This window comes from Protomyctophum bolini, assembly GCF_963924005.1.
Source record: "Protomyctophum bolini genome assembly, chromosome: 5".
Lineage (NCBI taxonomy): Eukaryota > Metazoa > Chordata > Actinopteri > Myctophiformes > Myctophidae > Protomyctophum > Protomyctophum bolini.
The window spans coordinates 24,651,455-24,795,633 of record NC_137866.1 but is presented as its reverse complement, the minus strand read 5'-3'; the positions used below and the strand labels follow the sequence as shown (position 1 = coordinate 24,795,633).

The window sequence follows — 144,179 nt, the reverse complement described above, 5'->3', positions numbered from 1 at the left end:
CAAAAACGATGGGTTATAGCCCAGGTTTTTTGAAATTTTGGAAAAAAAAGTTAGCCTCGTTTCTCATCATTTTGGACCGTGGGCTATAGCCCATATCGTACGGCATACTATAGCGCGCCGTTTTTCATCATTTTTGAGGATTTGAAAAAAATGACGAAATGACAAAAACGATGGGTTATAGCCCATGTTTTTTTAAATTTTGAAAAAAAACGTTAGCCTCGTTTCTCATCATTTTGGACCGTGGGCTATAGCCCATATCGTACGGCATACTATAGCGCGCCGTTTTTCATCATTTTTGAGGATTTGAAAAAAATGACGAAATGACAAAAACGATGGGTTATAGCCCATGTTTTTTTAAATTTTGAAAAAAAAAGTTAGCCTCGTTTCTCATAATTCTGGACCGTGGGCTATAGCCCATATCGTACGGCATACTATAGCGCGCCGTTTTTCATCATTTTTGAAGATTTGAAAAAAATGAGGGAATGACAAAAACGATGGGTTATACTTATAGCCCATGTTTTTTTTTATTTTGAAAAAAAAAGTTAGCCTCGTTTCTCATCATTTTGGACCGTGGGCTATAACCCATATCGTACGGCATACTATAGCGCGCCGTTTTTCATCATTTTTGAGGATTTGAAAAAAATGACGAAATGACAAAAACGATGGGTTATAGCCCATGTTTTTTTTTATTTTGAAAAAAAAAGTTAGCCTCGTTTCTCATCATTTTGGACCGTGGGCTATAGCCCATATCGTACGGCATACTATAGCGCGCCGTTTTTCATCATTTTTGAAGATTTGAAAAAAATGACGAAATGACAAAAACGATGGGTTATAGCCCATGTTTTTTGAAATTTTGAAAAAAAAAGTTAGCCTCGTTTCTCATCATTTTGGACCATGGGCTATAGCCCATATCGTACGGCATACTATAGCGCGCCGTTTTTCATCATTTTTGAAGATTTGAAAAAAATGACGAAATGACAAAAACGATGGGTTATAGCCCATGTTTTTTGAAATTTTGAAAAAAAAAGTTAGCCTCGTTTCTCATAATTCTGGACCGTGGGCTATAGCCCATATCGTACGGCATACTATAGCGCGCCGTTTTTCATCATTTTTGAAGATTTGAAAAAAATGACGAAATGACAAAAACGATGGGTTATAGCCCATGTTTTTTTAAATTTTGAAAAAAAAAAGTTAGCCTCGTTTCTCATCATTTTGGACCGTGGGCTATAGCCCATATCGTACGGCATACTATAGCGCGCCGTTTTTCATCATTTTTGAGGATTTGAAAAAAATGACGAAATGACAAAAACGATGGGTTATAGCCCATGTTTTTTGAAATTTTGAAAAAAAAAGTTAGCCTCGTTTCTCATCATTTTGGACCCTGGGCTATAGCCCATATCGTACGGCATACTATAGCGCGCCGTTTTTCATCATTTTTGAAGATTTGAAAAAAATGACGAAATGACAAAAACGATGGGTTATAGCCCATGTTTTTTTAAATTTTGAAAAAAAAGTTATCCTCGTTTCTCATCATTTTGGACCATGGGCTATAGCCCATATCGTACGGCATACTATAGCGCACCGTTTTTCATCATTTTTGAGGATTTGAAAAAAATGACGAAATGACAAAAACGATGGGTTATAGCCCATGTTTTTTTTAATTTTGAAAAAAAAAGTTAGCCTCGTTTCTCATCATTTTGGACCGTGGGCTATAGCCCATATCGTACGGCATACTATAGCGCGCCGTTTTTCATCATTTTTGAGGATTTGAAAAAAATGACGAAATGACAAAAACGATGGGTTATAGCCCATGTTTTTTGAAATTTTGAAAAAAAAGTTAGCCTCGTTTCTCATCATTTTGGACCATGGGCTATAGCCCATATCGTACGGCATACTATAGCGCGCCGTTTTTCATCATTTTTGAGGATTTGAAAAAAATGACGAAATGACAAAAAACGATGGGTTATAGCCCATGTTTTTTGAAATTTTGGAAAAAAAAGTTAGCCTCGTTTCTCATCATTTTGGACCGTGGGCTATAGCCCATATCGTACAGCATACTATAGCGCGCCGTTTTTCATCATTTTTGAGGATTTGAAAAAAATGACGAAATGACAAAAACGATGGGTTATAGCCCATGTTTTTTGAAATTTTGAAAAAAAAAGTTAGCCTCGTTTCTCATCATTTTGGACCGTGGGCTATAGCCCATATCGTACGGCATACTATAGCGCGCCGTTTTTCATCATTTTTGAAGATTTAAAAAAAATGACGAAATGACAAAAACGATGGGTTATAGCCCATGTTTTTTGAAATTTTGAAAAAAAAAGTTAGCCTCGTTTCTCATAATTCTGGACCGTGGGCTATAGCCCATATCGTACGGCATACTATAGCGCGCCGTTTTTCATCATTTTTGAAGATTTGAAAAAATGACGAAATGACAAAAACGATGGGTTATAGCCCATGTTTTTTTAAATTTTGAAAAAAAAGTTATCCTCGTTTCTCATCATTTTGGACCATGGGCTATAGCCCATATCGTACGGCATACTATAGCGCGCCGTTTTTCATCATTTTTGAGGATTTGAAAAAAATGACGAAATGACAAAAACGATGGGTTATAGCCCATGTTTTTGAAAAAAAAAGTTAGCCTCGTTTCTCATCATTTTGGACCGTGGGCTATAGCCCATATCGTACGGCATACTATAGCGCGCCGTTTTTCATCATTTTTGAAGATTTGAAAAAAATGACGAAATGACAAAAACGATGGGTTATAGCCCATGTTTTTTGAAATTTTGAAAAAAAAAGTTAGCCTCGTTTCTCATAATTCTGGACCGTGGGCTATAGCCCATATCGTACGGCATACTATAGCGCGCCGTTTTTCATCATTTTTGAAGATTTGAAAAAAATGAGGGAATGACAAAAACGATGGGTTATAGCCCATGTTTTTTTTAATTTTGAAAAAAAAAGTTAGCCTCGTTTCTCATCATTTTGGACCGTGGGCTATAGCCCATATCGTACGGCATACTATAGCGCGCCGTTTTTCATCATTTTTGAGGATTTGAAAAAAATGACGAAATGACAAAAACGATGGGTTATAGCCCATGTTTTTTGAAATGTTGAAAAAAAAAGTTAGCCTCGTTTCTCATCATTTTGGACCGTGGGCTATAGCCCATATCGTACGGCATACTATAGCGCGCCGTTTTTCATCATTTTTGAGGATTTGAAAGAAATGACGAAATGACAAAAACGATGGGTTATAGCCCATGTTTTTTGAAATTTTGAAAAAAAAAGTTAGCCTGGTTTCTCATAATTCTGGACCGTGGGCTATAGCCCATATCGTACGGCATACTATAGCGCGCCATTTTTCATCATTTTTGAAGATTTGAAAAAAATGCCGAAATGACAAAAACGATGGGTTATAGCCCATGTTTTTTTAAATTTTGAAAAAAAAAAGTTAGCCTTGTTTCTCATCATTTTGGACCGTGGGCTATAGCCCATATCGTACGGCATACTATAGCGCGCCGTTTTTCATCATTTTTGAGGATTTGAAAAAAATGACGAAATGACAAAAACGATGGGTTATAGCCCATGTTTTTTTAAATTTTGGAAAAAAAAGTTAGCCTCGTTTCTCATCATTTTGGACCGTGGGCTATAGCCCATATCGTACGGCATACTATAGCGCGCCGTTTTTCATCATTTTTGAGGATTTGAAAAAAATGACGAAATGACAAAAACGATGGGTTATAGCCCATGTTTTTTGAAATTTTGAAAAAAAAAGTTAGCCTCGTTTCTCATCATTTTGGACCGTGGGCTATAGCCCATATCGTACGGCATACTATAGCGCGCCGTTTTTCATCATTTTTGAGGATTTGAAAGAAATGACGAAATGACAAAAACGATGGGTTATAGCCCATGTTTTTTGAAATTTTGAAAAAAAAAGTTAGCCTGGTTTCTCATAATTCTGGACCGTGGGCTATAGCCCATATCGTACGGCATACTATAGCGCGCCATTTTTCATCATTTTTGAAGATTTGAAAACGAAATGACAAAAACGATGGGTTATAGCCCATGTTTTTTTTAATTTTGAAAAAAAAAGTTAGCCTTGTTTCTCATCATTTTGGACCGTGGGCTATAGCCCATATCGTACGGCATACTATAGCGCGCCGTTTTTCATCATTTTTGAGGATTTGAAAAAAATGACGAAATGACAAAAACGATGGGTTATAGCCCATGTTTTTTGAAATTTTGAAAAAAAAAGTTAGCCTCGTTTCTCATCATTTTGGACCGTGGGCTATAGCCCATATCGTACGGCATACTATAGCGCGCCGTTTTTCATCATTTTTGAAGATTTGAAAAAAATGACGAAATGACAAAAACGATGGGTTATAGCCCATGTTTTTTGAAAATTTGAAAAAAAAGTTATCCTCGTTTCTCATCATTTTGGACCATGGGCTATAGCCCATATCGTACGGCATACTATAGCGCGCCGTTTTTCATCATTTTTGAGGATTTGAAAAAAATGACGAAATGACAAAAACGATGGGTTATAGCCCATGTTTTTTGAAATTTTGAAAAAAAAAGTTAGCCTCGTTTCTCTTCATTTTGGACCGTGGGCTATAGCCCATATCGTACGGCATACTATAGCGCGCCGTTTTTCATCATTTTTGAAGATTTGAAAAAAATGACGAAATGACAAAAACGATGGGTTATAGCCCATGTTTTTTGAAATTTTGAAAAAAAAAGTTAGCCTCGTTTCTCATCATTTTGGACCATGGGCTATAGCCCATATCGTACGGCATACTATAGCGCGCCGTTTTTCATCATTTTTGAAGATTTGAAAAAAATGACGAAATGACAAAAACGATGGGTTATAGCCCATGTTTTTTGAAATTTTGAAAAAAAAAGTTAGCCTCGTTTCTCATAATTCTGGACCGTGGGCTATAGCCCATATCGTACGGCATACTATAGCGCGCCGTTTTTCATCATTTTTGAAGATTTGAAAAAAATGACGAAATGACAAAAACGATGGGTTATACTTATAGCCCATGTTTTTTTTTCATTTTGAAAAAAAACAGTTAGCCTCGTTTCTCATCATTTTGGACCGTGGGCTATAGCCCATATCGTACGGCATACTATAGCGCGCCGTTTTTCATCATTTTTGAGGATTTGAAAAAAATGACGAAATGACAAAAACGATGGGTTATAGCCCATGTTTTTTGAAATTTTGAAAAAAAAAGTTAGCCTCGTTTCTCATCATTTTGGACCGTGGCCTATAGCCCATATCGTACGGCATACTATAGCGCGCCGTTTTTCATCATTTTTGAAGATTTGAAAAAAATGACGAAATGACAAAAACGATGGGTTATAGCCCATGTTTTTTGAAATTTTGAAAAAAAAAGTTAGCCTCGTTTCTCATCATTTTGGACCATGGGCTATAGCCCATATCGTACGGCATACTATAGCGCGCCGTTTTTCATCATTTTTGAAGATTTGAAAAAAATGACGAAATGACAAAAACGATGGGTTATAGCCCATGTTTTTTGAAATTTTGAAAAAAAAAGTTAGCCTCGTTTCTCATCATTTTGGACCGTGGGCTATAGCCCATATCGTACGGCATACTATAGCGCGCCGTTTTTCATCATTTTTGAGGATTTGAAAAAAATGACGAAATGACAAAAACGATGGGTTATAGCCCATGTTTTTTGAAATTTTGAAAAAAAAAGTTAGCCTCGTTTCTCATAATTCTGGACCGTGGGCTATAGCCCATATCGTACGGCATACTATAGCGCGCCGTTTTTCATCATTTTTGAAGATTTGAAAAAAATGACGAAATGACAAAAACGATGGGTTATAGCCCATGTTTTTTGAAATTTTGAAAAAAAAGTTAGCCTCGTTTCTCATCATTTTGGACCATGGGCTATAGCCCATATCGTACGGCATACTATAGCGCGCCGTTTTTCATCATTTTTGAGGATTTGAAAAAAATGACGAAATGACAAAAACGATGGGTTATAGCCCATGTTTTTTTAAATTTTGAAAAAAAAAGTTAGCCTCGTTTCTCATCATTTTGGACCGTGGGCTATAGCCCATATCGTACGGCATACTATAGCGCGCCGTTTTTCATCATTTTTGAAGATTTGAAAAAAATGACGAAATGACAAAAACGATGGGTTATAGCCCATGTTTTTTGAAATTTTGAAAAAAAAAGTTAGCCTCGTTTCTCATCATTTTGGACCGTGGGCTATAGCCCATATCGTACGGCATACTATAGCGCGCCGTTTTTCATCATTTTTGAGGATTTGAAAAAAATGACGAAATGACAAAAACGATGGGTTATAGCCCATGTTTTTTTAAATTTTGAAAAAAAAAGTTAGCCTCGTTTCTCATAATTCTGGACCGTGGGCTATAGCCCATATCGTACGGCATACTATAGCGCGCCGTTTTTCATCATTTTTGAAGATTTGAAAAAAATGACGAAATGACAAAAACGATGGGTTATAGCCCATGTTTTTTGAAATTTTGAAAAAAAAGTTAGCCTCGTTTCTCATCATTTTGGACCATGGGCTATAGCCCATATCGTACGGCATACTATAGCGCGCCGTTTTTCATCATTTTTGAGGATTTGAAAAAAATGACGAAATGACAAAAACGATGGGTTATAGCCCATGTTTTTTTAAATTTTGAAAAAAAAAGTTAGCCTCGTTTCTCATCATTTTGGACCGTGGGCTATAGCCCATATCGTACGGCATACTATAGCGCGCCGTTTTTCATCATTTTTGAAGATTTGAAAAAAATGACGAAATGACAAAAACGATGGGTTATAGCCCATGTTTTTTGAAATTTTGAAAAAAAAAGTTAGCCTCGTTTCTCATCATTTTGGACCGTGGGCTATAGCCCATATCGTACGGCATACTATAGCGCGCCGTTTTTCATCATTTTTGAGGATTTGAAAAAAATGACGAAATGACAAAAACGATGGGTTATAGCCCATGTTTTTTTAAATTTTGAAAAAAAAAGTTAGCCTCGTTTCTCATAATTCTGGACCGTGGGCTATAGCCCATATCGTACGGCATACTATAGCGCGCCGTTTTTCATCATTTTTGAAGATTTGAAAAAAATGACGAAATGACAAAAACGATGGGTTATAGCCCATGTTTTTTGAAATTTTGAAAAAAAAGTTAGCCTCGTTTCTCATCATTTTGGACCATGGGCTATAGCCCATATCGTACGGCATACTATAGCGCGCCGTTTTTCATCATTTTTGAGGATTTGAAAAAAATGACGAAATGACAAAAACGATGGGTTATAGCCCATGTTTTTTTAAATTTTGAAAAAAAAAGTTAGCCTCGTTTCTCATCATTTTGGACCGTGGGCTATAGCCCATATCGTACGGCATACTATAGCGCGCCGTTTTTCATCATTTTTGAAGATTTGAAAAAAATGACAAAATGACAAAAACGATGGGTTATAGCCCATGTTTTTTGAAATTTTGAAAAAAAAAGTTAGCCTCGTTTCTCATCATTTTGGACCGTGGGCTATAGCCCATATCGTACGGCATACTATAGCGCGCCGTTTTTCATCATTTTTGAGGATTTGAAAAAAATGACGAAATGACAAAAACGATGGGTTATAGCCCATGTTTTTTTTAATTTTGAAAAAAAAAGTTAGCCTCGTTTCTCATCATTTTGGACCGTGGGCTATAGCCCATATCGTACGGCATACTATAGCGCGCCGTTTTTCATCATTTTTGAAGATTTGAAAAAAATGACGAAATGACAAAAACGATGGGTTATAGCCCATGTTTTTTGAAATTTTGAAAAAAAAAGTTAGCCTCGTTTCTCATCATTTTGGACCGTGGGCTATAGCCCATATCGTACGGCATACTATAGCGCACCGTTTTTCATCATTTTTGAGGATTTGAAAAAAATGACGAAATGACAAAAACGATGGGTTATAGCCCATGTTTTTTGAAATTTTGAAAAAAAAGTTATCCTCGTTTCTCATCATTTTGGACCATGGGCTATAGCCCATATCGTACGGCATACTTTAGCGCGCCGTTTTTCATCATTTTTGAGGATTTGAAAAAAATGAAAAAATGAAAAAAAAATTCCCTTCGAGATAATCATGAAATTGGTACAGCTGGTATATGCCTGCCAAGGCAAGGCTACTGCAAGGTGGAAATCAATTGACACTATAATTGCATAAAACACAATTGCATTCAGCACACTATGTACAACTTTTTTTTTTTGTTATCAAATGTTTTTTATTTAAGACAATAAAATCACAATAAGACACGTTAACATCATAAATGACTAAAGAAAACAAAACACATAAACAACACAACAGCAAAAGCAAGAAACACAAAAACAAACAATCCCACCCACCCCTCCCCCCCCGAGACCAAAGATGCCACAAAATGTCAGTACTCTTACTACTGTGCAATGGGAACAAAAAATAAATAAATAATGATAATAATAATAAATAATAATAATAACGACTAAATCATGCCCGTAACCAAATCTGCAATACCAGACCAAATCTCGATGTTTTCCTCTTTTGCACCATGCAATCTTGCTGTAGACATTTCTAGATAAATGATGTCTATATAGGTCAAAGCCCATTGGCGAAATGACAATGTATGAGGTGGTTTCCATGCATCTTCTTTGCGGCCGTTACGCCAGCAAAGAAGACACTAATACGGGTATTATTTAATGGCAACTGGGATACATCATTTAATAAGAATAGAGATGGGGAGGGTGTGATGTTAATTTGTAGTATAATCGAAAGTTTAGCAGCAACCAGATTCCAAAATGTGAGGACAACCGGACACTCCCACACCATATGAAAGAATGTACCTATGGTGTTCGGAGTGCAGAAAGTGCAGTTGTGATTATTTAAAATCCGCATAGCACACAATCTGCGGGGGGTTAAGTATGTCCGATGAACAAAATTTAGATTAATTTGTTGATGATCAGGATTCCTAGAAGACAGGACAACATTAGACCACACTGTATCCCAGCTCCAATCTGGATCTAGATTTGGTATGTCATTCCTCCATACAGTATATCGACAGCCAAGGTCCCATAACTAGATTCTAATAAATAATCATACAATATGGAAACAAAACCTCTTGACCTAACATCACAGATAAGTCTATGCAAAGGGTGCATTGCAAGGGGGGTCTGCCATGGAACCCCATATGTCCTCATGGCAGTTCTCAATTGTAAATAGAAAAAAAAAGAGTTACCAGGCAAGTTAAAAATATCACATAAATTCTGGAAAGAACGTAAACCATTAACATCAAATAAATCACCCAAAGTATGAATCCCCTTGGAACTCCATCTGGGAAAACGAATAGGACGATTGTCCAAAAGCAAACCATCATTGTTGAACACTGGGGAAAACGAATTCCATTTCAAATCAATCTTGCGCACATTTTCAGCCGCTCTCCATACTGTTACTAACTGAGAAATGATTGGCCCAAAGCGAACTTTGCATTGACTATTCGTTATGAATAGATCAGATCTCTCAATTCAACAGGATGAACCAAACTCTCCTCAAGCTCTCGCCAACAGACATTTATAGTTGAGTCGAAATATCTTAAAAGGGGGCGAAGAGTGAAAGCCCAATAGTATAAGCCATCAGCTCTGGCCCGCTGTAACAAGGAAAGTTTGAGACGTTTCCTATTCCACACAAATTTAGATATAGCAGAATGAATCTTAGTCCAATACTGTGCTGGCGGTGGCAGTGGGAGCATAGAACTCACAAAATTAACCCTAGGGAGGACATTCATGATTGATACTCGAGCTCAAAGAGAGTTGGGCAATGACGACCATCTGTCTAAATCAAGACACATTTTATTCAAAGTGTCACTATAATTGTTTTTAACAGTAGCTTGAAGAGATGGGAACACATCTATGCCAAGATATTTAAATTTGTGTGTGTGTGTGTGTGTGTGTGTGTGTGTGTGTGTGTGTGTGTGTGTGTGTGTGTGTGTGTGTGTGTGTGTGTGTGAGATATATCCTCAGGGCTTGAATGAGATCAGCCGTCTATCCACCTCTGGCGTATCAACACTCTCAGGTGGCACAGCTAGAGAGAGGGAGAGAGAAAGAGAGAGAGAGAGAGAGAGAGAGAGAGAGAGAGAGAGGCAGTTGTGGATCAGTGATATCATGCCTCTCCTGATAAAAAACAAACATAGGCCTAGTTACAGAAATGTACAAGTCATCATAGAGACAACTATGGCTGTAATACCTTGGTCCTCCTCTGGGGGAAATATGGGGAGCGTTGTCGATTTACTGCACAAGTCGTCATCGTTGTCATCTGTCTCTGCAGGTCAAATTGTTGAACAATCGTACGCACGCACACACACGCTCGTGCGCACACACACACACACACACACACACACACACACACACACACACACAAATTCACCGAACAAGTAACTAACAAACTGTAATATGAGAAACTAACTAAGAGGCCTTCAGTCAGGTCAGGTCACCATATTTATAATCTATTATTTGAAAGGTAATGTATTTATGGTACCTTTATTTGCAGCAGCTAAAGCAACCTCAGAGACCCGGTCATAGTCATCCAATGGGCAAGGGGCATCTAGAGAGAGAGAAATCTTCATATTTTTTTTACTTTTTGTGTTTTTTCATAAATGAATGCCCTTACTTGAACACACTACTACAGCATCACATAAATGCATCAAAAGTAGAACATCTGCAAGCTCGAGCTTGTAGATCTGCTTCTTTGAATTTGAACGCTCAAAACTATAGCGTTTTGGAGATATGAGATCTCCACCCGACAGAGACGCTATATACATACCGTACATATAGTAATAGTATAGAATACATACCATCACGTGACTTCAGCTCAGCCATGGTGAGAAAAAGGTTGGGATGTTGTGACGTTTCTGCATTCTTGTCTATATTACAAAAACAATGCCACAAACAACAAAGCTTTATTTTTATTTTTAGGTATCCTCACGACAGATTAGGTTTTGTGTAACTCCTTTCATTGGTCAATTAACCACATCCTTCTTTCCTTTCCTTTCCTTTCCTTTCCTTTCCTTTCCTTTCCTTTCCTTTATTATTACCCATGATACATTATACATGATACATTATACATACAGTCAGAGCCAACACAAGCTGATTCTACCTGAAAACGTCTTATAATTAATAGTTTGTAAACAGTAATCATCCTAGGCTGGATTACCAGAAGGAAAATACATTTCTACAAAGAAATGGTTATGTTTAGCTATTAGATTAAAGTTGCATTTTAGGTACATCGTTTAATAATTGTAGTCATGGCCCATGAGTTTGGTAAGAGAAGGAAACAGGGATGTCAGTGACGGTTAGTAACTGATAATTTGACCTTGACCTCGAACTCCCAGATTCAGAGCTTGTAGAAATGTCTATATCTTGAATTTACATGAAAACATTATACTGAAGGATTCTGAGGATTCAGGATTCTGAGGATTCAGGAGCAAAACCTGGCTTGCAGGTTAGTCTCAGAACGATGCATCCGATACACACAACGAAAATTCCAAAGAAGAGACAGCCAGAGATGGAGAGAAGCACCCTTCTCTTCAGAACTATAAAGAGAGGAGAGAGAAACAAAAAAAGAAAGGGGGAGAAAATCAATAAGTCATTCTTTGCGTGATTCTGGTCTTAACTGAAAGTCAAATTCATAGTTGGTTATGGTGGGCCACAGTTCTACGACAAAGTGTGCATTATTAGGTTTTCTACTCACGGAGGTTCTTGGTCTTGAAAGCATCACTGCGGGTGGAGTAAGAGGGCCGTCCAAAGCGGATACCCTGGCAGGTGTACTGGCTCTGATCAGGGTCATCTTGGGGCGTGACTGTGAGGGTGTCAGAGGGACCCAGACTGTGTGCTTCTCTGAACCTGAATTGTTGGTGTTTTGGAGAGTTTTAAAACAGAATATAGGGCATGATGCTATACACGAGTAAGACGCGCGAACGCAGGAAGCGAACGCAGATCGTAAATTGCAATAACAATTAGAATAAACCAGTAAGACGCGCAAACGCGGGAAGCGAACGCAGCTCGTACATATTTGGGTTTTGGACGTATAGCTGCTTTGGGGACTCCTTATATGGTTATGGCTGAGTCATGGTGACGTAATCACTCAGCTCCATATATGGGCACAAAAGCGGGACAGACAGACACACACACAGACAGACATGATCTGCTAGGTCTCATAGTAAGTGCTCACTGCGTTCGCAATTACGAACCATGACTCAGCCATAAACATATAAGGAGTCCCCAAAGCAGCGATCACACTCATGTCACCATGACTCAGCCATAACCATATAAGGAGTCCCCAAAGCAGCTATACGTCCAAATATGGAGTGTGTTGCATGAATCACAAACAAATCAGTCAGCTCCATATATGGGCACAAAAGTCAAACAAATCACTCAGCTCCATATATGGGCACAAAGGGGGGACACACACACAGACAGACAGACAGACAGACACACAGACACACAGACAGACATGATCTGCTAGGTCTCATAGTAAGTGCTCACTGCATTCGCAATCAGGGGTGCCCATAAGGTAGATCGTGATCTACCAGTAGATCACAAAGGCTGTGCAGGTAGACCACATGAAATGGCACTAAAATATATAATTTAAATATAAAAACGATATATAAAAAGCCCCCTTTTGTACATGGGATAATATATTTGTTGGTGGGTAGCTCTTGTTTCGTGGCTGGTCAGATTGAATATAGCTCTCAAGTAAAAAATGCATGGTCACCCCTGCTATACATACTACAACCAGTAAGACGCGCAAACGCGGGAAGCGAACGCAGCTGAGACCCTGCAGATCATGTCTGTCTGTCTGTGTGTCTGTCCCGCTGTTACTGTATATGTGGACCTGGCCCCTTTTGTGCCCATATATGGAGCTGAGTGGACCTGGCCCCTTTTGTGCCCATATATGGAGCTGAGTGATTGCTGATGCAACACACTCCATATTTGGATAGCGGGACAGACACACAGACAGACAGACAGACAGACACACACAGACAGACATGATCTGCTAGGTCTCATAGTAAGTGCTCACTGCGTTCGCAACTACATAGGCTACTGTATAGATCATAGTTACCATGTGTAGTTCCACTCGTCTTGACTTCCCTTCACCTCACATCTGAACAACAGGCTATCCGTGGAGAAGACTTCTGACCAGCCAGTTAACAGGGTCATGACGGCCCTAGGACGCTCTGCTGACACAGCAGGAAATTGGGGTCAATAATCTGTTGAACAGCAGCATGCTTGCAGACACATTTAAGAAGGAAGGTTACTGACGCACGCTTACCTTGAGTGTCAAGGTTACGGGCCTCTGAGTATTCTGTGTGAAATTCTTTTGTCCCATGTCTTGTAGCTTTGCATTGATAATCCCCCTTGTTTGTTTGAGCAGCAGACCTGATGTAATGACTGTTTCCAGGAGTGAACAGCTGGGATTTATCTTTGTACCACTGATACTCCCATCCAGTGGAGACCCTAACTTCACAGCTGAAGTTCACAGAGTCTCCGGTGTGCATCACTTGGTACTCTGGAACCTGCGTCAGTACAGGTTTGGGCTTCTCATCTGAGGGTAAATTATGTAAATGATATGTTATAACAAATCACACTGCACACAGATTAAGAGCGTGTTAGAAATGAATGCAGTATAAATGGATACGTTGAGATATTTTGTAATAAATAAATCAACAAGTCAAGCAAAACAAACTTCTAAACTGTGCTCACCATGGACAAAGAGAATGAGTGTGTTGCTGGATTCAGTTTTGACAGGCCGGGTTTTGTGTTGTCCTCTACAGGTGTACGTTCCAGCATCTTCATGTTTAGCAGATGAAATGATGAGAGATGATCCCTCTGCTCCAGGGGACACAGTAATATGATCAGCACTGAGTTCATGTCCGTCTCTGTACCAGGTGTAGGTCCAATCAGAGCTTCCCTGAACTCTGCAGTGCATTTCCACTCTCTCAGCAGGGAACACATCGAGCCATGGAGTTTGCAGTGCCAGAGATGGAACAGGTATTTCTGCATAGGCAACAACATGGCATTATTATGCAAGTCCTACGATTGAATTCCCAGCCTTTCCATAATAGAATTTAACTGCATAGGCCTATACTTAGGCCTACCACCTATATACAGTAGTTCTTAAAACAGATATATTAACAGCGTTATTTAATATTAAAAAAATAATCTTACCAATTATATTAAGAGAAATGTTACTGCTCTCCTCTGCAAAAAATTCATGTTTGCTTCTTTTCCCCTTGCATGTATACATTCCACCATCAGAGGGAGCAGGAGAGCTGATGGTGTAGTAGGATTTACTGGAGTCAGAAGTGATGAGTTGTGTTCCATCTTTGAACCACAGATAGTCCCAGCCAGAGGACACGTCAACTTCACATCTGAAAGTCACTGACTCTCCAACATACACCTGATCAAAGCCAGGATGAGGATCCTTCCTTAATGTTGACTTGGGTCTGTTTTCTAAATCAGAAAGTACAGCAACAACCCATCATCACAAACTCGGTCTCTGAGTCGAGCAAACTTCAAAAACATACTTTGTATTGGGGAATAGTGACATAATTTAACTGCTATCTTCCCTCTTGATATGTTAGCATTACAACCGATGACAGATGTAAGTAATAACTACTTCTGCTGCACTGATATTAGATTATATTAGCACTGGCATTACAGTAAGTGCTGTCTCTTATCTGATCAGATAATAAAATATATGATTTCCAATCTGGCTAATGCGTAACTGGTAAAAACTCACGGTGAACAGTGATTTTAGCAGAGTTGCTGGGTCCAGAGCCGATGTTCCTGGTTTTAGGGTGACTTTTACAGGTGTAGAGACCTTGATGCGTTTGTGTGGCTGAGAGGATGGTGAGTGACACTCCCTCTGCACCCAGGGACACAGCTGAGCCTCCACTGAGTCTCTCTGTATTTCTGTACCATGTATAGGTCCAGTCAGAGCTGTCTGGAACCCCACAGCTCAACTCCACAGTCTCAGAGGGAAACACGTCTGACCATGGAGTCATTAGCTTCAGAGTTGGAACAGGGACAGCTAAGAGGAAACGGGTGATTGTGATTTTTCTGTACCCATATTTATGCTGTTTCATTTAAACATTGTCGAGACTATTAAATTATTATGAGAGTCCATGTCATCAGATTACAGTATAGTGTCAGAGTATAATACAATGATATGCTGGTATTCAAAGAGAGAAATATCAGATTTACTTATTTTTTGGCTCACCAGATATCTGTAGAGTCTGATCCTCGCTGTAGTCTGTATTGAATGTTGCTGTGCCTCTTTTGGCCATGCACTTATAAATACCACTGTCTGATGAAGTAGCTAAGCTGATGTTGTAACTATTGCTGCTGTTTGATAGTGGTCTTCCATCTTTGTACCAAAGATACTCCCAGCCAGTGGAAACATCAACTTTACAACCAAAGGACACTGGCTCTCCAATGTACATCTTCTCAACACTTGGATATTGAGTCATTGAGGGCTTTGGCTTGTTGGCTAAAATGTTTAAAGGAAAATGTTTATTTTGTAGTGTCAGAAATAAGTACTGTTACCGCTTGTGCAGTGCAATATTGTAATCAGAAATCAACGAGTCAAGCAAAACAAACTGCTAAACTGTGCTCACCATGGACGAAGAGAATGAGTGTGTTGCTGGATTCAGTTTTGACAGGCCGGGTTTTGTGTTGTCCTCTACAGGTGTACGTTCCAGCATCTTCATGTTTAGCAGATGAAATGATGAGAGATGATCCCTCTGCTCCAGGGGACACACTAATATGATCAGCACTGAGTTCATGTCCGTCTCTGTACCAGGTATAGGTCCAATCAGAGCTTCCATGAACTCCGCAGTGCATTTCCACTCTCTCAGCAGGGAACACATCGAGCCATGGAGTTTGCAGTGCCAAAGAGGGAACAGGAATTTCTGCATAGGCAACAACATGGCATTATTATGCAAGTCCTACGATTTAACTCCCATCATTTCCATAATATAATTTAACTGCATACTTAGGCTTACCACCTATATAGTTCTTAAAACAGATATATTAACAGCGTTATTTAAAATATTTAATATTTAAAAAATAATCTTACCAATTATATTAAGAGAAATGTTACTGCTCTCCTCTGCAAAGAATTCATGTTTGCTTCTTTTCCCCTTGCATGTATACATTCCACCATCAGAGGGAGCAGGAGAGCTGATGGTGTAGTAGGATTTACTGGAGTCAGAAGTGATGAGTTGTGTTCCATCTTTGAACCACAGATAGTCCCAGCCAGAGGACACGTCAACTTCACATCTGAAAGTCACTGACTCTCCAACATACATCTGATCAAAGCCAGGATGAGGATCCTTCCTTAATGTTGACTTGGGTCTGTTTTCTAAATCAGAAAGTACAGCAACAACCCATCATCACAAACTCGGTCTCTGAGTCGAGCACACTTCAAAAACATACTTTGTATTGGGGAATAGTGACATAATTTAACTGCTATCTTCCCTCTTGATATGTTAGCATTACAACCGATGACAGATGTAAGTAATAACTACTTCTGCTGCACTGATATTAGATTATATTAGCACTGGCATTACAGTAAGTGCTGTCTCTTATCTGATCAGATAATAAAATATATGATTTCCAATCTGGCTAATGCGTAACTGGTAAAAACTCACGGTGAACAGTGATTTTAGCAGAGTTGCTGGGTCCAGAGCCGATGTTCCTGGTTTTAGGGTGACTTTTACAGGTGTAGAGACCTTGATGCGTTTGTGTGGCTGAGAGGATGGTGAGTGACACTCCCTCTGCACCCAGGGACACAGCTGAGCCTCCACTGAGTCTCTCTGTATTTCTGTACCATGTATAGGTCCAGTCAGAGCTGTCTGGAACCCCACAGCTCAACTCCACAGTCTCAGAGGGAAACACGTCTGACCATGGAGTCATTAGCTTCAGAGTTGGAACAGGGACAGCTAAGAGGAAACGGGTGATTGTGATTTTTCTGTACCCATATTTATGCTGTTTCATTTAAACATTGTCGAGACTATTAAATTATTATGAGAGTCCATGTCATCAGATTACAGTATGGTGTCAGAGTATAATACAATGATATGCTGGTATTCAAAGAGAGAAATATCAGATTTACTTATTTTTTGGCTCACCAGATATCTGTAGAGTCTGATCCTCGCTGTAGTCTGTATTGAATGTTGCTGTGCCTCTTTTGGCCTTGCACTTATAAGTACCACTGTCTGATGAAGTAGCTAAGCTGATGTTGTAACTATTGCTGCTGTTTGATAGTGGTCTTCCATCTTTGTACCAAAGATACTCCCAGCCAGTGGAAACATCAACTTTACAACCAAAGGACACTGGCTCTCCAATGTACATCTTCTCAACACTTGGATATTGAGTCATTGAGGGTTTTGGCTTGTTGGCTAAAATGTTTAAAGGAAAATGTTTATTTTGTAGTGTCAGAAATAAGTACTGTTACCGCTTGTGCAGTGCAATATTGTAATCAGAAATCAACGAGTCAAGCAAAACAAACTGCTAAACTGTGCTCACCATGGACGAAGAGAATGAGTGTGTTGCTGGATTCAGTTTTGACAGGCCGGGTTTTGTGTTGTCCTCTACAGGTGTACGTTCCAGCATCTTCATGTTTAGCAGATGAAATGATGAGAGATGATCCCTCTGCTCCAGGGGACACACTAATATGATCAGCACTGAGTTCATGTCCGTCTCTGTAGGTATAGGTCCAATCAGAGCTTCCCTGAACTCCGCAGTGCATTTCCACTCTCTCAGCAGGGAACACATCGAGCCATGGAGTTTGCAGTGCCAAAGAGGGAACAGGAATTTCTGCATAGGCAACAACATGGCATTATTATGCAAGTCCTACGATTTAACTCCCATCATTTCCATAATATAATTTAACTGCATACTTAGGCTTACCACCTATATAGTTCTTAAAACAGATATATTAACAGCGTTATTTAAAATATTTAATATTTAAAAAATAATCTTACCAATTATATTAAGAGAAATGTTATTGCTCTCCTCTGCAAAGAATTCATGTTTGCTTCTTTTCCCCTTGCATGTATACATTCCACCATCAGAGGGAGCAGGAGAGCTGATGGGGTAGTAGGATTTACTGGAGTCAGAAGTGATGAGTTGTGTTCCGTCTTTGAACCACAGATAGTCCCAGCCAGAGGACACGTCAACTTCACATCTGAAGGTCACTGACTCTCCAACATACATCTGATCAAAGCCAGGATGAGGATCCTTCCTTAATGTTGACTTGGGTCTGTTTTCTAAATCAGAAAGTACAGCAACAACCCGTCACATTACCATGTAGTAATGCTCAATATAAAAGTGTGGGTAAAACCCACTAATAAAAAAACATTCAATGTTCTTACGTAGTGTATTTTTGTTATGCACCTGGCCTAACCAAATACTACATTATTACAAAGTATGATGTCTAATGTCTTACAGCAGACTGCTGAGATATACTGACATGTAATATAATTATTAGAAACTCACGGTGAACGGTGATGTCAGCAGAGTTGCTGGGTCCAGAGCCGATGTTCCTGGTTTTATGGTGACTTTTACAGGTGTAGAGACCTTGATGTGTTTGTGTGGCTGAGAGGATGGTGAGTGACATTCCCTCTGAACCCAGGGACACAGCTGAGCCTCCACTGAGTCTCTCTGTATTTCTGTACCATGTATAGGTCCAGTCAGAGCTGTCTGGAACCCCACAGCTCATATCCACTCTCTCAGTGGGAAACGCATCTGACCATGGAGTCATTAGCTTCAGAGCTGGAACAGGAATATCTGAAAATAAAATAGTCATGTTGACTTTTCTGTATTCATAGTTACAGTTTCCGGTTTCAATTAAGCAATATGTAACCCTTCTAAATTGTGAGAGGAAACGCTATACTCCAGATTATTGTGTTAACGTAAAAGTATCAATACTGCAATATAGAAATACTCCCTAAATGTCCGGAATTCAACATTTACTTGAGTAAAAGTACAAAAGTATACTAGCTTCAAAATGTACTTTAAGTATACCAAAAGTAAGCGTAAAAGTATCCATTATCATCAGAATGTTTTGTTTCAAGTTTTCAAATCTACAAGCTCACAATGCGTTGCATTCATTATTGTTATTATTGTTGCTATCATCTCACCAATGACAGCCAATGATGTATCATTGCTAAATGCAGAGAGTTCCTCTCCTCCTTTGATTCGGCAGCGGTATGTTCCATCGTCAGCAGGGGCAGCAGAGTTAATGGTATATCGGGTTGAAGTTGGTTCAGCAGAATGTAGAGGTGTTCCTTGGTTGTTATGGAACCACTCATATGTCCAGTCTGGAGTACTGCCTGTAGCATCACAGTTCAGATGAACCCTCTCCCCACGGTAGATGTGGGCAGCAGGGGGATCCACAGACAAAGCTGGAGTTACACTGGACATTGGTGGCAGAGTGGTCATGGGAAGGTCATTGAGTGTTGTAGCTGGGGAAATTGATGGTATACAGAGGGGACAAGGGTTAGATCACAGCAAACGCAGAACTTCAATGTTCATGCATTAGAAAGCCAGTAAGAGGAACCTATGTGGAGACTGGGAGGAACCAGCTAGGGCTAAATGTGAAGCTGATAAAACCAGAAAACCGCATCTATCTAAATTTCTAAAATAACTTTAACTGATAAATTAAATATTATATTAGATTGATTGATTGATTTAGTCCCTTGTTTGTGCCGAATCTGGGTTGCACATGGTTTGCTGAACTCCCTCTGGTGTTGTGGGTGTGGACTTAATTGACATTAAGGTAGTATTTAGACAGGTACATGGGTATCTTGGTGGTGTATCGAATCTTGTGGACCAGACCCATTGCAAGATGCTGTACTCTGTCGTCAACCCTAAGCCATTCCAGCCTGTCAAAGTGGGCAGGGGTGAGGTGGGTTCGGGGAGTGAGGCCAAGTAGTAGCCTGACCAGTTTCTTTTGGGAAGTCTGGAGCCTATAGTTTGAAGGGCCTTTGAGGTGCTGTGGTACCAGGAGGTGCATGCATAGTGGAAGAAACCTTGTACGAGGGCTCCTGTTAGGGTCTTCAAGGTGTTTTTGTTGACCAGTGAGGAGATCCTGTATAGGAATCTTGTTTTTTGGTTGACTTTTTTGATTACGTTAGTGGCCATTTTATCACTAGGTAGGTAATTTCATCTTTTCGTGTGATAATATTGTCACCCACTCTAATCAATAAGTGATCAGCCTTGCTGAGATTACTATTTGAACCAAAGAGAATGGATTCAGTTCTTCCCATGTGTAGAGATAGTTGGTTATCAGCGAGCCTGGTGCAGATTCTACCGAACTCAGAGCATTTTCAACCTGCAGCTTGTTCCTGTCCGAGACCAGTGCTGAGTCATCTGCGAACAGGAACAAGTTGCAGTCACAAGCGGATGTTAATGTCGTTAACATATATTAGGAACAGTGAAGACTCTATGTGCCTTACTGTTTATAAAATAGAATAGGCCTATGTCCCTTATCAAAAGGGTCATGCAACATTTATATGTTAGGCTGAACAACGGTTTCAGTCTCTTGTAATGTAATCAAATTCCAAATGTATTTCAATTGCAGTCTCTTCAAGTCTCTGCATGGTTTCTGCTGTTTCAAGAAAGAGTGGTTAAGCAGGCCACATTAAGAGAAAACCAAGGATAAGTCTGCTGTATTGTTTTTGTTTGGTTGACTATATGTCGTAGAACTAGAAAAGGTTAAAAGAATCACACCTGTGTGAACTGAGTGGTGCAACTCCCCTCTCCCCCTGCCTATCTCTCTCTGTCTCTCTCTCTCTCTCTCTCTTTCTCTCTCTCTGGCACAACAGCACCACTTTTTCCCCTACTGGTACTTATAGTCACATAGTCACAAAGGTTAGGACGGACATTGCTGTTCCTTGGAGTGGTTGCACCACTCAAAAAAGGGGGGGGGGGGAATTAAACAGAAGCTCACTTCTGTTTTAGTTGCTCTCATTGTAAAAATGTGGTTGGATGTGTTTTTTGATCATGCTGATTTTTTTCTAGTAAGAAAAAACAAAAAAGAAGCAACCCACATTTCAGTATTAAATGTCACATATATATTTCAATTGCAATTTACAATTTAGGCATTTAGCAGGTGTTCTTATCCAGAGTGATTTAAAAGTAATTTTAACTGTAGACTATATAAAAAAAAACTAACGTGCAGGATAGGTAAATAATGAAATCATGAACCTACAACATCTGTGTACTAGTGTAAGATACTGTGACGTGAACAGAGATAGCAATAGTACAGTGTGAATCATAGAGATGGTCTCAATAACATCTGTGTTGGCTACTACTGGCTTCATGAACACCCTTACAGTGCTGACATTAATGCCTGTGTGTTTATACTGTACTACAACAATACTAACCTTCAATACAACAAGCTGTTGATTATACCTTTGGTATATCTACACTATATACATTATTTTACTCTTTACATGTCTGTGTTCATGTGTGTTTAACAGCAACAACCATTTAAACAGATACTCTGACCTTTAGCTCTGTTACATAATCTGCTATTTGGCAAATTTGAACATTTGTCATTATTGTAATGACAAATGACATGCTTTGATTATTGTTTGGGTGCCTGTCTGTTTAAATTGTGCATGTCTCAGAGAATTGTGTGTCTCAATAACTGCTATTAAAAATCATTACAATCCGCAACATACACCTACTGTATAGAAGATTATTTAAAATAGAATTAACAGAATCAGACCGTACCATTTTCATTTGCATCCTGGCCTGTACAAAGAGCAGCCAACACTGTTGAAAAAAAAGGGAACAGAATTCAGAGTTGGTTCAAGGTTATCTTTATTTGTCTTGGAGACAGAGTCACAGCTGCATACAAATAACAGACACGTTCACATACGAAAAGAAAAAACACCATGAAACACCCACATACACAAAACAGAGATATTGCACACATTCCCTTGATAAAGTGCAACTATATCATTAAAGTGCATTCGGCAATCCCTGATTGAGCATTTTAGTTGACAGGGGAACAAAAGAGTGTTTAAATCTATTATATACACATCGTGGAGTTCTATACCTCCTACCGGATGGCATTAGCTCGTACTCTCGGTACAGTACAGTAGAGTACAGTAGAGTAATACAATACAAGTTCCTTTTTATGACTAAAGAGATGGGCACTAATACCTGAAAAATAAATTACTGTTCAAATATTAGCATATATAATGTTTAAATTAATTTAAGTGTCAGTGATTTATTTATTTATTTATTTTTAGTCACAAAAAAATTATAAAATTGTTACAAAGAGCAACTTCCTAAGAAACACAACTTACATATGATGCTGAAGGCCTTGATAAACCACATTTTTCATTGAGGTTTGCATGCCATATGCAAAGAAAGATGGTGATGGATGCACGGCCGCAGGACAGTGTGGTAAGTTAGTATGATTTGGCAAGAGTATAGGGTTGTGTGTTTAGTTCATGTTTAAACTTGCTAGTTTCCTGTGTAGCAGCTTTCCTGTTTCACTTGCATATGCCCTTTTTTTCTTTCTTTTTTGCAAAAGGAAATGTGTTGGTTAACCGCAGAAGTTTAACATGCATGCACAATAATGTCCATACATGTACATTTTGTACTACTACTGAGGAAATCTGTATATGTTTCTTTTCCCTTTATGATTAATTCCTGTTCTGTTCTTTAACTACCGGTATATAGAAGTGTCTATTTGTATGTCTCTAAATGTTTTGATAAATTGAACATGGCGGACCCTCTTGTAAACAAGTGTAATGCTTAATTGGGTCGTCCACTCACAGTTAAGTCTTTGTATTGAGTTTGTGCTTGAAATGTACTGTAATTCTGCAAACTGTTAATAAATATTTCAATCAATCAATCTACATAGGTAGGATATTGGTGGAATGGCGGTTTAAGTGGTTCAATGTCTGACACACATTATGAATCCAACATACCCATACTGGTAGCTATCTATGAAGCTATGAAAAAGTTTAATCTGCAACACAATTTTATTCAGTTTTGATTGATTGATTGAAGTAGCCTATTTATTAACAGTTTGGAGTAGCCTACATTTCAAGCACAACTCAATACAAAAAACTGTTAACTGTGGACGACACCATAAAGCATTACACTTCCACGAATTTCAATTAATCAGAACATTTAGAGACGTATACATACACCAATCAAAAACAGGAAATTATCATAAAAGGAGGTAAAAGTACTGTACTGTATGTGGTGCTGCTTCATCTCTCTCTCTCTCTCTCTCTCTCTGCTAAGGGGTCCTTGGGCTGAACAATATCGAAGACCCCTGCCTTAGTGAGTTAATTCACAATGAGAAAGGGGCATAGTGGAGAGCATGAAATAATGTTTTAGCATTTTGTGAATTCATGATCAATTTACGCAAAGTCACAGTTAAAACTTATGGTCCTATTTTCATCACTTCTTTACCCCACGTCTTTGCATGGTTTTTCTCTCTTTATTTTCTTTACTATCTTCAAAAACATTTAAAAACTAGCCGATCTACATTGACACATTGTGAGCTAATTGTAAACCTTTTTCAAAATAGTAAAAATAAATGGCAAAGGTAGTAATAAAGGACCTCTTGCTGCAGCAGAGAGCCCAGCTGTCAATCATTAGTCTTGTTTTGCCCCCTGCAACGGCCCCTCGTGTTTTACCAGACAGTCAGTGAGCTGCCCTGCCCAAACCGTGACACCCATGGCCTGTTTGATGATTCATCTGCAGACGTAAGTCCTTTTTAAAGCAACTGACTGACACTCACAAGTGCTTTAAACTTTAACGCATCTTTAAAGTTTAAAGCAGCGATTCTCAGCCTTTTAATTAGTGAGTTAATTCGCAATGAGAAAGGGGCACAGACACAGTGTAGATGTAGAGCATGTATATGTTTAGCATTTTTTTAATTCATGATCTCAGTGATATATATCACTGAGATAATGAATTTGTAAAATGCAAAGAATATTGCAGGGTTTTAATTAGTTACCGGCACCCAGTGATATTATTTTTTCTTGCAAATGAAAATGAGCTTGAGCTCTTGCCTGAGTGACTGTGATCATATCATGCAACCACATTACTACTTCCACCCGACACCTTCCTGTTGTCACAGTATAGTATGTATGTACACAGAAATGACACTCAACCTGTAGCCTCCACTATAATACATTTAGACACTTTTAGTTGTGCCATCATCATCTATAGAATATCAATGCATGTTTTTGATTGAATACTTTAACAGTTTATTTATTATTAACAGTATCCAAGTTTGCAAAAGGTACAGTGGTACAATTATACATGCAGATAAAGAATGCTAAAAGGATGACACAAAAAACCCAGAGGACTTGTTTCCATTCAATTCATCAAGACAAGTCAAGTTTGTTGTGCTGTAAACAAGATAGTGTGATTTTATTTAATACAGCCATGCAATACTTTGTCAGTGTATGCCTTGCATTGTGGAAGGGAAGTCAGTCTAAAGATCTTGACTCTCTTTCTGGAACATTTTGTTCTCAGCGGAAAGGATGCTACAAAAGGCCTCTTCAGGTTTTGATATTAAGTAGCATACACATTATGAACATTACATGTCTGAAATAATTTAATGTTTATTATTTTGTAGTTTGATATTTCATTTAGCAAGATCCAATGTGCTTGAGAAACTATCACTGGCAGTGACTCACCCGGATTAATTTATGTTGGCAAAAAAGAGATTTCAACTACTTTTTACTACTAGGACTGTAGTGTAGTGTAGTGTAGTGTTATGCACATTTATAATAATTATTAAAATAATAATAATAAATTAATATTTTAAATTTGGGGGATATCTTTCACAATAATAAATAAAATATGTTCTAGACATTCTAATGATTAAAAAAAAGTTATTTTACTTACTTTTATCAGGGTTAAAGGCCAAAGGTCATAGGTTCAAAATTCCATTTGTGTGAATTTCAGCCTCTGTGGCTATTTATATGCAAATATCATGACCAATGGCATTGCAATGAACATCAATTATGACGTTTAGTTGAAAAAAATATGAATTAATATAAATATGTTGTAGTATTGCGTTGCAGGGATAAACATATCACACAGCATCAACATGGTCTCTTAAATCATATACCTTTTGAATATTTATGGTGTGGCAAACAAATAAAATAAGAATATTGACATCTGGTGTTTAGCCAAATAATTGAAGCATTATACAAGTGAACTCAGCACAGTATTGTACTGTACATGAACATTAATTTCAGTGCTTATTAAAATGGTGGCGTATGATATGATATTTCTTTGAACAATTGCGTGCTGCCAAACCGGGTGCAGGCTTTAGTTCCGACATACTATTGATCCGAAACCTCAATCCTAACCTAACCCTAACCGCAAGCACGGGAGCAGCGCATGTCGGACCATCGCTTTTTCGCATCGCATCGCATGTCCCCCCCGCTTCGGATCTTCGGTGTGTCGGAAAAGTGTGCGCACCCCGCCAAACCTGACACACTGGGTGTATCAGCTTTTATCAGAAGGCGGGTTCCAGGGATAAAATGTGTTGGTGAACCTCATTCAGACATTCGTCATCATGAACATGAACTTGTCATTTCCAGTATTACAAGCAAAACAAGGGGGGGAAACTGAATTATATGTGATAATTGTCAGGGTATAATGACTGCAGTCAGTATTGAAGGACAACTAAGTAAATCTAAATCTACATTTATCCTCACTGCTTGAATGAAATCAGGCCCCCATTTCCATCTGTCATATGAGTGCTCTCAGATAGCAGAGCTAGAGAGAGAGAAAGAGATGTGGATCAGTGATATGCCTCTTGTATGTACAGAAATGTGAAAGTCATCTTCGAGAGAAAACATAAGATGTCTGATTGTCTGTAATACCTTGATCCTCTGGGGAGGTTGTGGGGAGCGGTGTTGATTCACTGCAAATGTCTTCATGGTCATCTGTCTCTGTTGGGCCAATTTTTTTAACAATAGCACACAAACACACAATATTGCATGAAAATGTAATATGAGACATTTATCAAGAGACAAGTCGCAAGACAGTGTTGTGTGCCGAAAATAGCCGACCTACAAGCTCATAGATCTGCTATTCTCTCCCATTTCTCAATGTTTGACACCATCACACAACGGAGCAAAAATGATGATCTCTATCTTGTATAAATAATATCTTTATACCTTTATTTGAAGCAATGAGTGCAACCTCAGTGACACGGTCATAGTCATCCAATGGGCAAGGGGCATCTGTAGCATAGAGGACAAGTCTTAACAAAGACCACACACACACACACACACACACACACACACACACACACACACCATCCATCACGTGTCTTCATACAGCATCACACAATTTATCAAAAGTAGCACATCTGCAACCTCGAGCTTGTAGAGCTGCAACTTTTGAATTTGAATCCTGAAAAGTAACAGTTTTGGAGTTATGAGGTCTCCACCCAACAGAGACGATTCAGTATAGGTTACATACCATCACGTGTCTTCAGCTCAGCCATGGTTAGGAAAAGATTGGGCTCTTCTGACGGTTCTGCATTCTTGTCTGTGAGAGTTGAAAATAATAACTGTTGCCTTTTGTCCTTTTCTTGTTTTACCCATGATGCAGTACGCTGGTGTTGTTTGACCTCAAACCAGATTTAGAACTTTAGAACGGATTATTGGTATAACATAATTATACTGAAAGATGAGGAGGATAAAGACCAACACCTGGTCTGTGGGTTATTCTTAGAGCGATGCATCCGATAAAGACAACGACAATTCCAAAGAAGAGACAACCAGAGATGGAGAGAAGCACCCTTCTCTTCAGAACTATAAAGACGGGAGAGACACAGAGAACAAAGGGAAAGAAAATCATATATGATTCTGGTGTTCAAGTCTAATTCATAACATGTGTCATGTCAGTTATTTGTGGTGAGCGACAATCATTTGACAAAGTACAAATTAGGTTTTCTACTAACGGAGGTTCTTGGTCTTGAAAGCATCACTGGGGGTGGAGTAAGAGGGCCGTCCAAAGCGGATACCCTGGCAGGTGTACTGGCTCTGATCAGGGTCATCTTGGGGCGTGACTGTGAGGGTGTCAGAGGGACCCAGACTGTGTGCTTCTCTGAACCTGCATTTGTTGGTGTGTTTTAAGAGTGATGCAATGGGACATATACAGTACTTACTGGATACCACTGTTACACTTGAACATGCTTGGATATATAGATCGTACCATGTGTAGTTCCACTGGTCTTGGCTTCCCTTCACCTCACATCTGAGCTCCAGACTATCAGTGTAGAAGACTTCTGACCAGCCAGCTAACAGGGTCATGACGGCCCACGGACGCACTGCAGACACAGCAGGAGAATGACGTTAACGCTGTCAACAGATGCATACTCACAGATGCATTTAAGATGGAAAAGGAAAGGTTATTTTATGCTTACCTTGAATCTCAAGGTTACGGGTCTCTGAGAATTCTGTACATAGTTTCTTGCCTCTCGTAGCTTTGCATTGATACGCCCCCTTGTTTGTTTGAGCAGCAGAGCTGATGGAATGACTGTTTCCAGAAGTGAGCAGTGGTATTTTATCTTTGTACCACTGATACTTCCATCCAGAGGATACCGTAACTTCACAGCTGAAGTCCACAAATTCTCCAATGTACATCACCGTGTACTCTGGAACTTGCTTCAGTGCAGCTTTGGGCATCTCATCTGGGTTATATAATTAATATGCCAAAGTTTAGATACTCGAAGACTGTACAAGACTGTACAAGACTGTACAAGACTGTACAAGGTCATGTTGGCAAAATATTACTTTAACACTAATATACTACTTATTACTTAAAAAAAAGGAATAAAGTTACACTACTTATTACTCCCCGAGAAAAGTAACTAGTTACTTATTGCTTTACTTATTACTTTTTTCTCTCACCTCCAGTAATTGCATATTTTGTCCCCAAAAGTCTTACTTTGCATTTTCAACATAAGCAGTCCCCCCTCCCCTATTCTGCAGTGTTTATTTAACTCTAAAAAGTGTACTGTATAGTGTACACATGATGATGGGTCCATTTGTACACTCATTTGAATTAAATGAACATCAAGACTTTTACTGTGTATGAATTAATTAATTACAGTCTAAATGACAACCACACCTGGGCAAAAGATAATGAAATGCAATCTTTGAACAACTTCTGTTGTTTATTAAAGCAAACAAATGCTATAGTTGCTTAAAAAACAATATATATTGGTCACAAAAAATAAACTCTTTAGGTTGTTGTTGTTACGTGTTCCGGACGGTTTAAGGCCCGCCCTTCTGCATCCGATACTTCACACATACGTACCGACGAGTGTGCATCGTTTTCCTATCCGCTCTAGAGTCTAGATCTAGAGCGGATCAGCAGTCTACCATTATAAATAAACACTCAAACCCACAGTTCCACCAAGGCTCGTGAAAATAGTAATATTACTTTTGGAAAAAAGTAAATGTAATATTATTACTCAAAATGTGAAAGTAACTAGTTAAGTTACATATTACTGGAAAAAAGTAATAATATCACTGAAAGTAGTATATTACTTAAGTTACTTGCCAACACTATTATATTTTTTCCGAAAATGACCAGCTAGGTCTTTGACTCTAGTACTCTACTACCAAGTAAAACACACAATGCCAAATTATCCCTTGAAGTGGGGTAACAAATACAATAGTGTATAAAACATCTTACCATAGACTGTAAGAACAGATCCAGAACTATTTCCAGTGGTGACAGACCTGCTCTTGTGTCGTCCCATACACTCATATTCTCCAGCATGTATGGCTGAGGCAGAGTGGATGGAAAGAGTAGCTCCATCTGAGTCCAGAGATGAAAAACAGTCCAACTGCCTCTGCTGTGTTCTGTTTCTGTGCCATGTATAGGTCCAGTCAGAGCTGTCTGGAACCCCACAGCTGACCATGGAGTTATTAGCTTCAGAGTTGGAACAGGAACAGCTAAAAATAAGTAGGCAGTTTTGCGTTTTCTTCATGCTTTTTATTTTGAAATTGAATAGTATGTCAGAATATGAATCATAAGAAGCAATACTTTCCGATTATTGTATCAATTTATAAGATACACAAGCATTCAAAAACAGAACTCACAGTACATTATATTTGGCTCACCAGATATTTGTAGTGTCCGAACCTCGCTGTAGTCTGTATTGAATGCTGTTGTGCCTCTTTTGGCCATGCACTTATAAGTACCACTGTCTGATGAAGTAGCTAAGCTGATGTTGTAACTATTGCTGCTGTTTGATAGTGGTCTTCCATCTTTGTACCATAGATACTCCCAGCCAGTGGAAACATCAACTTTACAACCAAAGGACACTGGCTCTCCAATGTACATCTTCTCAACACTTGGATCTTGAGTCATCGAGGCTTTTGGCTTGTTAGCTAAAATTGAAAAGGAAATGATTATTCTTTGGTATTAGAAACAAGTACAGTATCTTTACCGCTCATGCAATGTAATAGTATTCAGAAAAGGTGCTAAACTGTGCTCACCATGGACAAGAGAATGAGCATGTAATGCTGGATTCAGTTTTGACAGGCCGGGTTTTGTGTTGTCCTCTACAGGTGTACGTTCAAGCATCTTCATGTTTAGCAGATGAAATGATGAGATGCTCCAGGGGACACACTAATATGATCAGCACTGAGTTCATGTCCGTCTCTGTACCAGGTATAGGTCCAATCAGAGCGTCCCTGCACTCCGCAGTGCATTTCCACTCTCTCAGCAGGGAACACATCGAGCCATGGAGTTTGCAGTGCCAAAGAGGGAACAGGAATTTCTGCATAGAAAACATCATAAGTTATAGGCATAAGTTATAGCCTACCATGTGATTCCCATTCCTCCCCTATTAAACCTGTCAGCTTGGCAATAAAATGTGAATACATTTATAACAGCCAACTGCAAATAGCACCAACATCTTTCTTACAACTGACACATGTTTTTCAAATGTGATTTCTTCTTACCAATAATATTAAGAGAAACTGTCCCACTGCCATTTGCTGAAAAATCATGTTTGCCTCTTTTCCCCTTGCATGTATACTTTCCACCATCAGAGAGAGCAGGAGAGCTGATGGTGTAGTAGGATTTACTGGAGTCAGAAGTGATGAGTTGTGTTCCGTCTTTGAACCACAGATAGTCCCAGCCAGAGGACACGTCAACTTCACATCTGAAGGTCACTGACTCTCCAACATACACCTGATCAAAGCCAGGATGAGGATCCTTCCTTAATGTTGACTTGGGTCTGTTTTCTAAACCAGAAAGTACAACAACAACCCATCATCACAAACCTGATGCATGTCTCATAAAAATGCATCATTATGTTGAGTCTCTGAGTCGAGCAAACTTCAAAAACATACTTTGTATTTGGGGAATAGCGAGATAATGTGACTGCTATCTTCCCTATTGATATGTCAGCATTAGAACCGATGACAGATGTTGAGATGTAAGCAATAACTACTTCTGTTGCACTGATATTAGCACTGGCATTACAGTAAGTGTAACCTCTCTTATCTGATCAGATAATAAAATATATATTTTTCAATCTGGCTAATGCGTAATATTATATAACTGGTAAAAATGCATGGTGAACGGTGATGTCAGCAGAGTTGCTGGGTCCAAAGCCGATGTTCCTGGTTTTATGGTGACTTTTACATCGAGACCTTGATGCGTTTGTGTGGCTGAGAGGATGGTGAGTGACATTCCCCCTGAACCCAGGGACACAGCTGAGTCTTCACTGAGTCTCTCTGTATTTCTGTACCATGTATAGGTCCAGTCAGAACTCCCCTGAACTCCACAGCTCATCTCCATTCTCTCAGTGAGGAACACATCCAACCACTTGGTCTGTACCTCCAGGGATGGCTTAGGAGGATCTGAAAGTTTGCAGCAAAGAGGTATATTAATAACATCACATCTTTAAGAGTTTTACATTTAAGGTGACTTCAGGGCTGAGTGCGTGATCAAAACATTAGACTAAGTGCTTACCAGATAATTGTAGGATTTTTATTTCACTGTGTTCTGTTAAGAACGAGACCTTTCCCCTTTGGGCCAGACACCAGTATTGTCCACTGTCGGACGCCTTTGGTGATGTTATAGTATAATTGCTGTATGTGTGAACCTCTTTTCCTTCTCTGTACCAGACGTATTCCCACCCAGATGACTGATCAACCACACAGCTGAATGAAACAGGCTCTCCAATGTACATTTCTTTCAAACTTGGAGTTTGTGTCAGTCTGGGTCGGGGCTTGTATGCTAATCAAAAATGGAAAAGAAACATGCATGTTCTGTTAGTCTAGATTCATACAAATCACCAACAACAGGGATGCAACTGATCATGCAATTTTATTTATGGAGTTACAGTTCATGTAAAATAACATACCATATAGACTGTTAGTTCTGATAAGTTACCATCTCCACCGATAACCGCCTTGGTCTTGTGATGACCTCTACAGTAGTAACTTCCAGTATGTGTCTGTGATGGAGGGGAGATGGTGACAGTTGAACCTTCAGGTCCTAGGGACACATTGGAGTCTTCATTGAGCTTCTCTCCATCTCTGTACCAGGTGAAGGTCCAGTCAGAACTCCCCTGAACTCCACAGCTCATCTCCACTCTCTCAGAGGGAAACACATGTGACCATGGAGTCATTAGCTTCAGAGCTGGAACAGGAATATCTGAAAAGAAAATAGAAAAAAATAAAAAATAAACAAAAACCTTTTCATTTAAACAGTATGTACAATATACAAGGTTATTTCAAACAGTGGAATAGAATCAGACCATACCATTTTCATCAGCATCCTGGGCTGTACAAAGAGCAGCCAACACTGTTGAAAAAAGAGGAAGCCAAATTCAGAATTAGCGTACAGTTTTGACAATATACATGAGTCTATAGAACGGGGCGGTGGTGGCTCAGGGGTAGAGTGACCGGATGGTAACTGCAAGGTTGCCAGTTCGAACCCGGGCTCTCTCAGAGTTAGTGTCGAAGTGTCCTTGAGCAAGACTCTGAACCCCTTATTGCTCCTGATGTGCTGGTTGGTGCCCTGCATGGCTTCTGCTGCCATCGGTGGGTGAATGGGTGAATGAAATCCACAATCTATGTAAAGCGCCTTCGATAAAGGCGCTATATAAATGCACCATTTACGATAGGTCACTAATACTCTAATGCTGCAGCACTGTTCACATGTTAGCATGGTGTATAAATAATAATAAGGGTAATAATAATAATAGTAGTAGTAAATGTATTTCTTTTCAGAGAAAACATTGAAAAATTACACAATAATTACATAATTACACAATTAAAACAAAATATAATTTGGCGGTATCACAGCCAAATTATACTTCTGTCGGAATAGTTACAGAGTGTAAGAACAAACTTACACATGATGCTGATTGCTGAAAGCCTTGATGAACCACATATTTCAATGCATGCACGATGCCGTTATCTGCAATCTGTTGAATGAATGAATTGTCTACCCAGGACTGCATGTGTTAAGTTTGTATCAGTATGTAAGGCAAGCATGGTGTGCTCATTTCTAAAATCACGCAGGCTCGCTGCTTTCCTGTGTATTGTAGCTTAATTCTTTCCTGACTCACTCACATACCGGTACAAGACTTTCTTTTGGGGCGCAAACGGAAATGTGTTGGTGAACCACATTCAGAAGTTTATCACGCATGCACATGAATTCCCATGCATGTATATTTCTGATCATTGCTGAATCATTGCTGATCATTACTACTAAGGAAATGAACCAAAATGAAGCCGTTTTGATTTACAGCATTGTCTTGTTGATGCTTTCATTCACGTCATTTTATTGCATATGAACAAAAAATTGTGTATGAATAGAGCAGTACGTTTTGTATTTTTCTAAACTGATTCATGTTACATAAATCTGATGACGTATAATATCCTTACTCTGGAATTTTTGGTCAAATCTAAACATTTTACATGCCCTTCAGAGGAGATGCCGAAAGCTGCATACTGAAGCAAGAACCAGAGTACAAGATGATGTACACTGGAGAATCTGTGAACTTCTGCTGTGAAGTTGCAGTACTACAGTAGATGTACGGTTTCCTCTGGATGGGAGTATCAGTGGTACAAACTTAAGATAAATCACCTGCACTGATCACTTCTGGAAACAGTCATTCCATCAGCTGTTCAAACACACAAGGGGAGTATCAATACCAATCTACAAGAGGCAAGAAAAAATAAGTTTGCACAGATTATGATCAGGGACCCATAACCTTGGTTCAAGCACATTAACCTTTTCATTCTTAAAATGCATCTACAAGCATGCAGCCTTTGTAACGAGTTCACCTCATTCTCCTGCTGTGTCTGCAGTGCATCCATGGGCCGTCATGACCCTGTTTTGACCACTGGCTGGTCACCGTCAGACGTCTTCTCCACTACTTTATCCAATCTACCATATTAACGGACAACTTTAGTTTTTTTCAACCAAGGTTCATGTTTTAGGTTGTTATCAGAGAAAGTAAAAGATGAGTGTTAACTTTTTTAAATTTGCTGCTTTCTTTCGTTTTAGGGATTTTAGCTGTTTTTGACAGGAGGGCGGGGGCATTCGAACATGGGGCTAAATATGTATTATTTTTTTAACATTTTATAGCGATTTAAAAAAACGGCACAATCGAGAAAACGGAAAAACGAGAAAACGGCACAATCGAGAAAACGGCAAAACGAGAAAACGGCACAATCGAGAAAACGGCACAATCGATAGCGCAAGTTTTTATTTTTTTCTTATTTTTTTTCCTATTTTTTTTCTCATTTCTTATTATTTCTCATTTTTGATTATTTCTCGCGCTATCGAGGAAGCACGAGTTTTAGGGAAAAAAAAATAGGAAAAAAAAATTGCACGAGTTTTTATTTTTTTTCAAAAACTCTCATTTCTTATCATTTTTTTTCTTAGTTTTTTTCCTATTTTTTCGTAGCGCAAGTTTTTTTTTCTTAGTTCTTTTCCTATTTTTTTCTTATTTTATTTCAAAAACTTGCGCTTCCTCGATAGTGCGAGATAAACTCGCGCTTCCTCGATAGCGTGAGAAAGACTTGCGCTTCCTCAATAGCACGAGAAAAACTTGCGCTTCCTTGATAGCGCGAGAAATAATCAGAAATGAGAAATAAGAAATGAGAAATAAGAAATAATGAGAAATGAGAAATAATAAGAAATGAGAAATAATGAGAAATGAGAAAAAAATGAGAAAAAACGTAAAAGCTGGCACAAGTTTTTTTTTTCCAAATAACCTAGCGCTTCCTCGATAGCGTGAGAAAAACTCGCGCTTCCTCGATAGCGCGAGAAAAACTTGCGCTTCCTCGATAGCGCACAATCGAGAAAACGGCAAAATTGAGAAAACGGCACAATCGAGAAAACGGCAAAATCGAGAAAACGGCACAATCGAGAAAACAGCAAAACGGCACAATCGAGAAAACGGCAAAACGGCCAATGGTATTCCAGGTTACACACCGTTTGCTGGTCAGAACATGCGCCGAAGCTCCTCCCGCGCCGACCGCGAGTGGGATGATTTGGTTTCACCGGGGGCGGTGCCGAAGAGTTATCTGAGAATACAATAACAGAGGAATTATAAATATGTAAAATGACATGCATTCATATACACCGTAGTCATTTCATTTGCAACAAATAAGCTCTGGGTCTCTGCCTTTTATTTATTATGCAAGTTGTCCCGACACCGATAATGGTATCGGTTACTTGGGCCGATACCACCCTCAAGTACTCGGTACCGGCTCCGATACTTTGACCCGAGTACCAAAACATCCAATTGACACTAGGTTGAACGAATGCAACGTCTGACCCAACGACTGCAAGTCTGACCCAACACTGCAGTAAATCGCCAAAAACAGCCGATCTACGAGCATCTATTTATACAAGTGAGAAGTCGTACCCATACAGAAGAAAAAAACCCAAAGCCACAACCGCTACGTCGCTATTGCAACACCCACAACACCATCTTACACACTACACCCACACACACTCACACGCCAGTGACGTCACACACTTACCCTTCGTAGGCCTTCGCAGTGGTCCTGGCCTATCTCCTCAAAAACCGTCGTTCGACAAAACTCAGCACCAGCCCACAAAGAATAATCTCGGCATTGGCACTAATAATGCCTCACTTCCACACTCACGCCGCCAATGCATTTCTTTAATACACACATTCTCGGGACAAACACCCAAACACCCACATCCCCGAGCCTTTCCTACACGCAACACGGAATCAATGCTGCCTATGCTGTTGCCAAACACAGGGACACAAACAAGCCCAACACGCCCAGAAAACAACCACGCCACTTACATACATTACAACTCGCTTACAATCACACAGGATTGGGTCTTATATCACCCTGGGATTTTACAATAGCCTATACATTGCATTCCACATTTATTTCTGTCTCATGAAAAGCGTACATCACCTGAAAATTAACAACCATTTATTTTACTTCAATTGACGTTTGCTTTGGACCAATGCAATTACACACACTACAACTCGCTTACAATTCGCTAACCTGGCAACCTGGAGCCAGGCTTCCCTCTCTTCCCAGGCCCGCCCCCACAGAGAAACACATCTCGCGCAGCACAGAATCTGATCTCGCGCAGGACATTGATGAGAGAAAGAAGGAAGAGGACAGATTATACGATCGCTATTTTGCTTCTTCCATCTAAATCTCTTTATTTACAAAATAAATGACTCGACGATTCCCTTAGTTACATCAACATTGTTCTTTGCCATTCATTGGATTGGGCCGAAATATCCCCATTACACCGAGCACTTTGCCTATTTTCGCCAGACAGCCAACTGCCCAGACCCAGTACACATGTATACATACGCCTGCACGCACACGCACGCCTGACGTGCACACACACACACACACACACACACACACACCAACATGCGACTCATTAAATAACTCCATTTCTCCGCACGCGCGCACACAACATTATTCACGTGAAATGCGTCACGCCAATATTGAGATAGCCTACCAATATGTGGGTATAGCCTACAGGGAATTACCGACGGAGTGTATATATACACACACACACACACACAGTCCCGGCTCCCCAAGAAACTGCTGTTTGCCACACAGGGACACAAACAAGCCCAACACGCCCAGAAAAAACCACGCCACTTACATACATTGCAACTCGCTTACAATCACACAGGACTGGGTATTATATCACCCTGGCATTTTACAATAGCCTATACATTGCATTTCACATTTATTTCTGTCTCATGAAAAGCGTACATGACCTGAAAATTAAAAACCTTTTATTTTACTTCAATTGACGTTTGCTTTGGACCAATGCAATTACACACACTACAACTCGCTTAGATTTCGCTAACCTGGCAACACCCTGCCTCTTACGTCACCAGCTCTGTTCTGTCCGTCGAGCTCACACTCTGTCGCATCTTTTTGATGGGCGAGTGGACATTTAATGCAAATAAATTAATTATAGGTCCAGCAAGCAAATCATGATGGTCTGTTTGTGCTCAATAGGTCACAATAACATTCCGAAATTAGGTGTTGTGTTTTGAATGACATTTTCCCCAGTAGTAGTTTCATATCTATCTCAGCTTTTGCCTGATAGCACACATGCTAACGTTAGCAGCATTTGATGACAGGCTGCCACTTGCCGTAGCAACGTACAGTGTGCATGGGAGAGTGGACATTTAATGCAAATAAATTAATTATAGGTCCAGCAAGCAAATCATGATGGTCTGTTTGTGCTCAATAGGTCACAATAACATTCCAAATTTAGGTGTTGCGTTTTGTATGACATTTTCCCCAGTAGTAGTTTCACATCTCTCAGCTTTTGCCTGATAGCACACATGCTAACGTTAGCACCATTTGATGACAGGCAGCCACTTGCCATAGCAACGTACAGTGTGCGCAGACCTAACATTCGTTGCTTACCACAGAAACACACGGCCTTTTAACCACGCGACTTACACACAACAGGTCGGGAGTTATTAAACCGAACGTGGACGCTGTTTCAGTGTTACATTTGCTGCGCATATCGGATTAATTGTAACGGCATGCATGATAAATGTAACAACGCTACAAAACACCATTAAACATATCGTTTTCAGCTTAAAGCAATTATATTTCATTGAAGCAACTCCTTAGCATTGTTTTCATACCATGGATGTGACAAGAAAATGTATCAAACATAAGGGAAATATTAAATAGTATCGGGTGTACCAGTTGGGCCATTTCTTTTTCTTCAATGGGGCAATACATTGATTAAACAAACGTTTGATTGATTGAGTTGTACCATGTTATACAACCCTAAACTAATTTTAGAATACACTACACAATACAATACAAATTTAGAACATATTTTGCACGTTTCATTTTTTTACTCAGAGATCCGTTTAGCTACACATGTAATATTTTCAGGCAACGGACCTACACATGTCAGCTACCATAAACCACTTCAAGTTATTAGGACGAAATAACTGACAGGAGTGACGGTGCTGTGCTGTGAGTAAACTAATAGGGGAGAGCCGCCAAGGATGTAACATTTTGCACATTTAATTTTTTAACTCAGAGATCCGTTTAGCTACACATGTGATATTTTCAGGCAACGGACCTACACATGTCAGCTACCATAAACCACTTCAAGTTATTTTTTTGATAAAACAGGTCGGGAGTTATTAAACCGAACGTGGACGCTGTTTCAGTGTTACATTTGCAATAGATAAACAAGTCCAAAGTAGCTTATAATGATCAGACTTGGCAACACTGTCTCTAGGTTGAACGTTCTACTTTACAAGCTCACACATATGAAATATGTTTTTTTGAATCTTCAAACTGAGACATATTTTATCATAATACTGTTAGCACAGTCATCATACTCCAAGAGCATACAAATGGAACCAAATGGACCCTGATTTTCCCAGAGAGCAAATGGTATCAAATGGGGGTCTGTGGCCTAATGCATTTCAAACTGGGGGTTCTTGGTATTATATTCTCTGCATATCTTATCAACTTGGGGTGAATATTTCACCACAATACTTTACTGAATATTTCACAAGAATATAACACAAGAGTCAAATGTACGGTCAAATGTAATCACAATATAGGCTACAGATGTAAATATTTATGACACAGTAAAATGTCGAAAATTAGTGCTGTCCCCCCCCCCCCCCCCCCCCCCCACACACACACACACACGACAGGCAAGGCTGTTGTTTGCATCGTTAGCAGGCAGCAGCTACCTTGGCACTGCTCTCTGTGACTGTAGTTGTTTCACCATGTTTGCGTATTTATGAGAAATAAAAAACACTTTCTGTTATTATAATAATTTATAACCCATCCGTTACTACATGTGCAGGGCACACTACTGAGTTTAAAAACACAGCTGAAACATGAAGTGGACTCTGTCAACTCCCGCAGTTTCCTTCTTCCCATATTGCGCTGCAATGTAACTAGGATTCGCCGGCCAAAGGCCGGCGAAATTCTAGTAAATGACAATTGACAAGTGTAGAGCAGAGTAGAGCCCTGCACGGGCCTAAAATATAGGCCCTGGCCCGGCCTGGGCCCGTGGAGGTAAGGGCCCGCCCGGCCCTAAGCCCGTTGGTAAAATCCAGAAACGGCCAGAGCGCGGCCCGAAGCCCGGCATAGTTTTATTTAATATTTCAAGCATGCGTAAGCACGCTGCATTATAAAACCCAGAGTAGATGGACAATAATAAGAACACTTACGTTATGTATCTGCAGTTTCTGCAATGTCTGCAAATGTAAACTTTGTTTAGTGTGGTTATAGAGCGCCGCAGTCCCTCCCCCTTTCAGAAAAAGTGGCCCAGGAAATGAAAACCCAATGCAGTCTCCCATCGGCACTTCTTATTTAATTTATTTAAAGACGGTTACGCCGCGGACAAAGCCAACTCGGATCGTGACAAATCATGACAATGAACACAATGTTCATTGTCAATCGGAAAATTAATATAACGGCGCGTGAGCCCGCCCGGCCCACGGCCCATTGGTCAGGGACAGAGACGGCCCGGGCCCCGTCAGGTCCCGACGGGCTTGCAGGTCTCTAGATCAGAGATCCATCTGCATCTAGGAGAAGAAGGGGTAAAAGAAGTGGTTACACAAAAATAAAGTACTCGTATCGGTACTCGGCGAGTACTAAAAATTAAGTACTTGTAGGCCTTCGCATTCGCATACTCTTATCTAAATAAAATGGTATCGGGACAACTCTAGCAATTTATTCATGGTATTATGAGCGTACGTATGTTTGTTTTGTCAGGAAAAAAAAATCTAAATCATGACAATTTTCTGAAAGATTTGAGGCACATTTTAACTTTTTTTTAAAATAGACCTACAAGTTCATAGCGCGCCACTCGGTGGCGTGCGATGAGCTTGTAGATCTGCTATTTTTCAATAGCGAAATTATAACATAACGTTTAAGACACCAAAATGGGTTAAGGCCTCACTCACACCTTTACAACAGACTGATGTATGCTTGTTGTATGAGATGTATAGCTGATGCAAGCTCGCAATGCATTTCCAATGGAAGTGACATGGTTTGACACAACATCTGTGTTGTATGAGGGGGGCAGTCGAAACACAGCCGAAAGCCATACAACATCTTGTTGTCCAAAATGTTGTATCAAACCATGTGACTTCTATTGAAAAAGCATTGGGGCGGCCATGACATTTACATCTTGCATGCATCAATGTTGTATGCTAGATCGAAAGGTGTGAGTGAGGCCTAACTCTTGAGATCGTAAAATGAAACCAAATGGACCCGTATGGGTACATTTGGACCAAATGGACCCATACTTCATTTTACACTCAAGAGTTACATTATTGTTAAAGATCTGCATTACTTCATTTATAAGAAGTCGACACAATTAGATAATGTAGATTTTTTTTTGCCAACAGCATGGAATTGTGGACAAAATACCCAACAACCAAATATTCTTTAGTTTTGGGTCTGAGGCTAAATCTCATCAAATGGTGGTCCGGCTCAGATGCCAAATAAATAATGGGCCTTGAAATGAAAAGGGTTGAATTAAAACCCCTGCTATATTCCTAAATTCCTTCTAAAACAGCAGTTCTCAAACGTGGTTTGTGTCTGGTATTGTATGGTATAGTATTTGGCATCTCTTCCAATTACACAATTACAATAAATTATTTTTCATAAATTAAAATCCCCCTCCTCAAAGACTCCTCCCGGACCCCACGTTTAGACATACCTTGGCCCATTCTGTGTAACTTGATCACAGGCATCAACATGGTAGCGATAAGCGTTGATGGTGCTCCTCAGTCAGTGGACACCTAGCTCTGGTCCATAGCTCTAATGAGTTTCATTTAGAGGCAGAATCGTAGAAGCAGTAGAAGGCTATGGAGTCGGACCAGAGCTAGTGGACACCAAGCTCTGACCAAGTTGTGTTCTTTTGCCTCCAGGAAATACGCCGCGCTGCCGCTGTTTGGTGGAATCATTCAAGTGAACGGCATCACCCAAGCTGTTACTTCAAACACAACACAATAATCACGCACGCACTCATATCACTCACAGACGCTAGAATAAACATAATACATAAACAACATAGCAAGCTTGGCTGCCTACCTCGCTGCTGCAATTAAGTTCTTCAAAGACAGGCAATTCTCTATAATAAACGATTAAAGTTGTACAAGCCACCATGAAAGCACCGTACTTCGGTGCGTGTCACGTGTCACCTAGCTGTGGCTGTGTTACTGTGTTTTTTTTGTGGCTAAAAGCGGCCAGTGTCTTTTTTCAATGGGCACTGATTAGATTGATCAGGTTCACCTAGGGTGCTGCTGATGCCCAGCATGGTGCTGCAGATAGCAGCAGTGGTGGAAAAAGCAAGTAAAAGTAGCAATACTGCAATTTAGAAGTACCACAGGATGGCGGTGTTGGATTCTTTTTTAATGACATATCGTGTCATTTTATTAAACCATGATAGATTCATCAAAAACACCCAGTAGTTTTTCTGGTGGTGACTGATATTTTCCTTCCGTGAGGGGGCTTTGTTTTATCATTTACTAACTTTTAATTTATTTTTGATTCTTTAGTCTCTTAATTCCATCCTCCAGGAGTCCTCATTCTTTTCCAAAAACAATTTGGATAGAAGTTGAGGCATATTACCAACCAGTGTGGATGTGACTTGTGACAGCAAATTGAAATTAGTTTTAGTCATAGTCTCTTGAATAGTTTTCATGTAGTTTTAGTCACATTTTAGTCACCTGGAATGTTTTAGTGTTAGTCTAGTTTTAGTTTATGACTTTAATCGACTAAATCTACAGTTGATTTATAGTCGTATTTTTGGTGGGCCTTGATGCCATCGTAATGACTGCTAAACTGCGACGCGTTGTGAGCTTGTAGATCTGCTATTTTACTGGATCTCTTGTCCAATGGTCACTTAATCCTAACATTTTAGTCTAGTTTTTATTTGTTGATGAAATTGTCAAAATATTTAGTCTCAGTTTTAGTCGTCATAGCTTAGTTTTCATTTATTTTCTATTTAGTTTTCGTCAGTGAAAAAAGGCCTAGTAGGCCTATTTGTCATGAAATCAACACTGCTACCAGCCACTATGGCAGAAGGAACCAGAGGATGTCAAATATGCTTCCAGATGGCACAGCACGTCAGTAGAAACCAGTGGTGGAAAGTACATTAATTAAGTACAGTGTGTGTGTGTGTGTGTGTGTGTGTGTGTGTGTGTGTGTGTGTGTGTGTGTGTGTGTGTGTGTGTGTATATTAATTACATTTAAATAAATAACTTTTCTTTTATGAGTAGGTTAAGACAATTTGAATGCCTGCACTTCTATTGAGACGTTCAGCTTTTGTCAAAGAGGTCATGTCTCACCAAGGACATATAGAATCTGACCTGATCAGGGCCGAGATTTAATTTATCCCGAGCAAGCAGAACAAAAAACATGGCAATACATCATATACATAAAAAAGTAGTTATCACGAATCATACGTAAGCTAAGAACGTAACAGTGGAAAATGTATAGTGAATTATGCATATACAATATAGTGCTATGTCTACATAACGAAAGAAAGCGGAAAATGAAAAAGAAATTACACTCATCTTTTACTATCTCTAATAACAACCTAAAGCATGAACCTTGGTTGAAAAAAAACTAAAGTTGTCCTTTAAACTCATTTTATATTAACTGATATATTGATTGTATGAGCGTCAAGCACACACATGCAATATATATGTCCTAATAATGATGACTGAACCAGGCTGGGTGCACTTCTTGAATATCTGCCAACTTCCAAGCAAATTGCAACATTGAGGCCTCATCATAGGTCACTATGGGTAATTTCTTTTTTCAGGGAAAAAAATAAATGTAAAAATAAAAGACAGTCTTCACTTCCTTATGTTTCTAAATGCATGATCAGGGACCACATGCAATTCCTTCACGGACCACCAGTTGAAAACCCCTGCTGCAGTTAGAGGCTTTTTTCTATTTCTGCCTCTAATAAAGCCTTATAGGCTATAATATAAACACAGTAGAACCAAATGTTAGGATATATAGGGACACTACCTGTAGACCATCTGTGCAAGTATGACAAAACAAACAGGTAGAAAATGGGAAAGGATTGACTTGGAAGTTGGAACTTTTTGGTATAAGTGTTCTTTTGCAGTCACTTCATGGATGAATTTCTCATGATTTTGCAGTAAAGGTAAAACTTATAACGAATGAAGAGGAAAAAACACTGCCACATTTAGTTCTACATGTAAGCCTGATATGGTCAGTATGTGAATAGTTTTCTTCACACAAGTCACAAGATGAAAGCATCTCAATTCTGGCAGGAACATAGGATATTTTGTAACACCTGTTCTACAAGCTAGATTCCAACAAACAGTAACTCACCAAAATGCTGGAGGGACTGCAGACCATATACAGCGACACATGTTCTGGTCCTATCCCGTTTTGTGGTTGGAGATACAGAAACTGTTTTGAAAATGGAGTTGGACCTCATACTAAACCATGAGTTAAGTGAAAAGTACAGAAATGTCAGACATTCAGATAGCGAATAGAATATAAATTAGATTATTATTGGATAGATTATACGATTCAACAAACAGAGGAGCATGTCCTTTTGTCTTTGATTAAATGTTTTTTCTTTTTACTGTTAAGTGTGCTCACAGTGGACTACTGTGTGGTTTAGCAGCTGCACCAGGGCAGAGAAGGAGGCCCTCCACAGAGTGGTCAAGGCTGCAGGGAGGATCATTTGGACCAGTCCTCCAGAGATCTCCACAGTCTTCACCTCCCGCTGCCTACACCGAGCAAATAACATCCTACAGAGTAACAGGACCAATTCCACCCAGCAGTGAGCACACCATCTCTTCCTACTTCTGCCCTCTGGTAGGAGATACCGATCTATCCGGGCCAGAAGCAGCAGACTGGCCAACAGCCTTTACCCACAGGCTGTCAGGCTGCTGAATGAACAACCTGACCCCCACCCACCCCGACCCCCCTCTAAGGTATTATACGTGTACTGTACCAGACTTGGACTTTGCATTGCTGAACTCTGTTATTACATTGCATTAGATGCACGTCTAGCACTATTGCAGTTTGGGTATATTTATTATTTTCCCAGTATGTTTATTGGTATGCCAGTGGTGAAGAAGCTCTAAACTGAATGTTGTTGTTTCGTACTGTAAGCAATGACAATAAAGATCTATCTATCTATTACAATTATCTTTTAATGATGTTGGAAGCGGAAATAAATAAATAATTTTAATCTCTTGTTTTGCATATTATTACTTTTATCCTTTACATTGGTCTTTGCATTTTATTTGAAAAAATGTATATTCCTTATGCCCGGATACTTATTCTATACTTTAGGTGTGTCGATGTATTCATCATGCACATTTGACCATAAATTGTTGATTTTAGTGTTTTGTTTAGTTACTGTGCGAATAGGAGGCAGATGATTAAAAGAAATATGCATCACCTGTTTTATAACTATAAGCAGGGAAACTAACATAAATGTACAATGCTGGAGTTCTCTAGATAATGCTTCAATTCTTTGACCAATCCTTATGTTGTTTTATTTGCTTTCACAAGAAGTCTAGAGCTGTATGTTACCATTTGTGTGACAGTGGTTCCCAAAGTGGTGTCCGGGGACCCGAGGGGTCCTTGAGGGAGTTCCAGGGGGTCCCCAGCTAAATGATAGTTAGGAACCAAATGGACCCTTATGGGTCTGTAACTCTGAGCAGAGCAGAGTATATTTAACATTGATTTTACAATATAAATTGGGGTCCCAGAGATAGAAAGGCCATTAAATGGGGGTCCGTAGACTAATATGCATGTCAAACTGGGGGTCCTTGAAATGAAACAGGTTGAGAATCACTGCCAGAGCCGTCAAAATCTTCTCTTATGTATGGGGGTCCCTGGCATACCTTTTCAAATGGGGGTCCGCCGGCTAATTAGTGTCCTTGACATGAAAAGGTTTGGGAACCACTGCTGTGTGATATATTGATCCATGTAAGTAGAAGCCATTGTATGTGCAGTACTATCAAGCAGTGACTATATAGTCTCAGTAAAATATCAAAATACAAAAGAATAAATATTTCAGACTTGTAATGTGTGTGTGTGTGTGTGTGTGTGTGTGTGTGTGTGTGTGTGTGTGTGTGTGTGTGTGTGTGTGTGTGTGTGTGTGTGTGTGTGTGTGTGTGTGTGTGTGTCCCATCCTTCCCTTTGACAGCACCTGTTGATAAGACAGAAGCAGAAACAGAATGCCCGACAAACATTTTGATAAATAGATTTTTAGGCTGACTTTCACAATGCATGCAGATTGCAGACCTTAAAATATTACATGGCTGGGCGATATTGACTCAATCAAATCATAATAACAAAATTACAATACTTTGGACGTAATGCATGGATATTGATATTTTTGGGGATGACTGCTGGCGTTGAGAGGTACTTTAATTAAAAGAGAGAAATTTGAGGAAAATTATTGGTAATGTGGATACATAAACGCTATGTAGGCTAGAATCCCTTTGTGAACTAAATAGTCATATATTGCCATAACCAACTTACGGTTGCTTTGGAATTTGTGTATGTGTACTTAGAGTTAACAAGAACAAGAAGAATGCATGAGTAATGTGATTGCGTCTCGCCGAGATCAAAGGGTGTTGTAACTTTTTACGAGCCTGGATGGAGCCATCTCCTTCTGTCTCGTCTCCTCTCCTTTCCGCTCTGTGCTATTCTTACTGTGCTAAGCGTGTAACTGGATAGATGCAGACTCTGTACCGGTAGTGCAAAATAAGTTTATAAAGACATAAGACTTCCATCGTTCCATGATAAACACTGATGGGCTACTCGTAGTCGGGTAACAAATATATTTATTTAGCCAATGTATCAGTGTCTGAGCTTCTTTCAACTACATGAACCCTCGCGGGACTCGGGTATGTCATAATAGGCAGACATTAGTCAAAAAATAGGGAAGCATTCGGTGACAATAGCACAAGCTTGTGAGTCGCGACACATGCTTGTAGAATCTAGAGTTGTACCCGATACCCTTCCAAAGCACTCGGTATCGGTAAAGGCCCCCATACAGAAACAATCAATTGATTGCTGTGGTGTGACCAAAGCAGCACTTTCCTAAGAGATGGAGGTAAAAATGGAGGGGGCCCAAGTGTTGACGCCGGGGGACCGCAGTCAAAGAAGTATAGGGTTTGAATAAAACATGTTCATAAATAATAAGAAACCATTTGATCTATTTCACAATTTAACAATCTAAAACCCAGATATATCAAATGTCATCACTGTATCACCCGTGCAGCTCTAGCCTAATGATATGTGAGTGACTCACAGCTACTGGAGGATGTCGCTCAGTTTCTCGACATAATACTCATAGTTGTCCTTGCAGTCCTCCCAAGGCGTGAGTTCCTGATCCTCATTCTCCACGTATCTGTTCCACACGTGCAGGAAGTCGAACGGCGTCATCATCCTCAGCTTGCAGCCGGCGCGGACCAGGGCCCTCAGCCCTTCCATGATCTCCGGCTCCTCGAAGTCCAGGAGGCGCGAGCAGAAGATGCAGAGGCGCAGCTTCTTGCGCTGCTGGAGGACGGCGGCCAGCTTGGCGGCGCAGGACGCACACGGGCTGGACGACACGTACCACGTCACCTCATACTCCTGGGAGGAGTTTGGGAGGATCTGGATGGGCGGAAAAGAGGCTACCGGTAGTTATTTGCTAAGTATACAATAGAGCACGCATGCCTAAAGTGAGTGGCAAAGTGAGTTTTAATGTCGTTTAATACAACCAGACAGGACTTTTCTGTTTGGATGTATGGGCTGTCAAGGCCAGAAGTAGTTTTTTGCGTTCCCGCACAACTTCCGGGTATGATGATGATGCCACGCACAAACCCTCTATAGGGATCTTCATCGTTTTTCAGACCAAGGACCCCTCAGCCTTGCCCAGCCAGGGTGCTTTCTGGTATAGATAATAATAATTGTTCACCGATCTGAGCCTAGACCACTCCTAGACCAGGAACTGTGTCTCGTTCCCCCAGGCTTTCATTCTTGAGCCGAATGCGAATGAAAATAAAAGCCTGAGTACCGAGCCTAAGGACCCCTTAGCTGAGAGAGAGAGAGAGAGAGAGAGAGAGAGAGAGAGAGAGAGAGAGAGAGAGAGAGAGAGAGCCCCTTAGCTGAGAGAGAGAGAGAGAGAGAGAGAGAGAGAGCCCCTTAGCTGAGAGAGAGAGAGAGAGAGAGCCCCTTAGCTGAGAGAGAGAGAGAGAGAGAGAGAGAGAGAGAGAGAGAGAGAGAGAGCCCCTTAGCTGAGAGAGAGAGAGAGAGAGAGAGAGAGAGAGAGAGAGAGAGAGAGAGAGCCCCTTAGCTGAGAGAGAGAGAGAGAGAGAGAGAGAGAGAGAGAGAGAGAGAGAGAGAGAGAGAGAGAGATGAAGCAGGGCCCCTGTACCTTTAAGGAATGTGCATGCTGTTCTGTGTCAGACGTGCTTAACCCAGTCTCTTTGCAGTGCTGGATTGGGAGGGCGGAGCTGGCAATCTGCAGAAGGGGAGACACCTGGCCAGTGTCCTCCCCAAACACTATTAAAGCACCTGCTGTGTTAATGTTCTGGTATCTCCATTCCTCCTCAGGCAGGCTGCAGAGCAGCCACACCAGGGCAACTGTAGTTTTTGTTGCATTTCGTTAATTGGGCAGTGTTCCCTGCCAGCTTTAGTTGGAACATTAAAATGAATTATTTGATTACCTTTATTAATAAATTGTTGAATAAAACACTTTTTCCTGCTTTAAACTCCGTCTGGTCTCCACTCTTTGTTAAGGCCCATGAGCCAGCCTTAACACATTAGACTGACAACCTACCTCAAACCCTAACCTAACCATAACCTCAAGCACGGGAGCAGCGCATGTTCGATTGCATGTCCGACCGTTGTTTCCCCATGTCGGACCTTTGGTGTGTCGGATCTGCGTGTGCATCTGCGTTTGTTCCACACCGTCGGCCCATAAAAGCAGAAGGCTTCGATCTGCACTGTGTTTTTTAGTTGCCATTGTTTTAGGCACATCAAGCAGGCCAGCAGTGGAGGACCTGAGGGGGGCGGTTTGGGACATATCTAGACAGGCAGTCATGTAGATAGGAAGGTACGAGACCATTGAGACCTTTATAAACAAGTAAGACTATTTTAAAATCAATCCTAAAATCCTGACCAATGTGTCACCTGTAAGTTCACCTGTGTCTGCGTGTGACTTGATCCCTGGGAGTAAGTGTGTGTGAGTGAGCTGGTCATTACCAGTTGAAAGAAGGCCTCCTCGACGTGTGCGGTGGTGTGTTCGTCTTCCATGTAGCCGCTCAGGGACTCGCCGGGGCCACCGTCTCCCGGCATGTCTACCCGGAAACACAGCAGGGTCTTGTTGCGCCCCGACGAATACTCCACGTTCCTGAACTGGAACTTAAAGTAGAACAGGCTCATTTTTTCCCTAAATAGAAGAGCGGTGGGAAACAGAGAGAGAAAGTGAAACAGTTTCCATAGCTCTATCATAACAAAGTAGCCTTCATCATTTTCAGGGAAGGCCAATGCAAGTGTTTCATAAGCTTTTGTTATTTCTGTCTCGAGTCAGCTTCCATCTGTCACCGTGGCTGGTACCGTGCGTGTTTGCCCAGGAGGCTTTGATGTACTTTTATCTCATGAAAGGCAATGCAGGATCTCCCTGCAATGTTTTCAAAGCAATATGTCAATCCCAGCCAATCGCGTATGGAGACACCGAATGTAGAACAGCCAGTGCCTGTGCATAATTAATATTAACAATACACAGATATTACTGATGAATCTGTAAACCCAACCCTCCAACACTACATTAAAATATATACATATACACACATGTCAGATATATTTTTTAAATGATACATCTTTGAGAGCTTCAGATGACTTCTCATTATACCGTAGTTTTGTTTTTATTACCTCTATGGGGACCTACCACGGGTCACTGACAAAGTCAGAGAGAGAAGGATGAGGCTGGCAGGGCACTGCGTCAGGCACCCAGAACTTGAGTTCAAGTAAATTGACTCTATGGGAGCCAACCCAGGGCAAAGCCAGGAGGGGAAAGAAGCGTACCACCTATGAAGACGTGCTGCGGCGCGACAGCTTAGCTAACAATACTGCAGAGCTCAAGAACCTGAGGAATTTGTGGAGGGCAGCGATCCAGGAATCCCGAGTTGGTGTTGGCTAGACCTCACTCTCCCAATTAGTTTTAGTGTTATTTTTTTCATAATTGGGGGAATTTGTCAGGTGCGGGATTTACAAATGTCAGAGCAAGTAGGCATATTGTGTAATAAAATCTCAACATACCATTTAAGAAATATTACTGTTGGTAACAAGAAAGACTAAAAGTAAGGGCATTTTGTGTATAATTTCAGTTTGTTTTAGTGTTGTAAACACACAATACAGTTTGTGTTTATATTATAGCTTTTATTTATGTTTTTTTTTTCTTTTTCTTTTTTTCGTTACTTTTTGTTAACTATAATAACCTTGCTGAGCACAGAACTGCAGTGGTTTCCAAACTTTTTCATGTCAATGGAACCAGCTGGGGACCCCCTGGAACTCCATCAAGGACCCCTAGGGGTCCCCGGACCCCACTTTGGAAACCACTGCCATAGAAAGTCGGGGTGTGTCACTTGCTTGGAGTAAATTAACGCTTCCGTAAACTTTGTCGGATGCCACATCATAACTCTCCATATACTATGGCTGTGCCAGGTCATGGAAAATATGATGTGAGAGACTGTAGCTCCAATAGATTTTTAGAATATGTGCCTCTCATTAAAGGGAAAAAATATGTTAATGACGATTTAGAACACTTTCCTGGGTGTCTTTATGTGTGTAATATGTGGTTTTAGATATTTTTTATTTTAGCAGTGAACCCAGTCTCTGATGTCATGGACAAGGGCTCACTTACTTCCTGGACTACATCAAGGAAGCTTTGAGAAGGAAGAGTGGTCACGTGACTGGGCTGCGCCATGACACTTTCAAGGACACTTGGACACCCTTTTTAAAATGACCGCTAGTTCAAACATGGCTCTATTTTCGAAACTGTTGGAGCTACAGATTTTCTGAGGTGCTCAAAATGTTCAGAAAACTCATGTTTGTTGAATCCGTGCCCGAGCCAGCAACCCTCCAGGTCATCATAGTGGCCAAATCCAATATGTCCGCCAGTCCGCCACCTGAAAAAGGTTTTGTCTACAACATTTGAACCAGATGAGCTATGAATGCAAACTTGGTGTCTAAATCATGTTTTTGGAATGCTTATCTGTATGACTGGGTGTGGCTGAAACTTTCTTTTACCAGAGGTGGACAGAGCTCGACCCCAGTACTTGAGTACAAATACGACCTGTTCAGATTTACTCCACTACAAGTAAAAGTAGCTCAGTCAAAATGTTACTTGAGTAAAAAAGGTATGTGCTATTAAATGTACTTAAGTATTCAAGAGTAAAAGTAAATTCAGGCCTGGACTGGCCACTTGACGTAGGCTACAGGGCATATGCCAGTGGGCCACCCAATGAATGGGCCGCTCCATCCATTCCTTTTCTCCATTCTATTTCCTTTTTGACCCTGTCCAGCCCTGCACGCGCACGCGCACACACACACACACACACACACACACACACACACACACACACACACACACACACACACACACACACACACACACACACACACACACACACACACACACACACACACACACACACACACACACACACACACACACACACTTTCAGAATAATGCAGCTATCAAGTACCGGTACTTCAGCTGTTTTTGTAGCTATTTCTGAGTTTTGAGTGGCTGCTGTCCATTACACCAAAGAAAGAATTGTCCTTCAACATCCATTAGCAAGTTTTGTCTTCCAATTTCTCCATCTCCATCCACTATGGTTTCATCTGTCCTTCAGTGTCCTGGGCTGAATGAAGGTCTAACTCTCCATTATTGATTATAATGAAGCACATCAGAAAAGCTTGTGCTCTTATAAGCCGGATGCTTAGGGGGAAGAAAGGGAAAAAATACCATTCCTTAATACGAACATGTAAGCACTTCACCATGCTATGTCTGCCTCCAATATTTAAATTCAATTCAATTCAATGGGCTTTATTGAAAGGGCTCTTTCACTACATCCATATATCTTCCTTTGGTCTTCCTCTAGGCCTCCTGCCTGGCAGTTCCAACCTCAACGTCCTTCTACCAATATACTTACTATCCCTCCTCTGTATGTGTCCAAACCATCTCAGTCTGTCCTCTCTGGCTTTATCTCCAAAACATCTGACATGTGCTGTCCCTCTGATGTACTCATTCCTGATCCTATCCATCCTTGTTACTCCCAGAGAGAACCTCAACATTTTAGTCTCTGCTACCTCCAGCTCTGCTTCCTGTCTTCTGACTATCTCTAAAACATAAATGTGTAAACTACAGATGTAATTTGATTGAAACAAGATAATAATAGCATAAGAGCTAAGAGCAAAATAGCTTAATGATTTACGCTGAGCATTAGTCAAAAGTTGGAAAACACACGCGAACACACACACACACACACACACACACAGCTTGCTTGCTTGCTTATGGTTGTCCATCGAATCCGATGATGACGTCCACTTATGTCCTTAACGGTGAGTTCTTTGATGGCTAAAGAGTCCAATCCTGGAATTACATGTTTTATTGCAGGTGGGGCATGGGTAGGTTGTAGTGGTGGTAGTGGTAATGGCAGTCATGGGTGTGTTCCTCCTGTGTCTCTGTTGCTGTCTTTTGACAGTCCTGTCCTCCTCCAGCCTCTGGGTTCCGTGGTGACAGCGCTGCCGCTATGAGTCACGGTCAGCAGCAGCAGCCTCCAGGTCCTCAGGCCTGATCTTACATTTCCTCAGTGAGGTCTTCAGCTGGTCTTTGTAACGCTTCTTTGGCCCTCCTGCCAGGCGCTGGCCATGGTGGAGCTGGCCATACAGCACTCTACGGGGCAGCTGATCTTGGGGCATCCGTATGACGTGTCCGAGCCAGCGCAGTTGGTGCTGGGTGATCATGGCCTCAATACTCCTGCAGTTGGTCTTGGCAAGTATTTCAGTCTGAGGTACATGATCACGCCAGGTGAGGCCAAGGATGCGCTGCAGGCATCCAACATGGAAGCGCTCCAGGGCCTTGATGTGACGGCTATATGGGGTCCATGCTTCACAGCTGTAGAGGAGGGTGGTGATACAGACAGCCTGGTAAACAGAAACTTTGGTGTGCAGATGAAGGTTGTTGTTTTGGAAGACCCGACGCCGTAGTCTCCCAAAGGCAGCTGATGCCTGCTTGATCCGGTTTTGGATTTCACTGTCGATGCTGCAGTCCTCAGAAAGGATACTGCCCAGGTATTTAAATGATGGGGTTATTGTCAGTGGATTGTGGTCAATGGTGAAGGCAGGCACACACACACACACACACACACACACACACACACACACTCCGTACTTTAGATTCCTCACGGAGAAGACCTTTTTTGTCCTGATCATACAACTTCTATATATCGAGGTGTCGAATTGTCAAAAAACATGATTTAGACACCACGTTTGCATTCATAGCTCATGTGGTTAAAAAGTTCTAGATAAAACCTTTTTCAGGTGGCGGACTGGCGGCCGTATTTGATTTGCCACTATGATAACCTGGAGGGTTGCTGGCTTGGGCACGGATTCAACAAACATGAGTATTCTGAACATTTTTAGCACCTCAGAAAATCTGTAGCTCCAACGATTTAGAACGTCATGTTTGAAGTAGTGGTCCTTTTTAAAAGGGCGTGGTCATTTTCGGGTATTTCGTCCCGGATAGAGAATTTTTCACAGTTCCCAAGTTGTTCGAGGCGGTCATATTAGCCAAGAACAGTTGAGATATTCAGTGCATACATATCTTAGCCAGGTCCTCGATGTTTACGAATTGGTTCCAAACTTTTTAGCTGGGGACCCCTGGAACTCCATCAAGGACTCCTGGGGGTCCCCGGACCCCACTTTGGGAACCACTGGTATAAATCATCTCAATGGACATATTCATGTAAAATATCTGCTAGGCCACTGGTCACACTCCACAAACAGATCTACTGTAACACTTAGAAGAAGACATTGAAAGAGCAGATGACATTGGGATACAGCGATAGAGCGGGGGGGTGGCTTGTGTGTTTTCATTGTGAGTCATTCTTATTCTTACCCGTGTTAGTTAGTTTAGTCTTTAGGACGACAGGTGCAAGTTGTTAGTACGATGATACGATCACTCGTCACTCCACATCATTATGGTATTATATTGGGAACAACACAACTGGAGAGGAAAAACAGCTGCAAACACACAACCAATTAATGTATCATGCGCAAATTATTATACAGTACTACATACTGTAGTTGTGGAAAGGGAAAACTGTTTTCATCTCATCTGTTTTTTAACCACTAGGGAAACCTAGGACTTACATAGGCCTATAAACCCCTGTTATGTAGAATAAAACAAAATAAAACACAGCACTAATGTTAGTAAAGAAACTGATAGTCAACCAAAAGATCAAGTCTCAACCATAACACACACACAGACACACACAGACACACACACACACACACACACACACACACACACACACACACACACACACAGTGGTTTGATCTTTAACCCACCCTGTAATAATCTCAAAAGGTGGCAGCTCCACGGGCTGATACTCTCCATTCTCCTCGGTTTCCATCCCTTCTGCTCCTCCAGTCTTGTCCCCATCCTTTACATCCTTCTTTACTTCTTCTCCGTTGGGCTTCTCGGGTCCACACTCAGGTTTCTTTACATCCTTCTTTACTTCTTCTCCTTTGGGCTTCTCGGGTCCACACTCAGGTTTCTTTACAACTTTGTCAGGCTTCTTAACCGCTTTCGCCTTCTCCTTCTCGTCATCCGTTTTGCTGTCCACTTTCTTCTCTTTCTTCTTCACACTTAACCGGCTGTTTTTGTCCGCCATGGTTTCTGACCGTGCGATTGTCTGCCTGTGCGTGTGACGGAGGAAGAGATAGAGAGCGAGACAGAGAGTGACAGACAGAGAGAGAGAGAGAGACAGAGAGAAAGACACAGAGAGAGAGAGAGACACACACACACACACACACACACAGAGAGAGAAAGAGATAGAGACAGAGAGAAAGGGCAGGTGTCAACGAGTGTAAGTGAGGTGATAATGTGTGTGTTAACTGAAATAGATGCTATTGTGTGTCGAGTCAGAGTCAGAAAGTGTGTGAGTGTGTGTGTGTGTGTGTGTCTGTGTGTGCACTGAGTCCAGACAGTGGGTGAGTCAGTGAACCCACTCCCCCTTTTTCCATGCCACTGCTATTAAAAGGCCAGCGGACAACACCGTACGTGGTTGAATAAGGCCAAAGGGTATGTGTAAGGATGGGAATGGGGGAGGGGATGACGAGTGGACACAAGAATGATCATATACTAACTATATGCTAAATAACATTCATACTGTGACGTGCCAATGGCCAACAAAATAAACGTGCTACATATTCTGTGCACAACAAAATATGGAAAAGCATTCCATCTCTGAGGCTTTGGCACTGTCATCAGACCAACAGGAGGAGGGTTATTAATAACCACTTTGGCAACGTGTGTGTGTGTGTGTGCGTGTGCGTGTGTGTGCGTGCATGCATGTGCGTAGCTTACCAGGGCTCCTCTCTGATATAGAACACCACAGTTGTTCTCGCCAACTCTAAAGTCTTCTGGGCTTTGACAATACACCAAGGCCAGCTAAAGGGCAACCCAAAACGGGGAGGTGCATGTGTGTGTGTGTGTGTGTGTGTGTGTGTGCGTGTGGTCACTGGCACAAGCACATACAGTACACACACACTGAAGCAGTGTTTGTCTCTGTGCTATGAATATGAGTGTGGTGTTGGCTAGTGCGCATGTGTCCATGAACAATCAATCTCTGAAATCACCCTGCATCAATATGGTCCTCTGCTGAGGCCAGTGTGGAATGGGGGAGGGGAAGAATTGGTGGTGTGTATGTGTGCGCGTGCAAAATGGGTTTCTGCACTGCAGATGCAATAACTTGAGGCAAAAGGGAGAGCGTGGAATGGCAGGGAGGGAGGGAGGGGGGAGTTCAATTACAATTTCCTCTCCTCCCTCAGTCTCACTCTCTGTCAAGTAATTCATTTCAGAGGCAATTACCAATAGGACCGCAGCACAGCCTGCCTGTGTGCCTCGTCTAACTCGAATGGATGAGCTGTCACAGCCAGGGGGAGGGAGGGATAGAGAGTGCCGCTTCAAGCTGCTCCACAAACAAACCCAACACACCCATGGGCAGAGCAGCGAAAACAACACTTTTTAGAGGACACGACGCCAGGCAGACGGCGAGACTAAAGTCACACGGACGCCCTACTACTGTTAAAGCAGCACACTATAAAGCGTACAGTACCAGAGACATCCCTGCGGTGATAATAACCCAAGATCACAGCAATCACCGGTGATGATCTACGATTATGAGGGCTCTGTAATTTCATTGTAGACTAAATAGATTATGGAATCCTCTGAAGAGTTTTTTTAGCTTCTTTTTTTCACCTTGTATGGCAGGGAAGGCCGAATTGGAGACAATCCAAAGGGGTACACAGGGATAGTGAGCGGCGCCGCGTGTTGCTGTTGGTGACGGACAGATGGAATCATGGCACCCTATGGCATCGGATCTGCTCCACTCCACTCGCAACCTGTCGCTATCAAGTTCATTGATTGATGGACAGATTATTTTCCCATTAATCTCAAAGACCGCCAAATAATACATTGAGACAGCATGCACCACATCACTGAAGAGGTTGTAGAACTAGACAATATGGTTACATTTATTTATTTTCTCTCTCTCATTTACTTTCGTACATATTTTTAAGCATTGAGGTTTTGTGAGGCTAGTGAGCTGTGACGGAAAGTATACAAGAGCAGGATGTGACTGCTGGCTGCCTGCTGACTCAAATTCAGCTCTAATGGAATTACTTCCAATTACCATGCCTCCCCACTAGCCGAGCCCAGGGTAACACAGTCCACGACTCCACACGCGCACACGCGCACACACGCACACACGCACACACACACACACACACACACACACACACACACACACACACACACACACACACACACACAAGTTTCTCCTTCAAACGTATACACTACACCATGGTGTGGTTGCACAATAACACAGTAGTCCAACAACATAGTGTCTCTCTCACACACGCACGCACAGGGGCAGAAGTAGAGTCACATAGAATTCAACCAGATGCAGGTGACAGAATTGAATGCGAATATGCGATATTGGAAGAGTGAAAAAATAAAGTACCGACAATGACATTTAAATGGATTTGACCTGTAGTACCTCAGAGGGTGTGTAGGCTACGGCGGATTGGCACAGGAAGAAATTAATGTATTGTGGTTAGAAATGAGATCGACGCATTCGGTTTCCCATCAGTTGTAAGAAAACGGTACACTGTATAATCCTCCATGTTAATTTAACCCTACTGAGTGTACAAATGTAAACAAATGGACCCATAAGAGTCCATTTGGTTGCATTCGTACGCTCAGAGTTACGAATAGATAAATGAACCCTCATGGTGTTACTGTGCGTAAAGACCCACTCCCGAGAACTGCATACAGACATCTTTCTCTGTATTATTAATATTATTCTTTTATTATAATGTCCTAATGATGAAACATATGTGCGTACGTACGTACGTACGTACGTACATACATACAGAAAGAAAAAAGCGAAAAAGCTTTCATCCCTCCATCATACGAGCACATCATGTTAATCACAAACTCTATGGTTAATATTAGGGGTGTAACAAATAATATAGTAACTGCATATCGTATTGTTTTGCAATGCAAATAATCGGTACCGAATCGTTTTGCAATTATTTGCATCGCAAATAATCAATTGTATCAATAGTAAGTAAGTACTTGTGCGTTGTACTTTCTTTTACAATTTTAAGAAAAAAGAAAGGGGGACTTTTCTATTCCATATCACTACACTTGGTCTATTGATAAATGTGTGTATTCTCTGTGTTCATGTCAAGGTGCGGGTTTGTCCATATGTGTTCAAATACAATGTCCATAATGAGACAACATTTCCGGGGGTCCCCAGCCAAAAATGTTGAGAACCCCTGGTTTACAGTACAGGCCCAAACTGTGTTGTTGGGATGGGTGATTTTGGATGGGGAGGGGGCTTGGTGTTTGTCAAGAAGCCCTGCTACGGCTGTAATCTCACATAGTAAATGTATTAGTATCGATCTGCTGCTTGTCCCCTTGGTCTGCAGCTTGGAGTTATGGGCTGGGAGATATGGCCAAAGTTATCAGGATACAATATTTCATGTCAGTCGATATGCATGTTATCTTTAGTTTAAAAGGCTGTTGTTCATTCTACATATTAGTCATCTGAATAAACTAGAGGGTTAGCTGAAGCTTAAAATGTGCTTTAACGGTCATGAAATGACATCTAGGCTTAAATATTTCTTCAAGTTGACATAGGCTATGATGGAAAGATTGCCAATGAAGCAAAGTATGTTTGCGGTCCATCATTATTGCGTTGACTTTATTTCAGTGCTTCCTAAGACTAACAATCTGCTGTACTGTAAGAATACAGCCATAAACGTAAACGTACAGTCTATATTTGATCTACAAGGCTTCAAGCTGCAAGCTGCATTTAGTTTTGTCTTACTTTGTTGATGCAAATCTTTTAAAGTGACGACGGTGGAGAGCTAGCTTACCATCGCCTGCTGTTCCGTTTGTTGTTGGACTTTAAATGGCCGAAATACTACAACAAAGCTGGAAAACATTTCTGATTACAATACCATCCTCCTTGTGTTAAGTGCTATGGCCTTGGAGATGCGACTTCCACAATGACACTTGAACCTTTTTGAAGAGGATTAAAGAGTACATTTGCATACCTACTAGGAATCTGAAGCAACCAAAATAATCATGTGTTTGTGCCCGTGGCTATGGTGGGTGTTTCTGTTTACTGCTCACTGCATACCCTCACGAAAGTAACGAGTAACTAGCTGTTTGTGTCACTTGTGAAATTGATATTAAACTGTATAAAGAAAGTACAGATATTTAGAAAACATTTTGTATTCATATTGAGAAAAATTATCTTTAGATAATTATTGTTTTATTTCCCACCCCCTACAGACCTATACCCATCTATCCTAGCCAAATCAAGTCCACAAGAGTGGGCTTCATAGAAAACAAACATAGTGTTTCTCATCTACAGTAGTCGTGTGTGCACAGCCCTACTAACAGACAGAAATCCTACATTCACTCTGTGTACGTCTTACAGTTAACTGAGAATAACAGACGTTAGTATCCTGTTAGTGGCTGTAGGTAAGACGTTATTGGCTCTGTGACAACTCCCTTTACAGAACAGAAAAATTTGTGCAAAGCCTTAGGTCCATAATAATCGGTAGTTGGCTTTCAGGTAGATGAGGGTCTCAAGGTTCTTTGGTAAGACGCAGCCTCTCTCTGGCCTCAGACAGTGCCCGGCAGAATTGAAAATGCTCTCTACCAGAGTGCCACTGGCGGGTATGGTAAATGCCCTCTTGGCCACCTGGGCGAGGAGTGGAAAGTCAATGGCCTTACGCCTCCAGTAATGCAAGGGTTCCTCGTCGGTGGGCTCCTCGCGCAGATAAACAGCTAGCTCCTGATCGAGACTCTTGGCCTGTGCAGTGGGTCTCTGCTTGATGAAGGAGAACAGCTTGCAAGGCCGGGAGAGGGGGGAAACGGGAGACGGAGCAGACGACGGAGGGGTTTGCGCCTGGGAACGGAGCTCCGTATTGGGGTCTACAGGGCTCGAGCCCGGGGAGTGTTTTGTTAACTCTTCTAGCAGGACCTGCCTATGCCAGTCAGGGTTGCTGCTCCACGAAAGCTTGAACTGGGGATCCAACGTCGTGGCAGTGACATAGAGGGGGTCCTCCAGGATGGGGGCCAGTCGACGCTCCACAGCCTGGGCTAAGCTCACGAGCAGAGCAGGGCAGTGGGGAGGGGCCAGGGTCTCGGAGAGGTGCTTACGTAGGCCCAGGACACAGGGCAGCGCCAGGCTGATGGGCACGAGTCTGTCAGCCTGTCTCTCTGACTGCTTGTCCCCGTGCACCATGTCCCAGGCCTCGGTGAAGGGCTCTAGAATGTCCGTTAGTTCCCTCAGCAGGGCCCTCTCGGGAGCGCTCAGCGCCAGCTCACCTCGACCACTTACCTCCTCCAGGAAGTCCACCGAATCCAACAGCCGCCGCAGCACCTGCACGGCAAATAAAACACAAGTGCCAATGAATACACATCCTTTGCTTAACCCATTAACATCTGAGGCCGAGTCTAAATCAGTAGTTCTTAACCCATTAACATCTGAGGCAGAGTCTAAATCAGTCGTTCTTAACTTAACCCATTAACATCTGAGGCCGAGTCTAAATCAGTCGTTTTTAACTTAACCCATTAACATCTGAGGCCGAGTCTAAATCAGTAGTTCTTAACCCATTAACATCTGAGGCCGAGTCTAAATCAGTAGTTCTTACCCATTAACATCTGAGGCCGAGTCTAAATCAGTAGTTCTCACACGTTCAAGGTTTTTCAAAAATGTTCAATAATAAATCTATCTGCTTTTTTTTTAATAGCAAATAGAAAAATCGAAAATGACACAGAAGCATTCATATCCAGTGTGGGAATAGGTTAAAGTACTAGTTCAACCACCTTTGCTGCAGTTTGCTGGTAGTTCTACAAATCTACAAATTCCAAAGTTCCTGATTTACATTAGCATGTAAGAAATGATTAATTATACTACAGGAACTTCCTACTATAAATGTAAAGGAATTATGGAATCTATAATAGAGTTTAGAGTGACACTTTATCACACATGATTTATGCTTTTCTAAATGTTCTAGCTGTTTATGTTATTACTCTATGTGGGTGTGTTAGTAACAAAACAGATGGCTGTTGGCGCTATCAATGTGAATGTTGTGAATATAACAGCTACTGGCCATGTTGGTGCTCTTTGAGTCACCTCTGTCCAGAATATGCGTGGATATCTATTCCACACTGCAGCACACACTTTTGTTGGATTGGTTAGTTTGTTGTTTAACTTATTAATTTATTGTTTTAGAAATAAACAGAAAACACTTTATTTATTTATTTTACTCCACCCCACTGTCAATCGAGTGTTTGGTGTTTTATTTGTTTTTTTATGTGCATTCCATTAGTGTTTAATTTGTGTTCTAATAAATTATTGTTATTTGGTAGCAAACTTTTGTTTTTGGGCTTTGTTAAAATATCTGTATTGTTTCACCGGTTTAGCCTAATGCCAAACGGTGAAGCTTATTGAGCCGTAACAATGCCCATGTGAGCCAATGTGAGTGCCCACCGTGGAAAAAGTGCTATAAATCTTAATTTCTTCACAGCCCGCCCTACGCGTGAGAATAGAGGTCTCATGGTTATAGCTTGGCAACTTTGTAAACAGCATAAAAATACAGCTTACTCCACACAATATCAGAGAACTGTAACAGATACGAACGCCTAAACACAGTTTTAAGGATCGAACAGGAAGAATTAGTTGAATTCTTCCACAGTAGGTGCCAAACTAATAAAAGATCATGAACGAAGAAAATAAAGATTGTGTTCAAACTGCATTTTCTGTTTCCAGTTTTCATTAAGCAAACAATATTTCATTTCAGGATAACGTTACTGTAATTCAACTTCTCACAGTGTCAAGGAATTGGTAGTTTGTAAAACTATGCTTTCAGTGTAGCTTCTCTGACAACACTGTAGAGATATATGTACCTGTACTGTATGTAATTAAGTGAGACAGTTAGACTTCTATTCGCAAACTGACAATATCGCTGAGACAGTTTATTAGTGTGGTTGCCCCAACAGGGCAACTACACTTATAGTACTTGGAACACTTTATTATTCTAGTAACCTTTTTTTGGAAACGCTACTCCTCCCACAGTTTGGACGGCACGCACTTGAGCCATATGTCACATCGACCGGCTTCATCTGATTTCTTTCTTTTAAAGACATTTTTTAAATTTCGACGTCAGGCCTAAATGGGTTAAGGCGTATTACTGGTAATGTTACAGTACTTACTTTAAGTTGAGCGGCCCAGTCTCTCATAATGGGAGGGCAGCTTCCTGGTCCCCTGATCGCGCCCTCTGGACCATCGAACACCTGGCTCAGTTTCTCAGACGGGACGGCGGCCGTGATGTAGTTGTAGAAGCAAGCGGCTTTGGACAGAGGGGAGGAGAGCTGCGGGCAGGAGTATAGCCCCTCTCTGACACAGTGGTCCAGGGAGCGAGAGAAGCAGTCCACGCGACATGCACCCAGGCCCTGCTCCCATGAGTCCTCCCACCCTCCGTCTTCACCTCTCTCACTTCGACCGGTGTGATTCCTGGCCTCCAAATTGTCCGCGATGTCCCCCTCTTCTTCCTCTTCCTCTTCCTCCTCCTCCTCCTCCCGTCCATTGTTGTCAATATGGAATCCAGGAAGACAACATGGGCGGTGGGCTGTCGTGCCCGGCGGGAATGCGTCGGCTACGATACGAAACGCTCTCCCCGTTACGTCGTGAGCAAGACACACCTCGCCAAAGTCTGTGAGCGCACGATTCCCAGAAACCCCGACCGCCAGGGGAAGGCATGCCAGTAGGGCTGAACGCATCAGCCAATCGGATGTAAGAAAATGGCAGGTGACTCCTAGATACCTAAGGAGAGAGAAACAGAGGTACAGATCTGTGAGACATTTGAACAACGCGTCTGGATGTACGTGTGCTGATGACGTTGGCCCTTGTTGCTACTTACTAGAGATGTACCGATACCATTTTTTACTGATACCCATAACTTAGTAAAATAATAATGTAAATAGTACAGTAAGAGTATAAAACAGTAGTGCAACATCAACCGAAATATATACGGTAACTATTATGAAATATGTGATAAATGACATGGCATCGGATCGGCATAGACCAGCATACTCGCCGATACCAACATTTTAGGCAAGGCAGTATCACTGCAGCTTTTCCGTTACTGGTATCGTTATTGGAACACTCTTCTTACTTACCCTGTGTGACTTCCAGGGGGAGGCCTCCAGACATCCAGGCTGAGGCTGAGGGCGTGTGCCGTGGCCAGGGCCTGACGAGTGGCCAGCTGGGCCTGGTAGGCATAGAACGGGAAAAGCTGCGTCTGGAGGTAGCGTCGGCCCTCGGGGGTGTAGCGTGGCTCCAGGAGTTGCAGCAGCTCTCTGAAACCCTGGTTCTCCACCACGGACGCAGGCTGTAGGTCACGGACAATCATCTTAGCTATCGCCTCGGAGATCAGAACCTAATGGCGACAACAGCCGGTTAAAATAATATTGACTATTGACTATATTTTATGCCTGCTAAAATAGTTGTCACTATGGACCGGACAATCCCACAAAGCCATTAGATTGCCTTAAAATCACTGATGGTGGACTGTACCAAAAAAGAACACGCACACACGCACACACACACACACACACACACACACACACACACCTGCCGTGGATCATGTCTGTCGAACTTGGTCACCCCTCCGCCTCCACCTGTCTCTCCAGTGCCCATTCCTCCTCCAGTAGTAGTGGTGATACTGATGGGATGGGCATGGGCGTAGCGAATGCCTCCTCCATTGGCACTGGTGAAGTTGTGCAGTGACCCAGAGGAGTAAGCCTCCCTCTTCATGTCCTTCCTCTTTACAAACTCGTCGTACATGGCCTGGTGCTTGCGCTGAGGATGGATTGGGGCATGTGGGAAAATGTTATAATTTAGGCATTTAGTAGATGCTCTTAATCCAGAGCAATTTACAGTAAGAAAGAAAAGAATGCAAGGCAATACATGACCGAAACTATAAACACTATTAGAACTCTATAGAATGCCATATCAATAGTGACCTGGCATTTGTCTAACATCTATTGTTTACATACAACCTGTTAGTTTCTACAATCTACAATCCATATACATACATCTCTATTCGCCTTAATCAACAAACAAAATACATGGGAGCAATAAACATTACACTGTCATCATGACAAAACTAGACTAAAATATGAGTTGTGGAAGTGTCACTGATACTGATAGGCTGTGTGCCCAAAATGCAAATGTTATTGAACGATTTACTACTAATGCAGAGATGACATGCAGACACTGAAAAGGGCCTAGGCCATGATAAGTCCATTTGATGATGATATGCAATCTATCCGGGAAAGAGGCTAATTTAGAACGGATCTGACAGGGTTTGTCCTTTGTGCTATATAGCCTACCTTGAGATGCGTGACGAAGTTAGATGTAACACTTCGCTTCGCCTGGATTCTGGTGCCGCACGCTTTACAGTTGGACTCGATCTTGCCATTTTCTCCCTCAAAGACAATATTAAAGTAATCCAGAATAGACACCTTCGAAATAGACGCCATTGGAGGGAGCTTTCTCAATGTTTCCTGCTCAGAAGTGAAATTAACTTATAGCCGAGGAGCCGCCGGGGCGATCATCAGCAGCCTGATATATGAATCTCACCTCGCCTCTCTAGTCTTAATCATGAGCACGGGCTGACGTTGTTTTCTTCAACGTAATCATAACGATCGCATATTATTATGATGACCGTCGGGTCTAGCTCGCCGCCGCCTCGCACACAACAAAAGGGAGAGTTTGTGTCGCGTGGAGCGGTGGAGGACGACGTCTGGAATCGGCCACAATGTGACACCACTATAGCTGCTGCTGCTGCGGATGTTTGGAAACATAAATATAATAGCGTGCTGCCGCATCCGTTGTTCCAGCGCTCTCATCATCCGTCATGCCTCCGGACTGGACGCACGGCTGCAGAGTGTGCTGCTGTTATTATTACACTGTACCAGCCAGGCATATAGAATATCCCGTTATAATTGGACCAGGAAGTACACACACACACACACACACACACACACACACACACACACACACACAGCCACACACAATAAAGCCGGAGTTTCGTTTCCTACACTTTCGACAATTCCCGGGAACGTTCGGCTCGGCTGGATTGATGGCTCTGGATCAGAGATGCCCCCCTCAGCCGTCAGCCCGTGACGTGTTAAAGCGTGCCTAGTCGTTGGTGCTCGAGCCGAGGAGGTTAAGGGTGGTGCCGCTCCTCCGGCACAATGAAAGAATAAGGAATAAGCCATTTGATTTATATATCAAACTGGTGTTAGATATAGGCTAACTATGATTTATACAGTCAGTGGTGGAAAAAGTAGCCTACTCAAATGTTTTACTTAAAAGTATCAATACACAATACTGCAATATAGAAACACCAATAATAGTAAAGTACAAAATGAGGCTATTAATGCAGAAATTGTACTATTTCACATTTTCAAATGTATAAACATCTTTTGAAAATTGCATACAAGCTCACTTGTAGATCGGCTATTTTCAAATGGCCGAAATGTACGTACACTATGGATATCCGGCTGAAGTGGTTACTGTATGTTTTATAATAATAATCAAAATTTACAAACTAACTAGTAAAAAAAATTGTCAAATAAATGTATAGTGGGTAAATGTACAATATTTTGATAGGCTATTCCTCCCCCTTCTAGTGGAGATGTAGTGAAGTATGAAGTATTGGAAATACCTCAAAATACAAATTATACCCCGAAAATTGTACTTAAATACAGTAGCCTACTTAGAGCCATTTTGATGACGACCGTGATCACTACCATAAACGTCATCTATCTGCATAACAATGCACTTGACTTGACAATATTGCTTTCAGGACCTTGGAGAAGAACAAACTGTTGATTCAGACAGTTGTTTCTCAAACACTTTCATAGTGAGGGAGAAGCTTGTGGCAAGGCAAGGGAGTAGGGTAGGGCAGGCCATAGTTATTTTAAAATAACTTGAGCCAGGTACCCCATGTCCCCTAAGATTAGGAAGTTGAAGGGTTAATTCAAGTCTGATAAGGATGCACCTTGCATGTTCAAATCATTATATTACTTAAGACCATTTTCCAAAAGTAGTTTGGAAAATAAATTGTCAATTTAACATTGAGCTGCTCACAATGTTTTAGGTACCCACTTTTCTTTTATCCCCACAGACAAAAAAAATAATAAAAACGAGGTAGTTTAACATCACTATATTTTACCAGCCATATGTAAATCCAATGATAAAAAAAATAATCTGATGCACTCTTCACCTCACACATTACCTCTCAGCCAACACCTCAGTACTGAGGTGTACCATTAAGCGCAACAGCACTGATTAGCTACACCTGGCCTACGGAGCACCTGCTCCATGGATTACACCTCAGTAATGGCCGCACCCAGGGCACCCCTCTGTGAATCGGTCTATAGTCGGTTGTAGGATCTGTAGGAACACTTTTTGGTGAAAAAATACATTGCAATTTGTCAGAAGTTGTCATATTAATGCCATTTACAGCACACATGCATTTCTTGAACAGTCAAGATGAAGGAGCCACATTGCAACAAATAAATCAAATTTTATTTATCTATAAAGGTATCATCAATATGCTTAACAATGACTTAACTAATAAAGAATCAAGCAACACCAGTCACTCACTAATATCACAAAACACATGAAGACAGACTAACAGCACAGGATAGCCTAAAGCACACTCACCACAAGCAACTCTTAGATGCTATTTTTGTTATCTAGCATTTCAATACCAACCCTTGACAGCCCGGCATTCATCCAAACAGAAAAGTCTGATGTCATTGTAGTAAACAACAAATAAACTCATCAACATTGAGGCTGTATGGACAATTTGGATTGTGTCTTTTTTTTCCTCTCCATAAAAATCCACCGTAGACATGTTGTGAATATATTGGCAGAACGTATGTCTACGGTGGATTTTTCATGAAACAAAAGAGGATAGCATACAGCATCTTGCGTCGCTTGTGGTAAAAAACACAACCATTGTGGGTTTTTGGGGTCATAGTGATCTTCTATCAGCTTTGGGATGAGTCCTGAGCATAATACAGTCCTTCCTTCTCCTGTGAAAATAGGTTTCCTCTTGGCTCAGTCAGCCGTGTGTTCAAAAATAATCATTTCGTTTTCAACCTTGTCTGCCAGTGTTGTGACGGTTTTGTCCACGGCAGTGTCGGCACCGAGTTTCATCTCCTTTCTGGTGTTTAAGACTGCACTTTGCAGATTAGCTATCTCAGCAGACAGCTCTATCACTGTAAAATAACAAAAAAAGAGAGATGTTAAGCATGGAGAATATAATTTAGCCTCTGCACCTCGCATCCGTCTGTCACACTTATGGTTGCCAATCCATCAAGCCTCGTGACATCATGGAGACCCTTAGATCTCCCTATATGGATCTGCACTCGTGACATCATGAGACCCTTAACGCCTCCATATATGGTCACGCCTTGTGACACGTCACGCCACCATATATGGCCATCTCCATAAGTCCATATATGAAGACACTGACGTCATCCAACCCTGGATAAGCATACATAGAGAAGACTGCATACTGTATATGGAGCCGGCCAGCAACTCTTGTTGATCTGACCTCATCAAACCCTGCACACTCAAGACACACTCCATATATGACCAGTACAGAATTCATTCCATGTGTTGATCTGTCCCCCCATGCCAAAGCGCCAGCGCTCGCCCAGCAGTCAGCCGTCCGTCGTCACCCAGGCGGATGCGTGCACGCGACCGCTTCTCCCCTCAGGGCATCTTACTGGTGTTAGAACCGTTATACTACTACTACTTGATCATGATTTACAGTCAATACATCAATGCCACATTGCATTAGTCACCCATAAAATTAGGAACAGACGCATATCTTGGACACAGATCTTTAGTTATGCATGCAACATTTAAGGCTTATTTAAGTTCTATAGAGTAAAATAAACACACACACCCTCTTCAACACCACTTGACACATAGGAAACACAGCATGGACAATTATGAAAGAAATAAAGAAGTATTACACCTCACCTTGTTTAAATGATGACTGTGCTTGTTTAAGAGATTGTGGAACTAGAATCCCGAACCATTTTAGTGGATCTTGCTGAGGAGTGAGTTCACCTTTGACAACTGCTATTGAGGGCTCCTCAGTAGATGCTTTCTGATCATCTTTTTCTTTAGCTTCTTTTTTAGATACGATTCTTCTCCTCACACCTAGGAAATCAAATGATGTGATTAATTAAAAAAAACAAAAAAATGCATTATTTTAATTACAATTTAGCCATTACTTACAGTAAGCAAGAACAACACTAGCCGCAATTTGACTCTTGAATTATCCTCTTTCAATCTGCAAAGTGCTTGTTTCATAAAGATCCACCATAGACATACTTTCTAAAGCTATTTTCTGTCAAGAAATTCTGTGCAGGACTGCAGGTGATTCTTTTTGAAGTGTTGGAGTTTGGAAGCGCTCATCAAAGTCACTGAACGGCCCTGCGTACCACCCGTTTCGAATTTACACATAATACAGGAGGCAACAGCGCGACCCGTTAATAAAAACGAGTGCTTCCAAACGCCAACGCCTGAGAATCACCTGCACAGAATTTCTTGACAGAAAGTAGCTCATAACATGTCTACAGTGGATTTTTATGAAACAAACACTTTGCAGGTTGAAAGAGGACAAGCTTTCCCTACAGCTGCAATGTTGGTGAGTTATAGTTTAATGTCGTTTAATACAAAAAGATCACAAAAGCAATTTGGATGAGTGGGGAGTCAATGGGATCATCAAGGATCATAAGTAAGCTAAGAACCTAACATCCGTCTCACAGGAGAATATCTGTAAAATAAAACTAAGTATACACTATAGAATGCTATATCTAAATTGCATAATTTTAGCTTTTGCATTGTCGAGGCTAAAATGCAACTCAAACTAAAATAATTTAATTTCCTTCACCAAAACTCACCTTCTTCGGCGGGGCCAATATTTTCCACAGATGACACATCTTTTCCACACTCACTGGCATGCTTTGGTGTAATTCTTTCTGTGCAGAAGTCTGCTCCACCCTTAGCAAGTGTCCTGCAGCACAGGAAACGATTTCAGAAAGCCTTCAACTAACTGGCAAGCAGCTAAAAAAAAAACATGAAAATGTATGCTATGCATCTCCAGTCCTTACTTTGTATGCACGTGGACCAGTGGCTCTATCTCACTTGCATACTGAAGCGCAGACACCTGTTTGTTGCCCATGGAATATCGGGCCTTGGACATGGAAAACCATCCCTGTGGGCAGTGTTAAATAGTGGCATTGAGTTCAGTTGACCAGACACCCTTCGTCTTCCACCGTATATATGAATGGATACAGGTATGGGTAGGGGTAGGCACTAGGGATATCTGGGCAGTGGGCACCTCAATGTAAAAGTGGTTATTCTATATATGTATATGGTCAGTCTTAACTTGGTAAAGTAACACATGTGAACATGCATGGTAGTACATTATTATAAGATTTAGTTTCATAGTTATATTATATTTAATTGACGGTAATTGGCGAATGTTTAAGCATGTTCGAGTTATGTATATACTTTACTTAAGCGAGGCGCCCAGTGCCCAGTGCCCACTCTTCCGAGGTGCAGACTGCTCACCTATCATGTCACCTAGCCCTACAAGCAGAACCCAATGCTACTGAAGTTTCTGACATTTTTTAGACCCACAGCATGGGGTCCTATTCCACCTCCACCCTGCCACCGGTACGCACACATAAATAAACGTAAACATCTTCGGATAAGTCAATCTGCACTCTTTGAGGACTTTTTTTCGTGTGAGGGCTTCTGAATGTGTGAACTATAAGTACCTATAAATACCGCTGCGAATATCTCCTGTGTCGCGGAAGCCGTTAAGTATTTTTAATCTTTGTTTGACCGATTTGGTCGCTTTGATTCTTCTTTTCCTTCCTTGTTTATTGACACCTCATTGGACCGCCTATCTGGCTAGCTAGTGGCGCTATAGCTATGACAGAGCAGATCAGGGGCAGGAATGTAGCCGGCACAAGCCAACCACACAGCGGGAGGCGGTACAATAAACGGTAAATAAACAAGAAGAATCAAAGCGACCAAATCGGTCAAACAAAGATATTCGCAGCGGTATGTATAGGTAGGCTACTTATAGTTCACACATTCAGAAGCCCTCACACGAAAAAAGTCCTGAAAGAGCGCAGATTGACTTATGCGGAGGATGTTTATGTCCGCGTTCCAACATTCCCATACGAAAATATAGATACGCACAGGGACCCTACGCAAAGCGACATCCAAATTTCATAAAAGCTTTACGGAGGGTTCCGAGAGGGGCTACATGTCACCTTAACTCACCATATCAACCAATCAATCAAAACATTACCGTATATAGCACTAGTCTGTTCGGAACTGTTCCTAATCGACAACATACAGAACACACACAAAAATGTAACAGTGGCCAAGACCTGTTCAATGAGAGAGTTGAGCGCAGCTCGTTTTTCTTCCAGTAATTCCAGCTGATCCATGAAACGAAGCAACGTTTCGTCCATCAGGAGAGATTCTTCCGGCGATAGACCCATCTCGACTTGTATTCGCTGTGTTTGTAATTCAGATAGGCATTAGGCAATGGAGATTTGCTTACTTCCGCCTACGTCCCTAGGATCATGTGACACGATGGGCGTCACATGACAACACTGAAGGTTGACACCCAACCAACACTTGTACAGTACAATACAACGAAAACTACATAATACTAAAACGTCATATTTTCTAATCATATTATATGTAACAACTGGTCAACTGCGGAGGACAGAAAAGTCAAATGAAAGAGCAAAAGGGAAGTTCCCATACCGGGAGTCGAACCCGGGCCGCCTGGGTGAAAACCAGGAATCCTAACCGCTAGACCATATGGGACTGATGGCAGCACTACATGATAGTCAGTATAAGAAGGCATGTACAACTCACTGTTAAATGTATTTCGCGTTTCATGGAAAGTATAGAACAGATCATATAGCTTTATTAACACCAATAAGCTTTATTAACAACGATACATTAATACATTCTATGTATCTTTATTATAAACACCAAAACATGAATTCATTGATTTAATTCTTATCTCAATGACACAAAAGTTAAATTGACGACCGTATATTACTCTTTTCTTTCTGGGTTCCTTTACCACGCTTAGCTTTTGTTGTACTGGTGGACGTTATTATGGTGCAGTCAGAAGATATCCGCAAATGGACAAAGCGCATTTAACATAATCCGATCACCACGGCAAATCAGCATGTCATGATCACATCAGTTATAACTGGTTTACCGTTATAAAGTATTACCGTTATAAAGCATTCTGACGGAGGCGTACAACCAGCTCCTAGTAGCGCGCCGTGATCGTATAGTGGTTAGTACTCTGCGTTGTGGCCGCAGCAACCCCGGTTCGAATCCGGGTCACGGCAGGGAATAAGATCCCTGACACGGCTTTGGAGTAACGTTTTTTCACATTAACATTCCTTACATTCGATCTGAAACATTTTTGCAAACGAGTTTAAAAGGTCTCACTCACAACCAGTGGTGGAATTAGGTTAGCTCTGGTCCATAGCCTTACTGCTCTTGCTGCCCCTAAATGCGACAGTATTAGAGCTATGGAGCAGAGCTAGAATTAGGTTATAATCGCAATAAAGATAAGAGAAAGCACTGACTGCGACTGCTGTGTTTTATATTAAAGTAACACACGTCGCGGTATTATAGGCGCTCCTAAGATTGACATTTTAATTTAGTTTATTTAAAACTATATTCAAACGGACTAATATGATGAATTCCTGTTCTGTTCTTTAGCTACATAGAAGTTAGCTCTGGTCGGTCGATTCTGCCCTGCAGGGCAGAAACGAAGCAGTAGAAGGCTATGGACCAGAGCTACATAGAAGTGTCTATTTGTATGTCTCTAAATGTTTTGATGAATTGAACAATTAAGAACAATTGTTCTTAAGTGTAATGCTTAATTAATTGGGTCGTCCACTCACAGTAAACAGTCTTTGTATTGAGTTTGTGCTTGAAATGTACTGTACTGTGCTTCACCAATCACCTGGGTATGTATGGTGCCGACTGCCGAAGAGATTTCATTGGAGACCTTCTGTGTGACAACATCCATGTTCCGACATAAAAACCCAATCAACAAGCCGAGATATCGCACGTGTCACCGCCTCTCTGTGTATATTCCTGTTTGATTGGTCTGTAAGGAGGTTGGGCGGTCCATGCGTAGAGGAAGTAAGCTACCCATATTAACTCTGTGACCAAAGCACTGAACATTGAGGTCTGTCATAATATTTCTTTTAAATTAATGTAATATTCCTACGTTTACCTGTTTCGTTTCATTGGACGGCTGGAAAGTGGAAACTGGGCTAGGTGACTGTCACTGGTAAGAACTAAGAAGTGTGAAATGTGTTATAATGTGTACACTACACCTGCAACTGATCTCATGGAGTGGATCACTTTATGATCTAAATCTAGTGATATTATTCAGACCAAGTATAACTGCATTCCATCCAAAGTAGGCTACAACGCATGTAGTGTAATAATAATAATAACAAACTGTTAATTCAGTGATACTGGATGATTTGCATTGTTTTACACATAGTATGTACTGTATTGTATTTATTTTACTACAATTATTTGAAAACTAGATTAAACACTTAAGCCATGCAGGCTATTTGGAAAAAATCTAGAAATCTACCAGCTCACAATGCATCGCATAGGCTTGTAGATCTGCTATTTTCAAAGGATTGTTATACATTTTGGAAACGTGAAATGGGATATTGTGCATAATGACTACTTTTACTTTTAGTACTTAAGTACTGTATATTTTTTATGCTGATACTTTTATCGTTTTACTCAAGTAAACTTTGTATAGCAGATTATTACTTGTATCAGTATTTCACATTGGAAGTATATTGATACTTTTCCTCAGGTAAAACTTCCAGTACTTCTTCCACCACTGAATTCAGTGAACTGCATCTGCCCATTTGCTTCCTCTCCGCCAGGTCATGGAGACAACATCAGCAACAGGGGGTGTCCAGACTGTCCACCCCTACTGGCCTCGTGACGTTTCCATTCCTAACTATGTGGCCAACGACCGATCCATGTCTGAGATCCTGGTGTTTCTGTTCTCTGTGTCTGGGGCATTTCTGCTGGTGACCTGGCTGATCACTGGTCAAGAAGGGCCTGCCGGACGATTGGGCTTTGGCAGGCGGCTGGCCCTTTGCTGGTTTGCCGTGTGCGGTTTCATACATAGTGTCATCGAGGGCTGGTTTGCACTATATTATCACATAATTCCAGGAGACCAGAGCTTCCTCTCACAGCTATGTGAGTACAGACAAAATGTTTGAAAAGTGTCTAAGCAATCAATTTTGTTGCTCGGTGTGATGGTACTGTCTTTTGACTGAGGTCGTTTTACTTTCCTTTTTTTACCCTAAGGGAAAGAGTACTCCAAGGGAGACAGCCGATATGTTATGTAAGTTTATATTTGAACAGAAATAGAGCATTACTCACAGATGATGACTGATAATATTGTTATTGACACCCTCTCCCTCTCTCTCTTCTATTTAGAGCGGATAACTTCACTGTCTGTATGGAGACAGTGACTGCATTGCTATGGGGACCATTTAGTTTTTGGGTTGTGTTTGCCTTCTTGACCAACAAGTCCTACAGATTTGTACTGCAACTCATCATTTCATTAGGTAAGAGGATGCATCATCCTAGTACAATAGTACAATAAGTAGGCCTACAGAACCTTTAGTCTCAACAGTTTAGCAGTACAGATCAAGATGAGTGGTACACTGTACATCTTAAGACTTGAGATCAACTTTGAATTGTCAATTTACTTAGAAACTATATTGATCTTTACTCAAAGACTTCCAACACTTTCAGCTGTACAATTCAACATCAAGCCTCATTTATAATTTGTGTCGTCCGCTAATCCGAAGCTATTTTCAGCGTGAAAAATAGCTTTGAAGAAAAGAAGCAGCAAAAATAGCTGATGTACAAACTCACCACCTGTCACATTCCAGCATATTGTGAGCTTGTACATCAACTATTATCCACGTGGCTTGGGCACAAACATTTGAAAACCACTTGACAAAGCATTCATTTTCAACATGTGATTCTAGGTCAGCTGTACGGAGATGTGCTTTATTTCTACACGGAGCACAAAGATGGCTACTCTCACAGTGAATTTGGACATCCCATCTACTTCTGGTTCTACTTTGTATTCATGAACTCGTTGTGGATCGTCATACCTCTACTGCTGATTGTAGATGCATGGAGAGCGCTCTCTGCCACCCAGACACACATGGACAGCATGAAGACACAGAAGTCTAAGACTAATTAACCAGCAGGACAGAACTGACTGGGACAATAAAGCTGGCTACTGTGTGTGGGGTAGGGGTGCAGGGGGTAGGAAAATGTGAATTAATCAACAAAGAAAAAACGCATACTGTATGCACAAATGTTTTGTCAAATTGCAAGTGTGAATTTTCCAGTTCATTTTTCTAAGCCTTTTCTTTTTTGTGCTATACTACCCCAAGACATGTCTGACTTATGGCATTCTTTGGTTGAATAACAAGTGGGAAGGGGAATAATAAAGTCACCTATGTTTGTTTACAATAGGCCTATGCTCTTTATGTGTACCAAATCCTTTAAGTAAATTGACTGTTGACTGTTTATCTGTTGGCATTCCCAGGGCTTGAATGAAGTGTAGTTGAACTAATTCGGCTAATTATTTACTTTTGCTATGGAGTCTAGGACTTGAGATATTATCCAAGATAAGCAAGATCTTATTATGAAACACAGCTGTTGAATGTTTAATTACATTTCAGGCCCATGTGTTGAAAAACATACCATTTACAGCAAAACGAATTAATTCATAATGCTTAAATCATATGCTTTATTATTTCAAACGGTCAAAGGATACAATAAGTGCCCAGTACTGCCTACCATACCGATACCAACCTACCATATTGTATAGGCTACTCTATTCTAAAGTACTGTATGTACACACCAAGAGTAGATAAGGAATAGCTGACTTACACTCCTCATCAATCTTGATAATGACTCTTTGTTGCTGTCTACATCGTCTTTACTCTAATACATAATACTTCTAAAGAAGTTATACCTGGATCAACAAATTAATGACTGCATCAGCATGTGTGTGCCCGTTTTACAAGTACTTGTTGATGTTTTGAAGTAAATGTGAAAGGTACATTTGGGAGCCATCTTGCACGTTCACAGTAAAGTGCAAATGGCACCAAATTGACCCTGAGGATCTCAAACATTTTCATTCCCCCAAAATGTTGTTTTTGGCCACAGAACCCCCATTTGAAAATATGTGGTTGCTCAAAATATATGGATTTTTTTTTGTCAAATAGCTTAAGTATAAAATAGGGTCGTGTGGAGGGGTAATTGTGTAGCCTATAAAGTCTGGTGACAAGAGCAGGTTAACTCTTCCTTTTGCTGGGGATCTTCTGGAACGCCCTCAAGGACCTGTTTGAAAACTACTTAATTATTCCATGGAAGAGCTGTAGCCTATATCATGGCTCTGGTTTGAAGGATTCAAAGAATCAGAATGAACTTGAAGGCATATTGTTATGAGACTGAGAGGTTCCCATCATCCCATGCATAACAGTAGCTCTGGGGCAGAATCGAAGCAGTAGAAGGCTATGGACCAGAGCTAGCCTAACAGCAGGGGAGGCGGGAGCGAGAGTAGAGAGAGGACAGAGAAGGGAAGAGAAGTTTGTTGTGATAGACTACTGTCTGCGGTACTGCTTTTGTGACTGGACAGTTTTAATGAAACAGTAAGTTGATATGATAAAAGTGACGCCTCGTTCTTTACAGTGTTAGATATTGTGGGCTGGTGCGGACAGCAGCGTAGCGTTAACGTTGATTTGCGAGGGCCTGGTTTTGAGGGTGAGTAAGAAAGATATATCTATTTCTAAAATGCGGAGGATATTCCATTGGTCCGTTAATGAAGCCGGGAGCTCTGTGAATGGTCAATAAATGAAGCCGGGAGCCCTAGACTAACGAGACGTCAGTGACTGTATTTTTTTTAATAATTTATATGATGCAACACATGTCACCCCGCCGAAATAGCTCAGTTGGGAGAGCGTTAGACTGAAGATCTAAAGGTCCCTGGTTCGATCCCGGGTTTCGGCATTTTTGACTCTTTGATGAAAAACATTAAAAGGTACGAGTAGTAGTCATGCTGCTTAACAAACTGTTCAAGTTAACATTTTTACTCACACTTGCACAGTACAGACAGTACATGTTCCCATGTCGTTCAATGCATTGCAGATCGAACGAACCAACCACTTTTCTGACTCTTTTCCTTTCCCATTGGATAAATGTTGTTAACGTGTGACACCTAGTGGCGCATTACATAATTGCATTAACTTGCAATTTAATTTTGTGGACACAGAACTCTGCATTTCCACCAACAACCCCTAAAGATAATATAATTACACTTGTGGGTGGCATAATTCACATTCAAGTATCTTACATTCATTTTTGAGGGAAAATACATAATAATGAAATGGTTTGTAACATAAGGCAGTAGAAAAATGTAGTGCCATTTTAATGCCAGTCATGAAAACAAATGTAGATCTCAATCTGCCCTCCCACTCAATGATGTGTGATTTTAAAAGGTTTCAACTGAACACCTTACTGAGCCTCTGTCCTAACTGTGCATTTCTTTCTTTCTCTATGCTTGATACATCTTTGAGTGCCTTCTGGGCTGCGGGCGAGTCTGGCTGTAGCTCCAAAAGTCTCCTGAATGCCTGCTTGGCGTCCTCCATCTCATCCAGCATCTGACACGCTTGGCCCAGGCGATACCAGGCCTTTGCTCCGCCGGGCTCCAGCTGTGTGGCTTTCGCGGCATTAGCTCTGGCACGCTGCGGTTGCTTCAATTTCAGCTGGCACAGCGACAGGTTGGAGTGGAGTTCTGCTTTCGTGTTTTAGTACACGTTCGTGGACGGAACCTGGGGGTTGGCGGGCAGCCTTGATGTTTCTTCGCCGGTCTCTTCCTGCTCCTCCTCGTCCTCCTCTGGGATTGTGTCTGTGTCGCTGGTGTGGCTGTACAGGGTGGAGTTTGAGGGCTCGACTGTAACTGTCGGCTGCTCCCCACACGTCGCCGCTCCTGAACCTGGCTCCGCCCCTCTCCTTGTGAGACCTCACCCAGTCCCATTTGTCAGCAGGTGACATCTCCCAGGACTCCTCGCCAGGTGTGAATGAGTGCAGTTCAACGGTGGCACATAAAGGCTGGCTTCCCTCTGTGATTTGTGCCGCTGGGTTTTCTGGTCCGTTATCCAAGGGAGTCAATAGTATCTGGGCGAAAAGACGAAATTCAGACTGTCAAGAGGAACCTTCTAAGTCCATTTTTGAGGATTTAGATTTTTTTTAGCATAAATCAGTGCTATTGAATACCCTTTACGTCTGTGTGTTGTTTCGAAAATATTGAACCAATGGAAAGTAGTAAAAAATGCTTTGGACAAAACCTCTTAACTCCATTGGACCCTCAAACTGTCTGCTAAAGCACAACACCAACTTTGATGAGGCAGGTTTTCTTAATTTCCTAAAGAGTTTACATTTTTCATTTCCTGAAAAATGAACATTTTGGAGTTAAGTGGTTACTTCCCGACAGCAGACATCCACAAGCTTGTACAATAGCTATTTTCCCTATTTCTTATCGATCGATCGAAATTGATTTCTTATCGATCCCGATTTCTTATCTCTAGTGTTCTTCAGTACATCATGTTAATTTATAACATGATGAAATTACAAAGTACGGTAGGCAGCATTGAGTTGCTGAAATTAGGGTATAATTCACTACCACCACACCACACCAACTTCATGTACTCTTTCAGTACATCCATAAATCTCCACTTTTGTCTGCCTCTACTAGGCCTCCTGTCTGGCAGTTGCTTAGTTCCAACCTCAGCATCCTTCCACCGATATACTCACTATCCCTCCTCTGTACACGTCCAAACCATCTCAGTCTGGCCTCTGGCTTTATCTCCAAAACATCTAACATGGGCTGTCCCTAGTTCCTGATCCTATCTATCCTTGTTACTCCAAGAGAGAACCTCAACATTTTAGTCTCTACCTCCAGCTCTGCTTCCTCTCTTTTCCTCAGTGCGACTGTCTCTCGAGTCCAAAGTACCATACAAAATAGCTGGTCTCACCACCGTTTTGTACACCTTTCCTTCATTCTTGCTGATACTATCACACATTTTTCCACCCGTTCCAACCTGCTTGTACTCGTTTCTTCACCTCTTTCATTGCTCTGTTGATGTAGTTTATTTCATATGTTCACGTCGTACATACAGCAAGTACACTCTCCACATACCTCACATCTCTCTCCAGCTCTCATCCCTTCCAGACAGGCTTCAGTCACATCACACTGTCCCTCCCCTAGCCTCAGTGTTGTCCAATCGCCAAGCAGAACATGAAGGGCAGCACTTTGAGAGCGTGGAATGGGTGTAGCCGTCATTTCTAGTCCGAGCTCTGCCACTGGTTGGTCAGCTTGGATCGGCAGCATCTCCTCTCCCTTGCATGATCCTGGACTGTCAGTCTTATGGATGTCCTCTTTGAGACACACTCGGACCCGACACAGTGAACCTATCCTCGGGCTGTCACCGGATGACAACGCTGCATGGGGAAAAGATTAGGGATGCACGATTAATCGGTAGCATAATCAGAATCGGCAATAAAAATGCCATATCGGTATCGGAACGGTCTCAAAATAATACAGATAAATTATTTAAAAAATCTAATTTAATTTGTCTACTCATCTCATTCAGTTGAGAAAACAGACACACAAAGAGTAGGCTATTTATTGATTGATTACATACTTTATTAACAGGCTTTGGGCCAAGCCCCTAGGCCTAGGCTTTTTTCCATTGTGGTCCTCTGTATGAATACTGGACTACTCGCCCCGGTGCTTGCCCGTTTTTCCTCCCGGAATTTTCCCCAGTGAGGGGGATAACTTTGTAATATGCTATTGGCTGTTTGTATTCTTTTTGGAAAAAATATAAAAAGATACTGCTGTGGAAAGGCTATATTGTTTGACTTATATTGAACCTATAAACAATTTATTATTATTTAGTATATGTAAGGTTTTGCCCCCTCAAATGGTACCTCGTCAGAGAATCCCCACATATCCTACAACAACTTCTGTGAACAGACTTCACTGTAGTAGCTTTTCATAAATTATATTTGTACTTAGGCTGTTCTGCTGTCATGAAAGTTTATAGTTAGAGAAATTCAAAGTCCAGCCGTCTGCTGTCCAGCCTCTCCCACCCCTCACTGGGGAAAATTCTGGGAGGAAAACAGAAACGGGGCGAGTAGTCTTGTTACCCTCTGTATAATATTAGAATCGGTCATAATCGGTATCGGCAGATCAGTCCTAATTTCATAATCGTGCACCCCTATAAAAGATGCATTGATTCTCAACCCGGGGCCTTGAGGAAGTAATTTGATAGTATGATATTAATATGCAACAACAGTGCAATAAATAAGAACTTAAAGGAGAATTCCATGCTAGAATGTTTTCTTATCTTTCTTACCCTTCTTTGTAGTTGTTACGGCTAAATGCAGGCCGGGCCTGTGATAAATGTGGTCTGTTGCGTTTCCTAATTCCTACCGTGTCTTAATTTGAAATAAGCTGTATGGTTGCATTTTATTTTATTTGGAAAGTTTCTAAAGTAGTCCATGTCAAGATGTTTTTCTTTTCTTGTTTGTTTTGTGTTTTTTGTTGTTTTGTTTCATTACGTTGTGGAAAATGTGAATAAAAACTAAGAATAAAAAATGTAATTTTGTATAAACTATATTATAAAAGTGAACTCAAATGTTCTCAGTGTGACATAATTGACCCACGCAGAGTTTCTTAATCCAATATCTGGATCACTGGTAAGTAAGTAAGCCTTGCAGAGCTATGAGGCCCATTCAGTATTTAAGTCCGACGTCAGGTCCAAGTGGCACCAGCTCCCGTCCGCATCTCATCTCAGTAAATAGAATATCTAAACGCGTGAATCTTTTTACAATGACGTTATTTTTCAGAAAGGAAGCCAGAGGGTTAAAATGGGTTCCAACTCGAGTAGAATTATGTGTCCATGACAAAGAAAATATATGATGTTGAGACAATAAAGACTTATTATCATTATTATTGAAGATGGTAACAGTCCATTTGCTCAGTACAAATGTGTGCAGGCTTGAGTATGTTGAATCTAGTTTGCAATGAGGATTTAGTTGACACAATGAAATGAAATGGCGATAGTATCCAGTGTGGGGCAGACGGCCTGTCACAGCCAGATTTGGGAGAGCAGTAGCGTTGTTGCGAGGAAAGCAGTAAAATGAGACTTTCGTGGTTGTTTTCGTCTCAGATTTAGTCCGACGGAGGGTCACAGTATAACTCTATGGGGACACAAAAGCGACACAAAAGTAGGACCCGCTCACTCACGGCTAAAATACTGAATAGGAGCAGGAGGCCTCAAACACAACCTGTTTGAGGCAGCTTTGATGTACAAGTACACCCCCTGGACATGACGCTAGTATGTTGCAGGAACTTACGCCCAATCCAACCCTTGATGCCGAGTGCCAAGCAGGGATCCCATTTTTAAAGTCTTTGGTATGACCCGGCCGGGGATCGAACACCTGACCTCCTAGTCTCAGGGCGGACACTCCAACCACAACGCCACTGAGCTGGTACCACACTCACATTGATTTTGTCCATATCGCCCAGTACATTATTCAACACATCTCAATTCTAGGATAAGGAAAGGACAGAACATAAAAGGTGAGAAAAGCACCATACATACACCCATCATCTCCAGGATTCAAAGCAGCCTGTCCACCCTTCGTATGTGTTCGCCTTCGTTGGACCTTCCAGATGCCGCTGGCACACACACATACCCAGGATGTGGCATCATGGTCATCAGGGGAACAGTCCCTGTATGTTTCAGGACAGCACCCAGGATCCATCACTGGCTATAGGAAGTAAAGAGAAGAGAGCTTAAAATCTACCGTTTGACCCCCAAATTACAACATTAACAGTACTGTGTGTGTGTGTGTGTGTGTGTGTGTGTGTGTGTGTGTGTGTGTGTGTGTGTGTGTGTGTGTGTGTATGTCTGTGTGTGTCTTTGTGCGTGTGTGTGCATGCTTGCCTGTCTGGGGGCTGAACAAACAGCATCGGATTTCATATATACTACTTTATATATTACTTTTCAAATAATTTACTTTAATTGCGTAATGGAAGTAAATGAGGGGTTAGATCAGGCTGAAACTAATGGGTGACATCATCATGCAGTGGTGGAAGAAGCGCTCTGATATTTTACTTAAGTAAAAAAGCGGCAGTAGCTCAGGGGTAGAGTGGCCGGTTGAGCGGCCGGTAGAGCGGCCGGATGGGAACTGCAAGGTTTCAAGTTCGGTGCCGTGACTTCGGATCTATGGGCAGTTCTCTCAAGTTCAATCCCAGGCTTCTCCAGAATTAGTTTCTTAATAAAATGTAATTGAATTGAATTATTTGAGATACTGTAGTGTTGTAGATTCATTGCGAACGCAGTGAGCACTTACTATGAGACCTAGCAGATCATGTCTGTGTGTCTGTGTGTCTGTCCCGCTATCCAAATATGGAGTGTGTTGCATCAGCAATCACTCAGCTCCATATATGGGCACAAAAGGGGCCAGGTCCACTCAGCTCCATATATGGGCACAAAAGGGGCCAGGTCCACATATACAGTAACAGCGGGACAGACACACAGACAGACAGACAAACAGACAGACAGATATGATCTGCAGGGTCTCAGCTGCGTTCGCTTCCCGCGTTTGCGCGTCTTACTGGTATATATATATTGAAACACACCGGACACAGGGCTGCCTTGTAGTCTTTACTCGTTCCGTATACTCCATCAACTCAGTCACCTTGCATGTAATCACCACCACTTAATCACATAATGACCCACCCGTGTATAACATCCTGGTACCCTATGCATAGGGCCTATGCAATACAAGTGGCTGGACACTACATCCCTCCCCTTCTTGGATGAGAACCATCACCATACAGAAATGTACAATATTCAAATATACTTAGCACAATAACTCAAAATGACATATTTCTTTTCAAGGCTTTTCTTAGCGCCTTGAAGGACCTGTCCAATTATGTGTTGGTATGTCTCAGGAGCAGATGAGACTCCAAACATCAACCGCTTGTAGCGCCATAGACCCGTGTGTGACACAAATGTCGTCAGAGAGCGAGACTCAGGTTTCAATTCGATTTGGTGATATCCCCACTTGAGATCCAATTTTGAGAAAACTGTAGCACCATTCATGTCTTCAAGTATCTCATCTATGGTGGGAATAGGGTGTCTCTCTCGCACTATGGCTTCGTTTGCTCTGCGCATGTCCACACACAGCCTTATTTCCTTCATGCTCTTATGCACAACAACTAAGGGTGATACCCATGGTCGGTCCATCTACCCTCTCTATGACATCCATCTCTTCCAGCTGTTTCAGCTTTTCCTCAACTTGTTTTCTCACACTGAATGGTATCCTGCGTACTGACTTTGATGCTGGGATCTACATGGAGCCCTAACTCGAAGTCTTTGAGTTTTCCCAGACCACCAAAACATTCCTTGTATGTGTCTTTTAAAACAGATTTCAATGCACTTGTGTCTTCTGTCTGGATTGTGTTCACATGTGCTTTGGGTCCTATGTGGAGAAGCCCCAATGCTGTAGCTGTCTTCCTCCCAAGCACACACGTCTGTGCGTGTTTCACTACAAGCACCAGCTGTAGATTGGCTACAACTGACTCAGAGCCATCTATTGCTTTGATATCGGCTGTAAACACACCTTCAACTGCTAGTGGTGTTGCAGAACCATATGGGTACACTTTCTTCACACATGGTTTCAGATCTATGTCTGAACGTGACTGTATGCCATTGTAAGTTTGCATGCTCATAACATTACATGAAGCCCCAGAGTCAATTAACATTCTAACAGGCTGGCCATTAATTAACATAGGCATTTCTCCATCATCAGAGTGGCTAGTGCACTATACCTGCATCGAGTTATCTTGGTACACAGAAGTTGATCTATTGAAGATTCTGACCTTCAAAGTACATCATTTTTGTTTTGATTGTATTGCTGTATTGTTGTATTGTTCTTTCTGCTTTGGCAATGTAAACGTATGTTTTCTCATGCCAATAAAGCCTTTTGAATTGAATTGAATTGGCTAGTGACTGTCATCACACGCTCCTGCAGTCCATTACTGTCACCTGGCTCAGTCTTTATGGCAGTAATTGTGAAAACACGATCATCATCCTCACTGTGATCATCTTGCCTGTCAGTCATTTCTGGGCGCTGTGTTGTGACTTGATTAACTTTCAACATTTTCGTTTTGCACACTTTAGAAAAATGTCCCACTTTTCCACACTTGTTGCATTGTTTACCTTGTGTGATGGTGCACTCACTGGCTGTGTACCCCTCCCGTCCGCATCTGAAGCATGTCTGTGGGGGGCGGTCCCTGTTTCCAGACGTGTTTGGTTGAAGAAAACGTTTTTCCTCTTTTATCCGTTCTGTTCCATGTGCCTTGCTTTGGCCTGCTATCCATTGTGTTCACAGACAACCTCTCCATCCTTGCTGCTTGATGATCCGCTGCCCTTGCAAATTCTTGTAGATTAGCAAGAGTCAAATCCTTTTCGCGCAACAGCCGCCTCCGCACTCCGCAGCGCATTGGAGTTGCACTTGTCAATCACTTGATCCCGTACGAAATCGTCTCGGTTGTTACCGAATTCACACGTAGCGGCCAACTTCTTTAATCTGCACACGAAACTGTCCACCGATTCCCCTTGTGAGTGTTCTGCTTGCCTGAACATGTGTCTCTCGTAGGGAATATTCTTCTGCGGTGTGAAGAGTGCATCCAGCTTGTCCACGGCCAGATCATAATTACTGTCGTCTCCCGTACCATCCAACGTGAAGAAAATGTCCTGTACCTCCGAGCCAGCTAAATGCAACAGCAATGCTCTCTTTCTTGTCGCAGCAGTTATTCCCGCTGCCGTGACATAAAGCTTGAATCCTTTAATCCATTTCTCCCACCGAACTCCAACGTTGGCTGGGTCAGTGAGGACATCAAAGGGTGGAACCGCAGGCAAACTCAGAGACATTGCTCCTCTCGAGTTTTAACTTCCTTGCTTTTCGCAAAACTCTCGTAGACTCCACTTTCTTGTTCAAAAGTCCACAACGAGTAGGATATTTTCCTCGTCGCCAAATGTAGTGTTGTAGATTCATATATATTGAAACACACCGGACACAGGGCTGCCTTGTAGTCTTTACTCGTTCCGTATACTCCATCAACTCACAGTCACCTTGCATGTAATCACCACCACTTAATCACATATGACCCACCCGTGTATAACATCCTGGTACCCTATGCAATACAAGTGGCTGGACACTACAGATACCCTATTTTTTCAGTGTTCATTTACACCAAGCACTGTTACAATTGCCCACACCACGCATACATTTTAAGGTCGTGTCCTAATTAGTGTAAAACGTGTTACAGATGCAAAGAGAAAGCTTTCAGAATTCAGCACCATGGAGAGTGCTCTGACATGCAATAAATAAACAGTTGGTCAATCAAGTATCCAACAACAGTGTTTAAAGCCTATCCCTACCTTCGTAATTGTTCTCTAACAAAAACACAGACTGTTTTGTGTTAAACAAGAGCCTGTTGTTTGACCGCCCCCCATATATTATATGGGGGCTTTCCCCAAGAGTTCATGCAAGGACGTCATAGTATAATTTTGACTAGTCAAAATGATACTATGACGTCCTTGCATGAACTCTTGGAATGCACTGGACTTTGAACCTCATTAGTCAAATGCAAGTTCTCAGAACAAATTATTTATGGATATGATTTCTTTCACAACCTCTCTTATCTTTGTTGATGTGACCAACAAGGCTATAATGGCTGAATTTTTTAGTAAAGCTAAAGCAGATCTCTTGATCCCTCCCTGAATAATGAAGAGACAGACAGAACAATCTCTGCTGTCGGGAAGAAACCACCTAACTCCTCAGAAAATGAAGAAAACCTTATATTCTTAAAACAAAGCAATACTGCCTCATCAGAGTTGACATTGTGACTTGTCTGATACTTGCACGTGTCATCATTATACCATCACCACAAAATTATAAATAAACATGTTAAACAAACGCTCCAAATAATGGTTAAAATATACTTTCCAAATTCACTTGCTTCCTTTATACTGTAGCTCCAAGACTAAACAATGGCTACTGGAAAAGCTTCCCCTATAGATGGGTAGGGATGTACTTGTTGTGTTGTGTATATGTAATGTATATGTACTGTTATGTATTTGTGATGTATTTTAAAGTATATTGTTCCGTTCAGTGAGAGGACCTCAGTGAAAATAAGTCTTTGGACTTTACTGTGTAATCCTTGAATCGCTGATTATAATGTTGTATTATGATTGCTTTTCTAAATAAATAGAATAAAATAAAATAAAACAAATATGGCTATAACGGTCAGTATTTCAGTCTTCCTCTATACTAGTGCTATACCCTCAGGCCAAAATGTCAATTCTTTGTACTCAAGATATCTAATGGGGAGATTGTAGGAGGAACGATGGCCTTTCTTTTAGCACTGACTTTAGTCTATTTACATACAAGATAGCTCTAGTTTATACTGTATTATCTGTATATATAAGACAAGCTATGGCACATGGCATTTCAATACTCGGCTCACTGACAAGTGCTCATGTCCATGGCAACAGTGTGAGCTGCTAGAAATGTCAAGAGGTCCCATGAGCCAAGTGGCTTACAGTCTGTGCGGAAACTTTCCAAATTACGTCAATGAGCCAAAACGTCTGGCTCACGCTTTACAGCCGTCTTGCACAATATAGGCTTTGGGGCCACTATAGCAGGGCAGGCTCTCTCTCTCTCTCTCTCTCTCTCTCTTCCCAAATATTGTCAAATTTCTTGTTAATGAATTCAAAAAGGCAGTAATACATGATATTACATGATATATGACAAAATGAACCCACTTTTCTGGACCGACTGAAAAATCTGCCATTCAATTTTCCCATAGAGATTTACATAACTATTGATATAAATTATTTTAAGCCTAGAATCAAGCCATCCATGGATCCTGGTGAATCATGACCATAGCACCTTTGATTCTGTGAAGAAAGAAAAATGAAGGGTATTTATTAAATGTAGTGATCATATAATTAATTATTAAAACTTTTTTTTTAATCAAATGTTTTATGGACATGATTCACTTCCTGGATGGCTTCGTTCTTGGCTTAAAATAATTGATATAAATATATTTTTAATCTCTGTGGGAAAAATGAACTGCCGATTTGTCGGTCCAAAAAGCCATGTGACCTACTCTGACAGTGACATACCATAACCGCTGGGTGGTGCTAGCGGAAGGAAATGATCTAGCTCCAGCAGTCAACCCACTTTACAGGGGAAAGTGTAGTTGAAAATTGCCCATAACTGACACAATTTACTGAAAGTTGGTCATTTGACAGAGCTGGTCATTTGTATATGTAGCCTATAGCTACCAGCGTATACTGGAAAATAAATTATTAATTATTAATTGATTGCGAATCCGATTGGTTAAAAAGAATAAGGCACAGCACAAGGCTGGGCAGTAGACCAGCCCCGCCCCCAAGCCTATACACCATAAGGTGAATGAATACCTTTAATAAATCATGCAGCCTATATAGTTATTATATGGCTGGCATTTGGCAATCATTGTTATTCACACATTCACACTAAATAATTTGTACATGCACTGACAATGATGCAACTATCCTAGGCTATGTTGCGTAACGGCTTGGCCATAAGCTAATTTAATTAACTCCGTGTCAGTTAAAGCTCCCCATATGGCTAGCTAGTGTACTTAGTCTGTACACAAAGCTGACGCGAAACGATAGCTCGTTATAATCCGTGTAGACATATGGCTATAATAGTATCCAAGAGTTTCTGTATCAATTTTAGCCTGGGGCAAGCTATGCTGGCCCTCTGGTCGATGAAAGGATAATTGCTGCTATCACTTTCCCCTGTTGGATGGTCCATAAAGGCGTGTCCGCGGGCCGGCATGTATATAACAGTTTGTAGGGCTTCGATAGGCTTCGGGTTACGACGAGTCCTCACCGGGAGAAGCTTGAAGTCGCGTCACCGGTTCTGCTCTGCTAATTATATCCACACACACACCAGCAGTCACAACACCGTTTCCGCGATGGCTGAACAAGTGGTATTCAACAAGCCTAAGGTACAGTTAAGTTATTATAAAGCATGGTTATGATTTTATGAATGATTTAAAGGGTAGTGCATTATTGGTTAACTGCATGGTCTATGGAAGAAGACGCCACTTGGTTGGTGTTAAAATGCACTCTAAAATTGCTTCCGTTTCACTTGTTTGATCATAAAAGCACACGTGGCTCATTGCATGAAATCATTGCTTTTTGTTGCCATATCCTTGTACCAAATGTGTGCCTATGCTGCACTGGATGACGATGATTGCAAATGAAAAACATTTTATAGACTATAACTTTATGTAGGCTGTTTATTTATACCAGCTATAAAACTGCATATCTTACGTACGCAAGGAGTTCGTGCCGTTTGACAGATTTCTCAGTGTGTTGCATTGGATCCCATATTCCCATTAGAATTGTGAACGTTTTCTTTAATGAGTTTCAATTAACATACCGTAGGGCGCAAATAGCCTACTGTAGCAATGTCCACAAGTGGCCTTTGGACAGGAGTATGGCACAATCTGACTCAGCATGCCCATCATGACAGTTGATAAGAGGAGAGGAAAAAACAGGATCCTCAGAGAGATAAGACTAAAGAGAGATGTGTAGATAAAGTACAGTATGTACAGTAGTAAAACAATAAACATTGGCGCACAAGAGATAGTCAAGTCACGTGCTAAAAATGTGCCAAATTGATAGTATTTGCCAATACTGATACCAGCTTGGTTCACAAGTCAAGTAGGGTTACGTGCAGGTTAATTGAGTAGTGTATATATCAAGCAAAAATGTATTAAGATAATAAGAAGAAGAAGGAGGGGAAAAAAACACATTTTGCCTGCTAGTATCAGTGTATCTAACTGTATGACTAAAGTATAAATTAAGACCTATATAGATTGTTCAGGTGCAGAGCCGACTGCAGCCAGTATATGACTATACGAAGTATACGTACACACGTAGTTAAGATGCATGATGAGAAGTACAGTACACTACACACAGTGTTGGGAGCAACTTCCCCAACATTGAGGATGTCCTATAGACTTGTATGGGTGGTTAACCCAGTGGTTTTCAAACACTGCAGGGTCGGGACTCGGTACCCATTTTGGGGTCACAGAACAAATTGTTCATGGGCCATGAGTAATTATAAAAATATTTCCAAAAATCAAGGGGAAAAAGTCAAATAGGCCTACCGGTATTTTGCCAAAAGAATCCCCAAAAATCCATATTGAAAAAATATTTTAAGAAATATAGTGAAGATCTGCTATTTCACTATTCAATAGGGCTTAAATAGGGCTTTTCTAAGTTTGGGTCCTGCAGGGAAGACAACAAAATTATCTTTTGGGTCTCTGCTGAAAACATTTGGGAACAATGCCAATGGTCCTTTGTTTTGCAACTGTAACACTAAACTCTAAAGCTGTGTGCTGATTATATCAACCCAGTGTCAGATGCACTCAAGGATATAAACAAAAGGAGGAATTTTGAAAACTATTAAACTAACAGCATCAGTTCAACTGTAAACACATGACTCATTTCTGTAAATATTTGCTTTCTACACGTTTTCTTCAGTTATTCATGTCCCCTGTCACACACAAGCACACACTAACAGCAGACAGACATATTTATTCACACAATAGACACCAGAATGCAAAATATTGACATTATAAATGGCCTGTGGAGGCATGCAATGCAGAAAACTTGGCCTTAGTTCAAATCATGCAAAATAAAGAGGAAAAAGAAAATATTTTATAAAACAAAAGAATTAGAAGGATCGTTAACCACATGAACTCTGCAAGTGAAAGTACAAACATTCAGTGATAATTGCACCATAGGTCGCATTTTCTATGAAAACCTCAATCTCCCGTCCGTCCGTCCGTCTGTCTGTCCGTTCGTTAGTTAGTCACCCATGCCTCCATATATGGTCACGCCTCGTGACATCACGTCCCCACGGTCTCGCCCTTGTGACATCATGTGACATCATGAAGACCCTTAGGGCCGATTCATACTCCTATTTTAGAGCCGAATAAAAGTCGTTTCGGCGCTGTAGAGCCTACAATTTGACGTCATTTGAGGTTCGGGGGGGGCGGGTACCGTCCTAAAGTCGGCTCTTCGGTGCTACTGAAAATTTCTGACGAGCCGAAATCATTTCGGCACTACAGCGCCGAAATGGGAGTATGTATCGGCCCTTAGATCTCCATATATGGTTGTCAGTCCATCACGCCTCGTGACACACTTCATATGTCAATTTGACAATCAATCCCCTCTACACTCAAGACACGCTATATATGGCCATTTTTTTTATTCTACTCGTCTGGCACGTATATCTCTTTGAAAACCTTTAGTGCTACGATTGTGTGTGGCCGGAGAGACGACAATTAACACATCAGGATTATTTTCTTCGTCGATATGATGCAGCCATAATGCATCTCTGTCTTAAGCTGCGTTCAGACCTGAAGATACTGTATATATTTATATTTGTTTCCAGTCGCTTCAATCGCTTGATTTTGGTTGCGCAGGTTAGTCTTTGTAAAAGAAAGTCCCTTCACTTGCGTCACGCACCGATCAGCTGTAGACACAGTAACTTTGGGATTCTAACCCAATGGACCCGCTCGTTCATCCAAGGCGGCATTTGTTCGTATGTCTTTGCAAAGGGTTTGAATATTGTTTTTTTCCTGGCGGTCAGTTCAGTTAGAACTGGATGGATAAAACAAACAGACAAACATTTCCGTGTATTGTGAGTCATGTCTCCTGCTCTTTTCCTGCCTAGTCTTACACTCAAATTGAAAAATGCTGTACTGTTGTAGTTATGTCAAGCTGGTTCTCTGTTTACTTTTGTGTCTGTGCGTTTTTGTTTGATTGTTGATTGTTTGATTTGTGTTCATTTATTCATTATTTGGTGTAAAGATTTTTTTTTTTAAATAAAATTAAAACAACATTTCCAGTGTTCTGGACAACATCAACGCTGTCAGGTGGAGTCAGGGGGACGCGAAGGTCGCTTCAGTTTGAATCTTTCCAGCTGAGGCGAAGATACCATGGCAAAGTTCACTTTGTTTGCGTCGCCCCGTTTGCCTCGTCGGAGCGCAACTTTAACGTCAGTGTCCAAACGTGAATCATTGCTGTTTATTAGCAGAGTCTAACATAGCGGTATTTAGGCCATGTATTAAAGACTTGCATGTAAGTTACAGTATGTCCACAAGATGGTCTCATATTTCGTCAGGTCACCAATTTCACCATAACACTGCCCTGCTGGAGTGACCGAGTGTGAGTAAGCGAGTGGCCAGAGTATCAGAGTAACGAAGCGCTCGTTATCAGTAAAGCAACCTCCTGCTGCCTCCTGCATTATGTGAAAATTCAAAACAGGTGGTACACATGGGCCGTGAAAGTGATATTCAACGAGCGCTTCCATTTTATGAAACAAACACTTTACAGATTGAAAGAGGATAATTCAAGCTTTCCCTACAGCTGCAATGTTGGTGATTTTGACGTTGTTTAATATAATTAAAGAGGACTTTTCTGTTAAGAATGAATGGGCTGTCTATGGGAAGTATCAGCTAGGTAGCACCTTGCTGGCAAGATGGCTGCGGTCTGAATATGGCCCATTGAGGCTGAGGTGGAATTATTCATTTCTATTGAAAACAAATTGTGTTGATAGATTCATGTATTGTTCGCCATTGTCTGTCTTTCTTATTCACAGGTTGAGCTGCATGTGCATCTTGATGGCGCCATCAGAGTACAGACTATTCTTGACATTGCCAAGTAAGTTAATCTATCCTTTTTTGTTTCTTTGTTTTAGCATTGATTCACTTGAAGCAGCACTATGATAACTTTTTAATTTATAAAATGTATGTTAATACAATAACGTATACAATTGGGGTGGTTGTATTTTGTCTCCCTGCTCTTCTATTGAGACATTTATATTGTGTCAAAGGTCATGTCTCACCTAGACACAGGATCTGAGACAAATTTTAACCTGATGGTCAAGATTCAATTGATCCCCTGAGCAAGCAGGCAGGCTCTATTACAGGTAGAAAAGAAATCAACACTTGCACACAATTTCACTTGGTTTGTTACATTAATGACACGCGTGCGTGCGCGCGCGCACACACACACACACACACACACACACACACACACACACACGCCATTGTGGTGTGCTTTGGACTTTGTATATTGCTTTACCATCATTCACCTTTCATCAATAGGTCAAAAGTTTGTAGTTTCTAGGATATAATATCCTCCGGACCGTGTGTCATACTCTCCGTGTCTTGAGAGAGAGTGCAGTCAGCATTCCAGCCCCCCGCTCTTCCCCCTTCCCTCACACATGCAAAGATTCTTTAGTTTTAACTCAAGACAAGACCACTCACTTGTTTTGTAAAGATACAACTGCCTTGCTGTATCTTCAGTTAACCAAATAAAACTAAAATCCAGTAATCCACACGAGTCAGAAGGCTGTCAGAAGTAATTAACAACACCAGCTGGAAATGCTTCAGTCTTTGTGTGTGTGTGTGTGTGTGTGTGTGTGTGTGTGTGTGTGTGTGTGTGTGTGTGTCACTCTCCCTGAAATGAAACTGAAAGGATGCGCAGGACTAATATTACTGAATCTTGGCTGTGTAATAATGCACAATAAATAAATACGGTATATATATTTTTTTTAATAACTTGTCTAGCTTGGACCCATTATAGTGATTATAAGATATATAAATATATACACTATCTTCTTTTTTTTCTGGCCAATTAGAACATTGGGGGTTGCGTCAGCTAGTGTTAGGTTTTCCCCGATATAGACTGAGATGATAGACGAGTCAATTGTATAAGTGAAGAGGTTTATTATAATCCAACAAAAGAATTTGTCCAAGATACAATCCAAAAGATGTACAATCCAAAAGAGGTTCATGCACAAAGCATAGATCGGCCGAGAGCAACCGCGAATGGTTGACTCCCGTCGTCAGTTTCTCGTCAGGTTATATACTCTCAGGTCCGGCTATGAGCCAAGCTCTTCGCACGCTACGGTCCTCTGTTCTCCCGCCGGCTCGTTTATCAACCCCTCAACCTGGCTCGATCGGCACCGAATGTCAGTTTTGGCGAGACTCGCAGGCATCAAGCCGCCGATATTCGTGTGAAGGAGCCGTTAATCTTATGTTGCAAAATATCAACACCGCCCTAATTCTCGGAATCGTGCGGCATAGTTTGCAACAACATCTCCAATGCTAAGATGGTTACGGTTAGGGTTATTGGCTGGCATTATTACTTTTGTGTTCACGGCCTGGGTGAACAAACCGCGTGGCCTGTGTCTCCCCGCCGGCGTGTCATACGAGGTTTCTACTGGACACTCAGGTTTCCACTCGACACACACTGGTATGATTAGAAGTAATTTATTACTAGAGTTATTTATGACCCCTACATTCCATCTCTGCATTCTCCCTTCAATACCCAAGTGAAAACTGGTTATCCTTTGTACACAAGCTGACAGAAAGCATAGTCATGAGCCTAGAGTCTTCATTAGATACATGGTGAGAGTTCAAGCGAGTACATGACATTTGAGTGCCCCTTGAGTGAGCGTACACTGATATTACGTTCATATAATACAGTCCATAACTCAACTATTCTCCAACACTAGGGCAGGGGGTAATAGGGGGTGCACGACCAAAAAAGTTTGGGAACCGCTGAACTACTCACCTAGCACTGGTCCATAGCTCTAATGCGTTGCATTCAGAGCTGTTACTGTCAACTTCCGGAGCTCACATGAATGCAGACCAGCCTCTCGTCTTTAGCGTGAATAAAAAGAACGTTTTTGCTACTCACCAAAACAAAGGCGGGTTGTGTCATTAGAAAGCCTACTTTCCTTATTGGAAGCACTCTGAGCCCCACCACACGTATAAACGGTACTTTTTGGCCAAAAAGGGATTTTGTTTACACCGGGGAAAAAAATACTTTGTCTCTAATGCGCCCTCTACCGATATTGCCCAGAGAATACCCTCATAGAGAATATTTTTCCTCCGGTGAAAGAAAATCCCTTTCTGGCCAAAAAGTACCGTTTATACGTGTGGTGGGGGGGCTCAGAGTGCTTCCACTAAGGAAAGTAGGCTGACACAACCCGACTTTGTTTTGGTGAGTAGCAAAAACGTTCTTTTTATTTACGCTTAAGACGAGAGGCTGGTCTGCAATGCATTCATGCGAGCTCCGGAAGTTGACAGTAACATAGCTCTAAATGCAACGCATTAGAGCTTTGGACCAGAGCTACTACTCACCTAATGCCGCGGAGGTTCCATGTTTAACGTACTTCTAAAGTGTGTACATTGTTTAAGTCACAAATGCATGGTTTTCATATCGTAAATATATGAACTTTAGCTAAAAGCTTGTGTTTACGGCTTCACTCACACCTTCGCATCTAGCATACAACATTGTTGGATGCTAGATGTAAACAAAGGGTAAGTGTCATGGCCGCCCCAATGCATTTCCAATGGAAGTCACATGGTTTGGCTGTGTTTCGACTGCCCCCCACCCCCTCATACAACAAAAATGTTGTGACTCCCATTGGAAATGAATTGCGAGCTTGCATCAGTAAAGAAGTATCATGCATCAGCTATACAACAATCTGTTGTGCAGGTGTGAGTGAAGCCTATATCCATGTGGGTTCTTGTTTACCATCGCTTGCCCCTAACAACTGTCATGGCAGCTTGGCTACAACCAAAACTGACTTCCTCTTCCTCTTCAAAATAAGCGTGCGTGCGTGCGTGCGCCGTGCGTGCGTGCGCACAGGGATACACAACATGACAGAGTCTCTGGGAGATGCTTAAGGGAGATGCATGCCCATGCATGCATAGGGAAGGGACATGTTACATCATGTTATCTATTGCATTTAACTTGCAATAGATAACACACATACACACACACACACACACACACACACACACACAGTCCCACCACCACACCCTTTACTGTATTTACAGTACACTGGACAGTGCTTTGACTGCTTTCACTCCTCTCACTCCCCCCACACTATAACACCACTACTCTGAGCTTTTCCAAACTGTCACAATAAAGCCTAAAACCACAGGGGAGAAAAACTTCTAATTTGCTTTTCCTTTACAAATGAACCACAGCATCGAGCCAGACTTTATGCATTTCTTGAACTGCATTTACCCTTTTCTTTCCTACCAGGAGGCGAGGCATCAAACTGCCAGCGGATACTGTGGAGGAGATGACCCAGATAATTATTGTCGAAAAGCCTGCAACCCTCACCGAGTTTCTGGGGAAGTTTGCCGAGTACATGCATGTCGTTGCGTAAGTCTAGAATGATATATTTGGAAGTTGTTTTGATTCTACTGTCCGTTTTGATTCTACTTTCAGAATTAGTAAAGGTATTAAACATGCTGTGCAGGAGAAGGTAGCTCCAAAGGTTAATATACAAAATGTGTCATCACAAGCGTTCATTTGAAACGTTCATGTGTGTGCTGAAGTGAGGGTGATTTTAAATGTCAGTCTTGCAAAGCATGAGCACATCACGTGACCATAATCAGGATTAAGTGACATTTTGGCTACTGTTCTAGAGGTTACCAGTCTTATATTTAAATTAACTTACTGTGAATACTATACAGTGTCTATAATACTATACGGCTATTCAATTATGGGGATGGGTAGAGCTGATAGAGACATACGTACAGTAGGTCAGGACTTGAGTTGGAAAATACTTTAAAAAGCTCTAGACTGATTGGTATAGAAATGACCAAAACACAGATTCAGAATACTGAATGGCCCTATAGAACCGAGTGGAAAAATACAGCAACAACAACTCATGATTGTCTGCGACAGCTAAACATCACCTTGTTTTTCGCTGAATGGGCCGTTCTATATCGAGGCTCTTGAAAAGCTTGTGTGAAATATTGCTTCCTCTTCCATTTCAGTTACATGGGGAACTTGCTAGCTGTGTTTGGTTCATGCAGGATTGTTGTATGAGGTTAACAGATGGATGAGGCGGGGAGTTTACTGTGAGAAGAGAACAACAGGAATGTTGTCCTCTGTGGCAACCAATGTTAACCAATGTTAAGACACACAGTCAGTTTTATTTGCACTAGGGAGAAAAAAACTAAACAGATGGCGAACATTTTGAAACCATCATGTAATGTGCGATCAGACCTGTGTAGTCATTAGTCAAGTAAAAAAAAAAGAAGGTGATTCTCGTGAGATAACCGTTTCAGAACATTGAATTCCCAATGTACATTGGTCTGTTTTGGCCAATATGGTTTTGTTGAATTCATTGAATGTATTACACCCTTTAATAATAGTTATTAGTGATTGAAGTGATTCAAATATTATGAGTGTGATTTTCTTTTGCTTTGTCACATTTATAGTGGTGACAGAGACGCCATCAAGAGAATAGCCTATGAGTTTGTGGAAGACAAATCCAAAGAGGGGGTGATTTATGTTGAGGTCAGATACAGCCCCCACTTCCTGGCTAATACCCAAGTGGAACCCATCCCCTGGAACCAGGAAGAGTAAGTATTTATCGCAATGCTTTCCCGTAGCTTCAAATTTACAAAACTTATTATTTATCTATTATCTATTGATAATTTATTTATTATGCACATATCCTTGCAGTTCATGCTTTCCGTTTTCTGTATTTCACTCCAAACCCATGTCTCTGCGTGGCTTTGTTTCCTCCACAGAGGTGACCTCAGCCCAGACGAGGTGGTGCAGCTAGTCAATGAAGGCCTGACGGAGGGGGAGAAGGATTTCAATATCAAAGCCAGGTCCATTCTATGCTGCATGCGCCACATGCCAAGTAATGAACGTTCACGTGCCTGCCCTGTCTGGCCAAAATGGCCTTGTTAGAGAAGAGCCCCTCCTCTCTTTTATCTCTGCCTCAGGCTTGGTAGTCTACATAAGAAAAGAAAGGCAATGGTTGCATTTGGAATTTCGGATATACAGAGAATCTGCCCAGTTTTGCCCAGTTTTCAGAGTGCTCTAGCGGTGCATTCTTATCTAGTTCAGCTGTCAGCCTGTCATCTGTATTGCACCTCACTACTGCCTAACGTGCTGTGTCAGATAATAAACAACAGTTTACTGGCAGGCAGCAATGACTGGCAGCAGTATTGGTCCTGCTTCGTTTCGCATGTATTTAGCCACCAGCACCATATTTCCAAACGCACCCAATGCCTTCACATGTTGTTCCATGCTTTATTCAACAAACAAACAACGTTTCACCCTAGGTATTACTATTATCTATGTGAAACGTTTGTTTGTTGAATAAAACATGGGACAGCATTATATTCTGTATGCGGACATTACCTTTCTTAACGTTGAGTTTGTTGTTGTATATCAAGAATTGTGGGGATGTGCATATCCTACCTCTTTTCATTTCCTTCTACATTAGAAGACACTCTAAATGAAACCCATCACACTGAACTATAGATAACCTTTATTTCACTCCCAATGTTTCACTGTAATTATTACTACAGTACTAAATAATGTACTCAATAATATACATAATTGAATTTACATGTAGTCTGAGAACATATTAATTGGATAGTATACATATAAAACACTTACAATACATTAAATCTAATTTATTTCGTTTTTATTATCTGATAAAAACAATTGTTTTGTCAAATTGTTTCACCGGTGTCTTTATGAATTAAATACTTCAGCAATTAGTATTATTATTAGTAGGATATTGTTGGAAGTATTCTATATCCAACCAACTGAATCCTTTTCAGGGTGTGTTGATTCGCACCGCTAATATGCATAATATGCATCTACGATAAAACGAACAGACTCATATCCCCCTGAGGATATATTAATTTTATCGCAATGCTTCATGTTTTTTTTTTACTTTAGAAAAATGGTGACAGTCATATGATGAGATATAAATTAAGCTTATGGTCAAGCTCAAGCTATCTGCATATGCAGATAGCTTGAGCTATAGCTTGAGCTATTACATTTGAGAGAATTCCACGGCCACAATGCAAATAGCTTTGTGCGCAGTTCTGGTGGCCAAGTCATAGACCACGATGTATGCGCGAGTGCCGTTCACGCCTGTGCTTTCTGGTACAGTACGTCACTGACTTCCAACCCAGCTGGGTGGCTGTGCGACTACTGGCCAATCACAGCAGGGCTTTCCTACAGGCAGCAGTCTCTTGCTCCGTGTTGAAACTTAAGGTGTGAAAGAGGCCTTTTCTGTATCGTATCAAACAAGCATGCTGGCTGGGTCTGAGCACTATGTGTGTGTGGCTGGCTGACTGGCTGGGTCTGAGCATACATAGACAGATAGATAGATAGATTATAGCAGTGACTGACTGAGACATCGAGCGTGTGTGCGCAACTGGTTGTGGCCCCCATCAAGTGACCTTTTGACCAATGCGGCCCTCGCCCCAAGTTGAGTTCGACACCCCTGCTGTAACCTATACCCAGCACGGACAAACCGCCCAAAGACACATCAGTGTGTGCCTTCGTTCAGAATACAGGAAATACGCTTTGTGTGTGTGTGTGTGTGTGTGTGTGTGTGTGTGTGTGTGTGTGTGTGTGTGTGTGTGTGTGTGTGTGTGTGTCTCTCACTTGGACACACGATATTCACGGACAAACAACAAAAAACGCTGACGCGCTGCGTTAGATGTGAGCTTCTGGTATTATTATAATAACCCCATGGTATTTATTGCTTTCTCATGACACGTGTTGGATTTGACAGGCTGGTCCATGGATGTAGTGGAGCTGTGTAAGAAGTATCAACATAAAGGAGTAGTGGCCATTGACTTGGCAGGTGACGAGTCCCTCAACTGTGAAGCTTACCCAGGACACAGGATGGCCTACGAGGTAAGCAGTGCCACTACAGTATGCCAAAACTCAGATTTGTATGGCCTGAACTACAGGTATTGGGAAGACTAAAACTAAAAACATATGTGATAGTCAGTGCTGCTTTCAGATCTCAGTATCAGTTTGACATGTTTTATTGTAATCCAGAAGTATGACATGATTATAAAATGTCTGCCTTTGGATGGTATTTATGGCCGATATCAGTAGGTACTTACATAATCAGTTTTGCCTGTATGCCTTCAACAATACTGACCTAGTCAGACTCACTTATTATAAGTCATGTGTCTATGTCAAATGGTAAGTGCAAATAATTGTTAGTATTTTATTCAATCTGCATGGACCACCAGATAGGTGGAGTTTACGGCATGGGAACAATTAAATGTTACACACACACGTACCGTACAGTAATGTACTGTACTGTACTGTACTGTACTGTACTACAAATTAAAGACAACTTGGCTATGGCTTCCAGAGTTCACATGGTAGAGAATCAAGTAGTCGATTTTGCTGATACAGTATATCTGCCGATATTGTGCAAGTTACATAAAAAACAAGCTGTAAAAACATTTGGCCTGCCTGCTGTGTGAACGTACACAACTTGTAAACAACTGGGAAACCACCATCATGACGTGACAGACAACATCTGCTTAAAGTTTAGTGTGAGCAACGCCTAATGTAGCTAACCCAAGCCAGAGAATGGTGAAGTGTACTGATGTTTCCAATAGGTTTTATTTTTCATTGTTGAAACACCCTTTTTGGACAGACACCGTAAGAACTATAGGAAAATAAACAAGAAAAAATTAGCTCTTACAACATACAAACATAAATTATAAATAATCACAATGTTTACATGACACCTCTTAACCCATTCTGACCGGGCACCCATTTTGGTGTTAGCATCATGTTATGCTTTACCTATTGAAAAATAGCAGATCTACAAGCTCATATCGCGCCACCGAGTGGCGCGATACGAGCTTGTAGGTCTGCTATTTTTGAAAAATTCGAAGAACGACTGACATTTTTAGAATCTGATCTCAGGTCAGAATGGGTTCATCAGACCAGTGTGTGTCCAGTGGAAACCTCGTATGAATCTGATCTCAGGTCAGAATGGGTTAATATAAACATCTCCAAAGTAATTGCACAGAAAATAAAACACAAAATACCTTGTTCCCGTTCTAGCTGGGTGCTAAGATGTGAAACTGTTGCTGCTGCTTCCTCAAACATTTTCTTGATCTGAACCTGAGCAGCCAGCTGAGTGCAATACCTAATCAATGCAATGCAGTGGAAAATTACCAGGCTCTAGGCCACACACTGAACTCAAACCAAAAAACCCTTTCAAAATAAAAGTATGACACACAGTGCCTTGGGTCATTTACACCTAACATCTTAGCAAAAGGCCACGCTAATATACACAACCATTCACAATTCACATGATGTGAGGAATCATTTGAATGATTCAGGAACCAACACTGTGAGTGTGCTAATGGTGAATTGGAACGTGAACAATAATTATTTAAACTCATGGGATGTTTTGTTCATGTTTCTCTTTAATATACCACAGTATGAAACATGCAGGATGTCAAATCATGTTATTACATTGTGCTACAAGTGTGAAACATGTGGAAAATGAGCGATGTTCGGAGGACACGAGTAGCCTAGTCTAATTTTAAAAATGGAATGTGGACATTGATTTTGAAACCAGATGTTTGGCGTGACTGCTGTGCTCGGGTGATTGCACTGCTGTTGATTCCATGACCGCTATGTTGACAGGAAGCAGTGCGTTGTGGGGTCCACAGAACAGTTCATGCAGGAGAGGTGGGCCCAGCTTCCGTGGTGAAAGAGGTATGTACAGTAATGCCTTCCTTCCGGACTCCCTGGGATTGTGGTTTGACATGGGCAAGACAGATTTCCTTAGTACCCATTTCAACATAATATTTTAAGCCAATACCATATTTAATTAGAAACTATATCTCATGATATTGTGGCTTGCAAATACATTTTCTGGTCATTGCTTAAGGATTAAAAAATACGGCTTAAATAATTAAAGTATGTTTTGTATTATTAAGTCTGCAAAGTAGCTAGTAAATAAAGTTGTCATATAATTGTAGTGGAGTAAAAGGTCATGAAGTGGGGTCTAAAGTAGCCTATGTAAATGTACCTCAAAATGTTAAGTACAGTACTTATGTACAGTACATGTACTTATTTCCTTGCCATCACTATGCAATTGATTAAGTATATATTAGGCGATTGATTGATTGATTGAACATTTTATTAACAGAATTCTGAAGACTTAACAGATTGCAGAAGACTTCTTTACATCAGGGTCCTCCTTTTTCAATTCATCTAAACATTTAAAGACATACAAATATACACTACATCTAATATACATCTATGCAAAAAAAATCTAATCAAATACAGATCTAGAAAAAAGGGAATACGTGAACCATATCGGAATTTTTGAAGGAGACTAGGGATTCACATAATGGCTGTTCATAAGGCGTTCCACATTTTAGTGGCATTGGAGCCTAATTGAAATCCCTTGTTTGAGCCAAATCTGTCTTGAACGTGGTTTGTTGAACTCCATCTGGTGTTGTTATCGTGGACTTCGTTGACATTAAGGAAGTACTTTGACAGGTATAGATCTTAGTGGTGTAGCGAATCTTGTAGACCAGGCCCATTGCAAGTTGCTGTACTCTGGGAGTAAGGCCAAGTAGTAGCCTGACCACTGACCAGTGTTTTGGGATGTCTGGAGCCTTATATTTAGGGTCTAAAACACATGTGAACTATTAACATAATATGTTAATAGTTGACATAATATTATTATGTCAAAGTGACAGGCCACATGCTTGCTTCATCTGGAATTTAACGTTTGTGTGTTATTTTATTCTTCTTTTATTCTTTGATTAAACTACTTAATGAATATATGTATAAAGTATGTGTGTGTATAATATCTTAAATATCATTTGTAGGCTGTAGAGTGTCTGAAAGCAGAACGTATTGGACATGGATACAGAACGGTGGAGGATCAAGGCCTGTACAAAAAACTGCTTGCCCAGAACATGCACTTTGAGGTATAAACACTCACGGTGAAGTAATTTTATGATGTGCAATATACTAGTTAGTTTATCATAAACATATCTCTGACAAGGTCATTATGCCTAATGCAAGTAGCCTATCTCAAATATAGTTTACAATGCAATTATCATTTCCAATGTGTAATATATTTAATGTTTATGCATAGTTTACCTTTGCACAACGATAGGACTGATATCAAATCAGAAATTGGAGTAACATAATTATTATTGGTAATCACAGAGGCTGATAACATAGCAGGGATACAGTTCTGATGACACAGTGACACCTAGTGGTGAGAAATGTGTGTCACTGACTAAAACCAAGACACATCTCTACTAACCTTGACAACTTGTCAAGGTTAGTAGAGATTTGTCTTGGTTTTAGTAGAATTATTCATTCTTTTTCTGTGTGTGTGTGTGTGTGTGTGTGTGTGTGTGTGTGTGTGTGTGTGTGTGTGTGTGTGTGTGTGTGTGTGTGTGTGTGTGTATGTGTGTGTGTGATTCAGGTGTGTCCTGTGTCCAGCAAATTAACAGGTGCCTGTGACCCAGACTTTACCAAGCATCCTGCCATCATGTAAGCTGACATTGTTGTGTCTTTCATTTAGAGTTTTAACTTTTAATGTTCGTTTTATTTCATTAATCATTTGCTTATATTTTGTGCGCAGGTTCAGAAAGGACAAGGCCAACTACTCCCTGAACACAGATGACCCCCTTATCTTCAACTCAACCTTGAACCTAGACTACAACACTGCACACAAATACATGGGATTTACTGAGGAGGAATTCAAAAGACTGGTGAGATCTAATAGAGACACTTTAACAGCACATACGTACGCGGATAGTGTGTGTGTGTATGTATGTGTGTGTGTGTGTGTGTGTGTGTGTGTGTGTGTGTGTGTGTGCCATACAAACATTGAAAACATTGTTTTCTAAATTCTACTTGTAGAATATCTGTTCAGCTCAGTCCAGCTTCTTGCCTGAGAAAGAGAAGAAGGATCTCCTCAACCAACTGTATGAGGCCTACGGGATGGTACAGAGCACTGCCTTCTGATAGAAACACTAAAGACCTGAGGGAGCACTCCCTTCTGATAGAAACACTGAAGACCTGAGGGAGCACTGCCTTCTGATAGAAACACTGAAGACCTGAGGGAGCACTATACTGCCTTCTGATATAAACACTGAAGTCATGAGGGAGCAATGCAAGTCGTCACAGGAACCAACCTTACCCCACCCCCACCAGACACATAGGAATGTCTCCCTCTTTTGAAAACACATATAACCAGCCTTTATCCTCTGCAGAAACACTTCTCTGTACTGAACTGAAATATACTCACAACATCGACAGTACATATAAATGCTTGTGTTAGCAGTAGGCTATTGATATATTTTTGATACTACTTTTGTTTATAAAGCTATATCATGGTCCTAACTAATCAATAAAAAGTAACCGTAGTTTTAAGGTAGTTACGCCTCTATTCCATACAATAAACAGGCCATCACTTTAAAACTAAAACTCCTCTTCCCCGTCACTGTGGAATGACCTCCCTCCTTTGATAAGGACATCTTCAGTTACTCCGCGTCGCAGTCCGACGACCCATCTCTTCAGACTCAACCTCATTTCCAGCCTCCCTCCTCAACCCTAGCTAGGGTACTGTTCAATCTTCCCTCACCATGCTGTCACTACCCCCATCGGGCACTTACAGTAAGAGACTTACTATCTTTCTATTTGAATTTCCTTCTCATCAAGCCAGTGGCGTAACATCATGGTGATAGGCTCCGGGGGTACAAATATAAATATTGTGTTTGTGCTCCCCCCCCCCAAACATACCTACCTATAACCTAATAACCTACATGTATCGCGATACGGAGGAGCGCATTTCGGCAAATAGATCGACTACTTTCGCTGTTTGATTTGTTACGATGTTGGTGCTAAAGAACACTTAAACTCACTGCCAGAACAACAGATCCACATGGGCAGTTGGGCACGCATGCAACTCGAGGACGCACGCACGCACGGCAGAGAAAATTGGATCCTCTTGGCTAATTTTGGCTCATACGCCACTGCATCAAACATTTAATTAATAATATGCTACTATGACTATTACTGTCTTGCAGCATTAAGCCTGTTCTTCCTTGAACATTTACTGTATTTGTTCATGGCATCCATATACTATAGTATATGTATACTGTATATTATATCATTATATACACTGTATATATAGATATCCAAATTTCATATGTCTGGCAAAAAGATCATTATGAAGATGTGTGTAACTCTGATCAGAATTAGGTTTCCGATCCGATCACATTGAAATGATCGGAATCGGACCAGGAGCAAAATAAATGTTTTAGTGTGTAAATGTAGGGGTGTAACGATACAGTTACTATCATTACATTAATCCAATGCCAAGTACTCAAAAGAGAGGGATTTTCCATTCCATATACGTAGCTACACTTGGTCCATCAATAAATGTGTGTATTCTGTGTTCATGTTTAGGCGAGGGCAGGAAAAAAAACCTGCACTATCCACAAGGTTCACACACATATTTAATGTATTTGCTAATTAGTTACTGTATTGACTTTAAATCATTGAATTGTATTGTATCGCCATGAATGAAACAATATAATCCAATATTGTATAGTCAACCATGTACAGTATCGTGATACGTATCGTTACACCCCTACTAATCAGAATTGCTTGTCTGTCCCAACATTGTTAAATCCAAGCATTCTTTTTTATGGACATTTAATATTAACTACTGGTGCATATTAGATAACATGTATATGAAATGACACAATTGTAACATCCTTTTTATTCAGGAGATAGATCATTTGGGGCCAGGCTTAATTGTCATAACTAAATTCATCCTTCTTGAATTTACATTATATTGCCATTAACTTCTACACATGTGTGTACACATACTGTAGAATTTGGTGAAGTTTGATGTATTATAGTGCATCATTTAAAGAAATAACATAAAAACATCTATTTTCCCTTGTGGGCTACTGTGTAATCTGTCGGTTGTCCAAATAATTACCAGTAGTCAGCCAATGTCAAATAACTAATACATCCAACCCAAACCCCATTAGTGAGAATTTTGTTTTCCTCTATATACATTAACCCAGTGATACTCAACCTCAGGCCCGCGGGCCACATCAGGCCCGCGGGACCATTATGACTGGCCCACCAATGAAAAAAAAAAAAAAGAAGAAATAAAAATCTGGAAAATGAAATAAAAATAAATAAATCTGAATGAAGTTATCTTTAATTACATTATTATAAGTAATACTATTAGAGTTGTACTATTACTCGAACGAAAATAAAAGCTTGGGGGGGGGAGAGATGCAATGCAAATGAAAGACATATACTGTGTATCCCTATTCCCTGACATAATTTTATAGCTAAACGGACAGAATTCTATTTTATTTGAATGATGAAACCCAGCTGCCATTAATAGTTGGAAATGGAAATGGAAATTGCGGAAATTGTAATTGCGGAAATGGTGGAAATGGAAATTGCGGAAATGGAAATTGCGGAAATGGTAATTGCGGAAATGGTGGAAATGGAAATTGCGGAAATTGCGGAAATGGAAATTGAGGAAATTGCGGAAATGGAAATTGCAGAAATTGCAGAAATGGAAATTGCGGAAATGGTAATTGCGGAAATTGCTCTTCACTTATAGCTATCTATTTTCAGGTAGATTGTTTTATTTTACTCAGTCAGCCATATCACTACTCATTATTTTTCATGAAAAAGGTCATAGCTGGGTAATCTATTTTCAGGCAAATTGTGTTTATTGTATTTTATTTTACTCAGCCATAACAATTTATTTTCTGTTAACCAACTTGCTGGCTGGCAGGCAGGCAGACAGCTACTCATAGACAGGCAGACAGACAGACAGACAGCTACTCATGGAGAATTAGGCAGGCAGTCAGACAGCTACTCATAGACAGGCAGACAGACAGCTACTCATGGAGAATTGGACAGGCAGGCAGACAGCTACTCATGGACAATTGGACAGGCAGGAAGGCAGACAGCTACTCAGACAGACAGCTACTCATGGACAATTGGACAGGCAGGAAGGCAGACAGCTACTCATAGACAGACAGCTACTCATAGACAATTGGGCAGGCAGGCAGACAGCTACTCATAGACAGACAGACAGCTACTCATGGACAATTGGACAGGCAGGAAGGCAGACAGCTACTCATAGACAGGCAGACAGACAGCTACTCATGGACAATTAGGCAGGCAGACAGCTACTCATAGACAGGCAGACAGACAGCTACTCATGGACAATTAGGCAGGCAGGCAGACAGCTACTCAGACAGGCAGACAGACAGCTACTCATGGACAATTGGACAGGCAGGCAGACAGACAGCTACTCATAGACAGGCAGACAGTAAGACAGCTACTCATTGACAGACAGACAAATAACTACTCATGGACAGACAGACAGACAGGCAGGCAGGCAAAGAGTTAATGTCGTAATTTGATCTACTGGCCCCTGGCCCCTTGCCATTTTTGTAATGTGGCCCACAGGTAAATCTATTTGAGTATCCCTGCTTGATTAACCCATTCTGACCTGAGATCAGATTCTAAAAATGTCTTCTACATCCTGACACTTTTCTGAAAAAGCTATGTTTCTGTGTCATTCTTCGATTTTTCAAAAATAGCAGACCTACAAGCTCGTAGATCTGCTATTTTTCAATAGACCAAAAGGGGTTAAAAAAAAGGTTGCATCAGGTAAACCAGTTCAATACCAAATGTTGTTATATGTATAAACACTAGGTGGCATACAACTATTACCTCAAAAGGACAAATGGGTCGTTAACTGAATTGGTTTACAGCTAGTGATGAATGAGGAATAGATTTTAAGATCCAACTGAAAATGATTGGTGTATGAAAAAAAAAAAAACATTATTCCCCTTTGCCAAATACTGTATAACTACAGCACATGGTAACATTAAACCACCATAAATTCATGAGGGCTTTTCCAAGTTGAACTGGACACCATCTAAAGCTCGGCGCATGCAGACTCGCAGAGCATGTTTTGTTTTGTTTTATAAATTAAAAAATAAAGTCTTGACATGTTTCCGTTTCTTTATTTGATATGGAAATAAATGTGAACAGGGGGACATTCTAGATGGGAATGTAAACACTGGCTTCCTGTAGCCACCCTAATGTACACAAAAGGGGCATTCAATAATATTTATGGCTCCTGCACCGCTCCGAGCTACATTCTCATTAATCACTCGAGGACCAACCAGCTCTAGGGTTATAATAAGCGCTAATTCGGTTCAACGTTTTCAGAAATCTCAGTTAACCACATGAACCCTAGCCTCCCTTTTGTGGACATGTCATAATAGGCGAACATTCGGCGAAAATATGCATACATTCGGGCAAATAGGAGATCTACAAGCTTGCAACGTGTCACATTGTGAGCTTGTAGATCTGGTATTTTCAATTAAGATATTTGGTATAGCGGGAGAGAAAAAAAGGACGGGACCAAGTAGTCGCCTGGGTGACCCCGGTCAACAAAGTATAGGGTTTAAGTGGTTAAGTTCCCTTGTGCAAACATATACACCTTACAAGTTACAACATTAAATGCAACCGTTACAGTAGATTCATATGAAGTGATTTATTACACAAAGAAAATTCCTAGTACAAAGTTTTATCACTGAACATTTTTGCAATAAATATGACCTCCATACCGTTGGCGTAGAGACTCCATTGCAACTACACTGGATACTTGAAAAAATGAAAGGGCTAAAAAATAAAAAAATATATATACAAAGAAGAGTAAATGAAAATTAACGAGGGTCACAAAACATACATACAACAAAGAAAATGACAAACGAGTGGTTATGTAACGTTCTCCTTAGATGGATTTCCATATTAGGCTGGAACAGCGGTGTGTGTGTGTGTGTGTGTATATGAATGTATATTCCAAACCAGTCGGACTCCAGAGAAGCTAAATCCAGAGTTCCTGTGCTTTCTCGTCACGTCAAAGAGATACAAATCACTACCAGAGTAAAAGCAGCTTCTCCATTGTTAGTTCCACTCAATTTTCTTCCTATCACTATCTGTTCTGATTAAGAGAAGCATGCATTTGGGGCTGAGAAGGCTTCCATATACAGAGAGAGAGAGAAGGTGTTCCTCACCATGGCATGAAGAGGGGCCTGTGGGAAGAGGCGCGTCCGCTCACGACAACCAATACGTTCTCTCTTTCTTTCTCCAAATCTTTTCTACTTTTGCTTTCTCTCCTCATCTTCCCCCCCCCCGCCCACCCTCCCAACAACACGCACCCTCTTTCATTATCCCCCCTCCCATCTGCGGAGGGTCTTTAAGAGGGCTCTCCATTCGCCGGGGCCTCTGCGCTGGTAGATCCCTCACCCTCAGGGGGGGGTGAGCCCCCGGACTCACCTGGAGTAGAAACATGGGAAACGTGTCAATCACAGAACACACACACACACACACTCTTTCCGTCATCTCTAATCTTAACCATCATCAGTACATGTCTAGCCCCAACCTTAAACGAATAAACTAAACCTGAAGCTTTCCCCACACTACAGAAGTTTTAAAATCTTTTTTTTTTGCTGTCGCCATGTCAAAAGTCCTCTCATTCACTTCACGTCCGAATGTGCTTGTGAGCTATTGTGGTTGCGAGCAACTCCAGCAGTGCCACTCCGACAGTATAGTGACCCACACAATCCAGATAAAAATAAAACCTAAATGTCAAAAATGTTTGATTTTATCAGGGCTACCCTGATGCATCTGTGAGCAGATCAGGAGGTTTAATATTGGATCTGTGAACCCCTCATGCTACAGGATAATCTGAGCAGATAATCGGACACACACACAGACTTGACAATGCCGCACAACAGGCTATAAATCTGACTAAATGAGAATCCTGAGGAAGGAACCTCAACTTCCTCCAGCAAACACAACATGAGACCACCGAAACATTTTTTTCTTATTAAGTAATTTATTGTATTTGAATCGTTTTACATGTTTTGGGAAACAGCAGAAGAGTCAAATTAGACTCAATGAGCATTATGGGAAACGCTTACTGTACTTCTCTTCCAAACTCTAAAACAAAAGAGAACTACAGAAGAAGATGTACTGGGTGACAAAGTCCAGCAGGGGAAGCCAGGACTATTAACGAGTGCTGTCGCGAATCGCGATTACGATTAATAAAAACAACCCATGTATTGTCATCTGTATTGCTGTGCTGCAGTATACCCTGCTGTGATCTGTTCACGCTCAGCATGTGTGCAGTACACACGTACACTGTAAAAGCCTCACGGTCAACTGAGTGGCTCACGCCGTCTGGGAATCTTAAGCTCATCGGTTCAACCATCACCTTGCTCAGGCTACGTGTGTCAAAGTGGAGGGTTGTCGGTGTGAAAAAATGCCCACCTGCAGCTTTCAGGTCCATCTCTGCCATGTCTTTGGCCAGTTCACTGGTGCTGCCGGCCGTCACGGCCTGCTCCCCTACGATGTCGGGCACGGCGTTCCTGCGTCCCGTGCGGTCACAGTTGATGAAGTCCGAGTATGTCGTCGTCTCGACGTCCATCATCTGTCCATGACCAGCGCTCTCATTACACCTGCCAGAGGAGGAGGAGGAGGAGGGGAGGCGTTTACAAAAAGAAACATTAATAAAATAATCTGGGCTTGGCCTACAATGGCCAATGGGCTCAGTGCATCATCACCGTTTTGGGAGTAATCAACACGGCGTGACAAAAGTTATATGAAGCAGAGGCTACTAGTACTGAACACTCCATGTGTAATTTTGAGCTGCTACAGTATACACTACAGTATGCCTCATTTCTACAAGCTCACAACACATTGTCACACCATCATATGACAGCGCATAAATCAGTTCAAGAGTCAAGACAGGGCAACAGATCATGTTAAAACACAAAACGTGAAAACATAAATCTAGATCCACCCCCCCCCCCCAAGACCCATATTTCCCAAACTCCAGTGGAAAAAGTTCACCCCAATACGCCCTCAACAACATTCATTTGATTTCACAGTTTGAAAGGCTTAATATCGGAATTGTGAACACCTGTTTTTAAATGCTATAGATATTTACAGTCGACATTCACAGGCCAAAGTTTGCAAATTAGGTACACGAATGTCATATACAAGTGATTGTGCATTTCCATTTGGCAGTCACCTTTTCAGAACTTCTCAATCAAGTAAATTCCATTAGATACAAGTATTTATGTTGATCATATGGACTAGTAGACAACTGAAGTTGAAGAAATCGAAGAACGACGAATTTTTTGAATCTGATCTCAGGTCAGCAGCTGAACGTGAAACGCACACACATAAGTGTGCCACTTCAGCACCTCTGTTGACAGAGTGAATTAATGGGAAAAAAAAGGAACAGCTATACTGTGGCTGGTCGACTCGTAATTACCATTTCTATTTCTACTGTGGGGACTAATGGCCCTGCTGACATCTGTGCTAATTGGCTGTCCTAATTACAATAGGAAAAACACACACAAAAAAAGCTGCTCCAAAACTACTGAGACTGACATACTGTCTCTTATCCCTCAACTGGTCGGGTCCGTCACAAAAGGTTACTTGCAGTGCAAAAGGGGCTCGGTGAGGAGGTGGGACTGGTCAATAAAGAGTGGCTTTAAAGCTCTCAAAGGGCTAGTAGAGGAGGGAAGCCAGAGGGAGCCCCAGCGACGAGCATATCGAGCTTCCATTAGCTATTCATTCCTCCTCTTCTTCCTGTTTCTCAGTCCATATTTAACTGGGTCATGGATCCTGCCAAATAGCAAACACTACTACACAGTAAAATCCGGAGTGTTCGTTTGACTCTGAAGAGTGTACAAATGGAACCAAACAAGACTGTGTAAAGTCACCATTTGTGTTAAATGAACACTCAGGATCTTACAGTGTGAAGACTATACAGCTGGTGGTTCCTCTGAGAAAAAGAGGAAGTGCAAAAAGAAGTAAAAAGCTGTTCCAGAAAAGAAGACAAAGCGATTAAGAAACTAAATAAGGTGAGGCAAACAAAAAAGAATACATTAAAGGAGGAAGAAAAGTTCATGAAGAAACAAGTCGTGAAAGGACTGGAGAAAATGTACATGAAAATGACAATCTTTTTGCAGCCAATAAGATCATCACACTGCTCGGCAGTTTCAGAACATTAACATTTGGACTGTTAATTCAATTGAACACATAACATATCTGTGCAGCACGATAACGGCATTTAACATCCATTTAAGCGAAACAAAATACATCCGCTGATAAACAATGGGGAGCACAGCTCAACCTGACCCTCAACTTGACCTTGAAGGAAACGATATAGGCGAGAAGGAAAGCGATAAGAGCGGTGGTTCTCAACCTCGTCTGGACCATGGGGCCCAATTGTTAAGTGGTCAGATGCATTTTCAGAGCATGTTTATTGTAATGATCAAGCAATTGACTGTGTTCCATTTAGGGATGTTAACCCATTCTGACCTGAGATCAGATTCATACGAGGTTTCCACTGGACACACACTGGTCTGATGAACCCATTCTGACCTGAGATCAGATTCTAAAAATGTCAGTCGTTCTTCGATTTTTCAAAAATAGCAGACCTACAAGCTCATAGCGCGCCACTCGGTGGCGCGCTATGAGCTTGTAGATCTGCTATTTTTCAATAGCTAAAGCATAACATGACGCTGACACCAAAACGGGTTCCCGGTCAGAATGGGTTAATAGATCAAGCGCCGTTAAGAAATGTATCAATTAAACTTTTAAGTTAACAGTTAACAACTTAGAATTCTGCGGTTCCATCACTAGGTGGTTTTCTGTGCCGTCTGAGCATGCATACGGCCGAGGAACGCACATGTGGTCCGGTAAAAAATAAAAATCACACCCGTGTGAACTGAGTGGTGCAACTCCCCTCTTTGTTATTCTCAGATGTATCGCTTATCAACTAACCCGGTTAATCAATTAATGACTAATTCCCATCCCTAGCTCAGTTAAGTTCCTATTTAATCGGTATAACAATGAAAACAAATCTTTCAGTGTTTTAAAGAAAATAATTATCTTTTACATTCATTCTTTAAATTTGAATATGATCTATATCAGAAATATTATTTGGGAGCCCACTTGAAATATCCTCGGCCTACCCGGGTGATTATCACTCCAGAGGGTGATAATCACTGTGATACTGTGATAGAGAGGCAGGAGGAATTAAAGTAAACCCATTTAGGCCTGACGTCGAAATTAAAAAAGAATCTTCAAAATCCGTTCTGAAAAACCATATGCTTCTGTATCAGTGGTGCTCAATATTTCATGTCAAGGACCCCAAAAATTATAATATGCCTCCACCCCCCCACCCTCTGAAAATATGTTGTTCCAGGGACCTCCCCAGAAGCAAAGATTTGAGTTAAAATGCAATAATATATATATTCAAAGATTTGAGGCACATTTTCACGATTTTTCAAAAATAGCAGATCTACAAGTTCATAGCGGGGCACTCGGTGCCGCGCTATGACCTTGTAGATCTGCTATTTTTTCAATAACTAAAGTATAACAATGCTTAAAAAAACACCAAAAGGGGTTCAGACAGAGCTGGCAGATGATGTTGCAAAAATGACACAGTGACCCAGGGCCAGCCGGTTCCCAAACACTATGCTTCCATTCCATCATAAAGCTAAAGGTTATCATGACATGAACCACAAAGATCCCTAGATTGTTTTCCCTCTCTCTCTCTCTCTCTCTCTCTCTGTTATGTTTGTGCACACCATGCTGAAGAGGAAGTGCCCAGGGTCATTCACTGATAGGGAGGGTTTAATAGGCAATGCAGCTGTACAGTAACAGTTGGAGAATATATGAAAAAGTTATTGGCCAGCATACAGCCTTTAAGCATCTCAAGGTAAAAGCACTGCCTTTGCGTTTGTCACAAAGCAAGCATTGAACTGTAGTATTCCCGAACCCTAAGGGCTGATTCATACTCCTATTTTAGAGCCGAATAAAAGTCGGTTTGGCGCTGTAGAGCCTACAATTTGACGTCATTTGAGGTTCGGGGGGGAGGGTACCGTCCTAAAGTAGGCTCTTCGGTGCTACTGAAAATTTCTGACGAGCCAAAATCATTTCGGCACTACAGCGACGAAACAGCGGTAAAATAGGAGTATTAATCGGCCCCGACTCTGATGTGATCCGTGTGATCTTTGTAGATCACTACTGCCCATTTAGTAAGCCAAGTCACTGTGGTAGGCAAACTGTACAGTACCAAAAAGAAGAAAAAAGACAATTAAATAAATAAACATTAGACCAAACAAATGTAACTAGGCTAGTCTCAAGAACCATCATATAAATATGCCTACGGTTTCCAATGTCCACATCAGAACCATGCTCAAACAAGTAAAACCTTCTCCTACTGCCAGCCTGTCTTAACTATACTCCATGGACCAAGTTTCTGTTTCCACCTCAGACTAACAGCAGCACATACTGTAGCAATCTTCCGCCGTAGTTTGAAAAAACCCCCCACCTTTTCAGACTCCATCATGGCCCGTAGCACTTACCCTATTCCCTGCACTTTTTTTAAGTGGTGCAACCACTTCTACATCCAGCTTTGTCCGTGTACCTGTGTACCTGTGTCTATGAGCACGAGTATGTTACTCATTTATACCAGTAGGGGGCGCCAGAAACAGAGAGAGGGGTAGTGCTGTGTCTCTAATGAGAGAGAGAAAGAGAGAGAGAGAGGGGAGTTGCACCACTTGGTTCACACAGGTGTGATTTTTAGACTTGGATAGCATTTGAAACAGACTTATAGCATGCCATGTAGACAGCACAATAATTGCATTGTACGTAGACATAGTACTTCAGCAGTAGTACATACTGTAGTAGTACATACTGTATGTTTAGCATAGTATAGTATATGTATAGTTTATATGTATTAGTCTCAGATATGTTCTAGTTACGTTCTTAGCTTACACATGTTTCATGATAAATGCATTTTATATGTGATATGTATTCTCATGCCTTTTTGTTCTTGCTTAATGTAAATCGCTCTGGATTAAGAGCGTCTGCCAAATGCCTCAAATGTAAATTGTATTAGCACAGCCCGTCTACTTCAGCAGACACAGTGTGCCATATTATGCTCCACTTGCTCCATACCAGTGGCCCAGTTGTTATGTTGCTTTATGCTTATGGGAGCTTTATCTAATTGCCATTCTCCCGTTTAATTAGTTTGCTTGCCCATGCAAGTGGATCAGATCCTACCATGAGATCATTAACAGGTTTCCATGGAGGGATGATGATAATGATGATGGTGTAGCTAGTCTTCACCATGTGTTTTTTACGGCCTAGACTCTTGCCTGAATGCACTGATGTCAATCCCTGTATGAGCAAAGCTCAGCAGAACGGTTTGTGTTGCACTATAGCACACGAGCAGGTCGTTTCAGTTGCCGTTGAGCCGCTGATAACTTTATACAATGCATATAGCCTGTATGAAGATGTAACTTGACATGAGAGAGTGAGTGACACGTATCTTCTGTCAAACAACTGGTCAAATTGTGTGGGGACATTTATTTATTGTTTTTTTTTAATATATATTTTTTATCCCACGATTTTGTAACCCATTTTCCACCCCTGTGTCAATCATCTAATGTGATCCTGGGCTCTACACACCCTCCGCCAACCTGGGGAGAGCAACGGACTTAACTCATGCTTCCTTCAGAGTGTCCAAGTTGCTCCTTTACACCTGACAGGGGGGAGTTTCCCTGGTTGGAGCGCGTGGAAGGAACACGTTATTCCAACCAGTTCCTTTCCCCTCCATCAGGCGCCCCGGCTGGCCAGGGGGAGGCAGTTTAGAGACCAGGATTACTGCATGTTTTTGTGAGGGTACCTACCCTAGGGGACACGGGGAGAACATGCAAACTCCACACAGAAAGGCCCTTTTGCCAAACCCGCCTTCGGGTATGGGCACTGATGACGCAGAGGAGGAAACACGCCGCCAGCACCCACAGTGCCCCGAGCGGGAATCGAACCCAGGACCTTCTAGCTGTGAGGCGACAGCACTACCAACTGTGCCACCGTGCCCCTTCACATTTATTTATTGTTGAGTGGAAAAGCAATGAATAACCTTTCCCTTCAACCAGAGTGTTGTGTAGGGCCAGGAGCGTATCCATGCTATTCTGGTTCTATTTCCCCGCTTACAACCGTAAAAAAGTGTTTGCACACTGCGTTTTTTTCTGCCGAATATCGGAGGACAAAAAAATATCAACCTCACTTTGTCAATCATGTTTGCATACTGCAGCTGAACATTTCTTCTGTATAACGTCTAGTGGGGTCTTGGCGACAGCCTGACAGCTAGTGATAGCCTGCTACTTTTGGATACGCAAAACGCAGGGGGGGAAAAAACACCAGTGTGCACTTTGCAACCACCTTAACCCAAGGGGCCAGTGAGGCGCTCCAACGTTGAAGCACTGGGCCCTAGTGGTAAGAGGAAGGACTGCAGGCGGACCCGTGGATTCATGACGAGGAAACCCTGTGCAGCTGGGCTTTAACATTGAGCGCTCGGTTGCACTTCCGCATTTGGGCCACCAAATTTTGGACAGTGCTGCATTGTATTACACAAAGGGGATTTTAATTAAATATGTTTTTTTTTTTTTTTGTTTTTTTAATATATATATTTAAAAAAAACGGCTGGCCCAGACCGGCCTGGACTGGACCGGCCGTTCGGGAGTTTTCCCGAATTTCCCAATGGCCAGCACGTCTCTGATTTGGGATATGACAAGGACATTTTGAGAAACGATCAATAATGTGCATATGATGACACAAACGGGTATAGAGGCAACCATTCATTTCACTTAACTTGAACTTCCTAATATATTTAAAAAAAAACTACCACTTTAACGTAATACTGCCTTTAAGACCAGTAAAAGACCAGTAGAAGAAGATGATTTATTTAACCTTCATCAAAATATTACAATAACTATATCATCCAGTTCTAGGATCCCTGGCTATAAGACACATTATATGCCTTAAAACATGACATGAACTTGCAACAGGAGCCATTCCTATTGAGTGAAAGATTCTTTATTTATGATTCTTTTTTTTTTCCTAGGTTTTTTTTGTATAAGGTTTTAAGGCATATTTGTCATATTAGCCTGGGATCCTTTTTAAGAGATTTGTTCCATTGCAAGAACATGCCTTAAGTCAATCACAAGTTGCTGACTGAAATAGTAGCATATAATAATGGCGTCACGATAAATTACGATATGCTTCCTTCCCTAATGTCCCAGATAATAAGAGAAGGGTGTCTTTATGTGAAAAGGCCAGGGTGTGTAGGGAAGGAAACCCGACACAGCTGCAGCTGTAAACACTATCAGAGGATATAAATGTCACAGGTGTGCATTTTCACTCCAGACAATAACAATTCAATCACTGCAGTTCGGGTGGTGGGTTGAACTGAAGTTTAGCCTTACTTCTCATTCTCTCGTTTCCCCCTTGCCTGGTTTCTCGCTCCTCCCTCTGGCACTATACTGTATGCGCTGACTGTTTGCAATGCAGGGGATCCACTTTACTTGGGGAAAACACCACTTCATTATTTCATGGAATTTAAATTCCAGGCAATTTCCCTGTTCTCAATAAAGCAGCTGTTCAAATCTTCAATAGGCATTTTACCGGTGAGACATTTTGGTCGATATCGAGATCCAATATAATGAAATAACCGATATAACCAATGTCGATATGATCTCATTCCCCATTAAAAAATTATAATAATTTTGGCCATTCTGAAAAAAGGTATGCACCGTTATTGGAATGTTGGCCCATATCCCACCATAAACAGCTAAAACACAGATATAATTTGTAGCCTTCATCGTCACAAAAGCATTTTTCAGGCTTTATTTATTTTTCAACATTATTATAAAATAAGCCAATATCAGCCCAGCCTATAGCGATGCGTTGACCGATTAATTGCCCATCCCCACAAATAACACACTGTAACTACATAATCCCACTGTGAAGGTATTAAATCGAAGGTGAATTAGACCAATGGCATGGAGGATGAGCACTGTACAGTTGTCTGTACAGTATGTAATGAGTGAGTGGTGGTCAGGTCATGGGCCGAGGCGACATGTAACAGGAGAGCTTTATTTGGCCTTGTGAAATTAGGCACAACAGCCTGACGTGCGATCATTGAGGGAATATGACTCAGCAGCAGCACTGCCACTTTCACCGGGCCCCATTAGGGAGACAAGCAGACTCCCGTCCCCTCCCTGAGCCTTTTAAGCCTGATTTGTGCGTAATAAACTCACATTATCTGCAACAACCCACACTAAGATTGACCTCCTTGCTGATTTCGAAGTCCATTAGTGCCATCTTCTTACCGGCAATTAAAAAGTCAGTCAACTAATTTCACATCATTTGTTGACAAGGCAAAAAAAGCCTACCCGTGAATAGGCCCTCATCTGTTTCTCTTAGCAACACACTAGTCCGTTGTGGGGTTTTAACTCATTTTGGGGCGGGAACCCCTTTTGGTGTTAGCATTATGTTGTGCTTTAGATCTACAAGCTCATAGCGCGCCACCGACTCGCCACCGAACGACTGACATAGAAACATAGCTTTTTCAGAAAACTGTCAGGATGTAGAAGACATTTTTTAGAATCTGATCTCAGGTCAAAATGTTTTAATCCAGGGTTCTTGTTGAGTGCTCTCATCCTGAGGTTTCCCCACAATTTTGAAATACCAAAATAATCCCCCAAAAATAGTTTGACAACAAATTGCACATGAGGCTGTGTAAAACCCAACCCAACCCATGATCACATTTCTAGAACGTCTGGCTGTGGTCAAACAACACCTTTGCTTGATACTTCAGCATAAAATGTTTTGCATTTAAAATAAATTAGAAATGGTGGTTTTTCACACAAAGAGGAAATGAGTGAAGAAAGAGTGCAGGCTTACCAAAATATTCACACTTGAATCATCCACCAACTGAATGCCCGGAAGACCGACAACCTCGCAGGTCCCCGACTGTGTTGTACACAGACAAACGTCCATTTAGAGACCCTCCAAAGACAAGTGTTGCACACTGAGAGCAGCGCGGCACCGTGCTCTCACCATAACCCCCCCTTCCTCCCCTGACTTTTTCCCTGCCTCTCAACCTTCCCAGTCAGACCACGGTCTGGACACTGTCTATTCACATGATGTCAGCAGCTGCTTGCAGGACTGCCAGCCCACTTCAAACACAAGGGAGTTGTGTTTCCTCCACAAGATTAGCATTGTTGTTCTATACCGAAGCCCTTCCTTTCATAAATAAATAAACCCCCTGTCCATTCAGTGCCCAGTGTATATTTGCCCCACATATATATCCTTCCTCTTTTTATGAGGCCCATGCCGCCTGTAAGAGCCTATATAATTTCCTGGGGGAGTGAGGCAGAGCAACTTGCGAAGCTAGCTAGCTTGCAGTCACGACTCGCGGGTCGTTTGCGCCGGTGCCGTGAAACATTTGCCTGATGGGTAGAGGAGGTGCACACAGGCATCTTTGTCAGGTTTAATTTAGAAAGATTCACCATCTCCCTCTCAGGCTGCTACAGACCTTTTGCATCGCACGACAGATCTCAGGCCAACTCTCCTCTGGCAAAGAAAAAAAACCTGCCACGTTTTCACAGATAATGTCACACACTCAAAAGAAACCTCTTTCTATTCTTTTCAACCCAGTCGAGAGAATACTGAGAATGAACAGTGCCACTCACATGTAATTGCCATCCTAATTATCCATCAAGTAAGTGAGCTCCTATTGCCCAAAGGCTTATCAAATCAGCGGAGGAGCAAGAGATAAGAAGCCTGACCGAGGCCATTAGCATCAACTACAGAGTAGAAGCGCGTACCGATGAATAAAACAAAAGATCTTGGGGCAAGGTTGCTTCACTCGAAAAGCCACAGTGGAATCAAAAATCAATCTCACTTGATATAGATAGACAATCTTTAGCACCCACACGGAGAAGTAGCCGAGCCCGAGCCTCTTGCTGGTCAATATGGAATTCCTTTTTGCACCTTTTTTGTGGTGGTGCCATATTGGAAACCCATCAAACTGTGATACTGGTGCACCTGCAGTTCATGGTCAAACACTATAAAGCCATATTATAAATCGCCCTCTTGGGCGTCTTACTGGTATACTTATAGTCTAACGGGAAATAGCTAAAATAGCTTTATCTAAAAGCTCACAACATTTCATGATACAATGCATTGTGAGCTTGCAGATTCACTTCATGTCTGGAAGTAAGAAATAGTTTAAATAAATGGGGGAGGAATTATTCGTCGTCTTGATTTTAATAAATACAAATAATATGACATATATTGTGACCCTTAATCATTGATTGTAAGTTAGTTGACTAATACAAATACAGTATACTACTAACACTCACTTAGTTTAATGTTTAATTGACTAAACCTTATTAAACAGTGTAAAATAATACAATATAATAGAATATTACCATACCAATGTAGATGCAAACACTACAGCAAAAAGAATCATGTTCCCTTTTGTTAGACCCTTTCACTTGGCAACAGATGGACCAATCAACACCAGCGCATGTGGTGTGAAAACGAATGCATCATAACAACGCTTTTCCCCCCGTCACGCAATGTGAAGACAGACGACAATATCCAGTCCAGTCATCAGATCCCTAAAAGGCAGCAGAATTATGAATACATGCTGTGTTGAATACTGTTTTGGGTCTCTCTGCACACAAAAGATCCGTAAGCCTCTGCTTTTAGGATAAAGCGGGTTGAGCCCTTCCGTTACAAAATGACTCTACTGAAGAAACATGCCGAGCCCAGCCCCAGGCTATAGGGAATCCCCTTGTGTGCCCCCACACACATGGGGGGGGGGGGGGAGAATCTTTGACCACACAACATTCACAGCTGAGTCAGGACTCCGGAGCAGATGTCTCTCGACTGGACTCCATAATGAGATGGTGATCACGTTCGGTAATCGGTTGAAGAACTAAAAAAGGTCCCTGCCGTCTCAACTCCAAAACAACGTATAGCCTAGATTGGATATCTGGCAGAGGCAATGTTCTGAAAACAAAATGTATCCTCTTTTCCCAGGTTATCCCAGGTTGATATAATACACAATCCACACAATCCTCTGTGATCACCAACTCACCAGAACATCTCACATTAAAAACGTTTGGATTGTCATGTTTGAAAGTATTCTACATGCAACACTGAGCCTGTAAGCTGTGTGATGCTAACGCGCTAACACCGTTAGCATGGTCTGTCTTGGTCAAATAAAAAACGGGCAATGTAGACACACAAGGTTACATGAGTTTATAATGTTACATCGTGTGTTTCTGTGGTAAACAACTCACGTTAGGTCTGCGCACACTGTACGTTGCTATGGCAACCTGTCATCAAATGCTGCGTGTGTGCTATCAGGCAAAAGCTGAGATAGATATAAAACTACTACTGGCCAAAATGTCATACAAAACACAACACCTAAAATCGGAATGTTATTGTGACCTATTGAGCACAAACAGACCATCATGATTTGCTTGCTGGACCTATAATTAATTTATTTGCATTAAATTTCCACTCGCCCATATAAATATAAAGCAAGATGGCTGCGACAGATTGTGAGATAGACGGAGAGAACAGAGCTGGTGACGTGTGAGCCAGGGCAGTGTTGCCAGGTTTGCGAATTGTAAGCGAGTTGTAGTGTATGTAAGTAGCGTGTTTCTGGCCCTGTTGGGGCAACAGCATACTCGGGGGTGTGGGTGATTGGGCCGATAATGTTAGTATTAAACAAATGCATTGCCGGCGTGAGTGTGGAAGGGAGGCATTAATTTGGCAGTGCAAAGACTAATGTTTGACGGCTGGTGGTCTGCTTTGTCGTCGGCCGCCTTATGAGGAGATAGCTTTTGAACACTGCGAAGGGTAAGTGTGTGACGTCACTGCCCGTGTGAGTGTGTGTGGGTGTAGTGTAGTGTGTAAGATGGTGTTGTGGGTGTTGCAATAGCGACGTAGCTGTTGTGGCTTTGGGTTTCTTCTGGGTACAACGTATTGCGTACAGCTTTTTGGGTACCACTTCTCCAATGTATATATGATACTGCCACACGAATGGGAAGTTAAATATTACACCTGCATCCTTTGCTTAAAAAGAAAAATCAGCCTAAAGATGAATGTTTGCCATCGCAAAATACCTAAACAGTTATTCTCTTGTGCATGTCAGATCGAATTTATACAGTCATGTCAAGATAGGTTGGGGCACAGATTTACAATCCTTATGGTTCTTAGTTATCTTGGCATACAAATGCATTGCTGCCGTTACCAAAGTCTTCCGGAACATGCCACACCATCATATTGCTGATTGTACCAAGTGACAAACCACTCTTGATAGGCCTATAATTATTATATTATAATAATTGTGTCCCCTTTAGTCGTTTTTGGGGGGTACGTGTCACTGTACATTTGTATTAACCCATTTTTGGCAGGAACCCCTTTTGGTGTTAGCATTACGTTATGCTTTAGCTATTGAAAAATAGCAGATCTACAAGCTCATAGTGCGCCACCGAGTGGCGCGCTACGAGCTTGTAGGTCTGCTATTTTTGAAAAATCGAAGAACGACTGACATAGAAACAGAGTTTTTTCAGAAAACTGTCACTGCCGATTACCAGATGGCCTCTCAAGCCACTTTACCGACGTATTGAAACAGGAGCTGTGTGCGTATCAGCCAATCACGGTGAAACGCAAGGATCAACCAACCTCCAGACACTGTGCAGATGAACGTCTTTTATCCAGCTATGAGCACTGGTTTTGGGCATGATGAATACCATGACCTGTCTGGGTGTCACAGTAGCAGTGCACAAAGTAGTATAGCAGGATGAATCATAGCTCTGTGTAGAAGATTGATTTACTTCCTCACAGTGAAATGGCATAAGCTGGTACAGAAAAAATATGTAGGATCTTTTTTTTTATTAAATGATCATCTCAGTAACTTGAACATCTCTAATAAAAACTGGTGGATGTTTCATGATATTATTGGTTAAAATTGGTTAGTATTTTACACCGGCTCATGTACTATAACTCCACCGGTGGAGCCTGCGGAATCCACCACTCCCGAGTGTCTGGGAATCTGGGAATCTGGCGCAGTTCACAGGTCCTGGGTTCACCTGGTGAGAGCAGGAGAGGACCTGGTGAGGCATGGAGGTGCGCGGCCAGGAGTTAACCCACAGTGCCTAGTCCCTCCACGCGCCCGCCCGGCCAGTACCCATCGGACGGGCCCACCCAGTACCGGCAGAGTATAGTTCTGGAGCAGTGGATTGTGACCCTGGTTTTTCCCTAATGGGACTGATCGAGGGTAGCTACTGGGACGTAAGTCGGGACTTGATCACCTCGGCTGGGTCACCCGAGTGAGGGGTGTGATGTTGGAAGACCCGAAACCCTGATGACCTTGGGATACATCACTGAGGATACGTCCCAGTTGCATCCTTGGAATGTTTTTTTTCTCGTTTTTTTCCCACCTTTATTTCGAAAGCACATTTACAATGACCAAGGTGCTCAATTATAAAGAACAAAAAAAAGAAAAAGGCACACGGAGGATTAAAAAGAAACAAAGACAACATTTCAGCAGTGTACAGTAAAGGCCAGCGATTATACGTTCAACTATAGAGTTAACGGCCAGAGAAAATGTTAAAGGTTAAGTAAGAATTTAAAAAACCTCTGGTGATAAATGTGCAAGGGGCAAGGTGTTCCAGAGCCTGGGGGCGGCAACCGCAAAGGCTCGGTCACCTCTGGTCTTGTGCCTATAGTTCTGGGCACAACCCGACGCCGGGTCAGCCAACCTCAGGGCTCTGGCTACGGGTGTGAGGTCAATGGGGCACATGGTGGGTGCCCATGGGTGCTCAGCAGTAAGCCACTCCTACTACTGAAGCATTACTAAAGCACATTAACCATCCTACTGTGCATGGGTGCGCGGGCTGCCCGTTTAGGGCTTTAAAAAAACGAAACAAAACAAAACACAAATCTCCAGTGGAAAGATGCGAGCAGTCGAGGTCAGACTGTAGTGATGTCGTCACCCCTTTTCTTGCCAGAAAGGAGGCAAGCATCTACGCAGTGCCTAAAAGAGACGACTAGTAGGGGTGGTATCAAAAGTCACACTATACGGTTCTTGACTGATGAGTGGATATTAGAGACCTGGGGGGGCCCGGAGACCCCAGAGAGTTGATGGAAGAGACTGAAAAAGAAATTGGTGTCCATCCAAAATTTGGATATCTGCAAGGCAATCCAGTAACAGCTGGAGCGACTCAATCAAGGCTGAACGAATCGATGCCGTTCGCTTTTACCGTTTGATGTAAGCACACATGACATGTTTGTTTTGTGGGAAGTATAATCAAGATGGACCATGGATATAAAAATACAAAAGATTTTATTTTATGTTTTTATCCCATCATGACCGCAGTTATGCTGTTAAAACGTATTTTAGATCTCTCTGACTTAGCTCTTTGTCTCTTGTAATCATGGGTGTGAGAAAAAAAACGTGTATACACATAAAAAGGGTAAAAAAGACACAGAGTGCTGCGTGTTTGCTGTGTGTTTCGGACGCACAGCAAAAATACGCCACATTTTTGAGAATACCCAATGATCACAGGAGACAATAAGTCTGTGGCACTCCCAACTTTAAAATATTGTAATGTGTTTTTTCACACCGTTTCAGTGAGAGAGAAAAAGATAATCGAATCATTTAGATCCACACATGATCCAACAGCATGGCTCAGCCATGCCAGCCTATGACGACAACAAGGCGCTGGTCAGGTCCATCAGTTTGCGAGATTAGCCACACACACACACACACACACACACACACACACACACACACACACACACACACACACTCTCATTGACGACTAGCCTCCCAGAGGGACAAGCCATAAAGATGTATGGTGAGATCTACCATATGCACTGCATACACTGGATTGTTTATGACCCACCTTTCTCTAGGCTGTACACACACAATGGAGACTGAACAAGAGCCATATGGGCTGACCAGAAGAAGCATTAGGGAGAGGACAATATCGTACAGGACAGCCGATGACAGGAGAGGAGAGGAGAGGCGAGGAGAGGAGAGGGAAAGGAATGCATGCTTATTTATTGAGCTGGCTATATAAGGCAATACTACATCAAGCTTCACTGTTTTGATTCTTTTTTTTCCTTTTTTTTTTAAGAACTCAGGGGAAACGCAAAAGGTCTTCCTAGGCTAACAGAATAACCCAATTTGGAACAGAACAACTTATTTGGCAAAGCCTTATCTAGTCTGCACCACCTGTTACAGGGGATTTGGTCGCTCGCAACACGGAACCCTTATTCTCAAGAGTCAGAAACGAATGCATAAATGGACCATGAGAAAACTGAACACTGCACTTACCAGGGCATAAACTCCATTACTCCCTTATCACACCGACACAGCTTGTCATCATTCCCTAGTAGTAGATTCTAAATAATAAAAAAGTATATGAGCAGACTGCTGTATAGTGCCTGTACCGAGAGTGATTCCGGAGGCGGCCCTCGCTTTGGCTGACACTCGCCAAATAATTCCACTCGACTGTTATCATCACGGCTCTTCTCCCACAAGTCCATGAAGACGTGGGCGTCATGTGATTCGATTTGCTGAGTTGAGAGGACAAAACAGCACATACTGTACATACTGTATACTGTAACCTTCCCTAATGGCAAACATTCAGAAGGGAGCGGCAATTACCGCAGGTCGCTACAGTCCTAGAAAGTGGAACCAACAACCCTCATGTAGTCATCAGTCATCAGTGTCCATACCCGAAGGCGGGGTTGGCGAAAGGGCCTTTCTTTGTGTGAAGTTTGCATGTTCTCCCCGTGTCCCCTATAGGGTAGGTACCCTCACAAAAACATGCAGTAATCCTGGTCTCTATAAAACTACCTCCCCCTGGCCAGCCGGGGCGCCTGATGGAGGGGAAAGGAACGCGCTACGTCCGGCCAGGGAAATCCCCCCCTGTCAGGTGAAAAGAAGCAGCATGGACTCCTCATGCATAGGAGGCATGAGGTCAGGGATGCCTCCCCCCCCCCCCCCCCCCCAGGTTGGCAGAGGAAGTGTAGTGCCCAGGATTACATTAGATAAATGGCACTGTGTGAAAATAATTCTAATAAAAGCATACACTATCAACAGTGTTTTGAGCCTGAACTGTAGGCAAGGTTCCTCTGCGTATCACTGATGAATGAATTCAAACTGTCAATGATCGCTTCACTAGTTCTCATGGGCTGCTTCAAATCAGCCTGGTTCATTATACAGTACACCCATTATTTACTCTTCTCAGTGATTCTTTCAATCCAATGCATAACTTACTACTACTGGATACAATGAGATAGAACACCACCACAAAGATTATTTCCCCTTTTTTACAATGAGAAAGACATTTCTGACCTTGCTGAGAACCAAACATTAAATATGTAGGAACAAATTAGAGAACTGGATAAAGCATGAGGATTTAACTATGAGGATTTAACTATAACTTATTATTGTTGCGACCGAAGGGCACAGTTAACTATGGAATCGTGCGTATTTTGTCTATCAGTCACTCAAAATCTCCATACATGGGGAAAGCCCCCATATATTGTGCCCAAGTCTCCTGACATCACTATGACATCATCAGGGATCGTAGTAGTGCGACCTGCTGTCGCGATTAAGCCCATATATGGAGATCCCTGATGTCATCAATATTAGTAGATAGATAGATACTTTATTTGTCCTGTTGTGCACAGCAGTCATCAGGATACAGAAAACATATACAAACAAACAGATCACACATTGACAATAAAGAAACAATGCCAACAGAAGGCCACCAGTCATAGTTCCAAGAGGAACATCACACTTCATACACGGAACTGAGATGGGGCCTGCTTGTTCATACGGAAAGTCCTATACTTATATATGGATATATGTCAGAACCCGTTAGATCTCCATATACGGAGCTGACCTGTTGTTTTCGTGATTTTTGCAACCCATTTTTTCACCCAGTGTCAATTATTGCGAATGCAGTGAGCACTTACTATGAGACCTAGCAGATCATGTCTGTCTGTCTGTCTGTGTGTGTGTCTGTCTGTCCCGCTATCCAAATATGGAGTGTGTTGCATCAGCAATCACTCAGCTCCATATATGGGCACAAAAGGGGCCAGGTCCACTCAGCTCCATATATGGGCACAAAAGGGGCCAGGTCCACATATACAGTAACAGCGGGACAGACACACAGACATGATCTGCAGGGTCTCAGCTGCGTTCGCTTCCCGCGTTTGCGCGTCTTACTGGTCTAATGTAATCCTGGGCACTATACACTTCCTCTGCCAAGTGCCAACCTGGGGGGCAGTGGACTGACCTCATGCTTCCTTCTATTCTATCCCATGCATGAGGAGGACGGCGTAGTTCCTTTCCCCTCCATCAGGCGCCCCGGCTGGCCAGGGGGAGGTAGTTTAGAGACCAGGATTACTGCATGTTTCTTTTGTGAGGGAACCTGCCCTAGGGGACACGGGGAGAACATGCAAACTGCACACAGAAAGGCCCTTTCACCAACCCCGCCTCGGGTATGTATGGGCACTGATGACGCAGAGGAGAGAACACGCCCGCAGCAGCACCGACAGTGTCAAACCCAGGCCCGAAAATTAAACCCCATATGGAGCTGACCTGTTCTGACATTCCGTATGTTGATCTGACCTCATCAAACCTGGTACACTCGAGACACACTCACTTACTGGTATGTAATATATTTTAAAAAATTCACACCCGTGTGTGAAGTGAGGGGCGCTCTTATCATCATACATCATGGCGTAACATGTCGATTTGCTCAGACACATGACGTAAATGACATTCATTGTCAATGGGAATTTAAGGTTTGTGTAAGACGAAAATCTACGGGCATGATTTAGTCATTATTATTACTTGTTCCCATTGCACAGTAGTAAGAGTACTGACATTTTGTGGCATTTTAGGTCTCGGGGGGAGGAATGGGTGGGATTGTTTGTTTTTTTGTTTCTTGCTTTTGCTGTTGTGTTGTTTTTATGTGTTTTGATTTGATAAACAAAAAAAATAAAATCTACACTAATAGCTGAATATATGAGTTGGCGTCCCTCAAAGATAACTGGACTATCGCGACAGTAGGTCGCATTTACTATGAAAACCTGCATCTCCCATTAGTCACGCCTCCATATACACAGTATGGTTGCCAATCCAGTACGCCTCGTGACATCACAGCACATCCCATTTTTGAAACTATAGCTCCTCGCCACTTGCCTTACACACTTCCACTCGGTTTGAGCAATGAGCATACTGTAGATATACAGTATTTAAATAATAGAGACGGCCCGGGATTCCCCTCCCAGATTCCAGTGCAGCCTCATTATGCTCAAACCAAGTGGAAGTGTGTAGGGCGAGTGGCGAGGAGCTAGTATCAAAAAGGGGGCTTGTGACATCACATGGAGACCCTTAGATCTCCATGTGTGGATCTGACCTTGTGACATCACGGAGACATCATTGGATCTCCATATATGGTTGTCAGTCCATCACGCCTCGTGACATCACAACCCCGTGACACGGCTCCATGTGTCCTGGATAGCCATACATGGTTCGACATACTAGATCTGCATATATATGGAGAGGGCCAGCAACTCTACATTAACTGTGCCGTATTAAGAAGCTCTGTTGTTTCAGCGCGACCTCGCCCTTGAGGTTGCGCTTCTCGCCCTCAGGGCGTCTTACTGGTCCAATATCCATCTCAAGCTAGTTTCAAGTCTCTGCAGGTTGATTTTCACACCACACTAAAATGAACTGAATATACAGAAACCCTTTTGACAAACGAACTATACGCAATGCTTTGGAAAATGGTTGACTTATGGTCAGCGAGTTGTAGTCAATAGTCTATGCCAGACCGTTGGGATGCTCCTTTAAGCATGGACAATTCCTTTGCTAGGCCAATTCGTTGAATATGTAATATTTGGTTATACGAGCCCTTTCCGTCAGTCACAAGAGTCACTTAAGGTTAGGGTAATGGCACTCAATATTTCTTCAACAAACAGCCTTAGGAGCTCAAAACAGTGGAGCCAAAGTCTCTAGTCTACATAAAGGGCTAGGAATGTGGGCTGCCAACAACGGACTGTGAGAATCCAGGATATTTTTTCTTTGGGGAGGGGGGGGGGGGGGATCCTCCCACGCGGGGGGTGTAGGGGTCCTACCCCAAAACCTTATAACAGAGATGATGTAATTTCCTGTGTTCTGGTGAATTTTGGGAGTTTGATACTTTCATCAGGCTTAGTGGCTTGCTTTACTAGCATTGATGTACTGCCACAGGGCAGTGCATGCCCTGAAGCTTTTAAATGTAGTACATGTAAGTTCCTGTATTCTGGTGAATTTGGGGACTTTGATACAAACTCCAGGAGAAATCAAGGAGAAATGTAGGATCCAGGAGTGTTAACTTGACAGCCTTTACACTACAGTTCCTGAGGTGGGTAGAGGAAGAGGCCCATATATTTTAGCTGAAGACGGCCCACAAAATAAGTAAACCCATGATTACAGAGGGAGGAATACTGTACAAGAATATACTCGGCACAGAATGTTCACATACTTTTTTATGTTTAACCAGTAGTAGACTACTGTAGGTTGTAGCATCAACAACAATCCATATAAATGTATTCTGGTATCTGTGGACAGAAAGCAAGCCTAATTCTGGACATTATCCTGGCCAGCCACCCAAGGGACTTATTCTGAAAATAGACTTTTGGTGTTTTTTTTAGCTCAAACTGTATTAATGACCCACCTTTATCCTATAAAAGGGTCAAGCTGGCTCAGGCGATCATTAAATGACGAATTCAAGACATTCGGTGTCTGCTAGAATACCAATCATGCAATGTCAGTAAGAGGAAATGTGACTGTGTTTGACAGCGGAAGATGGCAAACATGACTGTCAAGAAAGAAAAAAACTGATGACAAAAACAACAGACCACCAACCCCCACTGCATTTCTTGGCAGTGCAGGCCAGGGTTATAACAGTCATAATGTTCTCAAGGCTAATAATGTCGTTGTTGGCAGCTCTCAGCAAGCACCTGATATGACTTTCATTTAGTGAACGAGTTGAAGGAGGAGAGTGGTATTGTTGAAAGTGTTAACGCAGCACTGCAGATAAGTGGCCTCGCATGACCTAAATTAATATTTAAGTTCTACCCATTTTCTACCTGCAAGTCTCCCTCACAGCTAGTTGTAGGTGAGCAAAAAATATAGAATTCAAGTAAATAGCCCCCAAAGACCAGCTGTAATCAGATCAGTACCCTCTTCAAGTGACTTATTACAGAGACTGTAAAAGTGGTGATGGAGCTTTCTACTTTGTTGCATAGCACCCCATTTGACAATGTTACTCAACAAACGTGACATTTGACTAGGAAACCAATAACCAACTTAATCTTGCTTGTGTAGGTTAATCAAATAATGTATAATAATCATTATGTTTTTTTGTCCATATAGCGGTATATATCAACAAATCGATGCAATTGTTGAACAAACAATTATCATAGAAATCAAAAACAGGATTGAGATAATAGAAATACATTTTTGACCTTCAGGTCAAAATTCGGGTGAAACCATAAACAGGAACGAGATAATAAAAATAAACTATTGACCTTCAGGTCAAACCGTCAACAGTATCGTGTCAAAGAAGGTCATGTCCAACTAGACACAGGATTAAAATGTCTCAACAGAAGAGCGGGGAAATACAACCACCCCTAGTGTTATATTGTATGACATGCATACCCTACCATACAGACAACATAACATTTTATTCACCCCCCAAAATTACATAGAGCTTTAAGAGGGACACAAAATAAGGAAAGAGATATAATCCATCAGGACACAATATACACTCCATCACAGACATGTGGTTCTAGTATACAGGGCTGGGGGGTTTTGGCAGTCTACAGAGAAGACACAAGTTAATCAAAAGTCAACATGCTGGCGTTTTCCATGAAAGCTAATCTAATTTTGATTAAACAGGCCTTATCGTTGTAGTATTGCAAACTGCATAGCACACCATGCTCTAGGCAAGACATTTTTCTACATTCATTTTATTAACCAATAATTTGTAGACACACTGTGCTGTATTTTGCGTGTCTTAAGTACCAGGTATTATTACTTAACTTAAGACCTGGAGGCGTGATCAATGCCATTTGGCTATTCTGAGTGGCCAAAGAGCATTGACCACGCCTCCAGGTCTTAAGTGAAGTAATAAGACCTGGTACTTAAGACACGCAAAATACAGGAGGGAGGGAGGAATTGATTGGAATTGATTGGCATAACGACTAAATATGGGAGAAAAACTCCCATATTTAGTCGTTATGCCAATCAATTCCTCCCCAGACACATTTCTGTGTTGTCACTGCTGTCGTAACCTAGTCCTAACTCACCTGCCAGTGAGTAGCAGCCCCCACCAGAAGGACATAGAGCCTTCGTCCTACTCCTCCCGCTCAACACTCCCTGAGTCCCTGCTGACAGGTGACGTCCAGCCCATAGGAATACATGCAGTGACAATTCACCTCCCCGCCCGGCTTCCCTCTTCCGAACACGGGCCAATTGTGTTCGCACAGACGCCTGACAATGCCGGATCGATGCACCACGTGGATTCGAACCCACAACCTCCGAGTCCGTGTTGGTGGGCACTGGGCAGGGACTTAACCACTGCTCCACCCGGGCGCAGCAAAACATTTCTATTCAAAGAAATCTCAACCATGACTTTTACCTAAAAGTTACTGCTTTTACAACCCTAAGCCTAAACCAAGGCATGTGCCGTCTGTCATTTTAGATTCTGTCTGCTATAAACAATTTCGGAGACAACTTTACCGCCCAAGCCATTTTTACCAATTTAGGTTATACTACTGTACTGTAGGCCTGTGAACATCCAATTAATATTTGGCTCCACACCAGCCAGCTGAGAAGTAGACACTGCATGGTCTACCTTAGCACTGGTAGTTATACTACAACATTATCATCATACTATCAAATGTGGCCCTACAAAGCCAAAGTGCACGGAACTACGGAAAATGAAATCACTGATAACTGGGTTTAAAAGTGTTACAACTGGTCAGCCAAATGAGATATTGGCATAAGTGATATTACACTAACTGTTCTTGAGGTAATTATTTATCCCCCAAAATCACGAAGGCAAAAATAGCGTTATAGCCTACCGTACTATATATATATATATATATATATATACTGTATAATCAACACAATATGTTGACTACAACAATTGCTACAATGCAACAGGTTGCACAGACATTTTAAATAACTTAAGGCATTCTATTGCTGTGTATACCTCACTGACATGTCTCACCATGAGCGAGTTATTAAGGTTCCAATATAGGCCTACTGTATCTTTTGGCCCAATTTACATTTTACAATTTGTGTTGAAATGAATTGAACATGCAATTCAACATAGATTGACAATATGTTTCAGCCATTGTCTTAAGCTTGGGGGGAAATTAACAATGCTGTTGTGTTCACTGTTAAGCACACTGAAAGAAAGAAAGAAAGGGACTGAAGAGTGAAGCCAATGTTTATTTCCACCAGTGCCCATGGCCAGGCAGGTTGGCGCCTACCCAATAACACTGGCATTGTGTGTGTGTGTGTGTGTGTGTGTGTGTGGGGGGGGGGGGGGGGGGGCGCCTCTCTCTCCATCTTTCTCCACCCACCCAGAGTGCATACTCTTACATGAAATAGGCCTACTAGTGAAATAGGCTATCTTTACCCAGAAAAGCAGGAATTACAGTCATATCCTTATGTTAATGTATCCATTTGTAACTCAGAGTGTAGGATTTTACTGTGTATGATTTCATTCAGCAGTCGGAATGCTGCATTGATAGCCTACACAATATCCCTGTGAGATAAAGTTGATTGTTTATTGCGGGTGTTGGTTGTAGGGTGGTGGCTAATAGAAAGCAAAGATGAAAATCGAGTCTATATACGCGCCCATTCTATTAACACTTATGTGGAAGGACATGCATGACTGACAGCTGGGCAAAATTAATAAATGCATGTCACACATGAAGCTTTAAAAAAAACATGACATGGATTTCATAATACTTCATAATAGCATTGCGAAAAGGTTCGTTAATGACGTTATATCGTGGGGGAAATGTGTTCATAGTTTATCAACGAAAACGGCATTGTCCGAACACATCTGACTGGTAAAATAACGATTCGTGAATCGTGACTGTGCGGCTCCCTGCGGATTTCAACACCAAACACCAGTTGTTACGTCCACACACATACACCACACGTATACACATACACGCATGTTGTTCTGCAACACATGTATACATTTGCAATATTGTAACAAAAGATCGCGACTAACCTTGATTCGTTCGCCTCTGTTTATCCACTTGTAATGTAATAACATGAATCGCCAATAAGTTTCCAGACACTAGAGCAAAACGTCGAAGGGAAAACTATAGTGTCAACTATAAAGCGTCACAAAAGCGATGTCCACGTTAAATTAATATGCGACGAGGAGTGTTTGGAGAGCAGGGATGTCTCTCTGGAAACAAAAAAAGGTTACGTCTTCGAACAGCTGTTTCCAAAATGGAGTTGGCCAGCTCACAGCCAATCAGATTTCACTTTAGGATTCTAGTCTCGTATTCTGACTATTTTATTTTAATTAGCTGCTTTCATATCAAATACAAAATACATCTTGACAACATCAAACTATTTAGCTTCGCCTCTTCAAGGGCCATCAAATAAGATACATAATTTGTCATCCACACAATTATTGGGGTAGGTGTGCGTGCGTGTGTGTGCGTGTGTACATCATACATGTGTGCGCGCGTTGGAAAATCAAATCATGCTTATGTGGTCTATCAGTAGTCTAGATTCGGGGGAGGGGCCACAATGCTCATTTTCAATAACCAATTTCAGGGAATTAATAGTTTGAACTTGATTTAACATTTCGTATTTTGTTTTCCAAAGTTTTGCACACATAATCAATAAAAAAAAGACATTATTTGACCATGAATTAAGGCGAAACATTTAGCCACGTGCAGCATTTTGTAATCATATTTGATTAGACCAAATTCTCGTTTTAGTGAAAAAGATCTCCAAGTTTCCATTACATTTCATCATGCTACTAAAAAACAATTACCTTTTTATATTAAAAAAGCGTTTTGAAATTTGATTTATTTTTTTCACTACAATATATGTAGTTGGAACATGATAAATATTACAATAGCAGCCATGCTTACAAATTACTTGACATGTAATGCAACTTAAGCAACCAAAATACAAACTAAAACGTGTTACATTTTAAGTTCTCACCATACTAACACATGCAGCATTATTGCACATACTAATCTCTAAATGGCCTGTTGTAACATTTGGCAACGCAGACATATTATTATGTACTGTAGCATCATTGTAATGCTTCTCCCCATTTGACTTCTGTAAATATAATTATAATACCCTGTCATGTGTTAAGACTGAGTGGTGAGACTAACAGCCAGGAAAACAGTTCAGTAATAAAAACAATTAAATAAATCAAACATAAGGGCACGGCCACACCACACTTTTATGCTAGCTATGAGGTTTTCCTCCGAGGTGGAAAGCCTGGTGACGCAAGGTTACCTATGAGGGCAGATTGTGCCAATGCATAGTGTGTTGCTTTTTTGCAGATATACACAAATGGCAGCAAACCATTCCATTCCCATGTAAATGCATAGGCAAGAATAAAGAATAAGAATAAAGGTGCGGTGTGACCGTGCCATAAAGCAGATTATCTGACTTTAGAAAATAACTAATAACTAATCTTGGTCAATTGAATCAAGGGGAGAATAAAAGGTAAACTAAACAAAGGTCATACATGACTGATGTATTCTGAATGAACAGTTAAATATATCACATTTTCTTAAAATACTAGTGTTTTTGTTAGCCACAGAAATCCTCTATTTACATAGCCCACAGACTAAAATAACTAATGTAAATGTATCCTTATAAGACATGACCTGATGAGAATACACATGAATATTGCTTTGGTACATACAGTATAAATTCAAGATGATCATAAACCCGAAGAAAACTGTTTTTTAAGGCAGATATGAGTGGCACACAATGTGGGTTTCCAACCTTTAAACAGATGCGGGGCAACCCAACCATGCAGCAACACTAGGAATGGCCTTTATACAGCATGAGCATGAGGTACCATGTATTACACTTAACAAATTGGAGAAAACAATGTGAGCTTGAGAAACCTAGGTGTAAAATATGACTAGAGTGAGAAATTTGTACATCAGGTCACTAATGAATAATCATGCATTGGTTCAAGTCAAAAGCCTATTTTAGGGCATAAGTGTTTTTTATTTTATTTTGGGTCCCGGGGTAGACACCACATTTATCTTTTGGGTCTTGAGCTGAAAAGCACCGTTTGGCTCATGTAATGCAGCTTGGCTAGTATAGAATAAAGTACAATATTGGCAACGTGCCCCGTAAAACTCTAAAGTGATAAAGTGTAGCTAGTAGCAATAGTAGAGTTGAGAGCGCAGGCCCCTGAAGGTGTCATCGTCCTGGCCACTAGCCTGTTCCCCTTCAAGCAGCATGGAGTCTGGAAGGAGTACACCCTCTAGTGGGTCTGGCTGGCAGAACTCCACTATGAACTCCTCTTCTGAGTCCAGTAACATTTCTGACCATGCAGACAGGTCCAGGTTGCCCGCAATGCCACCGTACTCTTCTGGCAGGACTGAGCGGGGGATGTTGCGGTGTAGGGAGCGGAGATCAGAGCCATGGAGGATGTACTGCACAGTATGTGAAGACAACAATGCCACAGTGACATTGGCATAATGAGCCATTTAGCAAAGATATTCGTCTGTCATACAAACACAAAGCACTACTTTCAGACATTCTGGCATATACAATTGTGTAGGTTTTGTGGGCTGAATACATGCCTCATAATCAAAGGGAGTATTCAGTGTAGAATTTTGCTCACTTTCAATAAAACACATTTCTAATCCTTTAAACAGTACAAACTGTGTGTGTGTGTGTGTGTGTGTGTGTGTGTGTGTGTGTGTGTGTGTGTGTGTGTGTGTGTGTGTGTGCGTGTGTGTGTACTGTGTATCTAAATCTAGAGAGAGTCAAACATCATGTTTGTCTCTGAGGAAGACGCAAGTTGATACTGTACGTCACGTCAGTCACCCCTGCAAAATGTGTGTGTGTGTGTGTTTGTGTGTGTGTGTGTGTGTGTGTGTGTGTGTGTGTGTGTGTGTGTGTGTGTGTGTGTGTGTGTGTGTGTGTGTATATATTTTTTTTTTCCCAATAATGTTAAAAAACAAATAGCAATCAAAAAGCATTTATAACATGTACACATTCACAATTACGATGAATTGCATACATAAGGACCCCAATGGAAACAAGCCATAGTGTTTTCTTTGGTTTAAATCCTCTTAGCAGACCTTATATTGAACTGTAGGCTACTTCCCTGTGCTTTTGCAAACTGCTAAAATCGTATTCATTCAATCAATCAATTACAATTTACTGAACCTCAGATTTAAAAAACAAAAAAAGACAGAAAAGAGTCTAATAAATACACCAATGAATGATACTCACCCTCTCTGCCATCTTTTCTTTTAGAAATGGCTTAATTATTGCAAAGATCCCTTTGAAGATCATCGGCTCGTTAATTATGTTAACAGCCTTGATTCTGATTGGGAACCCATCCTGAGGATAGGAGAAAGGAATATAAATATTCACAATCAGTCACTGTCAAATATCTGCTAAACAAATATGACTCACGCTCCTGTCCCCACATTCCTCGAACAGTCCAACAATTTGTAGTGAGATAGTAACATACAGTGGGGAACACTTTTTTACTTTTATTCCTTAAAAGTTAAATTTGCAAAAAAAGGAAAAGACAAAAAAATCTCCAAAAATTATAACAGGCAGGGGAGAGTAGACGAATTACAAAAATGTGTCTTACTGTATTATATGACAATTTAGGAACATAACCCTATTTTGAGCATGCTATTTATACATTTTACATTTCCACCACATGGCAGTGTTATACGTCAAAGTATACATCTTATAGTGCTTACATAGTCATATGGGCACAAAGAGAATTATTATTATTATTACAGATAATTATTTTATGAAAAACAAGATTTAACACTCTCTCGCTATATAGCGCACGTAGGCTTTACTCTATCACAAACATTTCGCCCTGTGTAGCCTGGCTAATCCTTTGAGTGTGGCGTACGCAGAGAGAGAGAGAGAGAGAGAGGTGTCCTGTGTCGGTCTCACGCTTGTATCACGGCATCCTGCACGTGCGTCATGTGCGTGAGATGTCAAAATGAATTGGAATAAAAAAACAAATGATGTAGCGGCGCCTATATGTACAGTATCTGGTCTGGATCGCCTCTTGGTGAACGCTTGCAGTGTGTGATGCCTAGTCGGCTATCAATCGTTTAGTGTGAAAGCCACACAGATATATCTGTAGGGGCCATTAGGATATGCTTTCCAATATAGAGTATGCACATGCATCACTTTCCCACAAGGACACCAGCCACATGGCACAACGGTCCTGCGTACAACTCATTTCTAAATTGCACAATATAATGCCTAAATATTCACCTGCACAGACATTCTTGACATAAAGTAGCTCATAACATATCTACGGTTGATTTTTATGAAACAAATACTTTGGCAGATAGACAATTCAAGCTTTCCGTACAGCTGTAATGTTGCTAATGACGCAGGCTTTCATGAATCGCACCTCGGTCTGTACTTAAAAAATCACACCCGTGTGAAGTGAGGGGCGCTAATATATTAAAGTCTAACTCATGTTGATTAGGTGATGTAATGGTAATGATCTAAAACAAATGGTGCCAACACAAACATTAAACGCCATTAACAATAAAGAGACAATATGACGTAAACGACACATTAATGACGTTTTTACCTTCATTGTCATTCATGTGTTTACAAAACAAACTTTGAACTAAAGACAAACGTTAAACCTGTGTATAGGAGGGGCTAGCGCCCCTCAAAGATATACACTAAAATCAACACTAAAATATAGTAGGAACTTTACAAAGAGCTTTTTCAATGAGGCCCAATAACATCTTCATCTGCTTACCTGGAGGATGCTGACCACCTTCTTAGCTAGAAAGGGGCCTGGATTGGATGCTTGCGACATGCCTACACCTGTATAGTCTGCTAAGATGACAACCCCATTCACTTGATTCTCTTCAGGCTGGATCAACTTCTCCAGAGTCAGATAAATGGCCCTCACATTATCAACGAAAGGATAATCGTTTGGTTTCCATTTTCCTAGAAGGAGATCATATTAATCTGATTATCTGTGTCCTTTCACATTATTTACTGTATGAACTTCATCAGTTGACCTGTGTCAAATTAATTTGTTTATTGTTGGATTGCAGTGATTCTGACTTTTGATAGAGTATACTGTATTTTCTAAAAACAATTATATACCATTAGTCAAACTACTAGACAGTATGTTTAATGCTAGCTTTTTTTTATGAGAATTGCTTTAAGCTTGAGGTCTGCTGAATGTGTGAGGGGAAGTTAGCCACAAGCAACTCTTGGATCCTATTTTTAATATCTGGATCTAGAGTTGCAAACCAACCCTTGATAGTCCATACATCTAAACGGAAAGTCTGATCTGATTGTATTAATCAAACTCACTAACATTGTAGCTGTACAGAAGTCTTGGATTATCATCTTTGTATATGCCAAGATTATGTTTAATAAAAATCCTCAATAGACATGTTATGAGCTACTTTCTATCAATAAACTTTGGAAGCGTTTGTTGGACAACACTGTCAACAGTCCTGCACTTACCAGCCGTTTCGAAATTGCACATAATGCAGGAGGCAGCCAGACGCTGCATTATTGAAAACGAGTGCTTCCAAACTACAACAATTAAGTGCTTCCAAGTGCTTTCAAACTCCAACACAGATTTTTTTGACAGAAAGTAGCTTATAATAGTAATAACATCTTGATGGTGGATTTTCATGAAACAAAAACTTGGCAGATACAAAGAGGATAATCCCAGATTTTCCGTACCAATGAATATTGGTGAGTTTAACGTCCCATACATGTGCAGACACACTATTGTAATCAGCAAAATAATTCAGGTGCCATTTTCTAAGGCATCTGTCTTTTTAAACTTCTGTGATCATGCTGAAAGCTGAATAAACATAAACAAACAGTGTTTAATACAATCAGAGCAGACTTTTTTTCCCCGTTTGGTTGTATGGCTTTTCAAGGGTTGGTATTGCAACTCTAGCTTTCAGATATTAAAAATAGGATCTAAGAGTTGCTTGCGGGGACGCATGCTACTTCAAGGGACACATATTAAATACATATTATCACACAAAATTTTACTTGTAATGAAACATGACACTAACCTGGCCGAAGACACAAGATGTATCGTCCATTGGGGTCAGGATGTGGCAAGACAGTAAGAAACCCCAGGTCGAGCACGTGTTTCACGGTGGATGGCTTAAGGTCCTGGAACACCTCTGGCCACGCCTTCCGACCTGCATGGTAATTGAGCAGCAGCTGCAGGGCGCGATCATAGTCAAACTTTCTGGCCCGCAGGAAGCGCAGGAGGAATGCATCATCCAGCCTGGTCCTAAGATTGGGCTGGTCCTTCAGTATTACATGGAAAGAGATGATTAAAGACTATCGTAAACCAGTGGTTTAATGGTGCTTACTCAAATTTAATGACGACTTTGGCTCCTAGTCGGGATCTTAGTCCTGATTGGCTGCCACACACGCTGCTGTCATGTATTGGTTGACCACATGACCAGGAAACAGGTAACAGGAAGCAGTTCACAGAAATCTTTAGAGACACCCAATGTTATGTAACGTAATTTTATGATTGAGACCGGACGGTTGAGAGGAGCGTTCCTTACTAAATAAAGAAACCAGTGCTTCTTTCACCTGACAAATATCACTATGTGATTATTTCTTGTTTTTCTGTACCACGGCATGATTTAATGACGTCACGTGCACACGCGCATTCTACGAGGCATTCTTGTTGCGTGTAGACAACACCAGAAAGAGTACTGGAGCCATACTGCTGTGTTGCTTTACTGGGGCCATACTACTGTGTTGACAATTCTCGTGAGAGAAATAAGCCAACCCACCTTTACTTTATTTGTTTATTTGGACAGGACAATGCATATTATTGGACGTCACATGGACGTAAATACACCGGATATAGCACAGTTGCTAATTTTCATCCGCAGTCCTCACAAGAAACACAAAACGGAAAACAGACAGGCAAACAGTGGAATACATTTACATAACATTGGGAACACAGCATAATAAAATAAATACACCTAAAATAATCATGAATGGTTGCAGCTTTGGTTTTCAAGCAACCATTTTTTCAGATTAAATTTAAAAGATGGCAATGTAGCACAATCCCTTATACGCAGAGGAAGGCCATTTCATGCTACACAACCCTGTACTGAGCGGACATTTTGGGCGAATGTTGCAATGTTTGCCGTTGCGGCACTTCGCCGTCTCCTTGAGTGGTTGCTCTGGTACTGATTCCCCTATCAGGCTTCCGTTTAATGAATTCACTTTGGGGGGGCGGGCACAGACCATGTAGGGTCTTGTATATGACCCCAACCTGTTTGAAAATTTTAAAGTTATCAAAGCTAAAACAATTGAGCCTCCGGAGGATGTTACAATGATGATATGAGTGGGGCTTCCTGTCAAACACTTTGAGCGCACTCTTGTAGAGCTGTTCTATGGGTTTTAGAGTAGTCACACTGATCACACAGTCACACCTGTGCAAGACCAGTTTGTGAAACAGTATTCAATGTGTGATAGGATCATACAGTGAAGATATGATCTGGTCGCTCCAACTGTCAGGAAGGGTCTAATTTGTTTTAACATTTTGAAGGTTGAATTTAATCGTATTAGTGACTTTCTTCACGTGTTTTTTAAAGGTTAGGGTTAAGGTCAAGTTCCTCTCCGCCCAGAAACACATTTGAGGACTAGTAGACAACCTCCAAAAACAAGACAACTCTTGTGAGAGAAATTAGCCAAATCTCCCCTCGAAAGATAAGCACAAACACAATAATAATATAGCCATATAATTCTAATTAAAAAAAATTGCTGCATTTATCATTATAAATAATATATGTCTATAATAATTTATGTTTTGGTCATTTATTATACTATTACACCATAGGCACCAGAGGGGGGGTCAGAGGGGTCTGAATATCCTCGCACCGGGGGATAACTGGTCTATTTATTTTATTTTTAAATAAAATAATTTGTGTGTGTGTGTGTGTGTGTGTGTGTGTGTGTGTGTGTGTGTGTGTGTGTGTGTGTGTGAGAGAGAATCTATTCATGCCAAACCTTCAGAATCATGTCTCTCAGCGCTTGAACATCACGCAGACGCCACTCCGGTTTCTCCTGGAGCTCCTCGCGGGCCTTGGCCACCAACTCTGGGGTCAGAGTGCAGGTGTAAATGTGCGGAGGAGGTTCAGGAAACCAGCTGTTGACAGCAGCGCTTGATGGTTCCAGTTCCACTGACGGAGAGGTGAGATCAATGGACTCATGTTCATCGGCCATTGACTACCTGCGAGTTGCTGATTGAAAGAGAATAACAAATACGCAGTTATGCTTATGTGCCGGGCGGCCTTAGGAATCTGGAGGCCCATTTCAACACCAAATATGAGGCCCCCATATACCTACGTATATGACATAATTATTTTGTTGATACAGCCGTATTGATACAAATAGTTTGACTGTTCAATATCACACGCAGCCATTACTCTCGACAATTAGCAGCAACAACAACACCTCTCCTCATCCTATCGTCCCCTCATCCTGTCGTCCCTTCCCTTCTCCCCTTTACCTCCCAATGCTGCACATTTTACCAAGGTTATTAACATAAAATAGGTGTAACTTAACATTGCGGGAGAGAGCAAGGCAGTGAGTGAGCGAGATAGAGAGGACCGAGAGTGGCAGGGGTTGACTGTCTGACGCCTGGCGTTCAGTTGGAGCTCGGAGGCCCCCCTGAGGGTGGAGGCCCGTTTCAATTGAAACTGGTGAAACATAGCAAAGGCCTCCTATGCGTGGTGGTAGCCTATAAAAGGCATCTCTTGCAGACAATCTATCAAATTTGCCATCATTTGTCACCTATCTTTGTATTTTAAGGCTATGATGACGTAACCTGACGCTGCCAGATCCAAAAAGCTTGCTACACAAATTTGTTAGATGCAATTCGAATCTGGCCCCCGTAAAATCTGAATCCCCCACCACCCACTCCTTTTGCCCCTCACTGTAGGCCTACTGTATATGTTTCCCCCCTGCCTTTTTACCTAGCTCCTTTAATGATGTCCTGTTTTTGGCTATATAGAAGTGTAGGCTAAATGTTATGATGAATTGAAAACGGTGGACCCTCTTGTAAACAAGTGTAATGCTTTATGGTGTCGTCCACTCAGTTAACAGTTTTTGTATTGAGTTGTGATTGAAATGTACTGTAATTCTGCAAACTGTTACTGATACTTGTCTTTAATCAATCAAATTCGAACGACGCAAACGTCCCCCAACACAGTGAGCGACGCGTACGTGCTAAAAATGAGTGTGGAGGGGTCTGCAACTCTACAGTAATGTACATACATATTCACTTTATTTGACTTTAATATTTGATTTGATTAAAAACCCTCAGCCTTATCACGCCCGATCGACTGGACGTCAGTGGACGATCAACGAACAGCGATGCGACAACAATAATCTAACGATGAAGTATTAAGAGTTACCAACCCGACTGGGCGTTTAGTAAATGCTCTTCTAATACAAATCCAGACGACATTTATTAGCATCCATTTGACTTTTGGTAAAAGCTGAAAAGGACCGAAGGGAATGTGTGATGTGTCATAAAAACACCCCATAGACATATAAACCAATCTGAAAATCCTATCATCAGTTCCGGGGTTGGAGAAAAGACGGCCTCTGTTTGGCCAATCTGACTGTATCACGTGATCCACTACACTGACTACAGAACGCAAAGAAAAAAAGTATCAATTAAAATGACAATGCACTTTAGCTTTATTTCCGTTTTTATTGCGTTATTAGAGTCAACAGTACGCACCCACACAAATTCTGACTGTTTTGTGTAAGATTTTAGGCAGTGTTATTTGGACATGGAGGACCAGCAGATGGCGGAATTGTACCAACATATGGACCAACCACACACACACACTCTCTCTCTCTCACACACACACACACACACACACACGCACACACACGCACTACATTTAGTTCTTGCAATACTGTGTGTACGTGAAACCGCTCACATCACATGATTCACATCTCATCATCTGACTGCATGACATGACACCCAGCACAGCCAGGTATCATATTTGCAGCTTTAAAATGAAAGTGATTGTACAAGTCATAAATGCTAAAATGCTATTCCTTATAGCTTGAAGGAATGGCACTGAAGTGGGTGCAGAACTGCAGATGCAGCCATATAGGCCTATAGCCTACGCGCCTAACTTTGTTTTAGGAATGATGTCAGAACAGTCCAGAGCCCGGGTAGAGGCCTGTTTTGGGGCGGTTCTGGACAACCGTAGGTCCGACAGACTCGACACCGGGTACTGCACGACCTGTGGTGGGGTGGAAGACTGGAAGTTCGGTGGGGCGAACAGTTCTCGAGTCACACAGACTTTGTGCATTTATAGTTAGATTATTATTAATAATAATAATGATAATAATTATTATTATTAACTACATACAGGCTATTACTTTACATCAACAACCATAAATAATGTCTGTCTGTCTGTCTGTCTGTCTGTCTGTCTGTCTTCTTGACACAGCATTTTGTGCTTTAGGAACCACGGTGGTGGGTGGAACAAGACCCCAACTCAACATGGTTGGATCTTGTACCACAGGGTTGTAACTCTATAGTGCTACCAAATCTACCATTCATAACCGATACTAGATTGTTACCAGGTATTGGGGCTAATTTTATTGTGAACAACACTCTGAATACATGGAATAACATAAAGAGGGCATTCTCAATGTCAAAGAAATATTCTTTTTATGCACCGATTGTTAACAAGTTTAACAACCCCAATTTTATCCCCTCTTGTAATGACCCTGGGTTCAAGGAATGGCACACAGTAGGAATTCAGGTGATAAATGATCTATACCAACATGGTACCTTGAAATCTTTTGTACAACTGCAAGAACAATATGGGCTACCCCGGATACATTTTTTTTAGATATTTACAAATTCGAAGTTACCTAAATTCTATACCCCAGTACAAAGAATGACATGGACCAGAGCAGATCAGATCGAGAGTCTTATTCTCCAGGTCTGCCGGCTGAAGAAGAAGTTATATATATCAAAAATTGATTTCCATAAAGAACGTTAATACCAACATCAGCAGGCAGTCGTGGGAACGAGATTTACAAATTACAGTTAATGACCATCAATGGAAAAAAATCATATTAAATAGTAAAAAGATATGTTGCAACTACAAACCTCAGGAAATCCAATTCAAGATCATACATAAATTACAAACTACTCCATATCAAAGGAGCAAATACGATAAAGACTGCTCTGGCCGGTACATGTCTGAAATGTAAAGAAAACGTGGGCACATATGTGCACCTAATGTGGCTTTGTCCAGTAATCCAAAAATCTTGGGAGGAAGTGAAGAACGAAATTTCTACTATAACAGGTCTAAGGATCGAACAAGATCCCCTACAATGTATCTTGGGCTTACACCCAACGACACCTGAATTCAATAGATTCAAGAGAATTCAGAATATACTATGGTACTGTGCTAGGTTGTCAATACTACAATGTTGGATAGGGGATGTTGTTCCATCTGTATCGAGTTGGCTCCATAATGTTCTACAACTGCTCCCACTAGAACGGCTCACACATGTTCTCCAAGGAGACATGGATGGATTCTTCTTGGTTTGGGGCCCAGTTGTGGAATACATGGGAGTAGAATACGCAGAAATATTATCAAGAGGTTTGGCAAATTAAGAAAATATTCATGTTAAGAACAAAGGCTTTAAGATTTCTAAGACTACATGAACAAGTATATAAGGAGTAGAAGAAGATGATGTATGGACGTATGTATGATTAATGTATGTCGGTTAGTCTGTGTATGTATATGTGAGTCATGTATCGGTTTGTGCAAAAATGAAAAAATAAAATGATTGAAAGAAAGGAACCACGGTGGAATAAATGCAGAACATTGTGCACTGACTGCTAGGAATGTACCTCATTGTTCATTAGTGATTAGAAACAGGTTGTACAATGTAAAACAGGGAATGGGTTCTCCAACTTCTCCTAAAATGGGCCCAGTTTCCTCAAGTCTCCAGCTCTCTACCACGTGAAGCACCTATGCTTCATAAATCATAATCATAACGTGTAACAAATTGTGTGCATAACTATATTGCCACATTGTCAGAACTTTTCAACTTGGTATACTCTCTCTCTCTCTCTCTCTCTCTCTCTCTAAAATCACTGCTATCTATGACTTTATGACAGTTTATCAGTCTGTAGCAACATAGTCTTACACTATCATTGACCGAGCAATACTGCCACGTTGGACGGACCTCCTACAGTATAAGTATACACACACACACGTTTGTATTAGCCTACTATAGTTGTGAGGACATCAAGATTTTAGGACAGCATTGAAAATAGCTGAAAATATGGTTTATTTGATTTGATTTGATATCATAGATCCCTTTCTGAAGTTTAAAATAGGGAAAACTCCAGTCTAACCCTTCGCTGGCGAAAACGTCTGGGAACTCAGATAACTCTAACCCATACACTTAACCTCCTAAATCTGTGGTTTTCAACCTTGTTCATATCAAGGCCCATTATTTATTCAGCATTTGAGCCACGGGCCACCGTGCATTGATGGCATTTAGCCTCTCAGACCCAAAACTAAAGAATATTTTGTTGTCGTTGGATAAGGTTTTGTCCACAATTCCATGCTGTATTGATGTTGGTACCATTAGGAGAGGTAACAGGCAGATGATCAAAATGACAATTCTTCTACATGCTCTAATTGTGTAGACATCTTGTAAGTAATGCAGATGTTTAACAATAATGTAACTCTTGGGAGCATAAAATGAAAGCAATGTTTAATTTTTCACCCTCAACACTTAAAGATCTAATAAGGGTCCATTTGGTTACCAACTTTACGTCATTTAGCTGGGGACCACCTGGAACCCCCTCAAGGACCACTGGTGGTCCCCGGACCACTGGTTGAGAACCACTGCTCTAAATGCCTAATCCTAATGTGAATCTTTTCCCAATTGTAAAACAAACTCATTTTTTTAAAACCATGGTCCTCACAATGTCTATTTCTCTAATTCTACTAATTCTACCAAATGTACCCAAAGGTATAATTATACATACAAGTACACACACACACACACGCTTCCATTTTTTTGTGTGGCATATGCATTTGTCACCAGTGTAAGAAGGAAACATCACATTAGTTAACAGGCTAAAATGTGTCGAGGTTTGTACAATACTGCACCACAATTCAATGTAAAAAATATACCTTGAAATTTTATTTATTTTACTTCACATTGTAAGGTGAGAAATTGCCTATCTTTTGTAAGGCAGTATACTGTAGGTTTCAAGGCACAGTTTATTCTTATGACAAAATACTACCTTCAAACAAAAACAAAAAAATATATATATATTTTTTTTAAACCAATACATTTTTTTAAATTGGAAACTCACTGGTACATGAATTCTTCAACATGTGAGAATGCCTTTGACTTTTACAAAGTGGCAGCATAGAGTAGACAGCATTAGCCTATATATTAGCTGTCAGGTGTACATTTTAACATCAAAGTACATACAATAAACTATAGATATCTTAATCCTGTCACACAGCATATGAAGGGGACACTTGGTTTGTACAGCTTTGTTAAATTACATTATTTAAGAACCTTCTAAAGAGAAGGTAATCCTTAACTGACTGAAAACCTTATATTAAAGATGTTTCAGATGTGAACATAAAATGAAATACTGTGCACTAAATACATGATTTGCCCCATATTCCTTATAAGACCTGTTGTAACATTCATAGAATATTGGAATGATTAACTCACCATTTCTAATAGTAAGTCTTACTTCATTCTTCAATACACATAGACATACATTTAACAATATTGAGTCCACGGCCGCCATGCTGAAGAAATTCACTGAATTATATTATCCTATAATAAGCAATCTTCAGAAAACCTAGACAATAACACTCTGTATAAAATGATTGTAGAGTTAAATTTTGTATTTTGTGTGATAATGAACTTGTTAACACCAAGCTTCAGTTATCCCTGAGCCACTTGCTGTTACCAACTGCATAGTAAAATCTTCAGTATTCATTTGTCCATTTCAGAGTTCAATGAACACTCAGAATTTTACAGGGTGG

At 41.3% G+C, this 144,179-nt stretch overlaps 9 protein-coding genes across 13 annotated transcripts; 2 read left to right on the top strand and 7 right to left on the bottom strand.

The window, feature by feature from the left end:
• Positions 1 to 8,410: 8,410 nt before the first annotated feature.
• On the bottom strand, positions 8,411 to 22,537 carry LOC308315607 (basement membrane-specific heparan sulfate proteoglycan core protein-like). 2 transcript variants are annotated; one of them, XM_080763679.1, is made up of 22 exons: positions 22,385 to 22,537; positions 21,804 to 21,845; positions 19,205 to 19,528; positions 18,561 to 18,851; positions 18,047 to 18,331; positions 17,589 to 17,879; positions 17,192 to 17,461; positions 16,712 to 17,002; positions 16,138 to 16,422; positions 15,677 to 15,970; positions 15,280 to 15,549; positions 14,800 to 15,090; positions 14,226 to 14,510; positions 13,761 to 14,054; positions 13,330 to 13,602; positions 13,120 to 13,234; positions 11,749 to 11,900; positions 11,489 to 11,590; positions 10,853 to 10,921; positions 10,537 to 10,602; positions 10,246 to 10,320; positions 8,411 to 10,083 (listed from the first exon to the last, which is right to left on the bottom strand). In XM_080763679.1, exons 1-22 carry the CDS (start codon positions 22,413 to 22,415, stop codon positions 10,019 to 10,021), a joined length of 4,461 nt encoding a protein of 1,486 aa, XP_080619805.1. In that variant the 5' UTR covers positions 22,416 to 22,537; the 3' UTR covers positions 8,411 to 10,018. The 2 variants fall into 2 exon arrangements, with proteins under 2 accessions (XP_080619805.1, XP_080619806.1); XM_080763680.1 differs by lacking the exons at positions 14,226 to 14,510; positions 14,800 to 15,090 and having other exon boundaries at positions 13,761 to 13,886.
• Positions 22,538 to 44,845: 22,308 nt separating this feature from the next.
• apobec2b (apolipoprotein B mRNA editing enzyme, catalytic polypeptide-like 2b) lies at positions 44,846 to 53,847 on the bottom strand. The gene is made up of 3 exons (XM_080763709.1): positions 53,228 to 53,847; positions 47,855 to 48,041; positions 44,846 to 46,261 (listed from the first exon to the last, which is right to left on the bottom strand). The coding sequence occupies exons 1-3, from the start codon at positions 53,551 to 53,553 to the stop codon at positions 45,920 to 45,922; spliced, it is 855 nt and encodes a 284-aa protein (XP_080619835.1). The 5' UTR covers positions 53,554 to 53,847; the 3' UTR covers positions 44,846 to 45,919.
• Positions 53,848 to 55,475: 1,628 nt separating this feature from the next.
• Positions 55,476 to 63,500, bottom strand: LOC308315419 (zinc finger BED domain-containing protein 4). The gene is made up of 5 exons (XM_080763381.1): positions 62,865 to 63,500; positions 62,104 to 62,331; positions 61,650 to 61,909; positions 60,684 to 61,293; positions 55,476 to 58,848 (listed from the first exon to the last, which is right to left on the bottom strand). Exons 1-5 carry the CDS (start codon positions 63,012 to 63,014, stop codon positions 58,003 to 58,005), a joined length of 2,094 nt encoding a protein of 697 aa, XP_080619507.1. The 5' UTR covers positions 63,015 to 63,500; the 3' UTR covers positions 55,476 to 58,002.
• A 1,554-nt stretch (positions 63,501 to 65,054) lies between these two features.
• vma22 (vacuolar ATPase assembly factor VMA22) lies at positions 65,055 to 69,897 on the bottom strand. The gene is made up of 6 exons (XM_080763554.1): positions 69,846 to 69,897; positions 68,976 to 69,104; positions 67,680 to 67,783; positions 67,470 to 67,582; positions 66,541 to 66,723; positions 65,055 to 65,768 (listed from the first exon to the last, which is right to left on the bottom strand). The coding sequence occupies exons 2-6, from the start codon at positions 69,087 to 69,089 to the stop codon at positions 65,608 to 65,610; spliced, it is 675 nt and encodes a 224-aa protein (XP_080619680.1). The 5' UTR covers positions 69,090 to 69,104; positions 69,846 to 69,897; the 3' UTR covers positions 65,055 to 65,607.
• ebp (EBP cholestenol delta-isomerase) lies at positions 69,309 to 73,214 on the top strand. Of its 2 annotated transcripts, XM_080763553.1 has the most exons (6): positions 69,309 to 69,445; positions 70,897 to 70,924; positions 71,547 to 71,868; positions 71,980 to 72,016; positions 72,112 to 72,242; positions 72,672 to 73,214. In XM_080763553.1, the coding sequence occupies exons 3-6, from the start codon at positions 71,550 to 71,552 to the stop codon at positions 72,890 to 72,892; spliced, it is 708 nt and encodes a 235-aa protein (XP_080619679.1). In that variant the 5' UTR covers positions 69,309 to 69,445; positions 70,897 to 70,924; positions 71,547 to 71,549; the 3' UTR covers positions 72,893 to 73,214. The 2 variants fall into 2 exon arrangements, with proteins under 2 accessions (XP_080619679.1, XP_080619678.1); XM_080763552.1 differs by lacking the exon at positions 69,309 to 69,445 and having other exon boundaries at positions 70,774 to 70,924.
• Positions 73,215 to 75,115: 1,901 nt separating this feature from the next.
• On the bottom strand, positions 75,116 to 79,536 carry LOC308315553 (uncharacterized protein). The gene is made up of 3 exons (XM_080763590.1): positions 79,371 to 79,536; positions 76,901 to 77,202; positions 75,116 to 75,879 (listed from the first exon to the last, which is right to left on the bottom strand). The coding sequence occupies exons 1-3, from the start codon at positions 79,531 to 79,533 to the stop codon at positions 75,433 to 75,435; spliced, it is 912 nt and encodes a 303-aa protein (XP_080619716.1). The 5' UTR covers positions 79,534 to 79,536; the 3' UTR covers positions 75,116 to 75,432.
• A 6,184-nt stretch (positions 79,537 to 85,720) lies between these two features.
• ada (adenosine deaminase) lies at positions 85,721 to 104,720 on the top strand. Of its 2 annotated transcripts, XM_080763707.1 has the most exons (11): positions 85,721 to 85,846; positions 89,518 to 89,579; positions 92,985 to 93,107; positions 94,175 to 94,318; positions 94,490 to 94,605; positions 96,508 to 96,632; positions 98,403 to 98,474; positions 99,602 to 99,703; positions 100,213 to 100,280; positions 100,372 to 100,501; positions 100,653 to 104,720. In XM_080763707.1, the coding sequence occupies exons 1-11, from the start codon at positions 85,814 to 85,816 to the stop codon at positions 100,755 to 100,757; spliced, it is 1,080 nt and encodes a 359-aa protein (XP_080619833.1). In that variant the 5' UTR covers positions 85,721 to 85,813; the 3' UTR covers positions 100,758 to 104,720. The 2 variants fall into 2 exon arrangements, with proteins under 2 accessions (XP_080619833.1, XP_080619834.1); XM_080763708.1 differs by lacking the exons at positions 85,721 to 85,846; positions 89,518 to 89,579 and adding an exon at positions 89,753 to 89,847.
• Positions 104,721 to 104,796: 76 nt separating this feature from the next.
• Positions 104,797 to 130,300, bottom strand: pkig (protein kinase (cAMP-dependent, catalytic) inhibitor gamma). Of its 2 annotated transcripts, none has more exons than XM_080763710.1 (3): positions 130,085 to 130,300; positions 107,130 to 107,317; positions 104,797 to 106,133 (listed from the first exon to the last, which is right to left on the bottom strand). In XM_080763710.1, the coding sequence occupies exons 2-3, from the start codon at positions 107,287 to 107,289 to the stop codon at positions 106,054 to 106,056; spliced, it is 240 nt and encodes a 79-aa protein (XP_080619836.1). In that variant the 5' UTR covers positions 107,290 to 107,317; positions 130,085 to 130,300; the 3' UTR covers positions 104,797 to 106,053. The 2 variants fall into 2 exon arrangements, with proteins under 2 accessions (XP_080619836.1, XP_080619837.1); XM_080763711.1 differs by lacking the exon at positions 130,085 to 130,300 and adding an exon at positions 115,635 to 115,794.
• A 208-nt stretch (positions 130,301 to 130,508) lies between these two features.
• Positions 130,509 to 139,658, bottom strand: ttpal (tocopherol (alpha) transfer protein-like). The gene is made up of 6 exons (XM_080763820.1): positions 139,522 to 139,658; positions 138,109 to 138,341; positions 136,137 to 136,380; positions 134,843 to 135,036; positions 133,318 to 133,428; positions 130,509 to 132,509 (listed from the first exon to the last, which is right to left on the bottom strand). The coding sequence occupies exons 2-6, from the start codon at positions 138,322 to 138,324 to the stop codon at positions 132,231 to 132,233; spliced, it is 1,044 nt and encodes a 347-aa protein (XP_080619946.1). The 5' UTR covers positions 138,325 to 138,341; positions 139,522 to 139,658; the 3' UTR covers positions 130,509 to 132,230.
• Positions 139,659 to 144,179: the final 4,521 nt, after the last annotated feature.

Coding starts and splice junctions, on each gene's coding strand:
- LOC308315607 (XM_080763679.1), bottom strand. CDS start 22,415: ATGTGGTTTATCAAGGCCTTCAGCATCATAT. Junction 17,880..18,046: donor CATTTCTCTTAATATAATTG/GTAAGATTATTT, acceptor TTGCCTATGCAG/AAATTCCTGTTCCCTCTTTG. Junction 14,055..14,225: donor CATTTCTCTTAATATAATTG/GTAAGATTATTT, acceptor TTGCCTATGCAG/AAATACCTGTTCCATCTCTG.
- apobec2b (XM_080763709.1), bottom strand. CDS start 53,553: ATGGCGGACAAAAACAGCCGGTTAAGTGTGAAGAAGAAAGAGAAGAAA. Junction 48,042..53,227: donor CCTTTTGAGATTATTACAGG/GTGGGTTAAAGA, acceptor TCTTCTATTTAG/GGAAAAAATGAGCCTGTTCT. Junction 46,262..47,854: donor AGGAGGCCTTCTTTCAACTG/GTAATGACCAGC, acceptor CCGCCCATCCAG/ATCCTCCCAAACTCCTCCCA.
- LOC308315419 (XM_080763381.1), bottom strand. CDS start 63,014: ATGGCGTCTATTTCGAAGGTGTCTATTCTGGATTACTTTAATATTGTC. Junction 61,910..62,103: donor ACAGACATGATCCACGGCAG/GTGTGTGTGTGT, acceptor TGTCGCCATTAG/GTTCTGATCTCCGAGGCGAT. Junction 61,294..61,649: donor CCCCCTGGAAGTCACACAGG/GTAAGTAAGAAG, acceptor CTCTCTCCTTAG/GTATCTAGGAGTCACCTGCC.
- vma22 (XM_080763554.1), bottom strand. CDS start 69,089: ATGGGTCTATCGCCGGAAGAATCTCTCCTGATGGACGAAACGTTGCTT. Junction 67,583..67,679: donor CTGGTCCACGTGCATACAAA/GTAAGGACTGGA, acceptor CCTGTGCTGCAG/GACACTTGCTAAGGGTGGAG. Junction 65,769..66,540: donor ACAGTCATCATTTAAACAAG/GTGAGGTGTAAT, acceptor GTTATTTTACAG/TGATAGAGCTGTCTGCTGAG.
- ebp (XM_080763553.1), top strand. CDS start 71,550: ATGGAGACAACATCAGCAACAGGGGGTGTCCAGACTGTCCACCCCTAC. Junction 71,869..71,979: donor GAGCTTCCTCTCACAGCTAT/GTGAGTACAGAC, acceptor TTTTACCCTAAG/GGAAAGAGTACTCCAAGGGA. Junction 72,017..72,111: donor GGAGACAGCCGATATGTTAT/GTAAGTTTATAT, acceptor TCTTCTATTTAG/AGCGGATAACTTCACTGTCT.
- LOC308315553 (XM_080763590.1), bottom strand. CDS start 79,533: ATGGATCCTGGGTGCTGTCCTGAAACATACAGGGACTGTTCCCCTGAT. Junction 77,203..79,370: donor GAATCCTGGAGATGATGGGT/GTATGTATGGTG, acceptor TTCCCCATGCAG/CGTTGTCATCCGGTGACAGC. Junction 75,880..76,900: donor GAGCTGGAGAGAGATGTGAG/GTATGTGGAGAG, acceptor CTTTTCGCCCAG/ATACTATTGACTCCCTTGGA.
- ada (XM_080763707.1), top strand. CDS start 85,814: ATGGCTGAACAAGTGGTATTCAACAAGCCTAAG. Junction 89,580..92,984: donor ACTATTCTTGACATTGCCAA/GTAAGTTAATCT, acceptor CTTTCCTACCAG/GAGGCGAGGCATCAAACTGC. Junction 96,633..98,402: donor GACACAGGATGGCCTACGAG/GTAAGCAGTGCC, acceptor CTATGTTGACAG/GAAGCAGTGCGTTGTGGGGT.
- pkig (XM_080763710.1), bottom strand. CDS start 107,289: ATGATGGACGTCGAGACGACGACATACTCGGACTTCATCAACTGTGAC. Junction 106,134..107,129: donor GATGGACCTGAAAGCTGCAG/GTGGGCATTTTT, acceptor TTTCTACTCCAG/GTGAGTCCGGGGGCTCACCC.
- ttpal (XM_080763820.1), bottom strand. CDS start 138,324: ATGGCCGATGAACATGAGTCCATTGATCTCACCTCTCCGTCAGTGGAA. Junction 136,381..138,108: donor TGAGAGACATGATTCTGAAG/GTTTGGCATGAA, acceptor GTAATACTGAAG/GACCAGCCCAATCTTAGGAC. Junction 133,429..134,842: donor AGGTGGTCAGCATCCTCCAG/GTAAGCAGATGA, acceptor TCCTATCCTCAG/GATGGGTTCCCAATCAGAAT.